This window comes from Brachionichthys hirsutus, unplaced genomic scaffold (genome assembly GCF_040956055.1).
Source record: "Brachionichthys hirsutus isolate HB-005 unplaced genomic scaffold, CSIRO-AGI_Bhir_v1 contig_200, whole genome shotgun sequence".
In the NCBI taxonomy this organism is placed as follows: domain Eukaryota; kingdom Metazoa; phylum Chordata; class Actinopteri; order Lophiiformes; family Brachionichthyidae; genus Brachionichthys; species Brachionichthys hirsutus.
In genome coordinates this window covers 611867-755208 of record NW_027180317.1, presented here as the reverse complement: position 1 = coordinate 755208, position 143342 = coordinate 611867, and the positions used below count along the sequence as shown (strand labels likewise).

The 143342-nt window shown below is 40.9% G+C and overlaps 9 protein-coding genes across 12 annotated transcripts; 4 read left to right on the top strand and 5 right to left on the bottom strand.

Moving 5' to 3' along the window:
- Positions 1-4922: 4922 nt before the first annotated feature.
- LOC137912601 (fin bud initiation factor-like) lies at positions 4923-5552 on the top strand. The gene has a single exon (XM_068756738.1). It carries the CDS (start codon positions 4923-4925, stop codon positions 5550-5552), a length of 630 nt encoding a protein of 209 aa, XP_068612839.1.
- A 6101-nt stretch (positions 5553-11653) lies between these two features.
- Positions 11654-25749, top strand: LOC137912594 (gamma-butyrobetaine dioxygenase-like). Its single transcript, XM_068756732.1, has 7 exons — positions 11654-12049; positions 12140-12254; positions 22376-22574; positions 23365-23470; positions 23647-23843; positions 24438-24604; positions 25589-25749. Exons 1-7 carry the CDS (start codon positions 11654-11656, stop codon positions 25747-25749), a joined length of 1341 nt encoding a protein of 446 aa, XP_068612833.1.
- A 3021-nt stretch (positions 25750-28770) lies between these two features.
- LOC137912571 (MAP kinase-activating death domain protein-like) lies at positions 28771-59863 on the bottom strand. The gene is made up of 39 exons (XM_068756706.1): positions 59805-59863; positions 57952-58596; positions 55909-56212; positions 55556-55687; positions 55314-55427; positions 55141-55221; positions 52756-52812; positions 51839-52011; positions 51294-51529; positions 51056-51212; positions 50834-50937; positions 50540-50745; positions 49974-50227; positions 49725-49864; positions 49165-49266; positions 48609-48650; positions 47873-47899; positions 46925-46984; positions 43459-43567; positions 43190-43376; positions 42651-42801; positions 42160-42363; positions 40812-40862; positions 40510-40536; positions 39157-39260; positions 38614-38697; positions 38152-38310; positions 36709-36826; positions 36116-36178; positions 35393-35513; positions 35173-35278; positions 34947-35057; positions 34757-34864; positions 34489-34653; positions 34319-34391; positions 33869-33975; positions 31075-31144; positions 29471-29517; positions 28771-28884 (listed from the first exon to the last, which is right to left on the bottom strand). Exons 1-39 carry the CDS (start codon positions 59861-59863, stop codon positions 28771-28773), a joined length of 5172 nt encoding a protein of 1723 aa, XP_068612807.1.
- A 7202-nt stretch (positions 59864-67065) lies between these two features.
- On the bottom strand, positions 67066-76701 carry LOC137912583 (oxysterols receptor LXR-alpha-like). 3 transcript variants are annotated; one of them, XM_068756719.1, is made up of 10 exons: positions 76660-76701; positions 74928-75010; positions 74521-74763; positions 73532-73798; positions 73191-73396; positions 72291-72470; positions 72096-72195; positions 71763-71876; positions 70839-70933; positions 67066-69992 (listed from the first exon to the last, which is right to left on the bottom strand). In XM_068756719.1, the coding sequence occupies exons 2-10, from the start codon at positions 74968-74970 to the stop codon at positions 69846-69848; spliced, it is 1395 nt and encodes a 464-aa protein (XP_068612820.1). In that variant the 5' UTR covers positions 74971-75010; positions 76660-76701; the 3' UTR covers positions 67066-69845. The 3 variants fall into 3 exon arrangements, with proteins under 3 accessions (XP_068612820.1, XP_068612821.1, XP_068612822.1); XM_068756720.1 differs by lacking the exon at positions 76660-76701 and having other exon boundaries at positions 74922-74970; XM_068756721.1 differs by lacking the exon at positions 76660-76701 and having other exon boundaries at positions 74934-74970.
- A 9081-nt stretch (positions 76702-85782) lies between these two features.
- On the bottom strand, positions 85783-88668 carry LOC137912580 (gonadotropin-releasing hormone II receptor-like). Its single transcript, XM_068756715.1, has 3 exons — positions 88097-88668; positions 86384-86588; positions 85783-86288 (listed from the first exon to the last, which is right to left on the bottom strand). The coding sequence occupies exons 1-3, from the start codon at positions 88643-88645 to the stop codon at positions 85783-85785; spliced, it is 1260 nt and encodes a 419-aa protein (XP_068612816.1). The 5' UTR covers positions 88646-88668.
- Positions 88669-101342: 12674 nt separating this feature from the next.
- On the bottom strand, positions 101343-105265 carry LOC137912575 (lactoylglutathione lyase-like). Of its 2 annotated transcripts, none has more exons than XM_068756710.1 (6): positions 105133-105265; positions 103049-103131; positions 102635-102775; positions 102321-102388; positions 102142-102231; positions 101343-101752 (listed from the first exon to the last, which is right to left on the bottom strand). In XM_068756710.1, exons 1-6 carry the CDS (start codon positions 105199-105201, stop codon positions 101661-101663), a joined length of 543 nt encoding a protein of 180 aa, XP_068612811.1. In that variant the 5' UTR covers positions 105202-105265; the 3' UTR covers positions 101343-101660. The 2 variants fall into 2 exon arrangements, with proteins under 2 accessions (XP_068612811.1, XP_068612812.1); XM_068756711.1 differs by having other exon boundaries at positions 105128-105255.
- A 421-nt stretch (positions 105266-105686) lies between these two features.
- Positions 105687-123350, bottom strand: LOC137912574 (bifunctional glutamate/proline--tRNA ligase-like). The gene is made up of 35 exons (XM_068756709.1): positions 123214-123350; positions 121772-121856; positions 121544-121643; positions 121319-121475; positions 121085-121225; positions 120728-120818; positions 120495-120621; positions 120208-120400; positions 119947-120118; positions 119565-119798; positions 119301-119385; positions 118872-118931; positions 115307-115417; positions 114917-115053; positions 114610-114817; positions 114420-114532; positions 114187-114313; positions 113656-113829; positions 113396-113563; positions 112923-113162; positions 112402-112647; positions 111190-111444; positions 110862-111115; positions 109363-109414; positions 109054-109263; positions 108817-108889; positions 108571-108650; positions 108345-108446; positions 108051-108206; positions 107605-107802; positions 107324-107497; positions 107031-107191; positions 106484-106562; positions 106346-106410; positions 105687-106080 (listed from the first exon to the last, which is right to left on the bottom strand). The coding sequence occupies exons 1-35, from the start codon at positions 123254-123256 to the stop codon at positions 105930-105932; spliced, it is 5022 nt and encodes a 1673-aa protein (XP_068612810.1). The 5' UTR covers positions 123257-123350; the 3' UTR covers positions 105687-105929.
- Positions 123351-125490: 2140 nt separating this feature from the next.
- LOC137912593 (tyrosyl-DNA phosphodiesterase 1-like) lies at positions 125491-132705 on the top strand. Its single transcript, XM_068756731.1, has 15 exons — positions 125491-126088; positions 126513-126556; positions 126725-126780; positions 127390-127486; positions 127642-127676; positions 128450-128542; positions 128615-128785; positions 128912-128990; positions 129265-129441; positions 129912-129960; positions 130204-130270; positions 130397-130504; positions 130879-130981; positions 131157-131262; positions 132632-132705. The coding sequence occupies exons 1-15, from the start codon at positions 125491-125493 to the stop codon at positions 132703-132705; spliced, it is 1857 nt and encodes a 618-aa protein (XP_068612832.1).
- Positions 132706-136922: 4217 nt separating this feature from the next.
- On the top strand, positions 136923-142353 carry LOC137912591 (homeobox-containing protein 1-like). The gene is made up of 9 exons (XM_068756729.1): positions 136923-137425; positions 137973-138058; positions 138143-138253; positions 139572-139728; positions 139814-139896; positions 140422-140517; positions 140838-140932; positions 141869-141952; positions 142045-142353. The coding sequence occupies exons 1-9, from the start codon at positions 136923-136925 to the stop codon at positions 142351-142353; spliced, it is 1524 nt and encodes a 507-aa protein (XP_068612830.1).
- Positions 142354-143342: the final 989 nt, after the last annotated feature.

The window sequence follows — 143342 nt, the reverse complement described above, 5'->3', positions numbered from 1 at the left end:
TCTTAGCATCTGCAGTGTTCCTCTTGGTATGTAAACATCAGTCTGGAAGATTCTGATCTAGGGACAGAGATATTTCCCAGGCTGTGATGAGCCAATTAATCACCTCAAAGCATCAATTACTCAGCCCTTCCATTGTGACATCCTCAACCTTGAGTCTAAACATGGGCTCTGTGTAACATAGAAACAAAGGAGTACTCAGAGATGGCATACTTCCACCAACATCATATTCAATATAACCAGAACAATAGAAAATAAAAAAGTTTGTGTTTCCAACTCTGGAAGAAGCAATCATTGTGAAATTGTCAGCGAATGTACAGTATCATTGTAACCAGGCCATCCCACACAATTACCTCCCTTTTTAGATCAACCTCTTGCCAACAAAAATATGGTGGTTATCTGGAAAATTTCACATTGTCAATGCCTGGACATTATTTTCCCTTTTCTTTTTTTCCATGATAATGGCAAAAACTACAATCGGAGCTGCCTTTTTTAGTTTGCATCTAAAAGCAATAGTCCCATGGGATGTGACTTTAAAATGTGACTTTAAAAACTTAATGTGGAAAAGTATCATTATAGTTTGATAGTTATTTAAGGGGGGCGGAAACTATTTGAAGGTGTTTCATGACCTCGTCCCACAACCTTTGAAGATTCATCAGCTTTGACACCAATTACGCTGCTTTTCCTGGAAGACGCAGATGTTCACATCTCCATCTCTCTGAGGAGGAAACCTCCCAGTATACTGTAGCACAAAAGCTGAAGACATTGTTGACTAAATAATCTCACTACAAAATCGATTCACAAGCTTTTTGTGTCCTTTTGGAAGTTCCGGATCAGCTACCTGCATGATCCTTTTGCTAAGACTGCTTTCACAAGTGATGTTTAACTGCTTTAGAGGTCATCGCCTGAAATGGGAAGGTCACAGTGGGTTGTGTTATCAAGTGAACATGGAAAGATAACACTAAGGTAGAGAGACTTCAGGAGGATAAGAAGATGCAATTAAATTTCATTGAACTCATCGCCCACGCAGAACAGCTCCCATCGATGGTGCAAATAGTAATGATAATGATGAAGAGGCCATAAGGAGTCCTCTCACAGAGAAGCTATGATTTAAATATAAGGATTATGATGTTACCTAAGAATTTCCCCTCGGGGCTTAGAGCAGATTCTGATAAAGATGTTATTCACAAAGCAATGAAGTGCTGGAAAAATGTCAGGAGCTCTGACTCAGTATCTGAAGCAGAGAGGTCAGAGGTAGAGATCTGTTTTTAAAGTCTTAACAAGAAACTATTCATTTAAATCAGCTCAGTTAAATAAAACTGTTTCAAAGAATTAATACTGGGCCGAGGAGGCAACTGTTAAATTAGATCTCTAGTAGCATACCCACTCCCTTAATACTCATGTGGATGTTACACTTTCACTGTTAAAGCATCATTAAGTTATGCAAAAGTTACCAGCGTTCTGTCTTTCATCGTAATCGTGCACTTAAATTGATAGAGTCACACTTGGATGGATTATGAAGGGTATTATGTCTCTGATCCCACTGACGCAGGACGGCTGCGACTCCAGCCAAGCAGCAAAATATCTTAATAAAACGGTTTGTGGGGTTTTTGCTATGAAATACCAGATATTTCATCTGTAGCTCTTAATTGAATAGATTTGTTTCTGTAAAAATGCAGTTGCCACATTAACTTTGGAGTGCAGAATGCAGAGCAAGCATCCGCATTCCATTCAATTTCTGTGCAAGTTATTTTTGGGTTGATGTATTTTCTCGCTTACAAAGACAGAAACAGCCCGGTGGTGCCTGCAGATAAAATGCTGCTCTGCAGAAATGCTGCTCAAACTGTAATAAAAATGTAAATGAAAGTAATATAACTGTAGATATGATATGAATGATGTGCTATGCTTGTCAATGTGCCTTAAATTAGTTGGTCTTATTTTTGTACTATGAATTGGAACAGTTGGTGACAACAGAAACCCCACAAAATGTATCCAAATCGTGTTTCTCTCCATTTGCAATCTTTTTTCTAAAATGAGCAGATTGATCGGTCGTGGTACTTTCATATTTACCAGCACGGACATGAGAGTAAAATCTCTTCTGATTCTCTGTCAGGAAGCAAACATGCATATTTTTGATTAAAAAAAAAATTAAAAATAAAAACTTGAAAAACTTGTTGTATTCAAACTGAAGTTATCATTCCTGAAGGACATAAAAGTGAAGATCATGGCTGTGTTTGATTGCATTTTTATGTGGAGTGAATCATTTTTGGTATCCAAGGATCTTGCAAATAAATATACTGTTTGAAAAGAAAGTTACACCAAAAAAAAAGCCTTGATTTTCTATGAATATGATTTGAATGCATTTAATTTATTTTTAGTCTCCACAAAAATAATGATGAAAGACATTGTCCTAAGCCAATTTCTTCTTTGGTAAAAGGACAAATTCTGAGGAGGTTCACTGTGTTGAAGGATTCCCTGTTTCAAAAAGATCAATAAAGACAAACATATGCATGCAAGCCATGCCAGTAAAATGCTTTGCCGTCTATTAGTCAGAACTGTCTCTATTTTACACAGTGAGTCAAAGGATATGAGCGAGCCTAAAAAGTAACAGCTGGAGCCCGGCAGTGGCCGTTGGGAAGAGCAGCATGATTTGAAACAGAACATTTCAGGAAAATCACTCAATAGTGCTGACAGACTGCCAGGTTTTTAAAGATGCCAAATAAAAATTGTGATGTCTGACATCTAGAAAATGCCTTTGAATAGCAATATAAAATTATTTAAATTGTTTATTCATAAAATGTCTCAGACAGTAAACCTTAAAGGGGAGTTTTGGGTGAATGGTTGAACATTTCAGCTGACTCAAACTGAAGGACATAAAAACATTTGAGAGTTTAAAATAGATCTTAAATAAAATGTCCATGCATTAATTAAACCTACTTCTAAAATTGATGTTCCAACTTACAAATTATTCTGCTAAAGCATAATTTATGCAGGCCACAAGCATCATCATGTATGCAGTGGAAAAGTGACTCCTCGGAGGTAGGTGGTGGTGCAACGTCTGCTGTTTCCACTGGAAAGACATGCTCAATTCAGTGGAGTTAATCATGACATATATTTGAAACACAAGATCACAGTTTCTCTTCACTTGGGGCGATGCCTGTGTGACTGTAGCAGTTTAGATTTACGAGAACGAGCCCTATCATTACATGTGAATCACATTTCTTGGATCCACGTTGTAGAATGTTCCTTTAACCACTATTGTACTGTAATGTGTTGCTCAACATGCACTTGAAATCTAAGCAAATTATAGGTCTAAACTGTAACAAAGCTTTTTGGCTCTTGTTACTCAGCAGTTATTTATTTACTCAGCAGTTATTTATTTTCTGTTTCCTTTGAACTGAATTGAACTTGTCATTTGATGCCAGTGGGCAGCGAGAAACAGTATGTTGTAGAGAGAGCTCTGAGAACATGCTTTCTGAACTCATCTTATGTTTGAGCTGCCACCGACATAGACCAGGCATATGTTTTCTTTTTGCTATTGGATAATGACTTTTAAACTATTACTGTGTTCAATGAATTGGATGAATAAAAAACTTTGGATACATGCAATAAAATCCAATTTATGAATCAGGAACTGGTAAAAATTTAGTTATTTGGCTCTAAAACAGGTTGGGATAATGACATGTCATCTATTTATATTTTTAATGGATGGCAGTCAACCTGCAGAGATACTAAAAAAATATACTGTGTTTTTTTTCTCGTACAAAGACAGATTTTAACCAGTTAATTACTGAAAGTCATATTGTCCTCCAATCTAATCCAATTTAACATACTTCTACTGTAGTTTGTATTTCATCTGCATGGAGACATGCGGAAAAAAAGTGACACAGTAAATTAACCATCAAAGACATACATGTAAACTTGAGCATCACTAACTAACCATGATTCATAGCCAAATTGTACTGACAGTGTCAGTTGATACATTCAAATTGTAAAGTTTGCTTTTGCGCTCACGTCATTCATAAATCCTCATTTTCCAACTGAACTATAAGACGCACAGGCACTTTTAGAACTGCCTGTGTACAGAGTAAAAGTAACACTGATGCGATTAGTTGTTACAAAACAAAACAAAAAAACTCCAACACTGAACTGTAAAAGTCTCATTCTAACTCTTTAATTTTTGCTGTGTACTAAATAAGTTATCTTTGCAGTCATTTTTTGTAATGAAGCACTTTTAAAAATCGGTTTTGATAAATGCTATTAAAATTAATATGTTGGTGTAGCTTGTAGAATAGCGCAGTTTGAAGTGGCAACAGTTCAAGCCGCAGGGACTTGGACTGGGTCCCTTGAGCAAGGCACCAAACCCCAAATTGCTCCCAATGCAATGAGCCTATACCTCAAAATTGTACTTGAATAAGGAATATATGGTGGGCTTGTTGAGAAAATGTGAAATTTACAACACTGGTGTGTAGTTTGTTTTTTTAAAGTTTTTTTTTTACTCCTCCTCCACGCTGAACGCAGCCTTTAAAGGGGGCTGTAATCTGAGAGCGGCGCAGAGGTAACCTGTTATTAGCCCTGAAGCCGACGCGCGGCTCTGGAGACGTCCAGATGTTGCGTTCACGGCACCGCGTCAAGTCGCGTTTCCACGCCGAAGCGAACTTGCATGCGTTGCGTTGTTTCTCACGAGCAGCGATGGAGGCTGCCGGGCTGGACTAGAGTAAAGATAAGCGGAGCTGTTGTAAAATATTTCCACCTTTTTTATCTTTTCGGGCAGAGTCGTCATTGCGGACGCGGAGCCTCAACTCAACCACGCCGTTAAAAACCCAATTGAAATGTTTTTGAATTCGCCTGGGTGGAATTAAAGAGTTTTGGCAAGGAGAGCGTTTTTTAAAATATTTCCGAGTGTTTTTTTTGGGGGGACAATCATGTCTTTCCTTCGCCTGCTCCTGTGCGCCGGGATGCTGCTGCTGTCGCTGCCGGCGTGCGGCGCGTATTACAGCGGGCCGCTGCAGCCGGAGATGTCCAACGGCACTTTTCATCACTATTTCGTCCCCGACGGCGACTATGAAGAAAACGACGATCCGGAGAGATGCCAAATGCTGTTCAAAATGACGGACGACCGAAAGTGCGGTCTGGACGAGGACCGGGACGGCGTCATCCGCGATGATTTCACCATCATCAGGAGGCAGATCGAGGACGCGGCGAGGGTGCTGGAGGGGATCGGGAAAAGCGTCTCGTACGACCTGGACGGGGAGGACAGCTACGGTAAATATTTGCGCAGGGAGACGAGCCAAATCAGCGAGGCGTTTACGAATTCGGAGAAGTCCCTGCTGGAGCTTGAGGTGAAATTCAAACAAAGCCAGGAGACAGAGCTGAAGGAGGAGCACCGGCTGAGCGACGACTTCCTGAACATGATGGTGCAGACTCGGGACCTGGTGAGGGAGACGCTGGACGTGTCCCTGGGACTGAAGGACAAGCACGAGCTCCTGTCTCTGATCATCCGCAGCCACGGCACGAGACTGAGCAGACTGAAGAACGAGTACATGAAGTACTGAGAGAGAGAAAAAAGATCAGTCTGTTATTGTGGAGAGTGACTATTCGGGGGCGAAAAGCATTGAGCAGTCGTATCAGGGATAAACAAACAAACAAACAAAGCAAAATACATACACATGTTCTTGTAGGACCACAACTTGGGGGTCACGACCCCTCCTGTGGGTAAAAAGAAGTTTTGCGGGCTCATCAGATGATTAATGAAATGGAAAAACTGGTTTTCCTTTTGCAATACTCTCCCATTCAGTTTGCTGTAGGGAAGCTAAAACAGCATTGGAAAAAAAAAAGCATCCGAGCTGTCCGGAAGTCTCAGGTGATAGCGGCTCCAGAGCAAACTAAAGAGCGCTTTGATGGCATCAAATCTATAAAAATCCAGAACATCAGATATTTCAATAAAGGACTCCTGCTCAGTGATTAGCAATTCAGATTACGATATTCGCCTGAGCAGGAAGCAGCATATTATTTATACAGCTGCCCTCGCATAAATAAAGGCAACACATCTGCTCTGTGATGGTCTTCAGCCATCGGCTGCTCCAACCACAGTAATGTTTCCAATAAATCATGCAGGTCATTACTTTTAGTGAAATGATTATTCGTTTATAAAACAATACTGCCTGCTATCTTGGTTTATGGTTATTGCATTGAATTTACCTCTAAACAAGTTTGTGCATGCTTGTAAAACGACGGCTCCCAACATGAGTCAGCCAATTACAAAAGTGGGAGCATGAATTTTCAGTTTGCAAAACACAAACGTTGTTGATACATGAAGGTTTTTTTTTTAAACTCTTGTGCATAAAACAAAATGAGAACTCGGCTTTGTTGAGGTTTTGCAGATTCACTGGGATTGAGTGAAGTTTTTTGACCTCTTGATCGTTTGTGTGTCAACATCCATCACAAGTGAATTGCTATTTGTTTGGTTTGATTTTAGACCCCAAAAGATGAATAAACATGTTTTAGAGAGACCCTTCATAAAGCAGTGACGCGGTTTACATAGTGGACCTCATGTAGTAGCCTGGTTGGACGCTCCTATAGCATGAGGAACTTTATCGTCGCTTTCCTCTCACTCTCCAGATGTATGTCTACAAGAACTTCATGCAATGTTTACAGATAAAACACCAACCTGTTGTATTTTCACCTCCACCCAAGAGGTTTATTTGTTCTATAGGCTAGCATACTTTGCACAATTCTTTACAGCTCTGGCGCTAAAGGTTGTGACATAATTTAAAAAGTAAAGCCTTTTAATGTGCGGTTTAGCAGAGGCAGTATAATCTTGAAAAATGTACAGTGTATTATTAGAAGTAAGTAAATACTGTGAGTACCAATGCGTTATTACAGAATACCAAAATATGTAATTCATTGTTCATAAAAAGGTTTTGTAATAGAGAAACATATATATATATATTCTTGTTTAACTCTAAGATATATGGTGAGATGTAATACTTTGACGGATAAGACTGCAGGCAGCACTCATGGACTTCATTGTCAAACGTTAATCTGTATGACATATTCTTAACAGATTGTATTTTGTCTTCAAATAAAGACGTTGTGTTTGAAATACAGTACTGTTGCAAAGAATGTGCTTTTATTGTTTCAATAATTCACATTTAAAGTAGGATTTGTTTAAGAATTGCAAAACGAGTCAAAATATTCATTCTGTTCACAATTGTCAATCTTTCCTCAATAGCTAAGAATGTGAAATGACACCACTTACATAACAAATTCCATGGTGCAAATAATGGACTTCATATAAATGATGATAAAAGCATGCTATTTGATTAAACATGCCTGATTTGTGATTTGCCTTGTAAAACTGACTGAAAAATAGGCCTAATAATGTTTTTCTTATATATATAATGCACCGAGATAGCCAAATTCAATGATCTATCAAAAAAAATTGTTTTGAATGTTGCAGGAATATTTTTCACGAGTTACATGGCAGCATAATATCAGTAGTGATGCAACACAGCATTTGTAAAAGAAGAGTGACATCAATTTATTGGGAAAAGCGAGGGAATAACTTTTATCATAGTCTGTCAGAAGAACAGGTACGAGCAGGTGAGCATTAATGACGGCGAGCGCAAATGACAGGTGTGTGGACATTTACAGGGAAGAATCCATATGAAGGTATGAGCCGCACAGCTGGATTAAAATGCAAAGGGCAGCCTGGCAGTGTGTGACGGCGAGTGGGGCTTAAATACAGGCTTGATTGCAGATGAGCAGCAGCTGAGTGAGGAGAAGGAGTTGATGAGGTGGGCAGAGCTGTCAGATGAGCGAGTGAAAAATACTGAAGTAGCAGATTGTGACAGAACTGAACAATTGTTAATTAATTGTTGCCTCACAACAAGACATTCCAGGGATCCAACCCACATGGATCTTTCTGTGTGGAGTTTGCTGCATGTTCTCCTACTGTGTGCATGGCTGCTTATCACTCAATGTACTGGCCCTGTGATGAACTGGTGACTAGTCCAGGGCGTACCCCACCTCATGCACAAGGACAGCTGGGATAGGATCCAGGCACCCCAAGATGCTCTGCAGGATAAATGGTTGCAGAGAATGAAAGGATGGGTGGATGGAAGAAGACTGTCAATGCAATTGGATTCACCTGATCTGATTTCCCAAACTTCAGTTCCTACTCCATAGAAATATGTTGTCTGTGCTTTTAAAATGTTTAGTGTCTCCCTTGAGTGGTCAGGCCTGTGCATATTTGCAGTGCATGCTCGTTTTTCAACCTTTCTCACAAGAACAGTTCTCCACACTTGTGCTATATTCCTTGTCTTTTCCACATCCACCGTCAGGCAGCCAGACTCCTGTGTCTGGCCTGAGGATGGCAGCCTGGCCCCAATGCTTGATAAGCAGCATGCTTGACCTGTTTTGTTAGGGTTCTGTGTTGATGACATTGAATTGTTTCTCTCTGTCGGTCATACAATCTCTCCAGCTGTTGCAGGTCAGATTCTCTAATCGATGCCGCAAGTTGTTTGAGATCAATGAGGGATTTGAAACATCATGCTCTCAAGCTCTCTTTCTGTTTCTGTTCTGGGCCAAAGACTGTTTCTTAACATTTGAAAACTCAAAATTAGCCAAATATTGGAAAACAACCAGAGGAACCCTTGATTGGATAAATAGTGAGAATAGGTTCAAAATTCAATCCAATCCAGTGAATCAACTAAACAAACCCAATTATTTTGCATTCTGGGGGGCTGTGGACCAAAGTACAACAGATATATAATTTATCACAATATGTAAAAATATATGCAGTCTTGTGTAATAATTCCAGTATGCGTTTGAAAAATACCTGTATGGTGGGAGCATTGGCGGATTTGTAAGATAATGTATTTATGTCATATATTGATTAGTGATAAATGTGACCTTAATAGCTAAAGTTACTCTTGGACATACTTTCAAATGATTAACTCTGTATGAGTGAATGCAGAAAACCCAATTCTGGACCATCTTAAAAGATTGCGTTAATGTCACACAACCTCCTGATATTATAAGCTGATAAATTATTTTGTAAATAATGAGTCAACCCAACGGGCCACAATGGGTTATAAAATTTGACAGAGGGGCCGGGTCAGGAACAGATGGATGGAGAGTCTGTGTGAACTAATATAAATGACATGTAAAAGCCATTACATGAAAGGATTTGGCCTTTTACAGGTAGAAATACAGGGAAAAGGTAAAATTAATGAGTTTTATACTATTTTATTTAATGATATTATTTGTACAAGTTCGGCGGGCCGTATTATAAAGCCTAACAGGCTGTATATGGCTCCCGGGCCTTAGTTTGCCCATGTCTGCTCTAATCTAAAACATATCTACCCTCTCCAAATAAATATTTTATTGTGGATTATTATTATTATTATGGTCCTAATTGTCCATACCATGCTAGTTTTTATTATTCCCCATTTTAATATACAAAAAAGGGCATATGTTGTAAAATCTGAACCTGTGTGTTATAAAATCTGTGAAAATCTGAACCTGTGTGTTATAAAATCTGTGAAAATCTGAACCTGTGTGTTATAAAATTTAATATTACATGTCTGGAGAAATGCCAAAGAAAACCGGCTGTCAATTTTCTGTGGAAAAACATGAGTGACCAAATAACTCCAGCTCTCATTGGCGAGCATAACCTTGACCTTCTGGGACTATGAACAGTTCACTCAGTGCACTCAGTCACATATATATACAGAGCAATCACGCTGACAGGAACTCAGACAACACCTGACCGCAAACCGCTGACTGAGACGGAGGAGCTGCAAACAAAGCAGGTAACTAATAGCAACGTTTTATTGTTAGTAGAATTTTACTTCAAACAGCTGTGAAAAATTAAAGTGGCGAAATACTTTCGACAGCTCTTTATGTGGACAAACATAATAATAATAATAATGCTTGATTTTATATAGCGCTTTTCTAGGCACCCAAAGACGCTTCACATTGTGCATTATTCATTCACTCCATACTTGTTGGTGGTAAGCTACTAGCCACAGCTGCCCTGGGGCAGACTGACAAGAGCGAGGCTGCCAATTTGCGCCATCGGCCCTCCTGACCACGACCAATCACTCACTCACAACATTCACACAGGCAATGTGGGTGAAGTGTCTTGCCCAAGGACACAACGACAGTGGACACATGTGCCAGAGGCGGGAATCGAACCGCCAATCTCTCGATCACAGTTTTTTATATATTGAATTTATTGAATGTAATATTTGCATGTTTATCTGCACTGCTGCTGTATTTGTCTGCTGTCAATTATAAGGATGATTAAGTAATCTAAGAAATATTGCCTTCTCAGTAACAGTAATATGCAAAATATAAAACAAGACACGTCTGGTTAAGTAATTGTTTAGATTAATTAAATAAATAAATAATAATAATAATACAATACAAATATCTAAAAAACATTTGAATAATAATTCAATATAAAGACTGTCCAGTTGGCTGTGATTTGGATGCATGGACTACTAGTAACTCCTGTTGCTGCACTGATGAAGTATTGTCATGAAATAATTAAGATAAAGAACTCTTTATTGTCATATGTACATCACACATCAGTTCACACACACAGTGTCATTTACATTGGGCCCCACACACATACATATACAGTATGTAGGGGCCCTGTAACATGCATGGAAAGGGCATGATTGGCACACCTGGAGTGGTTGGGGGAAACAGTGCCTTGCTCAAGGGCACCTCGGCAGTACCCTGGAGGTAGAGTGGCCCCTCTCCAACCACCACGTCTGATATTCGTGATGTCACAGGACTGCACATGCATTATGTCAATCAACTCTTACTACTGGGCTTAACAAATCTTTTGGGGCAAAACCCTGCATGCCATCTGTAGTGTGCATGTAATTATGAAATTATAAGAATATACGTATATTATCTATATATACGTGTAATATGATCATAGAGCCCTGTGTGTCTGCTCCAGCTAGGGCTAGGCAGGCCACCTCTGCAGTGAAGTTAGGTTTGATATATGTAAATTATCCCTGTTAGAATGTTTACTACAGTTAACTGTGGCACAACAATGGACAGTTCCCGATACATATCCTTCCTGAAAAAGTAACTCTAAACTGTTTTGTAACTTGCCAATTGATGACGTTTGTATTAACATATGTTTTCTTTGTGCACAATTAATGCTCTACAGCAATCCTGCTGCTGGAAAATGTGGAGATTTTAATCTTGATGTAAATATTGTGTTGTTTTCATGGTGTAAAACTCACATACTGAATATTTTACATACTGCAATATTTGGTAGGCTTGATTAAGACATTTTACAGGGAAACAAAAGATCATCTTTGGGATTATGTGTCCTAGTACAAGTGAATTGGAAACAGTGATGTAAACCAATTAGTGCTCTTATTGGGATTTATAATTTTGAATAATGTTTCAAATTTCACAGCAACAGATTCTAAAATTTGATCATTTGTTTGGAGACACTGGAGATTTCTAATGTTTGTAATTGAATGACTTGTTAATTACCTGCCTCTCGTTGTTAAATATGCAAACCTGACGGCTTTCTCTCTCTCTCTCTCTCTCTTTTAACAGAGACTTTGAGTCCCTTTCTCTTCTACAGACCAATTTGTCTCAACAGAAACGTTCCAAAATGTGGATGAATGCATTTTCACGTATAGCCCTGCCAGCCCTGCAGAGGAGCACCGCTACCATGGCCTTCTGGACACCGAGGGCTTGTCGCAGATCCGGAGAGGCCGCAGGTCCACTTCGCTCCTGTCTTCAATCGATGCAGATCCGTGAGCAGCAAACAGCGTCTCTCCCTCTGTCTCAACACTCGGTGAGACATGTCCAGTCTCTGCATGAGGAGAGGATGATAGCGGTGGAGTGGGAGGATGGAAGCAGCAGTTTGTATCCTTTCACCTGGCTGAGAGATAACTGTCAGTGTCCGCTGTGTTTCCTGGACTCCGCTCAAGCCCGGAAGTTGTTGATGGCTGACACTGATGTCAACATCGGAGTTGACGCCGTGGAAGTCACCAAAGACAACAAGGTACATTGTTGCGATGGTCGAGAACATCTGAGGCTCAGGAAGTAGATATTTTGGTCAGTTGGGATCAATAATGATTTTGTTTCGCCACAGGTTTCCATTCTGTGGCCGGACCAGCACTCCAGCGTGTTCCATCCAGACTGGCTGAAGAAACGCTGCTTCTCTCCTGCTGCCAGACAAACAATGCAAGAGGAGCTTTTCCTCAAAGGTGAGTCGAGTTTTTCTGTTTTACATTGAAACCATCACGGATTTTCTGGTAGTGAATCTGGCGATTTTTGTGATTGTGATTTTTATACAGACAGCTAAAGCTATTGCAGTCTAATGCAGCAGCCATGCATAAGCTCCACCTGCAGGAGCAGTTCAGTTTTTGTTTTGTTTTTATTCTGCAGAGATTTTAATTTGTTTTGTACAATGTGGTTTACTGTACTCCTAAAATGTGTTGCACTACACCTGCAGCTGTTTGTGTTTTACAGTCCACCTCATTTATATTTGTTTGATATCCTAAATCAGCTTTTTTAAATAATGACACCCCTTCAAATCACACACACACATCATGATTCTTCCTCTCTATGTGCTGATTTTTTTAATTTCTCGATAAATCCATTTTCACGACTGTGATTAAGCTGCATTGGAGGAGGCTTGTTTTTAATGTCGATATAATAAATGTCTTGTCCAACTAGCAGAAGTAAGAATAATAAAGTAATAAATAATATCCAAGAAATAATTCCTCCAGAGAAGCATAGATCTAAATGCTTTGTCATTCAGGCACATGATGTGTTTGTAAAAGAGGGGGCACATTTAGTTGTAGTACTTTGTGTACACAAAGTACACCTAGCTAAAATTAAATGGAACACAGTGTCCTTCATGTAGCTGATAACCAGAATGTTGTCAATATATTTGCTGTGAGTGTGCACACATGAAGGCAGCAGTGTGGAAACGAGGTTCAACCTGTAGCCAACTAGAAAGCTCTTTGAATCTCAGTATTGATGGAATTGTGTGAAAACCTTTTAAACCCTGTGCTAACCTCAATTCCAAGTTTTACACTAAATCATTTTAGCTAAACACCTTTATTTAGCTTTTTTACTTTTTTTTCTCAAATTCTTTTGTCACCAATTTTAACATTTATAGTAAATATTAATGAGGTAACAAAGTCCCTCTAATTTATTGTAAAATGCTTGTGTATTCTATTTTTATATTTCTCAAACTTCATAGCCACTGTGTGTGGTGTGAAGTGTGTAATTCTGTACTCTGTATACTTTAAAGTCAAGCTAAAGATGAAGAAGCAAAGCTTGACTGAGGTGCAGATGAACCCAGTGCTGCAGTTTCTGTTGATTAATCCCTGTTCAGTGGATCATGCAAGGATAAATCAAGGTTTCACAATTATTTGGTTTTCTGTTTGTGTAATTCCGTTTGTTATTGTTATCATGATAAACTCTCACTGTTTGAGTTTATGTAACTATTTTCACTAAAAATAGAGTGCCTTCCAATCACTCATCCACCGTCATTCGGTCACTCGTGTTTTTGTTTTTGTTTTTGCTTTAATTTACCAAAATCGGAGTATGTGAGGTTCTGATATTAAGCAAGAGTTTATGAGACCAAACAATGATCTCCTTCCTCCATGTCTGCCAACACCTTCTGTTAACTCAAGTACTTTAATCTCAAAGGTAACTACACTTTAGAAAACCTGTGTACTTCATTACATTCTCCTTTATTTATTATTATATTTATATTTATATTTATTTATTTATATATATATTTATTTGTTATTATAATATTTTTTAAATTCTTATTTAAAAACATATAACAAAAAAATGTGGTGGATTTTCTGGGGACTGGAACAGATTAACGGCATTTCCTTTCATTTCATTGGGGGGAAATCTGATTTGATATGTGAGCAAATTGAGTTTGGTCACGGTACAAATGAAACGTGTAAGTCATGGTACTACCCTACATTAACAGTGACCCAATACACCGAACAGTCTGTCAGACGGTGGAGGAGAAAGATGAGCTGTGGCAGAAGGTGGTGGTTTTTCAGTGGAGGGGGGGTGGACTGGAGTCAGGGCAGTGTGTGTGCAGACTTGTGGTCCTGAAGGAACCCACGGAGCTCAGCAGCTCCTGCTCAGTTCCAACGTGATGAACAATCCTTCTTATAACAGTTTACGCACATTTAGTTTTTTGTAGTATCGATTCCTCTCGCCGGTTTTCTGTGCAGAGGCGAGAGCGAGTTCACACAGCAAAGAGCAACAGAAGAATGCCATACAGTGACACGCTCCAGATTTGATGATTACCTCAGGAGCACTGGGACACATTTCCAAAAATACGCTCACATTCTTAAAAGATGGATTGATCATGTTTACCTTTCCATGACTTAAACTCAGTGTTCCCCACAGTTAAAATTTATGTTCCCTCTTTCATACATCACATCCCGAATGAATGGGCTCAAGCAGGGCTGTTAAAGTTCTTCAGCAGGGGGAGTTTAGTGCACACAGGACACTATTAGGTCAATATGAAAAGTGGCCCACTGGGGATATTATCCTGTTTGTACAGTGCCTGCTGCTTTTATGTCTTCACGAATGTTTTTTTTCTCCTGCTTTCACCGTTTCTATGGAGTTGTTCATGTCTCACCGTAAGCAATTCAGCCGCAGCTATTAGCTGAGGAGACAAGGGACTAGTACAGTTCAAGGCAATTATTACACAAACAAAGCTCTGAACGGTTTATTACACAGACTCAAAGCAGGAGACAGTCGGAACGTGTTGAATTTAGATTTCTTCAGGGGTTCCAAATGTTTTCAGGTCCGTTTTTAGCATCCCATTAATAAATCAGTGGATTCCAAAGTTTGTGTTTTGTTTTTAGTCGTTTTTTGTTTCACTTCTGTACAGAAACAGTGTAAGGTTGCGAAATTTCTGAGAAGCTGATGTCTCTGTAAATGCAAAGCCTCATTCAGACTCCCTCTTCCATATGGAAAACTATTTTAGTGTCAGGCTCAAGAAAAGCACTACATGTTCTTAAAACCCACACAAACTCCCCATTGGCAGTATTTCCTTCCATGGGAATGAACAATTCCCCAAGCATGAAGGTATGTGTATCCAGAATTTTATGAATTCTTCCTGGTCTCAGTTCCTACAGACATTTTATAATCAAATGTGTCATGTCCCGTTATAAAGTTGCCATTTTCTGGTTTGTCTGTCTGTCTGTCTGTCTTCTTAAAGACACTTCTTGTCTCTGTAATCAATACGACTTTAACATTGTGTTCTCAGGACACATCCTGTACACTTTGAACCTTTTGCAGGAGGAGGAGCGATTATGTTGAATTGCTTTCTGGAACACAAGCTTATGACACTTGGCAGCTTATCTTCAGTGGCGCTTCCTTCCACCAATAAATCCATCGGGGAGTTACTCAAAACCTGCCAGATGCATTTACTATTTGAACCATGTCATCATTTCAGGCTGCCCATTTTGCGCCTGTCACGTTTATTTAGTCGTGGGTGGAATCATAACTAATATCATGTCGCTGGTATTTAGAACTTGGACCTGAAACAGGCTAAATTGATTTGAGGAAATGTAAAATAATATAATGCACAGAATCACAGCCTTTTCCTGCATACTCCAGCCATTGGTAAAGGACTCTGTCCTCTTGCTGCTGGCTCCTGAATGTGCCATGATGATGACGCGTCATTTGTGAGTCATTGTCTTTGATCACTCAAAGTAAATGCGTAGTTTGTGCTGATAGATGCACCGCTTCCCTACCTCCTTTGATCAGACCTCCTTTCAAATGTATCAGCAGTGGATGCAGTTTAGTTTGGAAGCTAAGAAGATTTCTGCTGTAGTGTTCTATGATTTTCAATTCGTCATTAAGCTGGATCATGTGTTTGGTTGAGTGTACATAGAGAATGCCCTCCGCAATGTGTGAAAGTCTTCAGATAGCCGAGCTGCAATCAACCTGATATTGTAAATGTAATGATCACTTGAAAGATGTTGGATTCATAAGTTAGGTTTTTCTTTTACTAAATTGATCATCTCAATTGTAGCTTACAGTGTGTGCATTGGTATTGCAAGGCTCTATCTGTTTTACCCATACCCCTACAGCTTATTTATAATGTGTATATTTATGCTTTTTAGAGTCGTAAAGAGCCCACAAATTGTAAATATTAGCATTAGACTGCGTGTCACCCGAATGTTATGAACAGAAGTGAACGATGAAAGGAAAGCATCCTGAGCAGCAATAATTTGAGGCTTGCACCCGCGCCCTCCGTTGGATGCAGCGCAGCCTTTTAAGCCAGTATTTGATCTATAAACAGATTCATTATCAGGCTGCTTCCTGAGCAGACTTTTCAGTCAGCAGGTGGGTTTATTTAGTACTAATTAAGTTCTTAAAGCAAGCTGGGACATCTCAGCCAGCTTGTTTTGTCCCATTACAAATGCAATAGCTTTATTTATATTGGCTCAAATGAACAAGTATTTGCTCCCAGTTTCAAACCAGCTGCTCTAAAGTTGTTTGGCATGTGCAGTAAACACCTTAAGTATGCACTGGCAAATATCAAACATTGAACACCCTTTATCACAAAGAAGATATTTTACTGTTGCTGGTGTTTTCACCAGTGGTGTGCTGTAAACAGTCCCTCTTAAATAGTAGTTGTAGTTGTAGTTGTAGCTGTAGTTTGCTGGTCACAGCAACTCCTGGCACCTTACCTCAACTAATTGTACAACAAGTGTAATTATTCGCTCTAGTCTACTAAAATATCTGCATAGATCGGTCAAATTTGATCCAGGATCAAAAGTAATTAAAACATTGCAGCAATTTTAAAGGCTCTACTCCTGTCACTGGTTTTTCTACTAATTTCAAAATCTAACAGTTTGTGGGGAGCAACGCATTGAAGTGCAGGAAGCCCCCCCCCCCTAGACACATCTGTCTATGTTTGAAAATAGTAACACTGAACCTTAGATCTCTTGAGTCTGATTTTTTTCTGGTGGTGGCATTGAGATGCTCTTAAATCTTTTATTATTCTCACAATATTTTGCTGCATGCAGTAAAAACACTGGACCATAAATTAAATTGTCAGTCATTTGCAAAGCAAAATAGATGCTGTCACTTTAATGGTTTTGTTGCTCCCTTGGCTTTTTAGTCTGCTGTGCTACTTTTGGTATTGCTGTTTCTTCACCTCAGTTCAGTTGTAAATACCTGCTATATATATATGTGTATATATATATACCGTATATAATATGAACTGTACCTCTGAGTTTGGACTTTTCTTTCTTTCTCAAGTCTGCTGACTGATTCTATAACTCAGCCAAATAGCAGTTGATTTGTCATTTCCCTGTCTGGCTGGTGTTCTGTGCCATCTGGACTGAATTTAGCCTTCGATGTCATCCCTCCTCCGTTGACAGAACAGCTCCTGGAAACAAAGCCGTGGAGGTCCATCCATGGAAAAGCGCGTGTTTTTCCAAACACATCACTACCCATGGCGTTGCATATGGCCTGCAAAGCTGGCTCCTCAGGCCCGTGTGAACACACGTGAGCATGCTGTGTTATCAATCTGAAAGGAATTTGAGGAATCTAATCTGTAAACTACAACTGGAGTGTTTCCATTTGTCAGAAGTGGCTTTCATTATTGCGCAGTGGACCGCAGTGGACCGATGAAGGTTTAGCTTTTTGTGGTATGCCAAATCTTCCACATTTTGACTTCCCTTTCAAGGGAAGTTGGGCTTTCCCTCAACACGTTATGCTGTCTTTCACCCACACACAGTTCCTTTTTACAATGTGTCTGTAATTCCCCCGCAGATCAACTCTATTTATGTTGAATCCCCTTTTCTCTATCATCGCCTCTAATTTTACAGCATCAGACTACAATTAAACTTGTTATGTAATTATATGATGATGTAATGAACGTACTGTTCATTTCTCTGATGAGCCAGACCTCCTGCTTGACACTTTAAATACTGCTGAAAGCTCTTGAGTGTAAGTTGGCATGAAGAACAGAATTTGACAAACTATTGCAATGCAAGCCTCGGTAGAATTTTGGGAACGAGAACGTGTTGATGGAGAAAGACCTTAGTTTGGATGAATGTGCAGAGGTCCTCCAGTGAGAAAACACTGCTCACACAGTTTCCTTCATACTGGGAATGCAGCAGCTGGCTGCTCTGTCTTCCAGACATGTTTCAGAGATAGAGGTGTGATTGTCCAATCAGCAGAGGCTGCAGTAATTTCCCTGCATCTACAGCGACATACGTAGACACGCATTATGTCCGCTGTCGAAACAAAAATGTACATAATTGTTGACTGGAATATAACTTGAGAACAGTTTCTGTTCTATTTTATAGATGTCTGGATATATATACGCAATATCCGAATATTAAATACTTGTCTATTCTGTCACCTTATTTATTCATTTAAATAAGATTCTTTAAAAATGAATTTGTTGAGAATGCTGGTTTCAGCTTTTAAAGATGTAGAGGTGATAGGCTAGACTAGAGCGAGATACACTCCAAAGTTGACCACATCCGCTGGTCTGTGTGAGCCACGCAGCGAGTTCCAGTGCTGAGAATATATTCCTGATAACGAGTAAAAATGAAAGAATATGAACTCCAACTTTTTATTAGAGTAGACAAAGAATCAATACTCCACGGCACACCAGGATATGAGGGCTACTATTTTATCAGCAAATTTGAAGATCAAACTGCACATTTTGCACATTAATTCCCATTACACTTGATGGCCAACAGATGTTTCCTTATGATCAGGCCTTGATTATTGGAAAATGCAGAAAGTTTACATTCCCTCTTTTTTTTCTACTTGTCTGTATTTGTGCTCTGAAATGACATCATACATGGGTCATTGTTCATGCACTTTTAATTTAGGTGACCATGACCGTCACCTGCCCTCTTGGCAGACTAGCCTATCAAGTTTTATTTGCCATTTCCTACGTTGCACCACCGAGGCCTGTGCCACACAGCAGTGAAGCATGGGACCAACAAACGAGAGTTTATATTTCCAATACCAATTTATTTTTAAAAAGCCAACAACCATAGACGATAGCAGCAACGAGTCATGCTGTACAAAACTAGAACACCCAGTACATTTCCAAAAGTACTGCGATACAAGAACAAAATCTGGCTACAGAGGAGAAGTAGGTAGACGGTGAAAAGAACGCATAAAGGAAAAGAAATGAAAGTGTAGCTAGGAACAAAAATCACAATGCAGTCTATCATAGTAAACACAAGATATCACCTCATAACACATATTACGAAGAACAAGGTAACATTGAAAATGAATTGCAAACATTATTACCAGGGTAAATATTGAATACAAACAGGCTCATTTTGATCTATAATACTCTATCAGCAGATCAATAGGTTTTCTACATTTAAACTCTTGACTTGTAAAGTTAATAATAACGGCAGCTGTTGGTATAAAAGCAAGTCTACCTCCGGGTACAAATAAAGTAACCTTGAACCTTGAACCTTCCCTGCGAGCTGTCATGGAGCCTGTTAAACAGCATGAAATGGTCCTGTTCAGGTAAATACTGCCTTATAGTCAGCTTTTTAACTAAATGCTTGGTTATATTCCAACAATTTCTTTATCGACACTGAAGTATGGCTAAAATAAAATAATGATGAGATAAATGGGACATCTGAGGATCAAATTGCAACTGAAATGCACTCGTATTAGTCGTTAATTTCCACCAGAACTCTCAAATCTCATTTTAGAATGATGAACAACTTGAATCTGTTTCTGAAAATCTCGTTCATGGCTCCGAGGCTGCCGCTGTGCATTCCACAGACGGCCCCGTTGGTGGGAGCTGATGCGTAATCTGTTGGGAAACAAGGGAAAACAAAATTACTCCTGATCACTGCAGTGATTCCAACAGAGCTTTTAAGATGCCCACAGCTGCAGAGGATGATGCAGCCCTCCGAGCCTAAACAGCTCAGCGAGGGGAGAGCCAAACTGCCATGAGTTGTCTGACAGCCTCAGGAGCCGGAGGCTTCAGGTTTCCTCATCTGGAAAAGCCACTGTAGCAGACAACGACCGAAGGGGAAACCGGAGAGGGGATTATGCACATATACCATCTTGTCAAACTGTCAGTTGTGTCCCTTAAAGCAAATTCAAAAATAGTCCTTCCCGAGAAAGTGGGAGTGATTCTGAAATAAATGTGCAAATGAATTAAAATTGCAATTCTTACTTTGTTTGGACAAAACATACCACCTGTATAAGTAACGTTTACATGTCTTTAAAGTTAGTAAATCATTTATTCATACTTTCAGCTGTTACAGAGCAACATCGGCGTTTGTTTGAAGCTGGTTGTCTCTTTCCCTTGTGAATGTTATTCTTATTTTCATTCTTTTAGCTTAGTTTTTGGTCACAAGCAACTCCTGCAGGAAAAGTCAGACTCTTAAAACTCACCAATGTTCAACAGCTCGTTTTGGTGTTTGCTTTCTGAAGATGATTGATGTTTCTTTGCAGTGAACTTGGTTTAAAACAATGTGATATCCGTACTTAATTGAATCGAAGAGACACAAAGCGATGAAATAAACAGATATGAACATTACTATGTACAAATCTGTACTGTACAGTACAGATGATGCAGGATCAATAAACGTATCCACACCAGTGTGTCATGGATCCTATTTATTAATCTGCAGCCATGAACAATTCTCAGGGACCCATTACATGATGAAAAGGCAGATATTCATGGGAAGCTCTCATCCTTTGTTCAACTGGGGTCCCAGACTCTGAGCTCATTCTGCAGTAACGAGTCGTAAGCATTGAAAATGAGATCTGTGCTGAACTGCAGCCAGGACTCTGCAGCTGATGTGCACCAGACGGACAGTCAGCACTGTATCTTGTCTCTGCCGCGGGAGACAGCCTTACAGCACTGAAACTGTCCTCTCTGTGTAAGACCTCCAGGTCCAGTTTCACAAGAGTAATTGTAACATGCATGCATGATCTTTGCCCCAGTTCCTCGTTCTCAGCCTTGTTTTTCAGCCGCCCTCTCGACAGGTTTTAACATGCAGGGGCTTCCTGACCCTTCAAACTGTGCGACCAGAAGCTAATTATTTGTGACAACCGCCTGGAGGGAGTTCTCCGAATCATAATGGTCACTATGTTTCTGACTGACGTCACATTTCTGAGTGCTTTGTTGCTCACGGCCTTAAAATTAAAAAAAGCCCTGAAACGTCACGTCAGCAGTAAACAGACTGCTGTAATCTTTATGGCCTTCACATTGAGCACTCATATAATCGTTTAATGATTTAGACCCGGAGGGTCAGAGAGCAAAGTCTGCTGTGAGTCCAGCTCCTGAACATTTTCTCTGGATGACAAATGTGTCACCCATTAAAAACGAATGCAGACAAGGTAAAGAAAAAAAATAAAACGTTCCTTTCAAGTGGCTGAATTTGAAAAGCAGACCATAGGAAGAGTCACAAACATCAGACAGGTACACAACCTCCCAAGCTAAACCATCCACATCCTCCTCCTCCTCCTCCTGCTGAAAATATACTTAGCAGCTGTTTCTGTGGAAATCACTGGAGAGAGGCTGTATGGAAAAAGGAATGGAGCCAGCTGGGTGGAGGGCTGTGGGTTGATTCTTTCCACTTGTGTCTGTCTGACAGAGACTGCCTGTTTTTTGTTTTTTTTCTCAGCAAGCTATTCATCTTGAAGCAGGCAAACCCGTGCATAAAGTGGCAAGATAAAACCTTTTCAAATAAGATGAACGTGAATGATTTCCTTTGTGTTAATAGCTTTAGTATTATGTTTCAGCTTCAACGAGTTGTTTTCCTTCACTTGTCCATCAGACAACACTTCTCAAAGAAAACTTGTCCTGAATTTACGTTAGGCTATTTGATGGAAAGTATAAAGAAATAGCTGTGCTCTGTTCTCATCCCTGCTGCACACCGGGATGGGTCTGGTTCATTTTTACCATTGAATACGCGCTTAGGTCACTGAATCTGTAGACTATGATTTATCCCACTTCACAAAGTCTGCTAATATTCTGCCAATAAACCAATTTTTTTTAGATTTATTTATGCAGCATGGAAAGAATGTACAGTATATTAAAAACATGCCTTGCAGATTGTCACTCAATAAATCCCACAGATTTCTGACAGACCATGAAGGAAACGGAATGCAGCTCCTCATTCAGTGGCCTTGATGCAGACACTTCTCTACTTTCAGCACACTGTTCGTTTAACTGAGCAGCGCCAAGACACTCGGGTGGAAAAGCCTTGTGTTGGTGCCTTGTAGACGCGTATTTATCATTACACACACAGAAAGCTCCACTAAATCTGCGCTGAGATGAAATGACATTTCTTTCATGTCCCGTTTCTCCTGTCAGAATGTTATTATTGGGACTCTAAGCTGCACATTCCCACAGCCAACTATGAGGAAGTCATCCATGACGATAAGGCTGCCCTGGATTGGCTCTTGGCTCTGCGTCGTTTTGGCCTGGTCCACCTAAAGGGGGCTCCGAAGGAGAGCGGCCCTGTGGACAGGCTCTCTAAGAGGATTGGCTATCATAGATTGACGTATTACGGGTAAGACTGCTTGGCATTGATCCATTTTGCTCCATTTACCCTCAGCCAAGACGTGGTTGAATAGTCACCAATAAATCCAAACATTCCACTGATCATCATCAGCACAGATACGAATAATATGTAAAATAAATGCAAAAGAAACTTTTCATCCATTTATCACTGAATCAGAAAATAGGAACTCTGTATTTTAGGAAATATTTGGTCAGATTGTAATCCTGCAGCCTAAACGTGTAGGAGTTCGCCAGTCTCTTGATTCGTTTTGGTTCCGTGGAAACACTTTGGGTGTTTGTTGGCTCTTCATCGCTTTGAGCTGCTGCAGTGCTTATTGTCTGACGACAGAGACGAGGATAACAAACTAAAAGTCACTCCAGCTTTTCTAAAGCAGAGGAATTACCTGGTGCACTCAGTCAGAACAGCAGCCTGGAGAGTAACGCTTCACTGCCAGGGGACGAGCTCATCCTGCTGAAAGTCAAAAGTCTAAAGAGGAGCCGTCATTAGAGAAGCCAGACTTTTATGAGTGGGCATCCAAATGAGACGTGCATACAGAACATAGGAGATAAATTTACCTCCCTGGTGCTCGACTCCTGCAGCATCTCAATGAGGTGTCTGCCTCAGAGGCTTCCGTCTTTGAATTCCTGGGAAGCTGTCCACTCTGTCCTCAGGGATCCCCAAAAAGTTAATCTCATCTCGACCTTTTTCTCCACAAAGATGAGTTGTTGCTGCTTGACATCCAAAGCCAAAGTTAAATAATTAATGTGACGTTAATTAACCATATAATGCTTGTCCTCAGGCATACTTGGGAGGTCTCGGACAAATACATGGCAAACAATTTAGCCTATACATCAGAAAAGCTGAGTGTCCACACAGACTACCCTGCCCTGCAGCACACACCCGGAGTGAGTCAAGTTTGTTTTTTTTACCCCATTCCTTCCTCAAAGGATGAAACCACATTAATGTCCTGCTTTTAGAAGTTTGTTTCAACTGTTGGCACTTGGTTTTGACATAATGAAGGATTGTAAAACCAGCATTTGTGCGGCATATGTGTGTGTGTGTTGTTTTTTTTAAATGGTAGGTGCAGTTTCTGCACTGCATCAAGCCGGCTGCAGAAGGAGGGGAGACCGACATGGTGGATGGCTTCCACGCAGCCATGCAGCTGCAGAGAGAGGACCCAGAGGCCTTCAAGACTCTCACCACCCTCCGTGCTGACTTTACAGACAGAGGGACAGACTACTGCGACTTCATGCTGCAGTCCAAGAAACGCATCATCGAGTGAGTGGAGGCAGACTCTTCTCGTTCCTTCATTCTCTTTGTGTGGCAGTTCACGCCTTGTCCAAACTGAAATGACAATGCATAAATAAATTTAAAAAGATGCAGTGGTATGCCATACCAACAGAAGTGTGATTTTCAATGGGACACTGCCATCTGTTGTCCAAAATAATTTTGTCCGTATACTGTATGCATGCCTCCAAAAACGTGTAGCAGAAATGTTTAAAAGCAGTGTGAAAAGCGCCAATGTGTTGCGGTGAGTAGTCCAACACCCTCATTGACATTGTGATGAAGAGATATTTAATCAATTTATGATAAATGAGACATTTCTAAATGCGTTCTGTATGAAGTGACTGAATTTATCTTTTTTGCCATGACGGATAAATCTGTTGTTTTGAGGGATGAATCCTCAAGTCGATAAAAAGAGGGACATTTTAACTCTTGGCCTCTACTTATGAATTTGACTCAGACATGTTTGCTTGTATATTACTGTGGTCTAAACATGCATTCAAAGTTGTAGCCATTTTTGAACTATTCCATTATTAATGTTGGGTTAGTTTGATGCTGAACTTTGGCCTTCCTCTTCGCTCTGAGCAGACTTAATTCAGAAGGCCAAATCAAGATGATAAACTTCAACAATGCCACCAGAGATTCGGTGCTGGATGTCCCCTTGCAGCAGGTCCAGCCCTTCTATAGAGCCTACAGAGCCTTTATGGACATCTTGAACCGACCGGAGAACATGGTCACCTTCAGAATGGAGCCAGGTCAGTATGCACTTCCTCAAAGCCCATTGATATGAAATGGGACTACATCCATGATTAAGCCCACAGATTCACCACCAGAAAACCTAGGAAAAAATGGTCAGGATGCAGTTTTGGATGAGGAATAGGCGATCACAGGAAGAGTTGTAAATGTACCGGTACTCCTAATATGACTGAGTTACTGTATTATTATTAGTATATTTAATGATTTTATTTTTGTGTTTCCATCAAGGTCACAATGACCTCAGAATCAGCATCATCTGTCACTTTACACCACTAAATAATGAAAACTTCAGTATCTTAATTCAAGATGCCGTATAGGAAGGTGCTCCGAGTGAAGAGACTCTCTCCTCGAGCTCGTCCATGTTGACGGGGAGTCCTTCATGTTGTTTACATGGTTCAATACGCTAGAAAGCAAACCGGCTGTTATGCATCAGTCTCTGAATCTCTGAAGGCCTAAGTCTTTAAACTTGACAAAGGTGAGAGGACATGGCTGCAGCAAAGAGAGGGTGAGATGTGATGACTCGGCGCTGGCATTCAGTTTTTGTGTCATTTACCATTTTTCAAAACAGAGCATTGGTGTTAGAAATTGACTGTTTCATCAGATTCAGAGTTTGGTGCTTCATTTTAATCTACTATGCTCAAAACTAGTTACTTACTTTACTGCAGTGACTGGTTCAACATTGCCCCGCAAGACCAACATTTTGGCTTTTTGCTCTTCCAACACGTAGCCAGTCGCTTCTTTCCTTTAGCACAAGATCATTTACAAAGCTATTAGGTTCATTTATAAATGATCTATTACAAGACTCATCTCAAGGTAAGTCACAAGGATTAAACCAAGAAGAACCAAAGCATACAAGATATTAGCCAAATTAAGTAAAGCTGCCAAGGAATTGCCAGTTATTTCCTTTTTAGGATTTGAAAAAAATATTTCTAATCTCAAAGAAAATTAATATTTGACCTCAGTTTCTGAATTTTGTATTTCAGGTGAGATGGTGACCTTTGATAATTGGCGTTTGCTGCACGGCCGGAGACGCTACACTAACAAGCCAGATGCGATGCGGCATCTGGAAGGTGCCTACCTGGACTGGGATGAAGTCACATCCCGCCTACGGATACTCCGCTGCTCAGTCCAACAGAAAGCATGAGCTCCGGAAACCGTAAAACACAAAAATGTATATTTGCCACAGATTCAAATTGTGTGATTATAGTTTCATGTTCCCAAATTAAATCAGTACCCTCGCCGAAGCGGAGGCGAGGGTATTGCAATTGGGTGCGTTTGTCTGTTTGTTTGTCTGTCCGAGCGCATAACTCAAAAACTAGTAACCCAATCGACTCGACATTTTTACACAAGCAAGGTTCTGTCCGTGGCTCGGTCCTCCCCGAGAACGGCGTTGATCCGGACCTGGATCCAGATTCTAGAATTATTTTTACATCTGGAATTGTGCCTGTGCTGTAAACTGCCACTTTAAGAGGGAGGGACACGAATGGCATGATGGGAAAAAGAGTCCAGAAGGACTCTTGTAGTACGTTCCGGAGCAGCAAGCTAGAGCAGGTTTGGCCCCTCTGATCTGGAAGCCCTGTTTACTGTCTCACAAGATCGAATAGTCTATTGGAGGCGAGGGTCTGCAATCTCTGATTGTCGTTTTCTAGTTTTAAATGGATGCACTTCTGTTCAGAAACGTCTTAAGAAAAATAACATTTTGCAAGCTTGTTTTAATTAAAGTTTGAAGTAAATCCTCAGCACTGAATTTTGTCTTCCACTTATTTATATCATTTATTTTCTTCATTAATGGACAAACTATACAAAGTGTGTTTGCGACAAGTTTATTGTATTGCCAAAGCTGTACGTGTTCTATAAATATTTATTTTTATTTTTTCCCAAATACTGGAGTACTTACACATGGCATCTCAGTTCACTTATTCCCTCTAGTAACAGCAGCTGTCTATCTAGTACAATGGCAGAGATGAGCAATAAACTGGTTTAATGAAAAAAAAAGTCATAAAGTAGACAAAATAAATTGTCTCATTCCCAGCAACTAGCAACCCTTTGAGCTGCTTCAGATCAAGTTCAGTCTTATTAATACAGCCATGTTATTCATTAAGGGAAAAAAATCATACAGACCATTTTCTGAACAGTTAACATCAAAATAAGAACATCTCCAGTGATATAACAGACTTATATATTGCTGATCTGCAGACACTAATGACCACGTGAACACAAACCCACACACGTCAGTGTTAATAGAACAACAGGAGCAGTTCGGGACAGAAGCAACAAGGAGCCCCCCTCCCCACCCCCATCTACTCGGTGGGCCGAGCTGTCGGCTTGAACGTGTCAAAGAGTCAGAAAGCTGCGAACGTTGATGTGGCTGGTGCTCTCCTTTGGTCACAACCTAATGCATGAACTGGCTTATTTCCTTGGCTGCTTATGGAAGGTTAGGTTTAGGGCACTCCAAAAACCACAGTGTGTAATACTGAGAGTTTATCAACAAATTACTTTAATGGGGGGGGGAGAAAACCACTAATCATATGTTCACCAATTAATCGAATTACTAGTTGCAGCCCTAGGGCGACTACAAGAGGCACCGTTCATGGATGTTGGGTCAAACGTCTTACAAGTGGTTGCAATTAATATTCAGTTCAACTGGTGTAAGAGGCCAAGACAATGGCAATATATGTTTTGTTTTATTTTTCTGTAATTGGAAATTTGAAGGGAAAAAAAGCCAAACAATTTTTTAAACGTAATTTTTTTTTTAACATATTCAGAGGCTGATGTGGCCAGAAGTCATCGTACGTGACAATATTAGGTTAAGTTAATTTCCTGGCTCAGGTTAACAAATGCAATACTGACTAAATAGTCTAAATTTCAACAGTAAATGGAATATTTTACATAGACATAAATTGCAGCCTTCCTCAGAGACCAGAAGCATGCCATGCAACAGCGCCCCCTGCAGTGACAGTGGTAGAATCCATGTGGGTTTGTGTTCTGCCTCACTATCAAAGTCACTTCTCACACGACACAACCTGCAGTGGCTGAATTCAAGCGGCAAAGTTACAGTATCTTCTTTTCCAAATTATCACATCACTACTTGCTGCTGTGTAATAACACCTGCAGTGACATCACTCATGAGGGGTGTGGCCTGAGTTTGTAGCCTAGAGAACAACACAGCAGTCGTTTTTGGTCATATGTCGGTTGATGATCTAAAGACAAACTTTAAACACTTCAAAAGAAAAAGAAAAAAAAGTTGTCTTTCATTCATCACCCTGTGAACGCCAGTTAACTGAAAAAGACCTGGCTCTGGCAAAGGCTAACTACCTATTAAGTATTGCACATCTAGTAAAAAAAAAAAATTGAACTTTTTTTTTCCATAGAAATGTACAGTCAATATATGTATATATTAAATAAATACTATATATAGAAATATATATATAATATTTATTTGTAATCCTCATATTAACATGCAGCAGACCACAGACGAGAAATGTTACAGTAGAACAAGAACAGTAATTCAGCCAGGGGGGGCCGATATAGGGAAGCGAACACACACATCATTTTGGGGCTCAAACCATTAAGAAGCGTTTACATGCGGTGCTCCAGTGCAGCATACAGTAGCATCTTCAGTATGGAACATCCGGCACTACAGACGGTCTCCGAATGTTTCGCCAGATTTAACTTGGATTGGAACTTTACAGAAACCACGTATCACAAAATATCACAGTCAAATAGAGATGGGCGGGGGAGGGGAAGACTACGTTGTAGTGAATTGTGAAGGCTGTGCACGGGACCTGCATGCACTTTGCCTCAAAGGTATCCCCCCTCATACTGGTAAAACCGATGGGTTCAGTGGGAACATTAGCGGACGGACGTTCACACTGAGAAGAGCTCGAGTAACTTCTCCCACATCAAGGAGCAGGCAAACATTTAGCTATTATCACTAGAACGACAGTGATTTACAGACATCACAGAACACACACGTCTACACAACAGGGTCAAATAACGGTCTGAGGTTTGTATATACAGGGCCAGGGTGCAGGAGTTGTGTGCTTTGACTTAGGAAGGGGATTGTCAGGAAAAACCTGTGGTTTTAGAGCCCGAGATGCATTTCAAGTAGCGAGGCACATCGAGGATGGGGAGGAAGGGGGATGGAGAGGATGTGGCGTGTAGACTAGCTAGTAAAGGGTCTCGGTGACAGAAGCTTGGGTTTTCCGTCCGCCTCCTTTCCCTTCGCTGCAGCCACATAGGAGAAAAGGCAGAGGACGGAGTAACAGATCTGATGTGCCTGCAGAGGAAGAAACCGCCATGAGGAACAGATTCCAAGAACAGGGACGGATCTGGAAAAAGAAGCTCCGGCTCTTTATGTCTGGGTTCCTGTTTAAGTTATAGTTTGTCTGAATACTGCTGATTAATTTGTTTATTCCTTCCTCAAGCAACAGTAGATATATTTTTGGCATATTATCCCACAATGGTCACTTTTGTCACCTCACAGCAATAAAGTACATCCAGTGCTCCTGGTGCTACTTACAAGAAGAGACTAATAACTGAATGTGCAAAACCCAGAAATTTAGGGTGCTTACATTTTCTGGTGTTTTTGTTACCGACTAAATTAAGATAATCATTAAAAATTCATGAGAATAAAATGTGGGTTTTTATTTTCAGATGAAACAACCTTCCAAAGCACATTTGTAAATTGTGGTGCATTTTTCAAATCGCTGAGATTCCGTTTATTTGCATACAGTATATAGAGTGAGGAGCTGGGACCCGTTCAGTGGATGAACACGTAAAGTCACACGCGTGGCTAGACTGAGCAGCTAGTTCTCTACGTACATGCAGTGCTGATGACTCCGGCAGAAGAAGCGAGGACTCACCATGGGTGTCTTGTACTTGTGGATCACCACTTCTTTAGTTTCAGGAACTATGCCAGTGCAAGAGACAAAACAAATGACTCAACGGCAGCAGGAACATTACTGTTACTGTTTGAGCGTTTTGGGGGTTTTAGAGGTAGACATAAAAGGTGTAAAATGGGATGTGGGCCAAGAAGAGTCCACCTCAACAGTCAGGAAGTTCAGTTCAGAGAGAAAAGGGACAGCCTCCACTCCGGAACCCCCTACCGCAGTGAACTGAACATTAAAAGACGTCACAGAAAAGCAGCTACCAGAGTCCAAAACCCATTGACCCAGGACCATGTCACTGTCCACAGGACATGTTGACTTTTCATTAGTAACTGTGAACCCATAGAGGTGAAAAAGCAGTGGTGTGGACAGATGTGAAATGTTTAACAGCCCCAGCAAAGATCTCAACTTGCTAAAAGATAGACTTTTAGAAAATGTTAGAGAGATGGAGTTTTGGGGGGGGTGATCTCCAAAAATGACAAGCAAGTGATGAAGGAAGCAGAGGGAAACTCAGGGCACATAAAAGAAAGATGAATTCATGAAAAGGGCCATGAGGGAAATAGTCAGAATTCGTTTGAATAAGAAAGGTGACAACACTTTACCTGCTGGAGAATGAAGGTTTTCATAGTGGCAAAGATGAGGGCAACATTACAAAAGCAGCACAGAGACACGGCAGTAACCCAGCCTGGCACTCCACCTCTGATCTCTGCTCCGTCAGACAGTAAGTCAACCTTTTTGTCCTCAGTGTTAACCCTTCACAGTCCCACTGACAAGCATGTCTAGCCTAAAGCCTCATGTCACCGTCCACTGGGCTAGACAAAAGAAAACGTAGGCTCTCAATCCTTTTTAAAAAGGGCTACTGTGTTCTGCTTCAGCACAAAGGAAACGGGACAAATGTTTCACTTTCACAGTAAATAAATCCGCAATTAGAAATCAGAATATGACTTATTCCAATTTAAATGTAATCAAATCCAGTCATTTAGTGGACCTCGATAAATGACTTTGAGCACATGTCATTACAAGTCCCAAGGAGGTTTAATTTTTACCCATGTCAAGACAAAAATAAACTATCGAATGGATTTCTATGAGTCTTGATGTCAGGAAGAGTCCTAAGCTGGAACAGACACCATTAAACTGTGTGGTGGATTCCAGATTTCACTGACTGCAATCTTTCTCTATATTAAGTCCTACATCCTCCTTCCCTGTAAGCAAAGACTCTGCTTCTCATGAAGACCCATTTCAATTTGTACCCGTGTCCAAAATATGGTCAAAACTTTCTGTCCAACACTGGGTTGGATGGAACTGAATCACTTCTCTCAAACGCTGTCCCTCTTTATTAACTAAATGAAATGTCACTCGCTCTGAACTTCAGCGCTGCCGTGCAATTTAAGGAAAAGCACATCCTCAGCAGAATTCATCACTCAGGAAATCACCTGCAGGAATCGTCGTCTCGGTACTCCTCCGAGAGAGCGATTATCCAATTTAATGAACCCTTATAAAATCTCATCAATACATTAGCCATGAAGCCGAGTTACTGCCGTGCTGAGTACAGGCCTAGAATCAATAGATGGTGTAATTACCAAATTCCTCCAGGACAAAGACTCCCTTCACTGTATTGCACTTTTTAATGTGACTCAGCTCTATGAAAACCTAAAAACAAACAAAAAACAAACAAAACAGGACACAACATTATTAACTCAACCACACTGGATGGAAAGCAAAACACGTTATATTTAAAAAAATTACAATTTTAAACTTGTTTCACTCAGTATGAAAGGTAAAAATAAAACAACTACACATGCAAGCTTTTATCATCTACCAAAAGAAAACAAACACACTGAGAAATTTCCATGATTAAACGCATACATGGGCGATGGTCAGATGAGGAGAAAGCATTTAGCCTGCTCAAAGCTCAAAACTAATTCAACATAACTTTTTCATCGATCAAGTGTATCAGAACTGGAAAGTTTACACTTAAATTTAGACGTAAACAGCAAAAGCAGTTCAAAACACACTTTCTATTCAGAAATGTAATATGGCCCATATGATGCAAACATGGAAGTTCTATATGAAAATGTAGACAAGGACAAAAAAATTTGATTTGCCATATAGCTACGACAGTTAAAAGGAAAGATAGAGGGATAAAAAGGAACCCAATAGGGTTCAGTGCTAATAAGCAAACACAGCAGAGGTTGTGTACCTTCCGCTCCTTGCAGGGGGAGAGAGCATGGGAGAAAAATGGTTTGTATTATTATCGGACAGAAGAGACAGACACTCGACGCAACTCCTCGAGGGAGCTATCCACAGGAGCCTCGTATTGTTTCATAGCAAGAATCGAGCTAAGACCCAGAGCCAAATGAAAAATGCATGACAAGAGGGAGCAGCCCCAAAAATAGGAAAGAGGGACAAAAAGAGGACTAAAGGTTTTACAAGGCATTGAGCGCTAAGTTCACCTTTGTTGTCAAAGCCTGGGGAACGCCTTAGTTCACCAGAGCCCTCCATGCCTCCTCCTCCAGCAACAAGGGCTGGCACCAACATCACTTACACAGCAGAACTGATGATTGAGGGACAGGAAATCTTGCCATGATGTATAGTGAAATCAACTCACTGCAGAGCTGCCATGAACTAATGCCCATCACTGAAATAGTCATACAAAACCAGCTCTGACTAAAGTTGTACTCTGAAACCATAATAACTATCAAAGAGGATGGCTCACGAGCAGACCTGCAAACACCCCCAAACAAACAAAGCAAAGCTGCTCATAAAAATCCGTTACTCTGGGAATGAAATGGTCAACATGGAGCGTCTCTAACGGACTCATCTTTTATTTACTGTATTTCACTTAATGGGGAAATCTTTTCTAAGCGTGGCACTCAAACCCCTTGAAATATGAGGCACAACCCATTCAACATTCAAGTTAAGCCAAAAGAGCCAAAGGTACAACAAACAAAGATAATAAAAGACTCTTTAGCAACATCTAAATAAAAAGTCACTCCACTAGATCTGACCAAGCAGAAGGTCTGGGTTTTACAATAGTGGTACACAGAATGCTATTTGTGATGCTCACAGTGATATAATATACACTTAAACCTGCAATTGCAGGCAACAATATAGCCTTAATTTAAAAAACATCTTTAATAGATTCATTTTGATTCACACATTCAATATGTGCAAATACAGAATGCCGTGCAGGTACAAGATATCTGGAGTACTAACACTACAAAACAGCAGGTGGCACTATGAGCACATTAAAATGGGAGGCTGAGGCCGGCAAGCCAAATTATATTTCCCCACGCAGAACCTGCAACACTTGTCATTCACTCAATCACTTTTAATTTAAACAAAGCTAACAGCTGGTGACAATGACATCTGAACGCTGCTGTAAATGACATGCAGGACCGGCACCTGTTTATCTACAGTTAAATATGGTATATCAGTCATTTTGTGAGCACCACAAATGAGAATCCATTCACCTCCATCACACTGGAGGAGGAAGGAGGATGAAAAATAAAATCATAAAATAGCTCAAGAGGAATCCAAATAGTTTCAACAAAAGCTGTTTGGTTGGATTTTTCACCGATACTGTATCAGATCACAGATGTAGGACAGCTCATGAAAACACAGCTGTTCAAATTCCCTTTCGTAAGACCTCACACTTCTGTGTTATTGTTTAATACATATTTGTCAGCTAGCAAGAGGGAGGGGGTCCCTGATCATTCACCATAGTCCAGTCTGAGACTACTCCATCACATTCTAATGAACCTGAACCGCAAAATAAAATAAAAAACCCTGCTGAAGACTACCTGCTCACACGTAAGGACAACACACGAGAATGTTCAAGGGTCCAAACTTAAATGTGGATAGTTGCTATAAAATAGCCAATTATTAATGAAAAGTCGTTGCTTCAGGTCATCCGTCTTACCGCTGACGCACAACACACACATTAACACTTCATCTGCCACACAATAAATGAACAATGAGTTTTGAGCACCACAAATGTCAACAGGGGACTTGTGTGGAAGAATGTGTTAATACTGCTTTTGGGAAACATGCATTTGAACAAAAACCATGAACACGAACAACAAACTGTTAAAAAATAAAATAAAAATTAAGCAAAAGCACAAACAGGAATTCTTCCTCTAAGGGTTGAGCATCAGGTGTGAGTAAAAGTCAATCAAGCACCATTGCTACTATTTTTACGACTGTAATTTGATTTTAATGACAATAGAGGAAGACATCAGGGAGGAAACGAGGCAAACGGGAGGGATGAGAAAGGAGGACGGGAGGATGGGATGAGCTCTGAGTTTTTATTTTCATGCCCTTGCGTTGTGTGAGACGACAAGCAGATTCTCTGCAGTGGTGCTGGCCTCTCACCTGGCTGTGCATGAATTTAAGGTTGATTCCTTCCAATGTGACCTGCAGCAGTCCACCTTCTCCAGACTTCATGTCCTGGACCGGGAACTCTCCACCCAGCTCTGGACCTACGGGAAACCACACGGATGATGAATTCCATCAAAAACCTGACAGCGTGCAGGAAAAAATGAAAACCCACTCAAAATGAGCCATTTTGAATGTCTTCCATGCTTATATTTTGAGACAAGACTACACAGCCCCCCCCCCCGGTGGTTTCTCATAAACCTTGAAGGGTTGGTGATGTTGCTTAGTAAAACCTGTTAAATGCTGAAGTAGGTCCAGATAAAGTGCCACATTACTATGAACAGCATTATAAAATATGGCTTTTCCATGATTTCCATGCAATTATTCAGTTACAGACAAGATTCAGCAAAACCTCGACAGATGCATGCTCGGTCACTCACTCCATACCTGGTTTAATGCATTGCTGTCTTGCTGCAGCTTTCTCCATGCTGTCTTTAACACAATAGTACAGTTCACGACACTAAAATATAAAAATGAAAATTGTTTTAATTACGGTACAAATCAAGGTCACCCAATTGTGAATGAAAGCACAGGATGCAGACAGATGAACATTTGACCTTTTTGGTGTAGAACTTGTTGAGCTGTGTTTCTTGGCCGTTGCGTCTCCACAGACAGAGTACCTTTGTCTTGGGGCAGTAAGTCATGTTGATGAGCTTCTCGTACCACCAGCGCTCATAGACTGTGCCGATGTTGCTGCGTAAGACGATGCAATCATCACAAACCTAAAACAAAAGATGAATAGCATAAGTAAAATAAGCACCAACCTGATTTCTGAAGAAGCATTACAGACATAGTTACAGATGTAGTTTGGAGGACTTAATGTACCTCCATGAAAAAGATGTCTCCTGTGGTATCTGTGCCAGCATGTACAACAAACGTTTGCTTCTTGATGTGCCGGCTTCCACTGGGCCTGATCGGCAGCTCCCGGCCATTCTAAACATAACATAGTTCAGTATAAATAATTACAACGGATTAATACATGTTGAAATAACAGTAAAAAAGGCCAGAAAATTACCATGTTGGCGAGTTTGTCCAGTAGCTCATTGATCTCTTGGCTGTATGTGAGGCCAATGTGAGACTTTCCCATCAAACGCCTCACTTTCTTCCTGATGTCATTTTTGGTCAGCTAAACAACGAGGCACAACAACAGGAACAAACATTGAAATAAATGGAGCTCAAAAACATTTTATTTGGCATAAATAAACACCAATTATGAGCCTAATGACTAAAAGGACCCATACTTTCATCATGAGCATATATGCAACCATATTGTGCAGCAGGGTGGCCAGAAGTCTGTCTTCATCATCCTCCAGACGCTTACGGTCGTGTTCTCCTAATGACAAATATCTGTGTTGACAAATACAACACAGAAAACGAGTATGAGCAGTGCAGAATTACAAACCATTATCTACCAAAGGTGAAGAGGGCAACGCTACATAGTAACGAATAAAAAGCCAGAACCGTTCAATCATCTCCTGGGGTCCCTGGTCCATGCCCATGCCTTCACGCTCCAGCATCACAGCATCTAAGTAGGCATCCTCCCAGAACTGGAGCTGGTCCCACAGTGTGGAGCGCTCCTTACCTGAACACAGGTATGATACACTAATGAAGCTCCTAAATGATGCAAAGCTTGACATCTGAACATCTGAATCTGAATTTCATCCACAACACAGCTTTATCACCTTCCAATTTAAATGTCACATTGAAAACAGTCAAAAATGGAAAGAAAAAAATGTGACAAAAGAATGAACACACTTTTACAATGATGAAAAAAGATATTTGGTTTTCCCAACTTCTATCATGTTGCAGAATACTTTTACATTTCCCTCTTATTTACCAGCCAAATGCTGAACCATTATGTGGACTTCAGATGCTGGAAGCCAATACCAAAACTCATCCTGCATGTAAAAGCATGACATATCAAGCTTTTAGGTTAAAAAAGTTAGTCAGAAAACTGGTTGAAAACACAGATGAAGGTGGATCATCTGGTGGTTATTCCTATTAATAAGATCATAACTTTCATCACTTCTTGTGTTAAGAAATCACACAGTCGTGTGGCTCACCAACAGACAGGAAAAAGCCACACCAAATCAAACATTACACCGAGTCAGTCTGTGTGAGCAATGGGCTCATCCAACACACACCCATACAGAGGAAAAAGCGAAGGCAAGAGATTAGCCCTACTCAGAGAAAAGGTTTCCATGGCGGCATCCTCTAGTTGATCCCAAACGGAGCTCTTATCGCGGCCTGTAAGTATTTCCCAGGAGGAGCAGCAGGAGGGATGAAAAGCAGCAAAAGCAGGATGGGGTTAGGAAAAGAGGTGAGAATGGTTAATAATAAAAACAACAGACCAAGCTGAGAACCACACCAGGCAACCGAAACAAGGACAGACACTTCACACTCATTGAGTTCTAATCTACAGCTCACTCTAGTCAAAATCATGCTCAACAGAATCGCGTGGAGGAAAAAGGATCTGTTCCTGTGATTCACCTTTTAACTTTCAGTTCACACGTTAAGAATAAATAATTAACATTCATCAACATTAAGGTGATCACGTGTTTTTTTTTATTCCTTCGAAATAAAGTTCACTCCCGTTACATTATTAGGAAACCAAAGCAAGAACATATGGTTCCCAAAAATACCGAAAAAGATACATCAATCTCAGCACTTTAGATTTGAAAGATATTAGTAAAGATGCAAAACAATCCAGTGACAGAAATGTAATTAATGTAACCCGTTTGACTTTACTGTAAAAGGGCTTGGAGGATAGATCATACCCAGCAGGCCTTCACAAAGGTAAATCCTCATGCTGAGGTCCTCCATTGGTGCAGGCGGCCCCTTTGCCATCACAAGTACATGGTCTTTTACATTTGGTTTCAGAGTGTGGGTTTTTCCCTGAAGAGATAGAACAATGTTTGTGAACCTTCAGTTATAGTAGAACTACTATTGTACTTTTAGCTTGTCCCGTGAGGGGTCACCACAACAAATCAACGTTCTCTACTTCACCCTGTCCTTTGCATCGTCCTCCCCAACACCAGCCACTCTCATGCCCTCCCTCACTACGTCCATGTATCTTCTCCTGGGTCGACCTCTAGCCCTGTTCCCTGGCAGTTCCATCCTCAGCATCCTTCTACCGATATAGTCCCCGTCTCTCCTCTGGACATGTCCAAACCATCAAAGTCTGGTCTCTCTGACCTCATCTCCAAAACGTCTAACCTTCACTGTCCCTCTAATTGTCTCATTTCTAATCCTACCCAACCTGGCCCCCCCATAAGGAGAACCTCAGCATCTTCATCTCCACCACTTCTAGCTCCGCCTCCTGTCTTTTCCTCAGAGCCGCTGTCTCTAAGCCGTCCATCATGGCTGTCCTCACCACTGTCTTGTAGACCTTTCCCATCATCCTCGCTGACACTCTCCTATCACAGAGCTCACCCGATACTTTCCTCCAGCCGTTCCAGCCTGCCTGCACACGATGCTTCACTTCCTTTCCACATTGACCCGAGGTACATGAAGTCCTCTACCTTCTTTACGTCTATTCCTTGTAACCTCACTGTTCTCCCTGGGACATTCTCATTTACACACATGTACTCTGTTTTACTACTGCTCACCTTCATTCCTTTCTTTTCTAAAGCAGACCTCCACTTCTCTAAATTCTCCTCTACCTGCGTTCACAATATCATCTGCAAACATCATATTCCAAGGAACTTCTTGTCTCGTCTCATCTGTTAATCTATCCATCACCATGACAAACAAAAAGGGGCTAAGAGCTTATCCCTGGTGCAATCACACCTCAACACTAAACTCCCCTGTTATTCCTACTGCACACTTCGCTGTTATACATGTACTGGTCTGCTCTGACATACTTCTCTGCCACTCCAGACTTCCTCATGCAGTCCCACAGTTCCTCTCTGGGCACCCTGTCATAGGCTTTCTCTAGATCTACAAATTTGCACACAGGTGTCTACACACAGACGAACTGATGTTTGGTGTGGTGCTTGTCAGTTTTGGATAACTAAGCTGCAATCTTTCTGTTTTTCCTTATATGCACGGGAATTCTGAAATTCATCAATACCACCTTCCAGAGTTTATCGAGTACTTTATGGTTTTTATGTTCACATAAGGTTGGTTTGTAACTATAGAATACTATTTCAAGTTGGCTATTATCTCAAATACAAACTATATGATTTATTTATTTCACTTATGGTGAGGTGTGGACTTACAAACACTGTGCTGGTGGCTGGATTGGTTTCAATCTCACTGTCAGAGAGAGTCCCTCTGGACTGATTTAAATGAGGAGCAATCCTCCCAGCCGGACCGTCTCCTGCTGTACTGCTCAGGTCACTGTCAGCTCCAAGAGTCTCTCCAGAGCTGTTGCTTATCTTAAAAAAAAAAAAGAGAACAATAGATAAATGTGATGCAACAGCAATTTTTGGTACTGATCCTTATGGTTAATGATAAAAATCATCACTCAGCTTCATCAAGCCATTCAATGAAGATAGGAACTATATCCTCCTAAGACCCAGCCCGCCAGCATGTCCTCTGTAGTGGACATTTGTCCATTACAGAGGAAGCATGTCTGCGGGCTGGTCTCAGGGGGATATACTATAACACATATCCCAATAAAAGAGAACATGTTTTAGACGAGAACATATTGCATAATATCTGAGTTGGCTGTGCCCTACCACTGTGCTAGCCTCCGAGTCCTGGCTGGTGCTCCTTGTCAGGATTGGAGGTTCTGAACTTGTTACAGACTCGGTGTCACTCTTCTGTAAACATAAAGGGGAAAAGAGGATGGAATGCAGGGGTACAATACATGGTTAGACATTTAAAATGAGCAGCAAACCAATAGAAATCTTTGCCATCCACAAACCAACACTATAGCTAAGAGGTCTGAGTAATGGCATACACCATCTTAGCAGCATTAGAACAGAGGCCGCTCAACCACACTATTGGTGACAAAAGTTTAAAAATAGGCCATTTATCTCACTGAATCGTGGTGTAAAGCCACATTGTCACAGGTTAAAGGAAAATTCCATTGTGCAAGTCACATAGTCATAATTTTAGGGAGAAAGCAACGTCACTGCTATCAATGTTTTTGATTAAATGAAAACTGCACGTGTTACCGCGGTTGGTACCTGTGAATAAAAACTGATTTTATAATCATACATGGTGCAGCATTAATTTGTAAATCCATTCAGTTCTGTTCAATCACCCCCCAAACAAACCTGAGATCCAGACGTGACACTGAGGCCACTGTCTGCACTCATCTGTGACTTTTTCTCTTCTAAATCAGCCACGTGGGGGCGCTGCTGCTTTGCTCCTTCAGACCCTGGAGAACAGACATGAAAATCAGCACGTTTTTATGAGTAGGGCTACATTTTCTTGCCTTAATGAGTCGCCTCATTCAAAGCCAACGCTGCACAGTAACACTGATGCAACATCCATGTAAAGTGCCAAAGACTGTATTCAAACACTGCATTTACACTCGTGACACAGTAAACAGTCTAACACGACCCTATTCATACTTGGAAAAGTATTTTATCATTGACTGAGGCTTAAGCTGCGTCTAGCCAAGAAACACAGGATCTATATTCAATGTGATCTCAAGAGCTAAGAAAATGTGTTTAAAGTATCTTTTGTTTCATCTTTTTGCATAACTCGATAGTAACAGATAAAGTTTTTAAACACCACAAGAGGTTAGGAATGGGCAAACAGAGAAGTGCCATACAACTAGAAATGAAAACAAATCTGCAGCAGCGTGACGTTAATTGTCAAGTCAAAGCTGAAAATGTGCTCCAAGATACATAAAAACAGCAAACAGACACAGGCAGTTAGGCATGCAGACAAACTGATGAACAAGAGGCATTCTGCTTCAAGTGAGATGTGTACTGCATAACTTCCTAAACAAGTCAGTAGGTGCAGAACTAATGACAAGTCAATCTCGATCATCCTTGTTTTAATGTTTGCAAATCATTTAGCAAAATGACTTCGTAATCATAGAGTATTGACTCAAGAAACCCAACTTAAAGTAAACCACTTGAAACTGTGAAAAAAAATACCGTTATAAGAGGATGGCAGGGCAGCAGGTATTAGTTTCTGCTGATATGGTGTCAAGAAAGGCAAAAAAACCGACCAAACTGAAATGACCAAGACACAAAATTCCTCTTTTTAAATCAAGGTCCCCTGAGAAAGTCCATTGGATTCTGGGTCAGAAACTCACATCAGTTAGAATCTGTGTCTTTTGTTTAATGCACAGAGTTAAATAACCACCATTACTGCTTAAACCATGAGAAATGGCAGAATGGAAACATTTATATAGCAAAACTTTCCTCTTGCTTGCTATCTTCTAGAGTATGGTGTCATTCCAGTCATTGAGCTACAGCTATTAAGCTAACAGAGCTTAACGTAGTATAGAAAAACAAACATTGTCATCAGGCCGGCTGGAAGAACTTACAATGAAAGCAGACTGGCTGTCATCTGAACTCTTGATTAAATACAACCGACAATGAAAAGAGGGTGTAATTTATGAGAAATTATCCAACTCCAGTTGTCATATAAAGTTAGAGTACATATATTACCATTAGTTAATACCGATAAGAACCCACCTGTGATTTGAAACAGGCATAACAATTAGAAAAACGGGATACCATATAAAGATTATTTTCAGATGAATCCATCCGCCTCTGCATCTCATTTGTAAAACAATTATACCTGCATTTTTCTGGTTATTAATTCTGACAACTTACTGGAAGTATAGCTTTTGACTTATTTGTGTACAAAAACATTGGTGAGTTGGATAAGGGGGAGAAGACGGGGTGGGGTAAAAACAGCGGGACACCCCAATCCTTTTTTAATTTTTGATGTGTGAACAGTCTCTTACTCTGTTGTTTTTCCATAGCTTTTTGCTTATCCTGGTGCTTGTTCCACAATTCTACCCAAGATGCATTGCAAGCAAGGAGAGAAAGACAGAGAGAGAGTCAGAGAGTTGGTTGAAAAGGCATGTATGGTGGATGAGCATTGAAACCAAATAAAAACAAAATAAGCAATAAGAATCTGTCAATAACTGAATATTGGTGGATTGTAATGTTTGCATGTAGCTGCACTTCAACCTGGATAAAAGGAAGTATTCAGTTGTCAGCAGGGATCGTCTATGTGTAACAGCTACTAAGGTAACATACATTACAACACACCCAGAGCTCATATCCCAAAGTCCTGAAGAGCCATGCAAGCGATGTTATAATAAACTTCTACTATCACCACAAGCCACCGACTGTATTTGTCTGGCTCTCCAGAGCAAAGGCGAGAGAGAGAGAGATGGCTGATTCGGAAAAAGAGCATGGGATGGGTTTGAGAGGCCGACTAGCCAGCGGGTGAAATGGAGCAGTTGCAGAAGCCGGGATGCAAGTCTCACAGCATTCTGTAGGATTGAAGGTGCAACTTCTAAAAGGAAGAGAAGGGGTGCGGGCAGGAGAGGCGTCAGGGTGGCTGACTCAGAAAGTCCCCCGTATACAGACCCAGAATAACTTTTGGGAAATGAAAAGGTAGTGACTGAGGATTTCTCAAGTCAGTTGGTTCTTTGCTGATGGATCGACACTTTGCAGAGACAAACGTGTCTCCTTACTGGGACTGCTTACTGGGGAGTGATGCTTCCACCCTCCATGCTGAGAATAAAGTGAGCTGCCATTTACTACAGCACTCCCCAGAGAAACCTGCAGTAAAGGCAAACTGATTTTACCATCGATGCGCATACCTCTAGCTTCCCTCCTCCACTACTGCAGATTTTAGTACTGGAAGATCAAATGAAAGACATGCATTCGAGGTGCTAAGAGGCCGACAACATGACTCGAGAGAAGGCAAACAGGGGCACAGATGTTTCAGGAAGGGGAGACAAATACACACAGTTCAGTCTGGAAGACAGGGAAAATATTCCAGACACTTTTCACCAACCAATAGGGAAATATCTTAACCAAGGGCCAAATTCTGAAAAATAGTATCATATATTTATAGAGAAATACTGCTTGGGTATAAAATCATAGTGGTACTTTTTTTTTTTTTTACAGCAGTAATTCAAGAACAAATGTGTGGAATATTTGTACACCTTTACAGTATATTTTCTGAGATGGGAGAAGGAGGGAGCAAGACTAGTTTGTAGGGTTGATGAGCTTGCTGGGGACGGGGTAGAGGATCTCACAGTGCACATGCAACCAGGGTTGGAGTGATGTACACACCAATCGAGGCTATAAAGTTCTCCTCATTCAGACTCCGGGTATCAAAATGTCGGGCTCCTTTGCCCATTGTGTGATGTGGCAGCTGCAGGTGGGGAACATTTAGAAGGCCCTGAGGTCTGGCCGTCTCCATACGACCAGAAGGACTCTCTTTACTCCCTGGGCTGCCGGCACTGTCTGTGGGACTTCGCTTGCGTTTTTCTGGGTCTGATAAATTACCAAAATTTACAGCCCAAAGACAGAGTTAATGAAAATTACAGGAGAGGAAATTACAAGAAGGTTAATACTGGGAGAGGATCAACAGCATTAGTCAGAGAAGGGAAAACAGTTATGAGCTCTAAACTTTGCAATTATAGGGAATATTTCAGTAAATCATGCAGATTTTAGCTCAATTTAAACGTGCATGTCAGTGAATACATGGACAAGTATTGGTTGTACAGGCCAGGCTTTCATGCTTCTTGTATGCACTGCAGTGCTAAAAATACTGGCCGTACCTTTAGTTTGATAGTGCGTGCGTGCTATTTCCAACAAGCTGAAGACGCTGGCCATTCCCCCGAGGCCTGCATTAGTGTAAGAGTGCTCTAGACTGGAAACTGTGCACTTCAAGATGTCCAACATGCCTTTGTACACCTTCCTGCTCACTTCCTGGAAGCAATACACATCTATGAGTTCATGGTGAATTCAACATCAAAGAAAACAAAGCATTGATACAAGTCCCGTTGAAAGACAGTGTCATACGTTGCACAGATTATAATCCAAAACGTCTAACCACTCCCAAGGAAGAACCTCAGCATCTTCATCTCTGCCACTTCTAGCTCCACCTTGATTATCAAAATTACTTAACTGAATATTCCAAAAATAAAATAATAATTATCTTTGGCCTGAATACATATACTTAAAGTTGCATGAACAAAAAGCCCTCTCGGCATGCTACCTCCAGTTAAAATAATTCTGTCAATTTGCATGAAATCGTTTAGGCAGATGCTAGAGACGCTGCGTGTCTCAGTGGGGATGTTAAAACCAGGTATCTCACCACATCACGTATGATCTCTTGTCTGGCATCTTCCTCCGACTGGATAGCTCTGTTCAGCTTGCTCAGCACAAAGACACGAAGCTGCTCGTTCTCCAACAGGCGGCGCACTTTCTTCATGTTGAGCCAGCCGACTCCCTGACCGTCAAGAACGCTCTGCACCACCTCCTTCAAGAACTGCTGGTTCTCACTGAATCAAAGTAACACTACATGTGATGATAACATGCTCTGATCTTTTACAGTGGCAGACAGATGTTCAAATGATAAATTACCTTGTGTTGTTGACTCGACCCTGAGGTGAGGGCGATTCCCTCTTCACTGTCGGACTGTGCTTTATTACAGACGACTTCTGGTCCACAAGTGCTCGAGGTGCACGTGCACCTGGATGAAGAACCAAAGCAATGAAGTGTCTGACTACCAGAGCTAGAAAACCCCCACAAGAAAAAAAGAAAAACTGGAAACTACGAGGTCACTAGAAACACTTTCTCAAGAGGGACTGCAAACAAGAGAAGGATAGCACTATCAAACTAGCCTTTTTAACTATTAACAGTTTGTGTAGAGGACAGACAAACATGGAATGTACAGATTTATTATCTACTGCAGAACAGAACAGTCACAAGAGAGGTGAAGGACAAATCAAACAGGGACTATGTCGCTCTCTCACACGCAGACACACACACACAGTTGGCGGTGGGATCACACATTAGTGGTATAAAAATATCGATGTCAGATGGAAGACAGTGGGTGCATCAACCACATGAGGGACATCATGCACGGAAGAAATGAAAGAATGTGTGAATGGTGTGGTACAAGAGCTACAGTACAACGTCACAAGCTGACTCAACCCAATACGCTGCTGTAATGCTGTGGGATGCTAGGCAACTGTGAGCAAATCACAATAAGGTGTCGGGGAACTGTTTCATAATTGTAATATAATCATCAAATATCACAATATCCTTTGGGCAAATCTTTATTTGCTAACTCAAACGACTAAGTAAAACACACGAGACTTGATAGAGACTTCATCCAGACCGCTGCAGCAAATAATGAAGCCCTTTGATGATGACTGTCACATGTTGATGCAGAAATTTGTGTCTTAAGATCACAGTGATGTTTTAGGTTTTTCACACTGCTAATCTGAAAGCGGTTACACATTTCATCCTCTCTGGGCCACATCAAGCCCCCTCGTGATTCCTTTTAATTCCATCAATAAAACTGGCAAACTCTCCGCGTTTTTAAATCTTGTATATTGTATTAACTTGCACAAAACATTCCAATCCACCTTTGTTACAAACCACACCTCGATGACTCACACTCTCGGGCTGAAGTAACTTGGACTTAAACATTTAACCCATGGTCGATTTTGTACGTTAAATATTTTGATAAACATGTCAATTTTGAGTGCCGAGTCACAACACTGCAACAACTAAATACAGTGAGAGAGAAAGACATTTTGCCTGACACTTTTTTTTACAATTCTACAAGGCAAACCACTTAAAAATATAAGGAGCTTGATAGCAAGCAAACAATATGGTCTCTGTTCGACTCTGAAGTTCAGTAAAGATGACATGCGACACTAAACATGAAAACAAGCCCAAACTGTCTTTACATGAGGAGGAAACGGCTAACAAAAAATGGGTACGGTACATGCCAGAAACCCAACCAGTTGTCTAACGTAAACAACAGTTTACGATTTTAAAATCCTAAAGAATCGTAGAATCACATTTCATAATACACGAGAATCTCGACAGATCCTCTTCTCTTGCACCCTTTACAACATAAATGATTATATTATTAAATATAATGTTCTTGTGCCTGATAGAACAGTGACTGCACCACCTCCAGAGGAGCTGCGTGCATGAACAAAAAGACTAATGATGTTGCCATAGCAATCGGTCAACTTTACAGTGAGAGAGAATCAAAGCAAATTATTTCCTCAACCAAGAGTGGATGAGGAAATAACAGGGAAGACGTATTAAACAAAGGCCGCCTGTCTTTCACTTAGAAATAGGTGAGATTCGACAGTAATATGCTAGCTAAAGGTACAAACTCAGAAGAAGCTAAAATGTTTCATTCAATTCAAAATTACATTTTCTTCCACATTTGCTTAGTTTTAAGCTGAAAAACTATGTTAAAAATATATTAAATGTGACTCTCTAATCTGTCACTTGCAGACCATGAGAATCTCTGTGCGGGTTCTAGTTTAAATATTCAATAATGCAAGGCTGGCTTATATTGACTTCTTCTAATATGACTACAATAAAATCGGTTTTTCCAAATCCATGGTGCAGATTTCTTATGGATTTTGATTATAAATGCGTCAGAAGTATCTTGCGTTAAAAGTAAAGGCTTGCTTGTAACAAGCAGTAGTTCCTGTGGTCTACTGCATGATTGAAGGATTTAATAAAGATTTCTTACGGGTATTGATCCAACCTCAGAAGGATAATTGACCAAAACAAACCCATTCCAAGAGCATGTATGTATTTCACCTTTATCCAGTATTGCCTGTGGCACCAAGGTACCCATTTTGATTGTCGATGCTTAATTAAAATCTTATCTGGACTAAAACCTGAACATTTCGGTTAACTTAATATCATTAGCTCTGCAACCATCCTGGTAAATTTTCCACTGCGATTTTTCATAACGTCGTGAGCGATTTAAATTGATAATGCGACTATGATCACTTATGATACTGCATTAATTGACAACTGCAGCTCTTAAGTTGGGGTAAATAGTGCCCATCTATTACAGATAAGGACAACATATAATTTCAACATCAAGTTGTGTCTATAGTATGCAGTTAAGGTGTGTGTGAGCTAAACAAACCATAGTCTTGGTACAAAATAAAACCTGCACATTTGTAATTGCACAACAGGGTCCAACAACATATATATATATATAGATCAATTGGAAAATTATTAGATAATATATCATTTCTTTTCCAAGCGGGAAATGCTAGTACTCGAACTAGATGGAGCAAACCATAGACCTTTCCTCTCTGTCGAGAGAAAGTAGCGGTCGGACTCGGAAACAGGAGTCGAATTGGGAAGATGTGGGCGAAACTCTGTCACAATTCAACACATTTTTGGGAGCAAGGCAGAAAGGGTCTAAGAAGAAAATAATTGAAGTCTTTATTTTTTTGACAGGCACTAATTATCGGAAAGGAAATGGGGGAAAGGATAATGTTTATTGACCTGAGGGCAAGAGCTCTGACGCACTTCCTAGACAAGTAAACGCTACATAATAACCAACCAATTTCCTTTAGCCTGGTAAAACCATGAATTTAGTTTGATGACGATATAAAGTACACTTTCCATAAATTAGGCAACATGATTAAAGTAGGCTTGGGTCAGTGACACACAATATAATCTTGCAGATTAAATGAGTCCATTCTATTTTTATTCTGCATCTCACCATCCTGTGCTCAATTTGCTTCTGTTTATTTGTTACATGATGTATCGTGTCACTATCTCCTATGATAAATGGATGTTGGATTCAACTATGCTTCTTGTCATGATTCCTATGAACATGCTTTTGATAAGACTATTTCAATAAAAAAGAATTAATCATGTAGAGAGGAGTTAGTCTGAGGAAGATACAGTCACTATAAGATGATATTCCACTGGATCTTTGATGAGACAAACTAGTGAAATGAGATTAGATGAAGGGATGCTGGGAGATGTAGTTGACTGGCTTGGAGAAGCATGCAGCTCACTCAAAAACATGGGCGGAACCCACCTTCTCCGCTCCCTGGGCCGGCCTCTGTAATTATCTCCATTAGAGAATTTAGCCCAAATACTGCACACAAAACCCAGAATTAGTGCCGTACAAAAATGTGTACAGAGAGAGGCACCACGGCCCAGACACAACCAGTCTGAACATCAACCCGTAATACAACATGCACACTCAACACGGTGCCAAAGAATATTAGAAAACATAATAGAAAAGACAAACACAATATGCATCGATGATGAGACCAACCCAGAAAGCATTCAACAAGGATGTCTAACTTGATGCGTTTGTAAATAGATTTGATTCACCATTACGAAAACGGAGCTGTGTAGTACTCATACATTGCTGGATATACATCAAGTTAAGTAATGCTAACCAAATGTCAAACTACAGCAGTAGATGCAATGCAGTGCAATTCAAATCTAGAAGTTGTCGCTGATGTAAGGAACAAGTCTTGTTTTGAGCACTAAAACAAAAAAGATCATGATACAGCATAAAATATTTAATAAGAAAGCTTGAGAGCTTCTACGTCTTTTTGGTGTTTTGGTAAAAAGACCTCTAAAAGGGAGAACCACCAAGCAAGCAAGCAAACTAGGAAGGCAAAACACGTAATGAAGACAGGAAGCAGGAAATGAAATCCATTCAGCGACGAGAAATTGAGTATGTAACTACCGTACGTGAACTAGGTATATGCAGTTAAAAAGGACTGAGCATCCTGCATGTGCAGTTTGTCCGTTTGTAGAGAGCAGCAAACATGTGCGTCATTGAATAGACGGGACTCCCACCAGTCACACACAGCAAAATGGCAACAGAAGGGAGGAAGAGCACACACATATTAAATATGTGTCTTCTATCTTAGTCCTAAATTAAGAAACAGGCTGCAAGATAGGTAGAGGTCACTAGAAAGATAATCAAAGGCAGAGTCAGAGGGCAAAAACAACTATCACATCAGACATAACATACCCGGGCTGTCAGGGGCATCTGAACAATTGAGACAAAACACATCATAATCAAACACATTTCCTATGGCAGCTATTCCTCATGGAGCGGTGATATTGAGTTGGCTCACCATGCTTCACCTGTTTTTTTTCTCTCGGTTGAAGTGAAAATCCACCCAAAAATCTTTCTTATTAGCCTCATGTACTCTGATAAATTGAGAAATCTGAAACAATTTGATGACACTGTTCAAAAGGACAATTTTAATTCCTCCAACTTCAGCGAATTTGTATAATTCACCTCCTCTTCAGTTGATAGCTTATCATGAGCATCAGCTATGGTTGGATTTGTTTAATATTTAGAGTTTTTTCTTTTGAAACTGGCATTTTACCCATAAATCACATATTTGCAGTTAGTATGCATCACTTCCCAATTATCCGCTTGATTAACAAAGTACCTGGCTTCCAACATTAATACAATTTTTACCAAGGTTCATTGTACAAATTATGATAAAATTTAACAAGTTTAATACTAACAAAAGGAGGCGCTACAGTATGGTGGGAATATTCTGGGAAAAATTGAAAACGAAAAAGTAACAAAATGCTAAGAGATTTGTTATAACTACTGTGAAGTCTGCTTAGTGGATTTTCCCATTACTCTTGAGAGAAAAGTCCTCAATATTCCCCCTTGAAATAGTGCCATAACTGATTGGCAAATCCAGCCAGAATCAAAATCAGGCTACAGTTCTACAAACCTGCTTGCTCCATTTCCTCTTCAATATCAATATTGAAATATTCTTGTGACACAAAATAGTTTTTTATATAAAAGGAAAAGACAAGGCAGAAAACAGATAACAAAATTAAATTAAATTCTATGCATTTCTATTAAATAAATGAAAATCTTTTTACATTATGATAAGCAATGTTGGCCATAAAAATGTCTGAATTAGAACTTGATTATTAGGATATTTAGACTGTATTTTGATGTACTGGTAATTTTAATTATTCTGATATAGAATAAAGAAAATCCTCAATAAGGAAATATAGATTGTTAATACAAAGAAAGTGATTAAAACATATTAATTGAATTTATACTGTATATCCAAGTTGTTGGGAAAAATAAATATGTTGAAAAAGTTCACCGTCTTTTATCTTTAATTCTGTAAACGTTGCCTACTATACCTAAATGACAAACGCATGTTGTAGTAATGCTCCTTATTACCTTTGAATAGAACAAACAATAAATAAAAACAGATTTCTTCATGAACTTGAATATATTCAATTGTGTTTAGGTTGGGTGCGTTATTCTACCTTTTAGACTTGGGAAAGGTGTTACTTTGTCCCTTGCTGCCTTATTGGGAAGGGCAAGATTGGACAGACTGAAGCTGGTACCATGGTTCTTGTAAAGATTGCCTGTTGTGGGCATGAAAATATTGTAATGAGAAACAGGAAAACAATGCAAGTGATGAGACAAAACCAAAGCACAAAGTGATTAGAGGATGTTTTTGTAAGAGGAAACAGACCAAGATATGCTATGGTGTATTTAGCTGACTGTTTCTGTTCACTTCTATATCTGTTCAAATCTGAGACCCTTAAAAGTCACTTTAAAGAGTAAATTGACACAAAACTATAACCTCCCTTGACTCTAGTCCAACTCTAAAAGGCTTATTACAATAAAATAAAAAATTATATGAAAAGGCATTATAACCCAAAACACACATTGCATTTAAGGCATATTATTTAAGGATAAATTAAGTGCTTTTGGTTTGGTCCATCAAAATCTTGATTCCCCACATAAATCAGCCGATTTACCATGATTTACAATCCAAACTCGGATGAATGGAAAGAAAGTAAAACTCCAATGTTCTTACTGGCAAAAGACATGAGTCCTCCGAATCCATCGTTGCTGCTGTTGGATATGGTGGAATTTGGGGAGCTGTTGCGTGAGTCTCCTTCTCCATCAGACTCTCCTGGGAGCCTTAGGCTACTGGGACGTAATGGACGATGTGCCCTAAAATCAATGATCAAAAGACATTAATGGTGCATCACAGACACAGCAACATATGTTTATAATACATACATCTACCCTACAGTATACAAGATGAACGATTTAAACGCACTTGTTGCCATTGAGGTGCTGGTTGAATCGAGGGGTGTACGACTCCACTTGCTCTTCTGCGTCAGGCTCATCTTCTGTGGGGAAGCCATACTGAGGCTCAAAGTACGGGTTGTCATATTCTTGGTTCTTTTTCACCAGGTCCACAAGGTTGGAGGGGGCTGGAGGGCTAAGGAAAGCCTGATTGCCCAAAGTTGGGAGCCGGTTCTGTAAAGCCGCATCTACTGATGCTTCAATTTCAGTGGCTTCCAACTGTTCCTAGAAAAATGTTCACACAGAATACTGGGAGTTTTCAATCTCATTATGTTTTTGAAAATACTACCGGTACTCTTGTTTTCCTTATTAATACTATAGTTAATAGTGTATACCATAAGTTGGGATTCAAGTCGTTACTACTCTAGTTTGTCCCTACTTATTCTCATGATAAACATTACAATGAAAAAAGTTTATAAAAAAAAAACATGAGCATAAATAATTAATTATAAATATCTGTAATGTAATTAATATCTGTCCAAATTAGTTACCAAGTCATTTCGTTTTTACGAAAGGTAAAGATAAAGGTTCACACACATGGTTGACTCCCTGGACGATTGTGCTGGGACTGGAGCTTGCTGTTGTGCTGGAGCTTGAACGGAGCGGTTGTCCATCGGAGGATTCAGCAGGTCCATCCCCAGGTGGACCTTCCAAGCCATGACCTTCCTTGAATTCCTCCCTGAACTCCTGAATCTCAACCTCACTGGCATCTCCCAGTGCAGCATGGGTTGGAGGGTCCAAAGCTGTGACATCAAGGTAGAACTTTATAGGAAATATAATAGTATGACTGGTGAATTTATGTTTTCCATGAAAGAAAAAGAAAAACCTTACTGGTTGTGTCCCCCTGGATGTCACCTTGGATCATCTCACTCACAAGGTCTCCAAGTGAAGAATAAGATGAGCTGGAGTCATCGTATGCCTCACTGTCACTACCACTGCAACAAAATCTATATATTATCAAGAGCTGCCTGACTAAAACTACCTGAAGCAAAATAAACTGAGCACTGAAGTACTGCAAATTTCTGTGCTAAAAGCAATGCTGTTCCATCTTACCTGTCTGTCGGGTCTGAATCATTGCCCTCGTCCTCTGAAGGACCAGCCATAGCTTCAACCAGCTGGGAGCTTCCATCATACACACGGTAGACAACTGGTTGTAGCTGGTGAGAATACCACTTAGGCTTGTCTCCAATGAGAGAGGGGTCAAACACATCTGAAACGTGCAGAGTATAATGTCTTTAACACAACGCACGTTTTGCAGTGCATTGTGATTGGGATGAGCATCGAGTCTTACTGTTATGTATCCTCTGAAAAGCAAGGTTGGTGGGATTGAGAGCCCATTCACCATAGAACTCCACTGCCTGAGTGTGAGAAAGTTTATCTGCAAATCCAGAGCGGCGCGGCCTGGATGCAAGGAATGAAGTGGACTGGAAAGCCACTACGGGCCGGGGAAAGAGGCGCAAGGTGCGAGTGTGCATCTGGAACCCCTGCAGAACATTTGCAGAGTTGAAGAACCTTACCATGGCGACTCTGTAAAATAAAAAGAATAAACAGATGCATTAAAATTGACAGAACAATATATTTGTGGCTAATATATTATGCGCAGATTAAAGAGAACGTTATATCATTGTTCATTGATGTGTCAAAATAATAAACCTCGTCCTCATTACTTTTATTATTTAGAATTTCAGAATATTGGAGAAAATTTAACCTAAAAACAATACATGATCAACTATCATATACTGTATTGATATTCTCCAACTGATGACTATTAGAGATTCCCAGTAGCCGTCAGTGCATTTATAAATGTCACAACAGAAAGAGACACGTGTGGCTTGCCTGGTGGCGACATCCACAGAATCAACATCATTGCCATAAATCAGCGGGTTGAACTCTGTGGAGGACGGTGAAGCTTTGTCTCGTCCAGGCGGGAGCAGGGGAATCTCCTGACCTTCCTGGAGCTTTTCCAGGTTCAGAATGGGTTGGGTGTTCAAGCTCATACTGGCCAAGGCCTGGAACAGGTGGCAGTGATGCAGATTACAACCATAGCAGTGGCTTTAAAGACATCGCCTCAGGTCTGAGATGGACCACGCCCACAATTGGCATCAACTTTAATATCAACGTTAAATGGGGCATTGCCTAAAGATGTATTTTCTCTATAAAGGGAAAACAAGACCAAAGTACCAGACTGCTCGAAAAGGCTTAAATGATGATGATACAAATGGCTAGAATGGATCTAAATTGTAATCTCTTACTTCCGAGAAACTCCCAGCCGAGCAATGAGCCAATAAACTACAGATTCCCAATCTGGTTTTCTTCATTATGAACTGTAGAACAGCTGAAGGATAGGCGTTAGATACATGTTGATGCCTGTGGTGGGTGTGTCATTTTAGAGAGGAGAGGCAGAAGGGGAGTAAGTCACTATGCATGGTTTGCTTGAGAACAGCTGCCAAATGAAGAGTCAATGTTTAGCTTAGCATAATGAAACATTTAGTTGGTAGATCTGGATGAATGTTAACTGTTCTTTCATTGTATCTTGTCCCACTGATGTTGGGGATAGATGCGCGCACATTCCGTCATGCTCAAGCCAGAGCTAAGCAGGGTATCAAAGATCTGAAACACAACATTCGGTGGCACTCTTAGCATATTAAAGTGTTGACGGGTACGAGACAAGTAGTAGTGACAAGCAAAATAATGTGAAAGAGGAGCTATCCGTGCAGGGACATTACACATTCCACAGGAGGAGAATGAGTAACCTTATTTTCAGAGGAGAAGATCTGCTTTTGGGTGATCACGGTCAACCTAAGCAGACACTAGGAGGGGATAAGAGAGATGCGAGGACAATCACATGGAGGGCTGGGATGAAAACTGAAGTGACTGGCAATCAAACAGCACATGAGGAAAGGGTCACCATCATGGCCCTTTCCCTTCAATTCTGTCTCTTTTCAACAAAAAGAACATTTCAGAGTTGCCAAAATGTGACCCCAATAGAACTATCCTCAATAATGTTTTTTTTTACCAATAACATTTTCTTTGTGCAATGAAACAGGTGACTTGTTGCTTCACAATTTCTATTCTGCAATTTATTGACAAAAGGAAATAGGAAAAGAGACAATTGTGATTTTTGACATGGTTATGGGTTGTCAATACAGTATTGCAAATTGCAAGACTGAGTGAGCGAAGAGAAAGATCAAGAAAGGGAGAGGACTACAAGGACAGAAGAGGGCTACGTCTGAAATGTCATACAACATGCTATTGAGCATATCAAAACAGTATGTGACCATCCAAACACTCAAAATGCTAATAATTTCTTGGAAAATATTACAGTATGTGAGCACCAGACATTGCATTGTCAAATATTAAAATGCAATGCAGTAATGACAACATAACATAATGAAAAGTAAACAAGGAAGCACTGATATAGCTTCAGTATTTCTGAAATACATGTAGCATAGGGTTCTCTATTATAGTTATGTTTTATTTAATTAGCTAATTGTTGTCATGGATTTCCTTGGCACATCTCCAGCCTGAGGAGAACATCCTAAAAAAGAAATGATCTACTGTTCATTCACAAAAGAGCGTTGAACATCAGAACACATACTGGATATGCATTCCAAAGTACGTAACTTCAGACATAGCATATGACATAGCAAAGATGGCAGACAGCAGAAAACCCAATTAAATCAATGTGATTACATAAAAAAAAGACAATCCAGCCATTAAAAAGGCACAAAGGACATATATGGTAACTAACAGGGACACACCAGCAAAACAGCAGATCTTTCTTCATAAAAACATAAAATATTTGCACAATGAAGCATCTGTCGGTAAATAAATGTCTTATGTTTAACTTGTTTCGAACAGAAATGTCAGGTGAGCAGATATATTCAAAATAAAAACAAAATCCTAAAATAAATAAATCAGTCTCTCACTGGTAACCAATTTATTTTAAGTGATGATGATGAAGTATCACCAGTAATTCTCAGCAGCATCCTGCTCTAGCATCAGCATTTTTAGATGATCAAGACTGGCACTCTCTCTGTTCACAGACCTCAATAGTTCAATACTGTGTTCTTGTTCAGAAGTACACAACTTTGCGGCCTGGCACACTCCCACAGACCAGCCTCCCCAGTCACACATCCACACACAAGAAGCAGCTTATTAGACTATTGCACCGGCTCTGATTCAAGGCATACTAAAGAAACATTCAGTGAATGCAAGGATTTTAACCTAAAATCTGTTTCAAAGTAGTCTAAAAAAGCAAGGTAAAAAAAACAGGAAATTATTTATTGTTTGTATTCAATAAAACATAAAAACATGACTTTTTCTTTCCTTTCACATCTTTGATTTGCCCTCCTTACAAGCATTCTTAAAGTTATTGAACAAAACAATACTTTATCAATAGTAATGTTTGACTTTGGTTATGTCCATATTAAATTTAAATATATGTTTAAACTGCATGTTAGGTCATTTTATTAAGCTGGACTTGTTTGCGAGTGAAGAAATAAGTTTAAATTGACTGTCGGTACAAAACAGACAGCAGAAAGTTTAGCCGTGAATATTCATTCACGCCTTCTGGGATGAAGATCATTTCAGGACTTTCTGTATTTGTGTGATATTTAATGGTGTTAAATCCAAGAATCAGAACCAGATTCTGATGTTTAACAAGATAACCAGGTTAGATGGGCGAGTTAGTCACTACCAGTATGACTAAAGGTTTAGCTTTGGTAGTAGGGTCCTAGGATATGAGTTTACCTCCAAGAGCTAGAGCATGCAAAGACAACAGGAAAAAAAGAAAAGAAAGAAAAAATCTTTGTTAGTGCCATAAAAAAACCATTTCAAATGGTCTCACGCTCCTCTACAATACATACAACTGTGTTGAAGAATGAGGCCCTTATTCTCCACACTGCTGAAAGAGAAGTTTTACATTCATATAGCAGTTCATGAAAAGTAATGGGAACACACATCAAAGATTGGCCCCAGATCAGTACGTCGGTCCCACAAATCTTTCCATAAAGGGGTTCATACGTTCCGTTAGTGTATCATTTTGATCTTGTTGCACTGTGGCTCAGTCCAAAGTCACTGGCACTGGCACTAACAAATAGTAACTAGGAAAGAATCAGCCAAACCAGAGGCAGTACCTGTTTGAGATGTTTCTTCAGCTCGCCTGCTTCAGGCTCCGGAAGAAGCGGCAGACTCTCAGCATTGGTGGGTGTTATAACCTGTAGAAAAACACAGATGCATCAGACTCTATCTGTCTGAATCTGGACATTATAAAAACAGGCAACACAATATCAGATGTTACTGCACTGACCTTGCTGCTGTCGAGGTCTACAAGCCAAATATCGTCTGGCATTTTGAAATCAGCTTTGTAGAGGAAGAAGCTGGCTGGCACGCCTATAATATAAGGAGTGGGGGCAAGAAGGAGCTGTTGTGAAAAAAAAAAAAGCACATCAGTTAGTGAAAAAATGGATAGCCTCTTCAGTTACAAATTACATATTTGGAGAAAGTAATCTACTTCCTCAAAATGTACTTAAAACAAACAAGAAATGCTACCTGTTCAGCAGAAGCCATACATGTTGGCAGTAAGGGAATGACCGGGAACATGTACTCCAGAGGGTAGATCATGGTGACAAAGGCCATGACACTCATAGACAGCGCATTGTAATCTCTGGATTGAAGAATGACCTGTGTGGGCAAAAAGTAAACAAAGAAAAGACTGAAAACCCACGACACAGAGGTTTAATCAGTCACACATTACAACATTTTATTTCCTATTTATTACAAAACAAACATGGTGGGCATTCACTCATGTCCTGCATGATCCGTTCATGCTTCCTCTTTTTGTCTGTAGCATAGAGAAGGTTGTGACATAATGACTGATGAGACGGATCCAGCCCTGTCCTCACCTTGTGTTCTAGCAGGACACAGCTGAGCACCTGGAGACAGGCGTCTACACCGAGCAGCTCTAGAGGCAGGTGCAAGGGGAAGTCGACCATGGAGAAGCGAGAGTTTTCAGGCAGGGCAAATGTGAGTGGCCGTTTGAGTTCATGAGGCAAGACTTCCACATCCACACGTCTCTGACCAGCAATAGGTACAGGCGAACGCAGCAGCCGGTACACCCAGGATTCAATCTCCCGCAGGTCAGCCAGCAGTTGGCTGCCTTTCTCCTCAACTGATAGAGCCCCAGTAAACACCCTCCACATGGTATCCCTGGGAAGGACACAAATCAAAATATTAACTCCAGACTTGAGCATCGGGCAGACAGTCGTTTACCTCTTAATCTGAAAAGAAAATGAAAACTATATTGTGCATAAAAGAATTCTCTGAAGAGATTTTCAATAAACCTTTAGCAGTCTGAAAAAACAAACGATATTCCATTCAGTATGACAGGAAGCAGAGACAGGAGAGATCACTTCATTTGAAAAGCTGAAATAAGTGTCTTTGATAAATCAGACATTTCAGACTGCAGCCAAACCAGAATTGTTTCTCAAATCAAATATGTAAGATATATTGTAATTTTTTCTTTTTTACATTACATTTTTTTTAGAAAGAAAAACCAATTACCAATAGTCTAAATAATTATGGTAGTTTTCTTTTCTACAAACAACAACCTGGTTACACCCTCCTATAGGACTAACATGGGTAAATTATCTTTTTATAATACTGCCACTGTTACTGGAATTGTTTGACTCCCGCCCTCAAAACATGCACCTCTTTGGCCTCCTTCAAAACGGCCCTAAAAATGCACCTTTTAGGGGGACAGAAACGGAGATAGTCACCACGACTCTCTCCGGATCAACCCCCCCCCCCCCCCCACCTCCTTTTTTGTCCACCTACGTTGCACATATTAAGTGTCTTTGTAATTTATTATTATTATAATTTATTGTCATTTATTGCCATTTTGCATGTGCTGTAATTTATTTTAAATTTATTGTTAGTTTGCATCTGTGGTGTGAAATTATTTTTATTTTTCTATTGTTATTTCGCATCAATTGAGCAATTTAATATTGGTTTTATTTTTATTGTTAATTGTGGATGATTTATGTACCAAGGACTTTCAACGGAAACAAGACCGCAAGGGCTTTTTTGAAATGCTCCTCTTAGACAGGACGTTTGACTTTATTTGTACTGTAATACATGCTACTGTGTGACTGTACTTGTACTCCAACATTCTATCTAATAAATATATTCATCATCATCATCATCATCACAAATCGCTACCGTAAGAAACTCATCACACCGGGCACAATCAATAAAATGAGATTGTAAACACAAGAGAACCGCTAAGCAATTGCCAAAATACTCAAATGAAAGACATCCACTCTACAAACTGATATTAAAGCCTTCCTAGCGTAAACACAGGCGGTGTACAGCAAAGGGGAAGATTAATCATTAGTCCTTTGGATGCCTCCCACCAACTGCAGCTGCTCCTGGACCTAAATCTGTCACAGCCGCCATGGCACAAAGCACTTCCAGCCATTCAACAGTGTCTCTCCTGGCCTGCCATTGCCGTAACACATTTCATTCAACCGCATCATGAAACAAAGGACTCGCAGGCCTTTAGAGCTTTTGAATTGAATGGCTTTTTCAAGACATTGAGAGAAACCACAGTTCTACAATGATGATCCATGGGTCTGATGCAGCATTTTATAAATGTATTACATGCATTACATACTTTACATACTTTAGTTAAACTATGAGAGTGTGAGTTGGATATTCGTGCAAACAGAGATGATGGAGAAGTTCCAAAGGTTCAATAGCTGCTATATATTTAAGTGACTGTGAAGTAAACAGGTGAACCTCAGGTGTCCAACAATCCCACCGAGCAACACGTATTCTTTAATGTAAACCACATCAAGATGCTAGTATCAAACGTAGGTAAAAAGAAGATGATCGTGACTTCCAAGAATAAACCTCGCACCGCTTAAAGATGCAAACCCGAACCTCACCTTTGGGTGGAGCGAGGAAGCCCAGCCCGTTGACCAAGTCTTTGACTGCAGCAGTCCACCAGCCTCTTGAGAATATATAAGCATTCCCTGAAGGTGGAAAAGAAGGGGTAGTGGCTGAGTATGCACAGCGAGGTCAGCGTGCTGTTGCGATTCCTGGCTGCCATCTTGGCAGCGCTTGGTCCGAGCTGTGGGGACTTGGCTGACTTTAACTCTGCACCTGGTTGTCCACTGCTCTCTTCTCCAGAGGAAGGTGGAGGTGCCGGTTCAGCATTGCTAGGAGGAGATAACGCGGAAGGTGGGCCTCCAGTGCTGCCATCAGACCCTTCACTTGTGGTTTCCGCAGACTTTGTCGCGGGCTCCGTGCGGCAACCCTTGTCACCACGAGAATGGTGATGTCCTCGCTGAAAGGAACGGTAGAAATTGATGCAGATTCCGTAGCGGGTGATCCCTGAATCCTTGTCAGTCAGTGTGAAAACAAATGAGGAGTCATCGCGAAGGCTAACCCTCCGTTGGCGAATACTTAGGCAGCCCTCTGGTTGACAGAAAAACACCACATCGGGTGGGAGCAGGAAGTCAGGGTGGTCCTCCAGCGGGTAGCGCCGGAGGAGCTGAGGAGTCTGGGCCACACTGTCACTACTGGGTTGCCTGGAGGAGAAGAATGCATTTATTTTATTAAAAAAAGAAAAACAGAAGCAGCTGTTGTAGGGCTGCAGTCGTCATTCGTTTGTAATGGTTCCACTACACATTAGTTTTTATTATGTATTCCTCTACCTATTAGTGTCATGTTAAATTTAAGTGGTGGAATCTATTGATTGAATAGAATAGAATAGAATAGAATAGAAAGACATTATTGTCATTGCATAATGCACAATAAGATTAGAAGCGCTGCTCCATCTGGTGTTTAGTTACAACATAAAATTCAAGTAATAGAAGATTAAAACAACACAAATTTAAATAGTGAGTTTGTTTCATATGGTTAAATTATGCTGCTCTAATTAGTCTATGGCATTAAATCATTTTTCTGTGATCTTTAAGTCTAAATGTGCGTATAACGCATGAAATACGCATTTTAATTTAAAATTAGTGATTTAGAATTTTATTTGGATTCATCATTAAAATGATTGTTTAAACAAAATTTTGACAGCAGCCTGAACCCGAACCAAAAATCTTTTCAAACACCTGGTTGACTGAAAAAAACAGAACAAAAACACCTGTTGGGGGAGTGGCTCAGTGGGTTGGGCCTTGGGCTGGGAAGCGGAGAAGTCCACCAGTTCATGTCCCTGACAAAATGAGTGCTGGTAACTGGAGAGGGGCCAGTTTTACCCTCAGAGCAATGCCGAGGTGCCCTTGAGCAAACATGCTAGTCCGTAAATTCCATTATTGTTCTGATGATGTGAAATTGAGCTTGTTTCGTGCTCACTGCACGCCTATGTATGCAGCCCCATGATGGGTCTGCTACAAGGACACCCTACACAAACTTCAGGTAGCATACAATGACTGCCTGAGGATACAGCTGAAAAATCCGAGGAGTAGAAGTGCTAGTAAGCCATTTTGTGACTCAGGACTAAGCACTCTACAGGCCCTCTTGAGGAACCTGATGCTAAAGTTCATGTCCCGACATGATGAGTCCCAAAACAGTATTATATTGATGCTCGCAAAACCCAGGTGCAGCTCGGTCAGATATCAATCACATCTATGGAAACATTGGCATTGGTTTCTGTTAAGAATGTCCTGAATAAGAGGATGTTTATGTGTTTTTATGTTGCATGTTTTTGCCATTGGGTCTAGAGCCTGTAATAACATTTATATATATATAAAGCACTTTCTACAGCCAGCCTCATGGCTAACCTTACCTTGCTCCGACAACCACCAGGTAGTCAAGAAGACGAGGGCACATTTTCTTTTTCTCCATCCTGTATTAACCAGACCGTGTGTCACGGCATCCAGGATTTAAACTCCCTCTTCCATCAGAGCTGGGACATTGTAGCTCTATGGATCATCATTATGATGGTTCAGAAAATGGATCAAACCTGTAACACATAAAAATGTGAAGGAATATTATTTTAGGTAATACCATCAGCTCGATGAAGTGAATTTCACCCTTTACAAACAATGTGGACCGTTGCTTAACACTGCATATCAGCTACATCAGGCATGGGCAAAACAAGGCCCGGGGGGCATATACGGCCCGTTGGGCTATTTAATCTAAATAAATTAAATCTAATATTTAATTTAAGCCCGCCGAACATCCAAATTATATCATTAAATTAAATTGTATTATAATTAAACCTGATTCATTTGACCTTTTCCCCTGTAATGCTACCTGTAAAAGGCCAAATCCCTTAAAGTAATGGGTTTTGCATGTCATTTATATCAGCTCACACAAATACTCCATCCATCTGTTCCTGGCCCGGCCCCCCTGTCAAATTTTAGAGCCCATTGTGGCCCGCAAGTCAAAAGGTTTTCCCACCTCTGAGCTCCATACTATGTCAATGTGGCATTGTCTCCCGTTTTCTACACAGGTTCATTCATACCATGGATAGCAGATATGTCACGCCTATGTGGACACCACTGTTTATCGATCATTTCATGCTTCATCTCCATCATGCGTTTTTTCTTCTCACTGACAAACGTACATTTCGCTTTCTTTGGACACATCATTTATTGTAAAGAATATTCAAAAATGCAGCAAAAGAATCGCTGAATGATCGACGCGCGGTTGGAGCGCTCGTCCATCTGGCATCAGCATCTGGAAGCGTGCTCGCACCTCAAAGCAAAATATTGCTTGCAGGCTGGATCGTATATCAGAATGCTCGTATGACATGGTTTTACTATATGAGGGCCCCCCTCCACATTTTTGTCCGGGCCGGGAATTGAACCAGTGGCCCTCCGGTTCCCAAACCACAGAGCCACTGCCGCCCCAACCGTGATATACTAGTTCTTGAAACTGTTATCCATTTGCTTAATAAAAATGATATTCTATTTTATAGAAAGGGGTGGACGTGAAGAGTTCTGGTGAACTTAAAACAACATCAGCAACATTTCACCAGCAATATAGGCAATACGTGTTTTGGTATTGATTATTCCTGCTGCAATGATTCGTGTCAGCTGAGCTGATTGTTTTTGCTGGAGGAAAAAGACTCCTTAGTAGAGGCTTGCAGATAAAGTAAGCCGCTTAGGGGCCTTGATGGAAGCAGCAGCCTTCATAGACTTTATATTGGCCCCTTGTTGTGCAGGCAGGACCCTCTTCCTGTATGGCTGTGCTGTTTGGGCCCTCCTTTAAACCATAAACTCACTCTCTGGCAGGCTGTGGAACATTTGTCTTAACTTGAGCCGACATGACGGAAAGAGAGGCTTGCCAACAAAAAAAAGGTAAAACCAATTGAGCTGGAGGAGGTATCGCCTTACACACAGATTACATCATTAGGCACGCACTCATCCATTACACAACGTACTCATGCAGTAGTCGTTAGGGATGGTAGCACTCTCAAGCTTTGCACAAATAGTTGATTGGATGAGACCCTGAACACATGTCAGCTCACTGTGCATTCATCATCTCTGCAGTGATGCTGTGTGTGCGTGCATAACACACCCAGAGCTGCACGAGCAATACTGGCAGAAAACGCACCGATATGATGATATAATAATATCTGCCACAGTTAAGCTGTCCAAACCGGCACATTTACAGGTGGCCGTTTCCCACCGGGTTATAGGGCTGGGCCAGCAACATTTGGCATTGAAAATAAAGCTTGATGAGAAGAAGGAAACATTAACCCACATTGCCTGTGTGAATGTAGTGAGCGAGTGAATGTTGGTGGTGGTCTGGAGGGCCGATGGCACAAATTGGCAGCCTCGCTCCCGACAGTCTGCCCCAGGGCAGCTGTGGCTAGTAGCTTAGTCAGAAAATCAGTCTGCGTTGCAAAAATAACAGCTATTTATAGAAACCGCTTCACCCTGATGGACGTAAACCATGAGACAGTAAACAGCTGATCCAGGTCTCAAAACACATTCTGAATTAGTAACTATGATGCATGTGTGGTGAAAGACGAATGCTGGCTCTCATACTATCAGCACCATGCTGAGCAAACGGCCTTTATTCCAATACCAACAAATTGCATATGCAGAAACTCCGCCCTGAAACACAAACACTATAGCTGGAGTTGTCTGTCTCTTAAGAGGTAGTCGCCCCAACACCGATAAGCTAATGGGTCTATAGCTTGCCAGTGGTTAACATACACTACTAACCCTTACGGCATTCCACTTGAAAATTGGATAAACCGGCACGGATCAGGGCGTCGGGGAGGTCCATCCACTACACGACAAACTAAGTTAACAGTAGCTAGAGTTAGCATGAGTTAGCAGCTAACATTAGCCGGTCAGATGACATTAACATACATGTCCTAATTGAGACCAGAACTGCTGTGAGCTCAGCGTAACAGTGGTGACTGAGAACGTCTCAGGTGGCCATCGGTGTGCAAGCACAGAACGTGTAATTGATCCATTCGCTCTGTTGTCGATCGAGCTTGGGTCTAATTATGTCTGTTAGATGCACCCTTGAGAGGTCCAGAAGTGCCTCCTGATAGAGGAGAGTAAAACAGTCAGTATTTTACTTGCTTATCAAATTAATCAGAAAGTGACAATTCTTACACCATTAGCCTCAAAGCATGGCTTCATAAGTTACAGAACACATCATTTACAAGCCTTTTAAGTTTGTGATGACATTAAAGTTGCCCACATCCGACAGGTTTGACATAAGGAGTACGCATGCTGGGTACACACTGCAAAGTATTTAATACGTGCCATGCCATAAAAAGACATGGAACAAAGACTGTTTTCTCCAGTTAGCCTACTGTCAGCACTGAACACACATTATTCAAATACACTGCCTGCAAGACCAAAGCAGACTCCCTTAAGATTAACAGGTTTGGATGCTCTGAGAGACCAGCAAGAATAGACACATTTATGTTGAAACACTATTTTTTTTTAACAACGAAAAGAACATTCCACAAACAAAATGGTGGAGTAGATAAAAACAGAATACATACGCAGAAATTATAATGATTTACCTCCCAAGCTATCAGGACAATTAATGAACATTCAGGTCTGGAAATATTGAAATGGCCAAGCTGTAGTTCTGTATCTCATCCAAGAGACAGAATCACAGCATCATTTTACAGAAAATAGAAGAAGAATACAATTCACTCACCGGATTTACGGAGCCTCGTGCTGAACCTTGTTTTTTCTCTCTCCAAAAAAGGAAATTAAAAAAAGACAGCACAATGCTGTGTAATCTTCAAAAGCAAAATAATGACTGGGTAACAACCGATGAATCTGGTCAGCATGGACTGCAGGCGGCACTCACTGGTTATATAAGCACAAGGAGAAGATGACTGATTCATGTGACGCCAACACGGTGAACAGCAGTAACTATTAATGTCCACGGAGAACATGGAAGACAAAGTTATCAATGACTGCAGTCTTGCTCTTAGATTATGAAGAACTGAAACAGCATTCCACAAACAGAAAAATTATAAAAGCCATTTTCGCTCATTCAAAGTAGTTTGAATAAATGACGTGCTCTATGTATGTGTACGCTTACAGTACAATACTCTTCTCTACATTTAAATAAGCATCTCTAGAAATTCCTAAGATGCAGGATTCTAGACCTTTTCTAACCCCCCCCCCCCCCCCCAACCGAAACATTTATAGTGGCCTTCTCGTCAACTGGAAAATAATGACATGTCTTAATTTGTAATCACTCCCGCAGGCTAATGCTTCGCTGCTGTAGCAACAGTGGTAGGTGGTGAAACGGTGTGGTCGCAGATTGCATTCATGACATGCGCCATTAAGCAAACGGTCATGTTCGGTTTTACTTTACTGCGAGTAGCACAGAGGGATCTCAGTTCTATGTGTATCACATAATAATTACGTTCACATTATCACTAAATTCTATTTCCATATTAAAAATCACACACGAATCACTCAATTATGTTGAATAGAATACAAAGTTCTTGTTATTTAACAATTTGTCAGCCTTTATTGACTGTTTTTGCATCTATACCACTCAGGCTTTAACAGAAATGTACATTTCTCTCAGATAGCAGTATTACCCAAATGTATGGAACAACTTTTTATGGAGTTTTCAAAGAGGAATGGTAAAGTCAAAAGAACAATCACTCGATTAGATAAATGCCTATAATACTTGGATAAAAATTGCATGATGACTTCCTGATCAAAACTAATCAGGATCAAAGTCATATTCTGCATCTGTTAAAGCCTTTTGCCATAAATGAAATATTGAATTTTCCACATAAAATAACAGTCATATTTTACAATCGTGACACAAACGTAATGAAAGATTCTAGGGATTGGGTAAGGTTTCATTGCCAAGAGGTCATACTGAGGGTCAAATTGTCATGGAACTATTGCTTTGCCGAGTGTTGTCTAATCTAAAAGCTAAAAATATGACACTTATCATTCCTACCATTAATAATGTGGCTCTTATGCTCGCCCGAAGCGTCTATGTTGGAATGGTTTACCTGCTTTCATTTCACGTGGCATCACGATGAAAGCAAGGCTGTTTTAGTCTTCTCTCATCTGTGCTTTTTATTGTCGGAAGCAGGTGTGAGACAATGTAAACAAACAAACACGCAAAACACCTGCAAATAGGCGTTGCGACTTCACAATGACACCGGATTCCAGCTGAATGGGTGTCAGAGAGTAACGCAACGGCCAATTCCCTGCGTATCCCCACACGTTAACGACGTTGTGTAATAATAAAGTGATGCCGACTTCTTTTCCTGACAGCTTGTAGCTGTTATACGTCTAACATCAATAACAAGCTGTCAGGCCTCGGACTCGTCCTACACCCCAACGCCGCGTCCCCCTCACCTTCACTCAGCTAGCTTTATGGCTTCCTACGTCACACGTAAGGATTAGCTAGTTAGCCACCTAGCTGCTAAAAGTAGTTTAATTGATTTACCTTAGAAATAGCTACTTGTCGCATGTAACATACAGTCGCGCCATTAGAGAATGAATTCTGAATGTGCGCCACCAACGTTGTTTGTGGGTTTCAATAACACCGACGGTGAGGAAGAACATAATTACCCGTTCGCATTAGCCGAGTAGCCGCTAATGTTTTGGCCTGGGTGGGCTGGCGTCCTCTTCGGTCACAGAGGGAGGAAGGCAGCGGCGTTCGATCGATTCAGTCGTCTTTACTTTCGGATGAAGGTAATCGGAAACACTGAACAAGTATCCCGGATGAAAATGTGTCGTTTCTCCATCTAAGTGGTTTTGCAGCAGGATAAACGACGCGGCTGAATGCGTCAGGCTGCACGGTGACAGCCTGCCTTCACAACATCCTCCGCATCGGTCTGCGCTCTGCAGGAGTTCCGCTTCACACTCGAGGGCCGACCTAGAGGACGCTACAAACAAGAAACCACCGCCCACGCGTGACGCTAGTGCGTCTCTGGTGGCAGGAGTCCGTTCAGTGTTACGTTTGAACAGTTTACTGGATTTTCCTGTTTTATTGGAAAATCCAGGGTCGGTCAAAGACCTTTTGGGGGAATCATCATTATGACCTGAGAGCCACCGAAACGCCCCCAAATTGTGACATTATTGATAATAATTTATGATGGGGGTGAAAGGGTGAAGGGGCATAGAAAAAAAAAAAAGCTACATTTTACACCTATGGACAATTTCACTGAGCACCCAGAGGGAAGCATGCAAGCAATACACAGAAGGATTTGGATTTGAACCCCTGCCCCAAGAAAGCATGAGACAAATGTGTTCAAAGGGGTATAGAATATGTTGCGGTGATTGCTCCATAATTTAGAACTCTTCTAAATCCACAAATGTTGAATTTGAATAGTTTCAAAAGCCTCCGGGTGCTCTGAGTATGCTCTTAACTTCTCTCTGGTTGGCAGTGTGTTGTTTGAGTTCAGAAGGGAACTTTGTGCTTCATCTTTTATTCTACTAATTAAGGTAAACGGCAGAATAGGGAATATTTATGGGGACCACTGATATGCACATTTAATGTGCGCTGAAAAGCGTTTGTGAATCCAGGAGCCACAAGTAGCATGGCTTTTGTTGTCACTTGTACTCACCTTGCCTCAATTCTAAAGGTCAGACTGACATGACAGATCATATCATGTTTTTACTGTGTTGTTCAGCACATCTGGCATCCTGTATTGCTGCAATTCAGCCCTCTTCCCCAGCGTGAAGAAGTCGGGAGGTTAACCCCGGAGGACGAGCTGCCTCCGGCCCTGGAGAAGACGTCCCCCCGGTGTCCCCCAACCAAGTTTCGGAGACCAGAGCCGGAAAGGTTTAACAGTGTGACGAAGTCTGAAAGCGGTTATGATGATGTGATGTCCCTCTTCTGGTCATCCACGAGACTGCTTTTTAGTTGTGTCATAAGTAGATTAATTTTGAGTTTTGTTTTTTAAACAGTGTGATGCTTCAATTTTGTCAGCATCTAAATACTTTGATATAAATATAAGATAATGCATTTCTTTCTTGTGTGAAAAGGACATAAAATTGATTATCACTGACAGGCACAACATGAATCATATATTTTAATAGATTCCAGTTATTAAGTTGGAATATTGACATTTTGTTGGTTCTTTTTTGTCATGTTTGCAAAACGTAAGTAATAGTAATTTGCGTGTGGAATAAAACGTCACACTGTCCTTTTGTTTATGTATGTAGTGCTGTCCATGGTGCTGATCCAACTGTCACAATGATCCATTAATGGACAGCAGATGCATCCAATGACTTTTGTGCATGCCACGATCTTGTCTATCATACTGTACCATCTCTTACAAGATGGTCACAAGCCAGCCTAAAAACATTTTATCAAAAGGCCAGCAGCTGTCACCATTGTTGTATACTGTAGAACTAACATACCCTTTTATTTACAGCTTTGAATATCCTGCAGATGTTTGCCTCATCTTTAAGGCCTGACCTTAACCTTAAAGATGACCTCTCTCTTAGCTAAGAATCAACATAAACACGGTAAAAATATTTATGTGCATGCATATTATATATCTCATGAGAAACGTATGGCCATGACAAAATCAATTGCCAAAATAAAGTGACCTAAATCCTAACTGGATTTATTTTTTTCTCTCAGGAAAACAAAAAAAGGCAGGACAGAAAATCATTTAAATGCCACATAAATTTGAGACAATTTAATCACTTCAGTCTTTTCTGTAATGTCAATCTCTAAACACCAATGTTGAAAAAGAAATTGAAGAAGCAATTTAGATTTCAACCTCGCCAGCACTGCAGCATAGCTTTAATTTATGCTGTACATAGAAAACATTAAGTATTAAAATAGGTTTGCATTTCTATGTTAATGTTTACACTTCCACCTTTGAAGACAGGAATTAGAAATCAGATCAGATACAATTTCAATATATACAGTTCAATGGAACTTGCCACATACAGTATCAACATAACATATACACTCAGAACCAAGAGGTGCTTTTTGCTCATATGACCAGGCTACAGCAAAACTGTGGTTCAACTGGGACATTTACTCTGTTAATACAGAAATTATTTTTAAACTTGATCATGGGTATTCCACTGGCAATAAAAGCACCAACCCAAATCCCAAAAGCAAACATCACATGTCCTTTCAAGGTGACACAAAGTTCTGCATATCCAAAAGAAAGAAGTACTGGTATGTTTTAAAACACTGCACCCTCCTGCATTGAAATGTTAGATATAAAATAATTAAACATTTTACTAAAGGGTTAGAAGACTGCAATTTTTTTTGGTATCAAGTACCAATCAAGAAAATATCAAATATTGAGAGACAAAAGGATTGATGTAGTTTATAGTCAGAAAATCACTCACTCGTGTATTTATGTTCCTACTGTATGAAAAAGCTTGCTTTGGAAAGTTCTTTTGTACTTCCACATTTGATACAAGCAGCTTTCAGCTTAGCGATGAAACACAATCTGGTTAAAGATAGGAATGAAACGTCATGTTCAACGCGTCAAGCTGTCGCCGGGCCACGCTTGCCTCCAGCAGCAGAAGCAGTTACTGAACTGGAGCTTTTCATAGAATGTTTTTCTGTGAACCGGCACACTGTTGTCCATTGTATCCATGTTGATCCTGCAGGCTTCCAGCAACATTTATATTAATCCAACCGAGTAATTGGTGTAGGTCACGGCCTGTTGTCCATTTAGTCATATCTCACGGTGAAAGGTCAGTACATCACAATCAAACGGCAAGCAGAGTTGAATGGTAAACCCAACCTAGACTATACTACCTGAGTATAACTACAGTCATAAATACACTGCTGTGGACAAGTCCTGCTTTAAAAAGCAAAACATATCTGGAACATCCATAACTTTTGAACAAAGGTTTTATGCAATATAAAATGACATTTGATTAAAAGCTTTTCAATAATGTTATTCTAACTGGGACGATGTTTAAAACTTCAAAAGCAGGCTGCAGTGGCATGTCCAATTTTTAGCCCTCTTGATGCCGCATGAATATGGAGAGAGAGAGAATAACCTTCACAATAATGAAATTGCATTGATATTCCTTTACCGACTAACGATTCAAATTCAATCTGTGGAGGAAAACACAATGAAGCGCAGCATGAATATAAACACGTGATGCTCCTCCATGCTTTTACTCATTTACCGGTACTGCTGTTCTGACAATAAAAGGTTTTGGTACACTTGGAGTGAGGCTTTCCGACGACTTAAAGCTGTTGGTGTTGTACCTTCCTTTCCAAAGATGAAAATAACTGGGCAACCCAGACTACATTTCTTTAATGAAATGAGTAAATGCACACACAACAACAAATTAGGTGATCTGACCATGAGACAATCCTTCCTATTTAAGATAACTGACAATTTGGGATTCATCCATTTGAAAGGATAGTCATAGAAATGATCACTTTCCTTTTTTAACATTTAATAATTCCATGGAATTTGATGACACATCAGTAGCACCTACTTCAAGGTAGCAGAATTTATTAAAGGTGGAACATGAAGGAGAATTCAGTCGCATCACCATCACATTTACATGAGGATGCAGTCCGCCTGTCTATGTAGTTTGTTTGTACTTTGTTTTGCGTTGGTATGTGGATACTTGTGGATTCATTTGTGCACAGACTCTTTTTGTGGAAAAATAAATACAGAATTTACATACAAGTTAATGGGAAACTATCAATGACCAAAAGGGTCCCTTATGCATTTGGAAAAAAAACTCAATAAAACTAAGAAAAATTAAAGACGCCTCCAGATAATAGAGGTCTACCGGTACTTCACATTACTTTACCTGAGTCACTACTCCAATCATTTGATTTCTGCACTTAGCCCAAAATGAATACAAACTATACCAACAAGATGCTCTATCATTTAACCTTAACATTAATAGTGAGCAGATGTGGGTTTATTCATCTGTCTCCTTGTCTGCCTATTGCACAAATCTCTATTTCAACTTAATGCATGGCTGCAATCTCAACATTTGAGACAGACACCGCCAATACCAGAAACCTCTGATTAATATTATTAAAAGGTAAGTACAGAACTGCACAACAGATCAACATAACTTTGAAAGTAATAAAAATAAAATCAGAGATAACTGGTTAAAGAGCCTGATGCTGGTATTTCATATCGCCACAATCGATTATACCAGCATCTACACAAAAAGTAATAAAATAAAAATCTAGGTGCTTGTGTTTCTTCTTATAAACACAAAATATATTTAGGAGTCTGACTAAGAGCAAAGGGCAAAAATTCTTTCCTTCCCCTAGAAAAAAAAAATGTCAATGTTATAAACAATCCAGGAGCAAATGAGCAAAAAGGAGTCAGTGATCCAACTCAATGTCATGTCCGTCTCAGGCTTCACAAAGTGTCACTTGAGGTTTGCAGTCACTCATTGACATCCCAGATTTCAGACAGCAGCGGGGGAAGCTTCTTGTCCTGGAGGCGAAGGGCAAAAACCTGCTCCGAGTGGACACTACTTAGTGTACGAAGACTCACCAGCTTCATAAGCATACGAGGAAACATCAAGTGATCCTGAAGAAACATTTGAAACAATTGAAGAGATCTCTACTATAAAGGAAAAGTCATGACTCTTGCCTGCATGCATGATGTCCTGCTTCACTTGCAATCAGTAGCTGCATCACAGCAAAAACCAATCCGACTGATGCCCTTCATAATCTTGTAAATGTTCAAACCCCCCCAACCCAAATTAAACTATGTACCCTCAGTTCTGAAGCAGAGAGTTTTACAGTATTTTATAACTGATTTAGCGTGAAATTATTGATAAGAAAAACAAAATACTTCGACTTAAAATGAGCCAACATATTTCTTTAAAAGTTAACTTACTATTTTGAAAACATATTCAGTCACTGCTTTTCTTCGATGCTTAGCACTTGTTCTCATAAGAAGGCTTCCGAAAGGACAACATCTGTCTTCAGATCAAGAATTGTTTTCCAGCTATAGGTTGTATTCAGAATCATATTTTTTACAATTCAAATGTGGTAGATCTTGTTTGACAACTTCCTCTTCTCTGGAGCAAGTTCTGCCTACGTTTAATTCCTTCTGTTGTGCTTGCCGTAAAGTATTCTCATTGGTCTAAATCATTTCAGAGTCATCCAATCGTCAATCAGCTCTAAAGTTACCGGTATTTGATTTTCCTGTTCACAGAAAACAGTGGTGAAATTCAACAACAATAATAAAAACAACAATAGTAAGGTCCCTAACACCATCCTAAAATGTTAAACAGTTCAAGACGATTCACAGAATTGATCAATTTGAATTTAAAATCGGCGGAAGTCCGATGATCAGCAGAAAATTGCAGTCTGTGTGACATATTGTTGGTAAAAAAACATAAAGGGTTGTGAACAACCAGCCACTTACATTTGGTCTCTTTATGATGATGTAAGAGCGCAAGGCGTCCACATAGGGTTGCTGCAGCCTCTCCACCAGATCATGATCCTGTACATTTGGCCGATCTAAACAGTTTACCACAGAAAACAAACACTCTCTTACAACAGATCAAATTTGCCCCTTAAAGCAGTGGTCCCCACCCACCGGGCCACGGCCCGGTACCGGTCCGTGAGGCATTTGTTACCGGGCTACACAGAAAGAATTACTAATGTATACAATTTCCGTTGAATTCACTAATGGCGTCTAAAACGTGTTTTATTTTGAAAAACGACAGGATTTTCGCCAACGTAACATTCGCCTGTGAATCTTCATGCTTTATCTACAACAGCTGATTAGCTTCGTTAACGAGGCAATAAAGGGGTTAAAACGGGTTCGGCACATAGAGACCAAAAACCCTGAAGCTAAAGACAAGAATGTGGAATTTATGAAATTTATTAAATTTATTAAATTTATGAAGGACAGAAGCGATTATTGAGACCACAACGAATGGAGAGTAGATATTGGTGTAATACGTGTTTAATAGTTATTGCAAGTGCATTATATAAAGTTTATTGGTAAGATCATATTCCTCTTTTTTTATTTAATTACCCCTCAGTCCGTGAAGAAATTGCCCGCCATGAAACTGGTCCATGGCAGGAAAAAGGTTGGGGACCACTGCCTTAAATAATTGACATTAGTTCCAACTACTTGGCTCCACTGGGAACAGTGGCGTTGTGTTCCAGCTCTGGCACAAAGTAAAACTGCTCAGAGCATATTGAGCTTGGGCTGACAGGACAAAACCATTTTCTCTTTCTCACATATCTTTTACACTAATGTATATATATATATATATATATATATACACACACACACACACGTCAATAAGTTGACACAAACAAGTTTATGAATTCTAACCTGCAGAAAATATGTTGATGGCAATAAGAAGGGCATATTCTGCCTCGTCCAGATGCAGGTCATTCATTCCTTTTGAGAACTCAAAGATTGGGTTAATGAACTCAATCTGAAGCCCTGAGGAGACAAAAGAGGGGCAAGACAAGAAAATGTCACAGAAAGGACTTGAGGGCTTGAGGGTTTGTTAGCAAGAGTGCAATTACTTTAAAAAAAAATTAGGAACAGCAAATGTTTCTTTTTCATCAAGTCAGATGTCACATATATCCTTTTGTTTTAACTTTACACAGCATTGGTGTGACACCAAACATTCACAGCTCTACTAAAAAATGTATTCACCTGCTTTGGCAAAATCCTCCTTATTATAGCTAAAATCCTTAAGAAATGTAATGCTATCAATAGTAGGATTGTACCGCCGAGATGTTTCGAGTAGCATAATCTGAGGAAGACAAAACAAATCTTTAACATACATCAAACAAAGACAAACTCATATGCAAGTGGCAACTTATATTTCACAACAAAGTTACAGCAAACCTCAATGGTGGACGTTTTCAGCAAAGCAATCTGGTCCTCTCTCGTGAGCTCCAGGAATCCAGGAAGCTGCTTCGCAAAATCTACAATCTCTTGGACTGACATGATGGCGAGCTCCGTGAAGTGGGCGAACCGCTGCTGACGCACCTCCCGATTCTGCAGGTCCTGACTCTCTGGCCACGGCTGTTGGACAGTTGTATGACTGGGTTAGTCTGGAGTAAATATTTCCCTGATTCAACAGCATATTGAAGCACCTGAACTTCAGAGGCATTGGCTCAAGTATGCTTTAATCTGATTTCGATAGTGTGTAGGACTTTGACAAAGTATCACATGTATTTATTTTGCCTCTACAGCTACCTCGCCCTATCAGAATACTGGCCACCCACATTGAATATCTACCCTGAAGAAGCGCCTGCTAGCCATGTGACACTTGTCCGATATTGAGTTTCACAGCCAGCTAAACCCTTTCTTGCATCACGTCCCTGAAGGAACAGGCAGGTGTTGTAGTTGAGCCAGATTTAACAGAAAAGAGTCGCCGTTGCCACTCAAAGGGCTATGAACAAATGGACGGCTAAAGATTGAAAGTGAGCGACATCAGCATGTCTCACTTGAGAACAAAGAAAGAAGGAAGTTCCTGTTACAGCACTTCCTGTAACTTCTTTTTGGTTGAGACCATTATAAAAAAAGAGAACCGTGCCCCCAGAGTCCTGGGAGAACAGCTAAATAAACAGCTCCAGCACAGCCGCCCTCAACTTCCATTACTACAACCATTTAACCACTTGGTTGTGACTTAAAGTAACTCTATTTTTTAAAATAAATCCCTGATTTCTATATGAATAATATCACAAGAAACCTTTAACTGGTAAAATTCAAACCAAATTTCTCCCCTGAATATTTACTTACGGTCACTTTCGGTCGCTCAAGGAAAGACCTTTTGTTGCATTGCTTCTGCATGGACACCAACTTATCAATCATCTCTTGCTGCTCTGGATCCAGTGAGGCGGTTTCCTGTAGAGGGGTGGGGGGGGCCTCTGTGGATGTGTGGGCTGTTTCCTCCTCGTGCTGCTTCTTCATCTTCTTCAGTCTGATTTGTTCCTCAGAGAGCACACCTACAGGTGTGACAACATCTCAATCTGAGTCAGCGGAACGTTCCACATTATTGCGATGATATTCACTCTGTCTACACGTGCAGTTGAATGTAATTCTTTCTCCATGTCTGATTTATTTAGCATACAGATACTCACACTGTTCCAGCATGCCGGCCTCCCGACACTTGCGTAGGCGGCATTGCTGGCATTTGCGGCGCATGTACATGTCCATTTCACAGTGGCCATTGTTCTTGCAACTGTACTGGGCACTCTTAATGACACTGCGTCGAAAGAAGCCCTTGCAGCCCTCGCAGCTCAATACATTGTAATGGAAACCAGAGGCTTTGTCGCCACATACACTGCACACCTCATTGCCAAGCATCTTTGGAGCAGGTCCCTTTTTTCTTTTGACTGGCTGGCCATCTGTGCACAAGTTGAAATAGAAGTGTTAAACCATTTCAAATATTTCAGTAAAGGAATTATCTGACACATCAGCTTGTAGACTCAGATACGCGATGGAGGCTGGAGAATGTCAGTTTGTCAACCTTCATTTGAATAAAGAAAAGATGAGTACTTCCCCGCATCCTAGCTCAGAGGCAGACAGCTTTGTATGCAAAATATTCAAGGAGCATACAATGCAAGATCTATAATGCAAATTCAGTGAGTTACAAAGATCATGCAAGTCAAGACTGAATACTTATTCAAAGCAACCGACATACAAAAGAACAGTGTGTAAAAATGGTTTATTCTTGAACACATGTATATTACTCTATGTGGAGTGACCAGCCTCCTGCACACACATGCCTGACCAATTTCAATCCAATACTTTGACTTAAACGTAATTTTCAAGACCAAGTACAGTCGTACCTCCCTATATCGGTTCACTTTCCACGGCTTCACTGTATCGCGGGAAAACTAAATAAACGATACAAACAATGGCGCCACAAAAAGCATGTGGCCATTTGTGACACCCGAGACACGCATAACTTGAGATTTGATTGGAAATTGGTTTATCTATACTGAATTGAACAAAACTTCACGAGCGCAGTCCACAGAGATTTGGCTTGGGAACCAGATGATGCTGTTGTTGTTTCCTTTCTCTAAACAGATTGTGCAAACATGTACATTAAGTGGTGTTCCTTCACCTGTGGTGGCAGATGTGTCACCTGCAGTTGGATCCGCCTTGATGTCACTTAGCTCGACCGGCAGAGGGCTGTTCATCGCAGCCAGTGAAGGGCCATTGTGGGAGGGGCAAGGAGAGTCCTCTGGGTGAGCGTGGCGAGCCTGTGACAGCTGTCTGTTGTGCTTTACTGCGGCGCTTCCACTGCTTTCCTCAACCATGCAGTCCAGCTGCAGCTCAGAAGCCCCGTCAAACACCTTACTCTCATCTGACAGGAGGTAAACATTCAATCAACCACAAGCCACCTTAAACATATATGCGCCAATGACGCGGGACTGAAAGTCGTGTTTGACCTCCTATGGATGAATTTTTACAAAAAGTATACATCAAACACCGGCATTAATGCTCTAAAATAGAAATGAGTGCTCTTACCATGACCAACATCTGGGATATCAGTCACTGACAGCGTGGACATCTTCTGCACAGCAGCTTGTCATAACGAAATCAAGACGTACCTTCACAACAGCACACAAAAAATTGTGTTTTAGCCATTTAACAAAAAGATAATCGAAACCAATTCATGGTAGATTTCTCTGTGGAAGAATATTCACTTCAGCCACAGCGTCAATGGTACACGACTTGTGGTACCTCTTTGTGGGCTTTCTACTAAACTGAAACAGGAATATGGTTCAATTCCAGCGAAAATACATAATCATAATGCACCACAATAGAATAGAATAGAATAGAATAGAGATCCGTACAGGAAAGCAAACTGGCCAAAAGCAGAAACGAAAGCTTGTCATGGGCCACATATGGATTCGTTTCAGGAAACTGATTCAGCAGACACATGCATGATCCATCGCTATTCTTAACAAGAGTCATCTGAAGATGACATATTCCCACCAACATCCCCCAAAACTCCGGGCAAAATGACCACCGTCAGGATCGACAACTCATCTCCACTAAAACGCCACAAAAGAACAAACAGTATCCTGCATTACTCAAACACTCACTGATCAGGAACATAGTTGATTAGAAAGTACTTGTATTGAACTGATTATTCTATTTTTGCTTGATTTTATTTTCTGTCTTTGAGTAAGAGAGCTGTTAGAAGCACTCCCAATGACAGTGTGACAATAAAGCGTCATAAACAAGATGAGCTGCCTTTTCTATTTACGATAATAGTTTAAAAGTTCATAAATTGTGATAATCACCAGCACAGGGCCACCAACACCAAAATAAAATAAAACATTTCACAGGCACCATGCAAATATGTTCAATTACTAGTTTATTCAAGCTTGCATTCTTCAATCATAGTCAGTGTTTGTCACAGACTGTTTCAATCTCTCCTACCGACTTACCAAAAATAAATAAATAAAAGGGAATCAAGGAATATTCAGGTGTCAAAAAATATGTTGAACATTAAAGGAACAGTAGAGGGACAATCTTCCAATAACTTTTTCAAACAGTCTCAAACATGACGAGACATTTCTAGACTTTCCATTACTTCTGTATCTACAGAAGTAACTGAACTGAAATGTAAGAAGACAACCAGATCAGGCTTGTGGGATGTAAATTATTTTTCTAGTAGAATTTCTTAAAATACATTATGTAATGCCAAATCAGGTCTATTACAATAAACACAACTCCATAAGCAAAGGTCCCATTCCTGTGTGAGTGCAATAACAAAGATTCCTTTATGTAAGCTATTTCATGTAATTTTTTAGGATGTCTTTACGATATTCCTGCAATATTAAACAATTGAAACGTTGCAAATGTTCTATGAACTATGAAAAGAACCATCAGCTTCTGTTTGCTCTTAAAAAATGTTTGAAGCCGAAACACAGGAGGTAAAAACCAAGGCTTTGGTAATCTTTTTAAAAACACAAACACCAGTTGTACCAGGTTTGTTCCCCTAATGCTAATAGTACACAAAAGAGAGGCAACGTTTGACCATAACTAATAGTATCTCTGCCTTCAAAATATCCATGTCAGCACTAGTCTGCAAATTTACTGGGAAGAAGGAATCAATTTTTAAAAGCCTTCATATTCCAATTAAAACAAATTTATGAAAATGAAATAAATAAAAGTAACACTAAACACTTAAATACTTTACTGCAGCATCAAGGATTGTGTGACGGGCCTAGTGTCAGGTTGACCTTACCTCTGAAGCTGATGCTTTATTTATAGTCTATCCATCTTGCCCATGAGTCCACAGCTGCAGTCTGTTGATATTCTTGCACTGATGGAGAACTTGTTCATCTGAGGAGTCTTGAGGATGTCACTGTGGCTTATTGGAGGATTTCCATTACTCACTATCGTTCACAAAGTGAGTAGGGAAGAGGACAAGTCGCTTTCTACAATACCCAATGGGAGACAGAAGGGAAAACAGACAGAGGGAGGAGGGAGGGTGAAAGAGGGAACACAAAAAGGTTACTATTGGTCATGTACACGACTATCAAATCCTCACAGGACTGAAGCACTCCAGACTTCTCCTGTGTGTATTTAAGCAACCTATTTAACTCAAATAGCCGAATGGCACGCAGAACTCTTAAATTGATCCCATCTTATCTCTAGTTCTTTAAAAATATTACTAGTATCATCTTTGCCACTGCTTGATATAGCATTTGTATAGACTACACAAAAATGTTATATCTCACTTCGACCCATTCATTAATAATTTCAGCCAAAGACAATCCAGTGTCGTGACGTTTACATTCTATTGTTCCAAAGATTTAAACTCATGTCATTTCCACCTCGATCGCTCTGTTCAAGTCCAATGTCCCTTCCATCTTATCAGCCAGTCACCTTTGTCCATGTTTTTATAGACTCATGGAATTGAATGAAAGCACCAACAAAATCAATAAAGAACTGAATGAAACTCAAATGTGTATCACCGTAAGGATTTATTTAGTATTCTAAATGTGATAACTCACAAACTATATCAAAGTTTAGCATCTAACAGAAGACAGGATGACACCTCGTCCTGTGTCAACTACTCAAACTATAGTTTATGCCACGATGAACAGTTTTACAATACAACGCCTAGGAAATGTTTTATCCGTTCCACAAATTTAGTATTTATTTGTTTTTTTAGAATCAGTTACCAGTAACACACACCTTATTATGAGATTAAGATCGAGGAACTACCATAGATCTGCAGCAATTACTTGAATTAGTTAATATATAGCTTATGGATCCATCAACAATTTAGACAATTATTCATTCCATAATCTTCAAGGCAAAAACTAACTGCTCCAGGTATCTCGTGTCCTTTTTTTTTTCATCTGTCCTTTCTTAGTGTGACGGATATCTAAACAATAAGGCTGCAAAAGTAATGCCCATCGGATCAATCTTTGATTTTGGTTCTGCAATGGCCGAAAAAAAGGAATGTGACACTTAGAATGATTGTTGAATAGAGATCTTGTTGTTTTGCACTATAGATTACACAAAGTAATCATTTTAAATTTAGCTATTAATGGTGATTACCTCTTTTGACTTCTGCCATCGTGCAGAAATCTCAGTCAATCCGAACAACCCATATATGACAACAGAGGAACTGTGAAAAAGCTGTGTCCAGAGTCAGTTAACTAAATTATCAGTGTAAATTATCTTGGGGCTAAGCTAGGACGCAAGGTTAGCTGTGAGCGTGTAGCTACTTTTGGCACTCGGTACAGCTCGTTCAAAGTGGGTGCGGAGTGTAACGAAGTGGCAGAGATGTACATGCCCGATCTCTGGCCTGAGGGCTCGGTGATTAGGCGCTACTATGAGCCACGTAAAGCGGGCGCGGTGGCGGCTAAACCAGCACCGTATCAGCCTGCTAGCGGTGTAAATGCGCGCGGCGAAACCACGGCTAACTAGCTATGCTAGTCGGCTCGTATAACTGTCGAGGGCTGCGTCTTGGGGGCAGCGACGGGGACAGAGCACGCCGAGTAACGGTGGATAAATTGTTGTTAGAATGCGACATTCTCTGCCTGCAAGAGACTCTCCTCTCTAAACAGGACCTGGGCCTTTTGAATGCTTTTAACGATGATATTCATGGTGTTGGAGAATCAACTGCTGACCTGTCTCTGTGCGTAATGAGGGGGAGAATAGCAGGAGGTGTTGCTATCCTCTGGCACAAGAGACTGGACTCAGTGCTCAGTGCCATTCGGCTAGATGTAGACTGGGCTATTGCTGTGAAGTGTGAGTCTGAGGGCAAGGAGTGCATGGTTCTTAATGTGTACATGCCGTACGAGTGTAAGGAGAACGAGGATGACTATCTAAACAAACTCGCTTTCATTCACTCTTTTGTGCAGGTTAATCCCTGTACTTCTATCTATGTGGTCGGCGACTGGAACGCTGACCTGTCAGATAAGAGCTCCATGTTTGCCAAACACATGGTACACTTCTGTGAGGATAGTGAGCTCATCATCTCCAGCCGAGTGCTTCTGCCAGCTGACAGTTTCACTTATATTAGTGAAGCCTGGCACACAACGTCCTGGCTTGATCACTGTGTGACCACGGCTGATGCTCATGACAACATCCGCTCCATGGAGGTTAAGTATGACGCATCCCTGAGTGACCATGTTCCTTATGTTTTTTATGTTGAGGCTGATAGTCTGCCTGAGTTGATCAGAGAGAACAAGGGCAGGGCTGGACGTAAGGTAGACTGGTCGAAGCTCTCTGATGACGATGTTTTGTATTACTATGGGAGAACTGATGCACTGCTGAACAAGGTATTCTTGCCATGTGATGCTGTTGTATGTTCTGATCCAAACTGTGAAGATAGGATACACTACAGTAGTCTTTGTGTCATGTATGATGCTATAGTAGATAGCTTATGTACGGCTGGCAGCACCTTAGCTAACTACAGGTCTCACGGTAAAACAGGCAAACCAGGCTGGCACAAACATGTAGCTCCTCACCTTGCTGCAGCCAGGGACGCTCACAGAGAGTGGGTTCAGGCAGGCAGGCCCAGGCAGGGGCCTGTTCTGGACCATAGAAAACTGACTCATGCCAGGTATAAATCGGCCATCCGTTATATCACCAGGCAGGAACGACTGATGAGGGCTGACTCTTTGGCTGAGAAGCTTCTCAGCTGTAATGTAACTGGGTTCTGGAAGGAGGTGAAGTCCTTGAATCGGGGAAGTGTGGCCCTGCCGTGTTCTGTTGAGGGAGTCACTGGATCGGATAATATAGCTGAGCTGTGGAGGCAGCACTACTCTGCTATCTTTAATTGTGTTGACAGTGTCCCCTTTCAGGTAGGGAGCGTCCCTGACAGCGAGGTGGTGGGGGTCACAGCTACTGAGGTGCGTGAAGCAATAGATAAACTGGCAGATAACAAAGCTGATGGTCCAGATAGAATCACTGCAGAGCACCTAAAGTATGCTAGCCCGAGGGTCTCTGTCCTGCTTGCGTTATGTTTTACAGGCTTATTGTCGCATGGGCTGCTGCCTGACTCCATGTTGCATGTTACACTGGTGCCAGTGATTAAGGATAAGACAGGCAAGGTGGGGAGCCTGGATAACTACCGGCCGATTGCTCTTGCTAGTGTAATTTCTAAGGTCTTAGAAAAAATCTTATTGATTCGCTTAAGTCCTTTTCTTAACACCACTGACAATCAATTTGGGTTTAAAACCAAGCATGGTACTGACATGTGTATTTATGGTCTGAAAGAAGTGATTGACATGTATAAGGCTAAAGACTCCTCTGTACTGGTGGGCTTCATCGATGCCTCTAAGGCATTTGACCGTGTGAACCATCGGAAGCTGTTCCTGAAGCTGAGGGAGAGAGGTGTGCCAAACGGTCTCATTAGAATCCTGGCGTATTGGTATGCGAATCAGACTATGCAGGTTAGGTGGGGTAATGTGGTCTCACCTCCTTTTGCTGTGGGGAACGGTGTCCGCCAGGGTGGGCTCCTTTCGCCGGTGCTTTTTAACTTCTACATGCATGATCTCTCTGTGCGGCTCAACAGCTGTAATACTGGTTGTATGCTTGGTGACACCTTGATCAATCACTTTATGTATGCTGATGACCTGGCCATATTGTCACCGAGCAGTGCTGGCTTCCAGCAGCTCCTGGACATATGCACTGGCTATGGTATCAGGTTTGATGTAAAGTATAATGCCAAGAAGAGTGCCGTCATGGTTTGTAGAACGAGAGAGGATAAGGGTTTGGACTTCCCAAGATTTTATCTGTCAGGGCAAGTGCTGTCTGTCTGCAGCAGAACTAAATATCTGGGCCACATCATCAATGACCAGCTGGGAGATGATGATGACATGTATAGACAGCGGCGGATGCTGTATGCGCAGGCCAACATGCTGAAGAAGAAATTTAGTTTTTGCTCTGAAGCGGTCAAAGTCACCCTCTTCAGGGCCTTTTGTACGCCACTCTATACTGCCCCCTTGTGGATCAAGTACAAACAGGCCAGCATGCAGAAGTTGAGGGTGGCATACAATGACTGCATGCGGATACTTCTCAGGAAGCCAAGATGGTCCAGCGCCAGTGAGATGTTCTGTGGTGTCGGGGTTAACACCCTTAATGCTCAGCTGAGGCACCTGTCATACAGGTTTATATGTCGGCTGCATGACTCAGGGAATGACATCATCAGAACACTGACTCAGCCAAGCCTAAGTGCTGTGAAATTTAACTCAGGTATTTGGTGTCATTGGTACCTGATGTTATTATAGGATTGCTGTGTTTACTGTGTAAACGTTGTATATGTTGTAAATGTTATGTGTGCTTTTTAATTGGACCATTGTGTCTGCAAATAAAGATTTGATTTGATTTGATTTGATTTGATATAAATGAGTCAGCACAACTGACTGGGAAATGTTCCTTCCTCGCAGTCTCACAGGACGAAGGGATGTAACAAAACAGACCATCATACTCAGCAACAACTTGGTGTGAAAGCAAACAGTCAGGGTTTTCAGGAACCACTTTCTCTTACATTTCCCAAGTTCCTACCACTATAACAAATGCACCTTAGCCACAGCCTTGCATTATCTGAGACTAAATTAGCTTATCTGTTGTTAGCTTCTGTGGTTAGCTTGTTGGCCGGAAAGTAAAACTTCATGTTCGCACTATTTCGTAATCTAGTCATCCAATATCTATAAAAAAAAAAGAAAAAAATCAGAAAAAAAAAGGCAAGCCGAGATTTAAAACACAAGTTCCGTGTTGACGCTTTTGCGTCGTAGTTAATTGGATCAGTATTCGCCAAGTTGGTATTAAACCTTCAACAGACCTCACCGTCAGTGGGTAGATTTGGCCAGCTAACTACAAGTTCGGCTCGTTTAAACGAGCTAACGCTATCAATGCTCGAAAAGTATGAACATTTAGCATGCTAGCCTAAGTAAGTTTAGCTTCCAAGTCATATTCCAAGCTAGGCCAACCCCGTTAACGTTAGCCGAACAGCGTTACCAGCGACATAACTCATTTTACAAGCTCAACTCACCTATCTTGCCAGAAACGTCTCTAGTTTGACATTTCTTCTAAACTGCAGCAGGCTCTGTCGTCCAGTCGTGACTATTGACAGCCACTTCGATACCATAAAGCTAGCTAGCACGGTTCCTTGCTAACCAGCGTAGTTACATCACGTGACGCTGCCGCAGGAGGAAACAGATTCTTTTTTTTTTTTTTTTTGAGAACTACATACGTGTTAGAGGCCCATTGTTTTGTCTTAAAGGCGTCACCCGGCAACCATATGTAAATCCAAGTTCCAAGGTATATGTACAGTATAGCAAATAAATAACCAGTAACTAACTAAACTAATCCTGAAAGAAATGTGTGAGCTTGATCCTCAGCTAAATTATTATTACAGTACTACTAATGAAAAAAAGTTAATTCATTCCTTCCGAATCGACTGACAGTCAAATGCAATGTAATAAAATAAAAATTACTATTAATTTTTGATCATCAGCATAAATTAATAGTGAAAATGAATATTTTATTACATTGATTTCGACTGTCATAAACTTTTTTTTTTTTTACAAATTTACCCTCAAACAGACCTATGAATAATTTACTTATGTCAGTGTAATGAAATCAATAAAATAAAATCTAAACAAAGTGATGTTTGTTTTTCTCGAGGTTTGCTCTTTTGAGGAGATCAATCTGCCTCTCCATACAGAAGTGTGGAGGGATTTGCATGCATACGGGAAATGCTTAGAATGATTGTTAGAAAACATATGTCTGTAATCCAATTTACTGACTCAGCATTATTACACATAAGAGGTGGAGTATGTTTAACACCTCCAGAGTTTCTTTGCAACACAGCTCTCAGTGTTATCGAGTTCCTCATAGTGCTGATTTATTTGAAAAGGTCATTGCAAATGCAGTAAAATTCCACTTTGACTTGACAAAAGCACTTACCAATGATTGCTTTTGCCTGCATCTAGAACATGAGGGCTGGTCATAATGATTTTAACTTATCTCTGCACTTTATCTGTACCAATTCTTCTGTACAGAAAGTTACTGAACTGCAGGTTCTCAGTCATCAAAGTCAGGGTCCCAACGGGACTTGCTGAAGTTTGTTCAACCAAACGTGGTTCTGCTTTTTTGCTCTTCTTGATGAAATGCAGTAAGAATAAAAAGTATTCGACCCAGCACATTTGCCATTACCTAAAACTGGCCCTAAGTAAAGGGTTTCAAAGTGACATTTCCCCTACATCTTCTAACCTTAATGCTAATTAAATGTAATTTATTGTATGATTTGTATGACTTATAATGTTACAATAAGACAATATGAGAAGTCTGCATAAAATCACTCAAATATAGTGTATAAAGCTTGTGTGAAGAAAGTTGAGAAATGAGGCTTTCCCTGATGACTAATTTAACCCCAGCTAACTCTACCATTAAGATGGTTCCAGCTTAATGAATGCAGTTCTACATGCAATACTGCATTGAAGAACAACTGAATGAGACATTGTACTAAGTTATATACAGTATAATGCTACTCCTGGTGTAGTTCGTTCATGGTAAGAGGAACTTGGATGGAGAAACAACCTTACTTGGCCTATAGGCACTACTTAAATATGAGCTCTGGCTACAATATTTACTTTGAGATGCAACAGCTAGACGTATGTAGGTCAGATCAGGATAATAATATTTTGGTCATCATCAACTTCTGCTGGCATAATGTGAGAAATGAGAAGAAGTAGTGGTGATTTTGCCAGAAGCTGAAGCATCCCGACCCCAGCAGCTGACTGAGTGAGGGCAATGACACAGCATGATTTTAAACACATTTGTAAGGCAAGGGCTATATCATTAACAGCTGATTGTATTAAAGTGGACACTGTTTCTTCCAGTACAAAAGTTTGTGTTGAGCAGTTCAATGATCTGACAGCTGCATGAAATGAGGCAAACACAACACATGCATGCTCTTTGGCTTCTGCAGCTGTCTTTTGCATGCTACAACTACTATACATGTGTACTGTGAGCACAACGGTTGAGATGAGTGTTGAAAGGAGGCCTGTGTGATGATATGTGCTTCAAAAAAAATGTGCTCCCCTGTCAAGGGAGGAGACATAATGGAAGTAGACAGGCGTAAGAACCATCGGTGAGCAGTGAATGAGCCATTTTCCTCCAGCAGAAAAGCGATGAGAGGATAATGTAGGCCAAGTCCAAAACAATGTCAGCAATAGCTTGTTCCCACTGCAGCTCCAAAGTGTTCAGTTTCCAGTGTCAGTGATGTGGATCCTGTAAGGTGACCAAACTGATTAAAACAATAGTCTTTGTTCTTTTTTTTTTTAAGTTAATGGGTATTCAGTCATCAAGTTTTGGAAGGTCAAAAGAGCATCATCAGGGTTGACCAGGGATGATTGGCCTGGTTACCGGGGCCTGGCTTTGGGGTCTCCAGAGAGTTCAGTAGGACGGCCTACGAGGTGAAAACATGAGTGAAAAAATGTTGAAGCTCACAAATCCTTTCTGAGAGGCCAAAGCTTTGTTCATGGCTTTGTAACGAGTTAGATGTCATCAGTGATATATGGAGACGTTGTGTTGCTGTAATTCAAAAATCGAATTCAATTTGTTTGTACAGAATGTTAGATTCATACAGAGCAGAACAAAATGGGGAAAGTACTAGTATGTGTGTGAATGTGCATGCAGTAAATATTCATACAGCAAGCGGTAAATATCTGCACAAGTAACGACACCGTTGAATGTTTTTTATTACATCACAAGCAGATATAAAACTCACATTGTTAAATATATATCTTGGGGATAACATGTTATTGGCCTGTCAGATGTATCTCGCATTAGGATAAGTGCAGTGCACTTCCGAAGGGAGGTATCAAGTCACTGACTCCCAGAGGAGAGGCACCACCAAAGCATCCCGCAGGGGAGAGACGAATGTTTTTGACATGGTATGCTTGCTTTCCCCTTATGAAAGCACACAGAATGGTTGAGCTGTTGAAAACTTTAAGGTCTATTGCATTCCGCTCAATCCAAACCTAACCCTGATTACATTTTTATGTTTTTGCGTGTGTCTTTTTATGCTTTTGAGGCATTTTGTTGCGTATAGGGACAATAATATGCTGAACATTTCTCTAGCACAGCCACGGTAATTGACGTAATTGTCCCATGTCACTGAAAGCATTTGTCGACGTTTAGTTTTACTTGCTTGTCACGCATGAATAACGCCACTTTCAAGGTCAAACCTCCGTGGTGACAACTCTGTCGATTAAACATTTGCGTTTAAGTGACTAAAAGGGGGTTGATTAAATTTAGACTGGGTAAATCTGTAGCATGATATTGACAGCTGTCCGGGGAAAAGTTGTAGGTAACCCCGTGAATGTAGCACTTCAATCCATGTTTGATGGTTCATGGTTTGTCAATCAATGAATTTCCAATATAGTTGCTGTTTGCCTGACATGATGGACATATCTAGTCACTATTTCCTTTGTGGGAATGGCCTTCATACTGCAGTAAGTTTAACAAGTGAACCCTGAGCAATCAAACAGTCCTATTAGCAGTCCATTTACCATTTAGCCCTGAAACCGTTTCCACTCTCTGGATTATGTTGAAAGCTGGCTTCTCTTGAAATGGGAGCCAGTTAGATATCGCACAACTCATCTGAACGAAGATATTATTTAACTGTGAAGTCCAGATGGAGAGCCTTGAGCGCATGACAAACATTTACACGTCTACAGGTAAAATAAACGTTCTGTTTTTTTCACACTTATTCGTCGCATTTTTTGAAGGTAGGAGTTACTGGGAAATAAACGCCACCAGTATACAGATATCACTGAAACAAATTGCTAAGTAGTTCAGAGAGTTTGAGCTCCTGTGCTCCGTCCTGCTTTTCTCTTTATATTGAGCTCTCTTTGCTGAAATGGCAGGTTTGCCCTCTTTCTCCTAGACTGAAGGCAGTTGGACAGCTACTGTCGGAGACGTCCGGCTCAGATTGTCCACAGTCCCTTTCCTCAGTGGCCATCCTTTTTTTAGGGGGTAAAACCGTGGCAGTGCGTTTCAAAGACCCTGTGATCGATTTGTTAGATTCCAGTTCTGTCACGACTCTCGCTTTCCAGTAGCAGCTTCTCAGGCCTTTGCGGAAGCGTATAGTGAACAAGCCGTAGACGATTGGATCGAGACAGGCATTAAAAAGTCCAAAGATGAACAGGATATGGGTAAGGGAGTGAGAGACCTTTCCCTCCAGGTCGTCTGGGAAGAACCAGTACCACAAGCCCAGCAGGTAGTATGGAGTCCAGCAGACTATGAAACAGATCACTATGACAATGCTCATTTTCAGCATTCTCATGCGAGCTTTTGGGATGTTGTTCTTGGAGCAACGGAGATGTAGTTCATTGGAGAACACTGCAAGAAAAGAAAAAGAGTTGAGCTGGGATGGGATCAACAAATGGAATCATTTACATCCAACCAATCGAAACCAGGTTCAGCTGTGAACTTACAGCTCTTTTTTGTCATCTCCTTGGAGATCTGAATGAGGATCCTGGTGTAGCAGATGATCATTATGACCAGTGGCAGCAGGAAGAGGCAGGAGAAGGTGAACATGTTGTAGGCTGTCTCTTGCCAGTGAGTGACAAAACTCCCCCGAGTGGTGCACTGAGTGAAATTTGCTGGATGGGTGATGGTCACCTTATGGAAAATGAACATCTGCAAAAAATAGATGCATTAAAAACACATTGTATTGCACTTTAATACCAATAGATGTCCTCCATTGTAAGGAAGATGGTTGAAGCATTATGTAAGTGTGATGTTGCAGTGGCAAAGCCCCTATGGGCTTTGGAATTATGGTGTCAAATACATCATGTGTTAATTAATGTAAAGTAATGTTTCTATGTCAAAAACTAAAGGTGTGAGGGACAAGCTGGCCCATTTAGACTGAATGTTGAAGCAGGACTGCTGTGTCTTTATTTGCATAATCTGAGAGTATTTACAAAGTTTGTAGTTTAGGTCAGAGCATAACTTGATCTCCAGTGATACATGCTAGATTGTATTTTATTATTATTTTTTTGTTAGGGTGTACTTCATCATGTTATATTGCCAGCTGTGTTTGTCTGTCTGCAAATGAGCTAAAAAATGGGAAAAAGAGGAACTGATAAAAGTTTTAATTTAAATTCAGATATGAAAGTAGGTTCTCAGGGTGAAGATCTTTGATGGTATAACTTAATATGATAGGAGACAGATGTGAATGAAGGAAAGTCATCGTGGCTGCTCCCTGGGTGCAAAAACAATCAAGGACACAAAATGGAATTCATGTGTTGTGCATCCATTACTTCACTCACGGATAATCAGTTGTTTCAGGATTCTGTCTTGATTTAGTGCTGATTGTTCAGGTTTTAGTGGCAATAACATTGGCAAAGGTATATGCTCTATGAGCATATATGTATATGTATACTGTTTTATTTACAGTTTAAATCACTCATATTTGAAAATAAATCCTACCTTTTTTCCTTATACTGTAATATTTTAGTTACAATACTGCTTTTGTGTTTTTATTAAAACACTTTGTGAGTGTACGTGTGTGTATATATATATATATATATATATATATATACATATTCCTCCCCATTTTTGTTATCATGTCACACTGGTTGCAACAAACCATCTATACTGCTCGGATTAGGAATACCCATCCATTTTGCAACCCAATGATAGAGTCCCTAATCCCTAACACCGAGTGCTTTCAAAAACCGTTAAATTATGCGGCATATTTTCTTGCATCAAGAAGAAACCTCAAGAAATTGCCACCTTTTATGCAGAGGAATGTGACAAAAGAGAATGATGAACCATAAAATATGTAAAAATGTCATGCACGTACATGTAAAGCCAGATCAGAATCATCCATTCATCTGTTACCTTCTGCTCACACATAATGTTTGGACCATAGAGGAGAGGTTTCAGGTGTACAGAGAATCCTCACAAACATGAAAGCTTGCTCTCAGTAGTTTACCTTTTGAAATCATCCTGAAATCACACATCTGCTTTAGTCAAAGTCAGTAAATTTGGTTCAATTTGACTTTCACAGTTAAACCTATGAAATCGTTCTGATTTCATTTAACATAAACAAACAAGTTTTTAATCTGTTCAAATCTTCTTAATTGTGGTCATGTCTGTGGCTTGAACAACCTTCTGTCATCACCAATCAAACCGGTCTTTACCTGAGGGATTGAGAAAAAGACGCTCATAATCCATGCCACCATCAGCATGATTTTGTTCCTTTTCCGGGCCATGCTGATGGCCAGGGGGTTGAGGATAGCAGACTGTCTGTCCAAACTAATCACGACTGTGATAAAGGCACAGGAATACATGGCCTGCAGCTTGAGGAACATCAGAAATCTGCAAGCCAGGTCGCCGGCCAGCCACTGAACTGTGATGTTCCACACTGCATCCACAGGCATCACTATGAAGGTAACTAAGAGATCAGCTGAAGTTAGATTGACTATCAGCACGCGGACATGTGATTTACGCTTTTGGTGATGTGCGGCCCACAACACAGCCAAATTGCAGAATGTGGAAAGGCCGCACAGAATAAAGGTTATGATCACTCTGACTTTGGCTGCTGTAGAAAAGGTAGGAAGCTGCAGCCCTGTGTCCACGGATGTCCAGTTACAGAGAGCAGCCAGCCAGTCACAGCTGGCGTTGAGGTCATATCCTCGGTTCTGCTGATACATGAGGACTGGAGGACCACAGCAAGAGGAGGCATTCATTTTCTGACCCTCACAGAAGAGTCAGCATTTAGTTCAGCTGATGGTGCCAAAGGGAGATAAGACAAAATACATACAGAAGGTTTATTCATGCAGTTGTTGCAAAATATTCACGTGCATGGATTTGCATAAGAAGGCTAAACAACTGACATTAATACAAATAGAGGCTAAAGTCATGATGTGTAGAGGTCAAGCCTCTGATGTGCACTAATGTGGATGACTGCCTATAGCAAAACACACTACAGCCTGTGATATTTGAACAATACTAAATTTGGAGACCAAAGAACAAAATGATACAATATTTTGTTATCAGACTGAACTGCAAAAGGGAATTCATAAAGTAAAAAGTGCTGTGGACACATCTCTGTTTGTCATGAGCCCCAGGCCACACTTTGCAAGACTAGTCTTTGAATAACAAAGGAAGTATCCCCATCAGCATAGTGTCAGTTATGTCTCCTAGCAAATCCATTAATTATATTAATTAAATAAATGTTCATATGCTGCATACATTCTCTCTATCTCTCTCTAATAGTAGATAGTGCCAGGTATTTTCAGTAATTAATGAAAATATAAAAAACACAAAAGTGAACTCACATGGAGGTCCGTGCTGCGTTGGTACTGAATATCCAGGTCAGTGGTATAACGTGGAATCCTCTCTGTTGAAGTGGACGGAGGCTGCTGCCGCTCCATCTCCCTCCTGGACTCCTGATGGGGAGACAGCGCTGTTTCTGTTCATCCGTGGGGGCGTGGCTTCTCCACTTCATCGGGATGAAGAGAGTTTACAGTTTTGTCTACCCAGAGGGGAAGACAAAACACAGTAGGCCAAAAATACCTGGCGTAGAACAGACAGCAGAGATGGAAGCAATGGTACCATCCTAAGAAAGGCCCAAAACAGGCAGGAGTGGAGGCCGTTTGTTGCTACCCTACATGTCAATTAGGCATAAAAGGCAGTAAGTCATAAGATAATTTACATGTATGATCTATACTTTCTAAACAAGATAGCAAAAACCCTCATTAAGGGGTGAAATAAGTTGATTAAATTCACAAAATGTTTAATAAAATAAAATTATTACGTTAATTGTATGTAGGCTGTTCACATTTTCTAATAACATTTTGTTTATTTTCTTTTCATCTTTTCTTCAAATATGAAATTAAATGGGATGCAAATAAGTTATGTTGTCAAAATATATATTTTAAAAAAATATGGAAGATTTGGAGAATCTGATGCAATTTGTACAAAATACTATGGAAATTGGTCATTTTAAATCTTATTTTGTAAATATGGCTCATTTTAATCAGTGGTGCCATTTTTGGACAGATTTAGGACACGCTGGATTTTGACTGGGCATTTTTTATTATTATTGGAGAACATTCAAAAATTATTTAATATTTTGAAATTACTTTGACATTTTATAAGTTATATGGGTTACAAGTGAAATCAAATTAATTTGATTTGGCGAGAGAGAGAGAGAGAGAGAGAATTTCTCGAAGACATCAATATTATTTAGCATTTCTCTCCCATTGGTATGCTGCAGAGGAAGTTTCTTTTTTCGCTACAATCCATGGTCTTCCATTGTGTGACCCTTGGATCCAGGGCACCACAGTACTGCTGCTGACTTGGACAAAGAGGAAGGTAGGAGCTCGTCACCTCTGCACCACTGAGCCACACCCACTCACCAGCCAGGAAACGCAGTCCGATCCACACCTTGATGAAGAAACAGCAGAATAAGATGAAGCAATCACCCCTTCTGACACCCCCATAGTTTTAATTTTCAGACCCACTGTGGGGAAACCAAACACAATGTCTATTACAGTATTTGACACTATCCTGTGCTCTGTTGTCTTCTGCCAGGCTGGTGCTGCTGCATCACAGAATGTTTTTTTCTAAGGCCATGGCTCATCAGAAACTTAAACACTTAGAGTTCAAATGATCGTATATCTTAATATGTTATAAATCTTCTCAGGTCAATTCTGAGCTTTTGATGATTTCCTTTGCGACAGACGAGAGAAATACAAACCTCGTGAGTGGCTGCCATTTTTATTGTCTCTCTATCCCAGACAACATGTTTTGCTTCTGGCAGGCTGGCGAGGTGGTAGGGGTGTGAGTTTCCTACTGCAGGTGGTCCCACACCCTGCAGCTCTCTACAGTGCAGCACAGCTTCTTCCCATGTCTTCATCTCCTGGACCAGAATCATTGTCTTATCAAGACACATGAAGTGACGTCTGGCTAAGCACGTATCACTTGTCCATTTGGTACTAGATCTATACTTGAATGCACACAATCGATTATTTTTTGGTTCACCTACAAGAACAACAAAAGACAAACATTAATTATTGCATTGACATCACAGTGTTTTAATAAGCCTCATAAGAAACATCCACTCCATGACAAAAAATACTTTTAGTATTTATTACGAGCCTTTGACTCGGGAGATGTTTGTATCCAAGGTAAAGTTTTACATTTTTCAGTTACATTAAGTCACATTCACAGACCCAGCATGGCTAAAAAGTCAAGCTTGGCACCAAGGAAGTACAATGTTCTCTTATTTTTACCATTAAATCCCTTAAATTGCAGTGAACATTAATATGAGAAGATTACACATGAAACAGAATGACAAGAAAGTCAGTGAGTACACTCACCAGAATCCCATGAGAAGAAGGTGGAAGTTTCATTTCCTTTGGACCAATACCATACCGGTTTATGTGTTCTATAAGACCTTAAACCGATCCATCCCTCAAACAAGGCAAGGCTGTTTGCCTCCTGCTGGTTTTTGATGGTGACCAATTCAGAATTGTTCAGTCTGGAGATATATTGAGCAAAAGTCCAGGAATACGAACAGGGGACTTGGACGACCTTCAAAATTCTCAGGTTTGAAGTCACTGAACATGGAGTAGCGATGAGAACAACAAGGATGAGGAGAAGGTGGATGATTCTCTCCATGTTATCTGTTGAAAGTCTTCAAAGTAGAGTTTGATCACTTGACAAATATATGATATGAGCGCCATGTATGATAACAGGAAAATAGCAACCATATGTCTCATTCTTTTTCTCTGACATCTTATCCTGTATACTAGGGTCATGGAGGGCTAGAGCTTATTCCAGTTGACTTTGGAAGAGATGTAGGGTACACCCTGGACTATATTAAATTAAATTAAATTAATTTAAGTGAATCAAAAGGTCTAGTAGTTCAAGATGCCAAAGTGTTTAGCCAAAGACTGAGTCACAGTGAGAATTATCGCTGCTGCTCAATACATTTGGAAATAAATGAAACGATGAATCCAGAGTACAGTATTCAACACAAAGCAGCCTGCCTATACTAACTAAATTAGATTCTAATAAACCCAAACCATCCCACTGTTAGCAACTTTTATCAAATGCAAAAGTCTGTTTGTACACTCACCATAAACGATGGCACCAGCAAAGTGAAGTTGAGTCCCTGTAATAGATTTTTTGCTAAAGACACAATAGGCATCCGTCATCCCAAGACAGCGGAGAGAGGGCTGTGCACCACCTTTATCCCCTTTAAGAGCCCTGATTCACCTGATTTGCACAGAAACTATCAGAGCAGTGCAAAACAACAACAACAACAACAACAACAACAACCATCTGGAGTCATTCAGTTGAAAAAGCATTCAACAAACAAAATAAATCCCTGGTAGTCAAATGGATTTAGTGATGCAAAGTGGACTGAGTGCAGGGTTTTCGCTCTTCAAACAAAATCGTGTCATTTGGTTACATTTAGTCCACATAAAAATGTTTTTGCATGTGTTTTACAAGAATGGCATGCTAGACTGACTTACAAAAAAATGTTTGGTTAGAATAATGAGAAAGGAGAATGCAAAATATTAGGTATTAGCTACGATTTACGCTGCAGTGCTCACAGTGCAGTGAACAATCACAGGGATAGTAATCGAATTTTATTGCCACAACATTGAACCTTCATACAAACTAACTTTTTCTCACATACATACAACACAGAGACAATGCCCATAAACAAACAAACAAAGTAAGTGAGTGAATAAATGACTCAATACATAAAAGTGATTGAATGAAACAGAACAAATCATAATACATGTCTGAACCAAGCTCTGCTCTGTCAAAGAGAAGCGCTGGTGATAATGGGCGGACCTGTCTGGCAGATTGTGTTAACTGGAAGTCATTAGATCTAAGTTTGACTGTTTGCACAGAAGAAATGAGTGAAGCATAGAGAAGTTTCATCAATGTGGCGCTGACACCGAAACACTGACAGGGCAAAGAGGCCTTATTCTCACTTGACACGGTCACAGGGCATCTGAAGAATTACATATTTCTGAACGGGACTTTGGCAATTGAGTTTATCATGTCAAATAACCACTGGATATGCATCACTTGCAACTATTTTTTATGACTCCTGCTTAAGCTCCATGAATTATTTTTGAGAGTAAATTTTCCAGTCTGATGTCCAAAATTGCTGTCAGCATATGAGGTTTGATTAAAAGGTGTTGGAATTAGGCCTCTTGATAATGATTCATTGAAGGCATCCAGAAGAGTAGAGAAATCTTCCACAGTGGACTTTATTGGAATTCTGGTGTATAGCCTTGATGTAGTCTGTAAGACATTAGTCCTAAAGTCAATGGTTTGTTGAAGAGATTCCTATCTCTCTCATCAATGGAGGGATTTTTCAGAATATTCAAAAAACTCTTCCAATTGTTCAGTTTTATTCTGTTGTAAATAATTGCCTATAAACCTTTTCAAATTGTTGGTTAATTTCTGATTAAATTAAAAAGGACTGTTTGTTTTTGGGAATGTATGTGGTCCACTTAATGCCTGTCTAGTTTTTAATATTTATTTTGTGTTAGAAAATTTACTTTCACATAGCAAAAATCTAATTGAAAGCAAAATAAATTCACTTTTAGGATTAATTTTAGTATCATATGCTGAAAATGAAATGAGTACTTGTACAGCAAGGATGCACTTACTATACATTTACTGTAAGCATTTCACTTCATTACAGTAAAACATGTTTTTGAGTTATTTAAGAAAAACATGAATTGCTTCATGATTTCAGATATATTAGATGCATTATATGTGTCCACATGTTAAATTCATGTGCTTTGTTAAAAAAAAAAAAAAGGACAGTATTAATGGTGACTTAACTAAAAACACACTTATTTCAGGAAATAACAAAGGTTTATTATGGGTTCCTTCAATCACATCACCAATACAGCATTTCATCTAGTAAGAGAGAGAGAGAGAGAGAGATTGTTCATCCTGGTATGCTGCAGAGGAAGTTTCTTCTTTCGCTACAATCCATGGTCTTCCATTGTGTGACCCTTGGATCCAGGGCACCACAGTACTGCTGCTGACTTGGACAGAGAGGAAGGTAGGAGCTCGTCACCTCTGCACCACTGAGCCACACCCACTCACCAGCCAGGAAACGCAGTCCGATCCACACCTTGATGAAGAAACAGCAGAATAAGATGAAGCAATCACCCCTTCTGACAGCCCCATAGTTTTAATTTTCAGACCCACTGTGGGGAAACCAAACACAATGTCTATTACAGTATTTGACACTATCCTATGCTCTGTTGTCTTCTGCCAGGCTGGTGCTGCTGCATCACAGAATGTTTTTTTCTAAGGCCATGTCTCATCAGAAACTTAAACACTTAGAGTTCAAATGATCTTATATCTTAATATGTTATAAATCTTCGCAGGACATTTCTGAACCTTTTGGTCATTTCCTTAGCGACAGACCAGAGAAATACAAACCTCGTGAGTGGCTGCCATTTTTATTGTGTCTCTATCCCAGACAACATGTTTTGCTTCTGGCAGGCTGGCGAGGTGGTAGGGGTGTGAGGTATTTACTGCAGGTGGTCCCACACCCTGCAGCTCTCTACAGTGCCACACAGCTTCTTCCCATGTCTTCATCTCCTGGACCAGAATCATTGTCTCATCAAGACACATGATGCGACGTCTGGCTGTGCACGTATCACTTGTCCATTTGGTACTATTTTTATGCTTGAATGCACACAATTTATTTTGAATTGGTTCACCTACAAGAACAACAAAAGACAAAAATTAACAACTACATAGATATAATATATATATATATATATATATAATCCTAATAAGCCATACCATTTGTAAAATGCTAAAATAATTTATTACATGCCTTTGAGTCCTTTTAACTCGAATAATTTATTTCTTTGTTTTATTTTTTTTTAGCTATTAGAGGCCCTGGCTTGAGGGTCTGGGATGTAAATATTTGATGAGAAATTTCAGTCCTGACCAAAGTAACGGATCAATGCTAACATCACTCTAGAGCCTAGAGACCCAGCATGGTTAAACTTCCAGGTTGGCATAAATAAGAAATATCCTGCAGCTCAACAATGTCCGCTCTGTATTTCCCATAGATCAAATTTGAATCTCTTAAATTGCAGAGAACATTAAAATAATAAGTTCACACTGAAACGGAACTTCACAAAACTCACCAGAATCCCACAAGAAGAAGGTGGAAATTTCATTTCCTTTGGACCATTTCCACGAAAAACCCACTTCAAGCCTTAAACCAATCCATCCCTGAAACGAGCTAAGAGTGTTTGCCTGCTGCTGGTTTCTTATGGTGACCAAGTCAGAATAGTGCCATCTGCAGGTAGCCTGAGCCTGAGTCCAGTTCTTTTTATAAAAGAGTTGGACTACCTTCAAAACATTCAGGCTTGAAGTCGCAGAACATGGAGCAGCAAGAAGGATGACAAGGATGAGGAGAAGGTGGATGATTCTCTCCATGTCACCTGCTGAATGCCTTCAAAGGAGAGTTTGATCACGTTGCAAGCATATGGCAAGAGCTGCATGTGTCATGATCTTATGTTCTGTGTGTTTGAGTTATGTACTCCATCCTGATTTCGTGTTTTCTTTTATTTCCACTTGATCCTCATTTCTCACTCAACCCACAGTCTTCCTACACTCTGCTGTTCCTTCGTTCCCTGCCAGAATAGGATATTTCATTCCCGTGTTTGCTGTCTAGCCCGCCTCTCTTGTTCCTGTGTCTTCCCATGTCTTTCGCCAGCTTTTTTTTAATTGTATTTTTTCTGATTGCTGCCGGTCTTATTCATTAATTGTACTTTATCTTGAGTAGGAGTTTTCTTGTCTGCAGTAGCTGTGTGAGAAATTTCTCTTATATTCAACAGATTTAGAGAGAAATAAGCAATAAAAAATTAAAAATAATAAATTCAGAGTACTGTACTTTATAAGCAGTGACTTTGTGCTTTTTTTTATATACAACCAAACCCAAACCATCCCACTGTTAGCAAATTTGTCAAATGCAAAAGTCTGTTTGTACACTCACCATAAACGATGGCACCAGCAAAGTGAAGTCGAGTACCTGTAATAGATTTTTTGCTAAAAACACAATAGGCATCCGTCATCCCAAGACAGCGGAGAGTGGGCTGTGCACCACCTTTATCCCCTTTAAGAGCCATGATTCACCTGATTTGCACAGAAACTATCAGAGCAGTGCAAAACAACAACAACAACAACAACAACAACAACCACCTGGAGTCATTCAGTTGAAAAAGCATTCAACAAACAAAATAAATCCCTGGTAGTCAAATGGATTTAGTGATGCAAAGTGGACTGAGTGCAGGGTTTTCGCTCTTCAAACAAAATCGTGTCATTTGGTTACATTTAGTCCACATAAAAATGTTTTTGCATGTGTTTTACAAGAATGGCATGCTAGACTGACTTAAAAAAATGTTTGGTTAGAATAATTAGTAGGGAGAATGCAAAATATTAGGTATTAGCTACGATTTACGCTGCAGTGCTCACAATGCAGTGAACAATCACAGGGCTAATAGCAGAAACTGAATGCACCATTAACTTTGGGTGGTGCTTTGTTTTGTTTTTTAACAAACAAACAAAGTAAGTAACTAAATGAGTCAATACATAAAAGTGATGGAATGAAACAGAACAAAACATAATACATGTCTGAACAAACTCTGCTCGGTCAAAGCGAAGCAGGGCAGGATAGAAACTTTAACTATTCTTCTTTTGATCTCTATTGTGTTGCTTGCAATTTTCCATTCCAGCTTGACCCCAATTTCCATCCAGAATACATTCAATACAAAATTTTAGACTTGGAGTCCATCTACCCTTGTTAAGGGGATTTTACGTTCAATATTTAATGTTTTATCACTTTTCCACAAATAATATTTACCGGTAATGAAATCAATATTCAAAATTCATGAACACCTCTCTCAAAAAAGGGAAAAAAAATAAAATAACCAATAATTATTTGTGTAACGCAGAGATAAAAACAAGACACATTAAAATAAATGAACTACAAAAAACAAACAAATGAATGACTCTTTTTTTGGATGTAACGGGAGCGCCACGGTGCTTCAGTGGGTAGTGCTGTTGCCTCACAGCAAAAAGGTTCCGGGTTCAATTCCTTTATATGTTTTATATGTTCTCCCCGTGTCTGTGTGGTTTCTCTCCGGGTTTCCTCCCACCTGCAAAACCATGCAGCTTAGGTAAATTGGCCACACCAAATTGTCCATAGGTGTGAGTGTGAACGTATGTTTTTTTGTCTTTCATGTGGCCTTGCGATGTGCAGGTGAGACATCCGGGGTGCCCATAGTCCGCTGGGATAGGCTCCAGCAACACCCGTGACCCGCACGGCTGTTTATTCAAATTCCATCAATAAATTGCGAACTGCTTTTCTTCCCTGCAGTTGTTCGCTCTATCTCCTTCTGTTCTCCCCCCATCTGTCTCAGTCTGCAGGTCATTCTGCCCATGGAGCTGCTGACCCTGGACCTGTGACTGTCCAACTGTTACCGTCACTGCTAGCGTTAGCATTAGCATCTGTAGATTTAGTTTTAGTATTTCCTTTAGTTTGGTTCACATATTATGAACCACTGGATAGATTGTAAATGCATTAGGATCTGCTGCTCCTGCTCCCTCCCCCTCCTGCTCTGTGTTGTTGTCTCTCTGTCACTCGCTCGTTCTCTCTGTTTTTAGCTCGACCCCACCTCTCCTTTGCTCTGTCTTTCTACATCTGTCTCCCCCTCTCTCTCTTTTTTGCACTCAACCGGTCAAGGCAGATGGCTGCCCATTGTGAGTCTTGGGTTCTGCTCAAGGTTTCTGCCTGTTAAAGGGAAGTTTTTATATGTGACCACGTGTGATTTTTCAAATGTTAATGTGTTTTGCTATAAAGGACAGCATGGATGGCGATTTAACTGAAAACACACTTCTTTCAGAAAAAACAAAGTTTATGGGTTCCTTTAGTCACATCACCAATACAGCATTTCATTTAGTAATTTATATTATATGCTTTAAGAAAGAGAGAGAGGGAGAGAGAGATAGAGAGAGAAAGAGAGAGAGAGAGATCATTTCTCTAAGACATCAATATTATTTATCATTTCTCTCCCATTGTTCATCCTGGTATGCTGCAGAGGAAGTTTCTTCTTTCGCTACAATCCATGGTCTTCCATTGTGTGACCCTTGGATCCAGGGCACCACAGTACTGCTGCTGACTTGGACAGAGAGGAAGGTAGGAGCTCGTCACCTCTGCACCACTGAGCCACACCCACTCACCAGCCAGGAAACGCAGTCCGATCCACACCTTGATGAAGAAACAGCAGAATAAGATGAAGCAATCACCCCTTTTGACACCCCCATAGTTTTAATTTTCAGACCCACTGTGGGGAAACCAAACACAATGTCTATTACAGTATTTGACACTATCCTATGCTCTGTTGTCTTCTGCTAGGCTGGTGCTGCTGCATCACAGAATGTTTTTTTCTAAGGCCATGGCTCATCAGAAACTTAAACACTTAGAGTTCAAATGATCTTATATCTTAATATGTTATAAATCTTCGCAGGACATTTCTGAACCTTTTGGTCATTTCCTTAGCGACAGACCAGAGAAATACAAACCTCGTGAGTGGCTGCCATTTTTATTGTCTCTCTATCCCAGACAACATGTTTTGCTTCTGGCAGGCTGGCGAGGTGGTAGGGGTGTGAGGTATTTACTGCAGGTGGTCCCACACCCTGCAGCTCTCTACAGTGCAGCACAGCTTCTTCCCATGTCTTCATCTCCTGGACCAGAATCATTGTCTCATCAAGACACATGATGGAACGTCTGGATAAGCACGTATCACTTTTCCATTTGGTACTAGATCTATACTTGAATGCACACAATCGATGATGTTTTGGTTCACCTACAAGAATAACGAAAGACAAACATTAATTATTGCATTGACATCACAGTGTTTTAATAAGCCTCATAAGAAACATCCACTCCATGACAAAAAATACTTTTAGTATTTATTACGAGCCTTTGACTCATTTGAAGCTCTTTTTTCTTGTTTGCTGCTCTAAGATTCCAGTTATCACAGTGCAACGAACAGCACGGACTTTCTGCTACAAGGTGTTTCTCAATAAAAAGATGATGCAGGGACGTTGGGATCTCGGGAGATGTTTGTATCCAAGGTAAAGTTTTACATTTTTCAGTTACATTAAGTCACATTCACAGACCCACATGGCTAAAAAGTCAAGCTTGGCACCAAGAAAGTACAATGTTCTCTTATTTTTACCATTAAATCCCTTAAATTGCAGTGAACATTAATATGAGAAGATTACACATGAAACAGAAACACATGAAAGTCAGTGAGTACACTCACCAGAATCCCATGAGAAGAAGGTGGAAATTTCATTTCCTTTGGACCAATACCATACCGGTTTATGTGTTCTATAAGACCTTAAACCGATCCATCCCTCAAACAAGGCAAGGCTGTTTGCCTCCTGCTGGTTTTTGATGGTGACCAATTCAAAATTATTCAGTCTGCAGATATATTGAGCAAAATTCCAGGAATTCGAATAGGGGACTTGGACGACCTTCAAAATTCTCAGGTTTGAAGTCACTGAACATGGAGTAGCGATGAGAACAACAAGGATGAGGAGAAGGTGGATGATTCTCTCCATGTTATCTGTTGAAAGTCTTCAAAGTAGAGTTTGATCACTTGACAAATATATGATATGAGCACCATGTATGATAACAGGAAAATAGCAACCATATGTCTCATTCTTTTTCTCTGACATTTTATCCTGTATACTAGGGTCATGGGGGGCTAGAGCTTATTCCAGTTGACTTTGGAGGTAGGGTACAACCTGTAATTTTTTTTTATTAAATTAAATTTAATTTCAGGAAGCACCGAGGCACCGTTGGTAGCACTGTTGCCTCCCAGCAATGTGATTGGTTCCCACCTGAGGCTAGTCTGTAGTAACTGAGAATAATCTCTGCTGTCTGAGAAATATCTTACATTCAACAAAATTAGACAGAACAGGACAGAACTATATCTGTAGCAGCTTGCCTTTAAATAAACCCAAACTATCCCACTGTTAGTAACTTTTATCAAACGCACAAGTCTGTTCGTACACTCACCATAAATGATGGCACCAGCAAAGTGAAGACATGTAGTAGCTTTTTGTTAAGAACACAATGGACATCCGTCATTCAAAGACAGCAGAGAGAGTGCTGTGCACCACCTTTATCCCCTTTAAGAGCCCTGATTCACCTGATTTGCACAGAACAGTGCAAAAAAAACAACAACCTTCTGGAGTCATTGAGTTGAAAAAGCATCCAGCAAACAAAATCAATTCCTGGTAGTCAAATAGATTCAGTGATGCATTTGGAATGAGAACAGGGCTTTCACTGGTCAAACAAAATCATGTCATTTGGTTTACATTTCGTCCAGAATACATGTGTATTTACATGCGTTTTACATGAAGTGCATGCCAGACTAGACTTACACGAAAATGTAAATGTTTTTTCTTCTTTAAGTAAAGTGTGATTTCTGTCAGAATCAAGACTGGGTGGAATCTGGCATTTATATCTGGAACAGATTGATATTTAAAAGAATGGATCACTCTAACTACCAAATTATCACCAATTCACAGACCATTGAGCCCCTGTGAAGATACAGTTTATGTGGGAATACGTATTGGGACTAGAAACGCTCCGTTTTGTTGAAACGGTATAATTCTTATAGAAAAGTGGAGATGACTGTCTTCATTAAATAAAACTGCAAATCTACAGAAACACACGTACAGCTTCAGTAATTATGGCGGCTCCGGTCAATGAAAACGTGAATTTAAAAAAAAAAGTGCTTTCCCCCCCAGCATTGTTCACTTGTTTCACCTGCAGTGTGCTCTCTTATTTCTTTTCAGCTTAATTCACTGAAAATGGGGAAAAGCCAATGAGTTTCAGATTGACTGTAGCCTTAGGAGCTTTATTTATTTATTCTGTATCTATGGTTACTGTTTTTATTTACTAGTCACATGTGATACTCGTTTTAATCTACATCACTTTGTCAGCTACAGTTGCTTTAAAGTTCTTTATAAATAAAGTTAAGTTGATTAAAATTTTAATTACTCTTGCACTCTTATTAAAAGTTTGCATTTTTATCGTCTTTTGGTACAGACTTACAAAATATTCGGGGTTTTTTTGTAAAATTAATCGGAATTTATACTGTAGACAAGACGACCGATTGACCTGTCACCTTAAAATCATCTTTCCCTGGAAAAAAGTCACAACTAATTATCATGTTTACTTAAGCACGGTAAAGTGAGAATGCATAGTTTGTGAGATGTGATCCCGATAATAGGAATTCTGCTGCCTTGATTGGCTGTGCATCGTCAATAAAATAAGAAACCACAAATCCATTTGAACGGCGGCTCTCACATTTATTACATGTAATACAGCTTCACTCCAGAATTGCTGCTTTGAGACACACACAAACTGATGATGGCAGACAAACTCAGCAGCAACACAAAGTAGATGCAGCTTGAAACAATAACCTAATCATCATCGCAGTGCACACCGACTGAACTCGAGTGATCCTGCGTCATGTTTTTCTGGAAGCTTACTAAATCTCAATCTTCTTCTCCCCCAGTGAAGCCCCAACAGGTTCGGCCTGTATGCACAGCAGCAGGTAGCTTGTTGAGGGAGAGCTTATTTGTTATCGTTTTAGTCATTTATTTTTAGGAGGCAATAGACATCATGTTGTTTGGACTTAGGATTTCGATCCAGTAACCGTCAGGATCCTGAATGAAAGCCAAGCCTTGCATTTTACCTGAGAAAACAATAAGAGAAGGGAGGAGACCAAACAAAGAAAAGTTCATTTCAAAATAAAGTTTTCATTTGTAAAGTTCAAATTTCTACAGGCGTATAACTAATTGCAGTAGTAAAACGAAAACATCTACAAGATAAATACGTATTTAATGTCACTACAAGAACCGACTGCTTTTCAGAGGTAGGAAAATGGAAAGGCGAGACATGTTTTTATACCACCTGCTGCTTTCCCTTCTTCCAATAAAAACTACAAAGCATCAGATCTGACCCGAAGGCTTTCTTCACATTTTATGGTTTCAGCCTCTGCACATTTTGAGTGCAGAAGTCAAGTAAAACAGGAAAGAAAGATCTGTTATTTATTTAACCCTCATAGCCATAAATAGATCTCACCATCATTGGGTTTCTTGACAAATGTGACTCCTTGCTCTTCAAACAACTTGCAGGCTTTGTAGACATCAGGAACAGCGATTCCAATGTGTCCTGTCAACAAAGAGGACACATTGTTGCCTTCCAAAACGTTTTTAATCGGTCTTTAGTGCTCATTTTTACAATCAGATAAGCAATCTTACCAAAGCCACGCGGATCCGAGTTTCCATTGTGATAAGACTGGCTCTCATCAGACTCCGAGCCCCAGTTACTGGGAGGCAAGACGGAAACCAGGACAAATGCAGCATTAGAGAAGGAGAGAAATGCAGATGAGAAAATATCAGTTGTCATTTTCGTAAAATTGTCGAGGACTGACAATGCTTCGGATTATTATGGTGGGAATATTGTACAGGAATGGTAAAATCATAGTTTTAACAATAGAATGTAATTCTGCACTGTCCCGTATGATGGCAATGCTGCAGCCAAATAACTGTGTGTCTTCTGCGTGGACACTTACTGTGTGAGCTCAATTGTGGCTCTTCTGGAGAAAGTCCAGGATGTCAGATCCTCCACATTTGTAGGAATCTCCTTTTTGTCCTCATAGCCCAAGAAGAAGAGAGAGAAACGCATGGAGGGAAAGTCAAACTTTTGCAGTAGCCTAAAAAAATTGGAGAGAGAGCGAGAGAAAGCACCACTTTAGTAAAAAAAACAAAAATGCGCTGCTCCCTAGTGCAACCCTCTGATGATAAGTGGACATTTCTAGCTCACAAAAGCTGAACCTCTTCGATGTAGAACATTCAGTGCACTCTTGCTTTGGCAAGTTAATGTTTTGATTAAATTAAAGTGACCTTAAATGTATATAATTATATTATATATTAATCCGAGAACCATTTTCAGTTTGCCGAGCTAAAGTTGAATCCCGATTTCTCACGTCATTCCGAGGATTCTGGTGTAGAAATCCAAGGATTTAACAGGATCTTTAACCCGCAGCATCGTCTGCTGCATCATGAAGTCCTGAAAAACAACACTTTAGATCAGGTGGTCTGCAGCAACATGAGACAAACACAAAGAAAACACATTTGTTTGAAATTCAAAATGCTCCGTTTTGGTTCCGATGGCTGGACCCCAGTTCAACGAGAAAAAGCAGCAGCAAAGGGCATTCCATTCAATCATCCCGTCCACGTGAGAAACGCACGTCAATATGAACCAACTGAAGACATCAGACCTGCTAAGATGCTACTTTGTTTTCCATGCACTCTTGTTTACACACCACATCGAAGGCGATGCCGTCCTCGATGTTCCAGAAGTCTCAATTCAAAAGGTGATTTGCTAACTTTGCACATGCAGAAAGCAAATCCTGCAGCTTGGTCTGCCACACTATTATCTAAACAGTTACATAATCGTCCAAATTGATCCCATTGATTAGTATAAAAACTGGATAAAGATAAATGTCTTATTTTGATCCTATCCATGTCCTTTTCCACCGTTTCCCGTCCGACTGTATCTCAATGCACGTTAGCATCTTTAACCCTTAGAACTCCATAACTTTTTAACGAGCATCTCCGTGAACGTGAACATTATGGACCATTTAGTGACAGAAAAACACCACAGCGGGCACATTCTGGTTTTAATCCAGAACAAACCACAGAGCTCGATTAACCTTCGGGACGTCGTCCGTGAAATCCGCAGTAAAAATATCACCATCAAAACCATTAATAGAGCAAATGTACAGAAAGAAAATTCCATTATCCACCACACAACTCATTGAACATCAACCGATGGAGCAGCAACCACCATTACGTATTACTGAAGAACAATTAGATTGTTAATTGCAATGCAAGGGCTTTTTTGAAATGCTCCTCTTAGACAGGATGTTTGACTGTACTCGTACTGTAATACATACTGTTTGACTGTACTCGTACTGTAATACATGCTGCTGTTTGACTGTACTTGTACTGCTCTAACATTCTATCTAATAAAGTTATTCATATATTTGCAGTGTGTGTCTTTCACAGTTGGTGGTTATCTCTCTGGCTGGCGACTGCACCCCCCCCCCCCCCCAGTGCTGCTACTCCAACAGGAGCAAAAATGTCACACACTGCTGCAACCATGGACACATAGAGCATGCAGAGTTTTACTTATGGGTGCTCATGCTGCGGTTTCACTCGTAAATTATTGCATTATTCTCAAGCTTTTTAGGACAGAGAAGGTGCATTTCTTTCAATAGACACCTTTTTTCGGCAGCAAATCAACCTTCTCCACTTCACACTATAGAATCTACTCACAAATATAAGTCAGCCTTCAGCAACCTGCTGACTAGGAAATACACAATTTTCAAAAAGAAATGGTCTCAAACGTGGTTCTTTTCTAGATCCCTCTAGTCAGTGTGGTTTCAGGAGCCAGCTGGGGCAGCGACAGTTCAACATTATGCATCTGTGATGTCTTTAGGATGCTGAGAACCTTCACTCAACGCTCCAACAGTATATTAAACTCAAAATGTGCTTCAGAGTGAATGTGACTGAAAATGTTCAATAATATGAGTCAAAGGGTAAAACTTTCACATTTATTTTACCATTGTTTTGAGAAATTGAATTGAATAAATACATTTCTTTGTAAGGCAACCTCCATTTTTCATTGCTTAATTATAACATTCTTACAAGCTTGTCAAAACAATGCCATTCACTGCTTTTAACATTACGCAGAATTGCGCTCAGCCTTTTGGCCCGGCCCTCCAGAATACCTTCTGGTTCTCCAGCGGCTCACGGTTGCGCCACTGCCCACATTGGTCGTTCGCAGTCCCGCCTGCTTTTCGTCACCGCGTCACGTGTCTGGTTTTGGCCGCACCTTAAATCGCTAACTTAACGCGGACCGTTCTGGAGACGCGAGCTTTCTGACTTTGCTAAGCTAGCATAAAACAACCCCCCCTGGGTGTTTAGCATGAGACGTGGCACCGCTCGTAGCAGAATAATTCGTCATCGAGTGATCAAACACGTGTTGCTGGGAAACTCACCCTACCTTTGTAGCTGGATCCGCGTCTTTACAAGCCGCCGCCACCGCGTCGTCTGACAGACCTTTGTCGCTCATTTTCCCCTGACAGACGGTACAAACCTGGACCGCAGCTCGGACTGCACTGTCAGTCGGACAGGAAGTGATATTCCGCTGGGGGAGGACATTAACACGAACACTTCCGTTGATTTTCAGAATAAAGGACACAGCAGTAGGCCTGCGACAGTAATTGGCACCAGCCGTTGAGCACTGATCTGCATATTAACTAAAACACCCTGACGACTTTAACTCAAATTCAAATTCATTACTTCATGCAGCTTTAATAACCTTTCGGAACAGTAAAACAAAAAGCATTAATTTTGTTACTAGCTTCTTTTAATCATCCTATAAATATATGCTGCATGAGAAAGTATCACGCTTCACTTACTCTTTCGAAGAAGCAGCAATTTTATTTTGAAAATAAACAGAAGGCAAGGAATCTAACAAGTACTCCACAGATTCCTTACATGTATACCATTATTTTGCAATACAGACAATAAATGGCCAAATTTATTCATACCAAATTTTTCTGATGCTCATTCCATATTTATTTGGCATATTTTGAAATGACAACAATTATTACAGGTTAGACATGGGCAGTTTTAATACTCAATTGTTTTGCATCCCATTAATAAAAACCCCACCTATCAGATGTATAATAACAATGTTAACGTATGTTAGAAAAACCAAAAAAACGAAAGAAAAGAGGGGGACAGAGATGCAAAAAGACGACAATGTAGCACATCTCGCTCCAGAGGAGGATGTCTTTAGTAGCTGCGTCCAAACAGGGTGTAGAACTGGGCAAGCTCCTTGCCGCTGACACACATTTGACCAGGCTGAAGCGTCTTCAGGGGGGAAAAGGGGATACAGAGGCTCTTGGCACCCATAGATGGAGCTCCAGGCTCCAGGTCCCGGTCCCTACAGAATAACAAGGCATGAAAATAGCTTTTAAAGTTAAAATAATTTGGCCAAAGCTAAGTGGCATATGCCAGGTGTAACTAATATTTAGCATCTTGTATTTTCCAAATGAAAATCTTGATGTGACTGTCAATTCGACAAGAAATGACATGAAATGATAGACAAAAACTCCTCTGACTTCATAGTGTCTCTCTTCATATGTATATTTGATGGATACTGATGTTAAAATGCTGTACAACCATCATAAAAAATACGTAGGACATACTTGGCAGTGGTTGTCTTGATCCAATCCTCACACGGAATTTCACCACAGAACGGGATCTGGACAATCTATCAAGCAAAACGCGTATTATTCATCATTTACTCATGTGAGGACAGACATAGTGTGGGTTGCGTTACTCACCTTGCCCTTCTCCAACTCCTTCTGGAACTGTTCCATTGTGTCTGCAACCACCATGTTATTCTTAAAGTCATCTGAAGCTCTGAAAAGACAAACGTAGAACACATTCTTTATGTTGACACCATGTCAGAACCTTGTATTCTCATTTACAGCTGGATCTTTCAAAGTCTTGCCACTTAATTGTTTTTAACAAAGTTACCCACAGCTGGTTGGGAAACACGTTGATGTTTAAAATGTACTAACTTTTTTTTAAACTGTGGGCAGCAGGAACAATATGTAAACATGAAACATTTTAGAAACAGAATGCAGTCCATTTGAATTTAGATACATTTGTTGGTTAGCTCTGCTCTCAAACAGACTCCGGAAGGAAAGAATCTGGCTTTGGAGCAAAAACACACCTTTTGCCATCTGAAATGTGCCATATTATTGTGATCTACTTATAACAATAGTAAAAAGATCACAAACGTCTCTTTATTTTGTATTTATCAATTTGTCGATGAATCCAAGCAGAGTTTCAAGTCTAGCCCCGATGTACAGTGCTGCACCCTACTTCTTAAACAGGTTGCTCTGGATGTCTTCCAACATGACGAGCAGCTCCTTCTCCACCTCAGCTTCTGGAATTGTGATCTTTGCACCAGAGTCTCTCCTCACTGCAACACACTGCCGCTGCTGCATGTCTTTAGGGCCCACTTCTAAACGGATAGGAACACCCTGGACAAGAAATACGGATCGAAACAATAAGCAGAAACTGTAAAGATATATGTAGCGGCAAGTCCAGGCTGTTGATATTTACTAACTCTTATATTTTCCTACTCCGTTAACTGCTGCCATTTTATTCCTTACCTTCAGTTCCCAGTGGTTGAACTTCCAACCAGGGGAATAGTTGTCTCTGAGGTCGACCTTTACCCTGATGCCTGCATCCTGCAGGCTGTTCAGGTATTTGGAGCATTGGGTCAACAAGGCCTCCTTCTCCTGCTCTGGCAGGGAAACGGTGATTCCACATGGGATGATGACAACCTGGAAAAGCAAAGACAAATTTGAACTCTTAAATTACATCCCAAAAAAATATTTGGAACATTTTAATTGTTATTATTTGTCCTTCTGTTAAAACATATCTACTGCACCTGCAGACAGGCCACCCTGGGTGGAAGTACAAGTCCCATGTTGTCTCCGTGGACCATAGTAAGGACTCCAATAGTCCTGGTTGTGATTCCCCAGGAGTTCTGGTAAGCCAGCTGTTTCTCGCCCGGCCTCTTTGGATCCTCAAACATGATCTCAAACATCTTGGAGAAATTCTGACCCAGATGGTGGGAAGTAGCACCCTGAGGAGACACAGAATAATGCCCAGGCCCAAATTACTTTTTAAAAATATTTTTTTTATTTAATATTTCTGTAAAATATAAATTCCAAGTGAAAAAAAAATCATGAAACAATTTCTATCTTTGCAGCTTCTTCAATTTCTGCAGCTCATTGAACATTCAACCATCATAAAAACGGGTTTGAAATCAAGTATAACATTTTGCTGGCCTCAAAATGAATGGATGATCAGTAAGGTAGTTTATTGGAGTACCTGAATGGCTCGGCCACTGGCAGAGATGAATGCTTCCACTGTGGTGGTGTAATCTCCTCCTGCAAACTGCTCCTTCTTGGTCTTCCTTCCCTTCACCACAGGGATTGCCATCAGCTCCTCATAAACCTTGGCGTAGAGATCCAGGATCTGAAGAACCTACACACAAATAATGTGTAAAGTACACATGCATGTACTTTTGTACCATGGGACATAGCTAAATACATACACGTTAGTGCTTTGAAAGTTCTACACTACTCAACACTGAAACAACAGCAGAGGCGTGCTTGTGGATACCTCCTCCTCTGCCTCTTCTTTGGTGGCAAAGGCTGAATGTCCCTCCTGCCACAGGAACTCTCTCGTCCTCAGGAAGGGCTGGGGATGTTTGAACTCCCATCTCTGGAGTGGGAAGTGTAGGAACCGAAGACGTGAGAAGAGGGAAAAAGAATTCAGGACTTTGAAAGACGTACGTTAGGAACTGGGAGTTAAGATGGCGTGAATGAAATTGTAGGAGGTTACTAACCACAACATTACACCACTGGTTGAGCTTTATTGGCAGGTCTCTGTGGGATTGAACCCATTTTGCATAGGCAGGGTACATCACTAAAGCAAACCAAAAGAGGACAAAAGGCTAAAAACCAAACATATCGGGCCAAATCAATGCAAACCGCTGCAGAGAAACATTATTTAGATGCACTTTATGCTACGTTTATGGGCATCTGCACTGATACACACAGACTGGTCTTCAACCAAAAGCCGTGTTTCACACCTGTCTCACTGGTGGGTCTGATAGCGACGGGCTCAGCCAGCTCTGTTTTTCCTGACCGCGTTACCCAGGCAACCTGAAGAAGTTCACAAAATCAAATTACATCATGCGGTTGTATTATTTTGACAGTCATCACATATGTGTCTTAACACAGCAGAGCGGACTTTTAATGCCTTGAATGCTGTAACACATGCATGCTCTCTCTCTCCTTTAGTGTTCATTCAATTTCTCTGTTTTTACCTCTGGAGCAAAGTTTTCAATGTGGGACTTCTCTTTATCGATGGCGGACTGAGAGACAAACATCGGAAAGTAGCAGTTCTCCACTCCCAGTTTCTTAATCTCCCGATCGAAGAAGTCTTTGATGGACTCCCAGATGGCGAAGGACCAGGGCCGCAGTACATAGCAGCCGCTAACATCGTAGTACTCAATCATCTCTGCTTTAGTGATGACCTGGAGGACACATTGGATTACATACAGATGCTTCAGATAAATGCAAACAACATTTAAACTCTTATCTAAACGTAGTAGCTTTGAATCTATTTAATTCACCTGCGAGTACCAGTCAGCGAGGTTCTCCTCTTTCTTGGCCTCTAACCCGAGCCTGTCGGAGACGAGCAAAGTTAGTCTGACGACAATGCAATTTTGAAGGATTGTTGTTTAGTCTAGTTTCTGGCCTCGTATTAAAGAATTAGTTACTCAAATGGTTTTGTATGTTTTGTCAGTACTGCCAAATTATAGTTGCAGAACAAATTGGGAAAATTACTGCAGCCTGAAGTGAAACCAGAAACAGGAAACGCAGGTACATAATGATTCCTGACTGCATACTACTAACACAATACACAGTCATTCCAAGTCCAGCCAAACATGCAACTGAAAATTCACATCACTATGTAGCCAGCAAACCAGCTCCTAAGTATCAAACAACAACGGTAGAGCCTCAACACGAAAGCACAATACTATAGCATGATCCCAATAATAGTCCTTATCCCAGGAACACAACTGTTTTGGTTTTATTATACCTTTTGCATCTCATAGCCTTCACTGTTCAGCTAAGCAGGTCTTCAGAATGAGGGTTGTGGGGGTTTGTGTGTGTTGATGAGACAAATGTGTTTGTTAGAAAAAAGAAAAAGAAACATGCAAAATATAAATATGTATATATTTATGCAAAGCAGCACTGCTACAGAGCAATCAGACTTCATCCTTGAGGCTGACAACAGATCAAAAGCACAAATCAAGCAGATGAAAAACACACCAGCCATTTAAACTCACCAAATAGGAATATAAAAAGGACAAAAAAAAACTCTTCAGTTGTTTATCTACAGCAGCAGAGGGTTGTGTTTACAGATGATCCATCTTCAGTGTCCACAAAACAAATCCCAGCTCTTCCCTCCGTCCTCATAAAGCTGCTGCATTTGTTTAAAGGCTAAAATATGCAACTCGTGGTTTGATGCAAACGATCCATCCACCGGTACGCAAAAACTAAACACCTCCATGCGGAACAACCATCCTAATTAAATCAGTTTCCTTTAATATGATTAAAGCAGAATTCTGAGAGAATAATTCGGTATGAAGCTTTTTATTAGACCAGACATTTTCACGCAGCTTCCAATCAATGTCAGTAAAAGAACCTAAAGTGGAACCAGTAGTAACTGTCTCGCCGTAGATCTGTTTTATCCAACAGATGATATCCATTTGTCTACGATATAGTTCCGTCTGCAGTCTGGCTGCACAGGAGGGATTAATATTAGTATTTCTACTAGTCACCGTATTTAGAATTAAGGATATAAACCTAATGTTTAAAAATTACGAGTTAAATAAAGGTACACTTCAAAGGTTTCAAAGTAGAAATCTATACTTCAGATGCAAAAAGTAAATAAAATAAAATTATGTTCCTCAATATCAATATTTGAATGACATTCACAGTATTAATATTAAGACTTATAATTTTGAGTGATATCAGGCATCAAGTATAAACATTGTGTTCGCTGCTTGAGACGAGTGGACTCACTTCTCCACTCCTCTGATCTGATCTGTTTCCAGTCTCTCACCGTGTTTGTTTCTTAGATCCTTGTCCATCTCCTGAGCCTCCTGAGGCATCCTTGCCTTGGCTTGCTTTTTCTCCTTTACCCTTCTTCCCTCCTCCTCCTCCTTGTTTCTCAGACTTATTCTCCCTCTCCTTGCGGTTTTTGTCTTCTCCTCCGGTGGCGCCGGCAGCAGTTACAGGCTTGTAATCTTGTCCAGTGAGCGTTTTGTACTTGGCCTTCAGGTCCAGAAGAGTCTTGATGGCTTCGTCCACCTGGTCCTGAAAAGGGAGGACAGTCACTTTTTCATCTCTCTTAGAGGTTTATTTATTTTCCAATCTGAATGGTTCCTTACCTTGGGGGCCTTTGTAACCTTTAGTTTCCGGACCACTTCTCCCTGAGTGGAAACCATCTCAAAGAGGCTGCTGTCAGAAGGAGCAGGGCTGTTCTGAACTGGGGCAGGTGCTTTCTGCACCGGGGCGGGGGCCTTCTGCACCGGGGCGGGGGCCTTCTGAACTGGGGCAGCTCCAGGCTTGTACTCCTGGCCTGTGACCTTTTTGTACTCAGTTTTCAAGGCGAGCAGCTGTTTCACTGCTGCGTCGATCTGGTCCTATCAACACAGGCACAAGGATTCAATTCATGTGAACTTAATACTGAAAGTTATTTAAATTATTATTAATTTAAAAAGCCAATTCTCCAAATTGCACTGGAAGTGCTAAGCTTTTCATTTTTTTTTCAGTGTTAGTGTATATTTTGTGTAATTAATATGCTAATTTGTTTATTTTAATGCTACTAATTAACCCATTCTTGGTCTACACTCTACACTTTGGAATAATTGCCCACTGAACATACGTGATTTGAATAGTAAAGTCTCTTTTAAATACCGCCTAAGGATGCACTATTTAAATATGTGAGTATGCAAATATTAAGCATGAATGTAATAACTTTTCTTAAACATTTCTGATGTTTATAATTTTATGTTTTATTGCTTTTAGATTATTATTGTTAAGTGAATTATGATTATCGTGTGTATTATGTTTTGTGTTGTCTTTCTATGTGGACCCCAGGAAGACTAGTTCGTCACTTTTGCGGCAGCTAATGGGGATCCTTTTAAACAATTAAACAATTATACTTCTTAGGAATTTCCTTTCTTGTATATTTTTCTGTGAGTTATCTCTCACATTTACATATAATAACAAAATCATACATATTGATTTATTTATCAAGATAATGTCACAAATAATCTGTAGTCTTGCTGTTACTGCAAAGATATTTTTATTGCCAGAGACTACAGAGGCTTCTCTAGATCAGTGAATGTGAAATCACTGCTACCTCTAAAAAACACAGCATTTTTCTGCAGCAGCAGCAGCGGCGGCTGCTGGAACAAGAAAGTTTACTTATTTTTTCCATAATTTTGTAACAAAGGAATCTGGCAGCTTGTTGCAGGCACTGTAAAAATCTGAAAATACTGGCATCAGATCTAAAATGTTTATATGCGACATTCCAGAAGCATAACTAACGAAGAAAAAAATATAGTAAAACTTCTATACTGTTGGCATCAGAATACCTTTGGGGCTTTCTCAGACTTCAGTTTCCTCACAACATCACCCAGTTGTGTAACACGTTCATACAGGCATGACGGAGGACGGGAAGAGGACGAAGGGGAGGAGGAGGAAGAGAGGGAGGTCACAGGAGAAGGAGCAGAAGAAGCAAAATTGGAGGGGGCCATCCCTGGTTTGTAATCCTGATTGGTCTGCTTTCTAAACTCTGATTTGAGAGCGAGGAGCTGCTTCACTGCTGCATCAATCTGTTCCTGGTGCCATCAACAAACCAGTTTAGAGTTGAGAGTAGTTAGGGATAAACGTGACTGGCAGGCAAATGATGTGGTGACGTGACTAAGATGCAACAAATAATTTGGAACACTAGAAAGGAATGTCAATTCAGATAATCTCTAAAAAAATAATAATTGGACAAATGAAAAGGACATGCAACTGAATGAAAATCACCCAATAACGGGGGGGGTTGGGACATGAGAACTAAATGGACACACAGACTTGAACAGTAACCGGACAAATGAAATCCAGGTACCTTTGGTGCCTTCTCTGCCTTCAGCTTCCTGACCATCTCACCCTGTTGTGCCACATGGTGATAGAGGTCAGAAGAGGAGGAAGAGCAAAGGGAGGAGGAGGAGGAGAGGGATGTCACAAGAGAAGGATCAGAGGGAGCAAGAGAGGAAGGGGCCATCCCTGGTTTGTAATCTTGGCCGGTCAGCTTTTTAAACTCTGCCTTGAGAGCGAGGAGCTGCTTCACTGCTGCTTCAATCTGGTCCTGGTGCCATCAACAAACCATCTTATAGGTGTTGGTAGTTAGAGTCTGGCATGCAAATGGTGCAGGGGCATGACTAATGATGGGACAAATCACTTGGGACACGAGCAGGGAATGTCTACTCAAAAAACTTTGAAGCACGAATTCACTGGACAAGGCTTTACTTCTCAGGACGTCAGCATCAAATGGAGACACAGATGTGGCCATGAATAGTAACTGCACAAACACGAGGGTACCTTTGGTGCCTGCTCCACCTTCAGCTTCCTGACCAGCTCACCCTGCTGAGCAACAGGGGCATGAGGGCAGGAGGCGGGGCCTGTTGGTACAGTGGATGGAGCTGGATCAGAAGTAGGAGGAGTCATGCCTGGCTTGTAGTCCATACCAGTCAGCGTCTTAAATTGTGCCTATGGAAAGAGAGAGATCGAATGAGACGACAAGACATTAGAAACATGTGTCTTTATCTGGGCTTGACTATATCGTAATGGAGCAGGTGTACCTTTAAAGAAAGCAGCTGCTGAACTGCCTTGTCCACCTGGTCTTTAGGAGACTTCTCGGTCTTTAACTGACGGACAGTTCCACCTTGAGCTACAATGCTTGAAAGCAAATCACCAGCTGAGGCCGAGGAAGGCGCTGGGGCTGAGGTTGAGGCAGCTTTAGAAGGAGCAGCAGGCTACAGTGAGAGATAAGACCGATTTTGAGACAGAGAAAAAGACAAATACATTGGTGGTACAGGTGGGCCATGACTGAGAAGCTACTCCTTTCTTCTAAACCTGAAGCAGCGTTTAAATTTGTGATATTGGACTATTCAAATACAATTTGATTTTGCAGTCAAGTGGATCAACTGTGACATGACATCTAACAAAGTTCAGCAACCTCTTTGTTCCAACCCGAAGCCTGAACAGCCTTGAAGGAGAGAAAACCTTTCTGCATCTGCCTCGATGTCAGTCGTCCAACTGAGATTGGAAATTTCACATACTCAACTAGTTTAAGCACAGAAACAAAACATTTCAGTGTAGAAGTGTCTAACAAAACTCACCGCACTGTTTGAGGCCTGATTCTTGCTCTTGTCCTTGGATCCAGCAGTTGGCATCTCCTTGACATGCCCATCAGGAATGTAGAACAGGATACAGGGACTCTCCTGACAGCTGTGAGGACTGTGGACATTTAAGATGTTAGACATGGACAGTCAGGCAATCGTTACGGCCAGACATCTTATATCGGTACTGCGCAGGTGTTTCCTTATACTCTCTTTCTTCCCACCTGACTGCTTCATAGGGCTGGTCACAGATGAAGAAGCCTCGCCTCTGGAGCTGAATCATGTCTCCTTTCTTCAGGTTCTTCAGACATGGATCTCCAAGCATTTTCTCCTCCGACTGAGAGAGTGAAAATGACACAGAGTCAACAAGATTTAAAAATAACTCGGGCGACGCTGCCGTTTGAGAATACAAACCTTGCTGTTTTTATTAATGTAGTCTTTAAAGTTGTCGTCTTTGGCGATGACTGCTTTGGTGATGAGGGGCTGGTAGTTGATGCAGATGGCGGGCAGCAGAGGGGCGTTGTTGGTGTCGGCCAGCCAAGTGATCTTTGTTGTTTTCTTGTAATCCTTGTTCTCCAGGTTCAGGCGAGCCTCCATGGATGCAACCTTACCATCAGCCCCCCTGAACGGTAGAGTAAGAAGGCAGACACGCGTTATTTTAGAGTGACTCCACGTGATTCTCAGTAATAATACGGATTAACTGACTAATAATCCTACGTACTTGTTGATCTTGGTGATGATGAGGTTGCCCCAGTTGATGAAGGTGACCATCTCTCCCTCAGAGAATGTCTCAGCATCGGCTCCTTCAACAAACACTCTGGGTCCATACCAGACCTCTTTCATGCCCACTTCTGGATTCTGGGTGAACACAGAAATTCTACATTTGAGGATTTAGAATAAAATATCTGATTCATTAAAAAAATTAGGAACCAATTATGAATCAAAAGATGAATGTGTGGCCCCAAATCTCATCTCTGTTTTAGTGAAGACAGTATCATTTATAACTACAGCAGTGTCAGACTGAGGAAAGCATTGCCTGCATTGATGGATGCTGAACTGAACGATTGGTGAATGAAGTGAGCATTAGAAGGATCAAAGACAGCGCTCTAACCTTTGGGTGCTTGGCCACTTCCTTCATCTCCTCTGTAGCCTCTGGGACAGAAACAGGCACCACGTAGGAGCCGGAGAGGGCCGTGAACCTGGGAGCAACCGGATCGATAACCTAACACACACACACAAAGGTCAGTAAATGGAAAGGCAGACTAATTGAAAGTGCAAAGAAGAAAATAATGTGACTTTATCATAAACTGACCAACTACAACAGAAATAGATTTATTTTTTAAATAGGAAGGAAGAAATGAACAAAGTATGAGACACAAGCAGAAAGATGAGTTGAAAAAGAAAAGCGGATGTAATAACGCATGAGAAGGAACGAGCCTTTCTTCAGATGGGGTCTAGAGCCGCCACCAACGTTCACTGTTTTACCAGCCAGCTCAAGGCCAAAAAGGTTATCGATGATAAACATCAGAACAAGCAGAAATACAAGTAGAGAAGTAGAGATTAACAGAAAGCCTTATAATAATAATGATGATGGAATGAAAAGCTCAGCATCCTCTGACTCGCTATGAAACCTGCAAAAGTAACAAATCCTTTAGCTGCTTATTGTACAAACTGCCCCGCTGCTTAAAATCAACAGTGTTTGTGTCTGATCGTGATACCACAGACTCAAAAACATCTCGCGTGGCCTGTTTACAGCGAGGCTACATCTTATATACAGTACTCTTCATAGGATGATTATCAGTAAAGAACATTTTGACAGACTTCTGACCGATAAGTGTTTGTGATGATGATTTTAGAAACAAAAGCGCACTGTTAATAGAACATATGAAGAAGTCAAATGGATAAAGTGGACATGACCATTAATTTCCCATTTAAATATCTACAAGGGACTAAAGGATGAAGGAAGTGAACAGAAAGGAAAATGAAGATGATTTAAAGCAGGTGAAATTTATGGGTATTTTTAAATAAAGTTTGCCATTCATGTAAACCACATAGTAAAGATTTAAATTTCAGTTTAGAACATTCAATCTTATCCTCTTGGGTTTAAAATCAACCTAATCCACCGATTATTAGATTAGATCACAAATTATGAATCAAACTGGCCACAACATTTCTTAAATAAAAATATTCTGACATCCTTCTCCTCTCTGCAGACATTAGTTTACACCAAAAGTCCCACTGATTATTGTGGCGTCACAAATTATGTTTTAACGATTTAACTCACAATAGAGCAAACCACTCACATCAGCAGGGATGCAGAAACGCAGGCAATGAAATCAGCAAACAGGAAAAGAAAAAAAAAGAAAAACATAAAGCGAATATAGAAACATAAATTATTTAATCATACTCTTTCATGAATTTTCTGCCATTACTGTATACAAGATCCTTGATTTGCTGCGCCCTCTAAATGTCAGATAAAAAAAAACAGCATATCCACATATGTGATTGTTTTTGTACTTGATATAATCTGAAATCTTTCTGGCTGGTGAATAGTGAGTGGCACTTGGTGGACAAAGCAGCCCATCATGAAAGCAGGAAGAGGGTGGAGGAGTACCTTCAGACAGCTAACGGGCAGCTTGGAAACAGAAGAGTGAGATGCTATTTAATGTCAGATACAGAGAGAGGAGAGAGGGAGACAAACATTTAAACAGAATGGACTGTTGACAGAATTTCCTGTCATTGCGTTGACCTTGATATATTGTCAAATCCTCCTGTTTTTGGCTCTCGCATGTTTTCTTATTGCACTAGTACTGGAAGAAAACCCTCAACTCCAACTGTGATGTTTACAAATTTGACAGAAAAAAAAACGCAATTTACTTTAATAATAAATTACAAATCGTAACTATGTGCTATAAGAAGCCAATGATCACTTTTTCTGTTGCCCAACAAACCAAAATGGAAGCAAACAGAAATTCCCAACTTAAGAGAAGCATAAAATGAGAAGTGTCAGCAGCATGAGTAAGTCCGATGAGGTTTCTAAAATTAGCTTTATACTGCAAAGTACACCGCAGATCAAATCTAAACTCGTATTTAGTAACTCGTTAATTAAAACCCGCTTCAGCTACAACTGAGTCAACAAGACTTTGTTACACTTTTCTCATTGTTTTACTGCAACTTTTAAAAGTAGTTGCTTATATTTGTGTCTCTTTACTCAACAACCGTTCCCATTAAACACATATGAGAGAGTAATGATATCATGATCCATCAGGAAAACTGTGGGATTGATTCGACTTTCAAATACTGGAATAGTCATTCAATTACATTTTTAAAAAGAAACGACTAGTATACAGTACACCACTTTAATTTCTTCTAATTACTCCCACCAGACGGTGGCAGTAATCAACTCACAGGCTGCTATGAACAAAGGAAGAGCACACGATGGGACCAGGCAGAACGCAGAAACACACTAGAACCGTCAAAACTCTGGGATGCTTTCCCAAAAATAAAAGCAAATCAGTGGTCGAGTCATACTGAGACGACTGAAGAGTGTCCTCTTGTGGCCCACCATTATGCAAATCGTGTTGACCTTATTTCTCATAACCATTCATGCTTGTCTCAAAAGTAAGAAGATTAAAAAAATAGTGCAGCTTCACAAAAACTAGCAGCTAGATTTCAAGTGTGCACTGGAGTCGAAGAGTTTCCTGCAAAACAGTCCTGGGAGTGCTTTAAAACAAATAGTTAACGAAGGGTTTCTGTCCTCAGACACAACAAAAGGCTTTTGAGTGAAAAATATTTAGCGTATGTGTACCGCAGTATCTCTCACCGAGTAGACCGGAGAGTATCTCCACGAGATTAATGTATCCCTTAGCTTCAGGGATGAAGCAGCAGGGGCCAGCAATGAAAGCCACACAGAGGAAGCAACATGGATGCCAACTGATGTGAAATGAAGCAGAGGTTTATTCATGAGGTTCTCCATGTTACTGAGGGTGATATGGAGGATAACGATGGGTGACGAAGAAAGAAACCAGGTAGCAAAATGAAAGGTTGAACAGAATGAAAAGAGCAACGCAAAAAGAAGCCATGCCAGCACGGAACCTCAGAGTAACTCAAGCTTGTTACATATTTGTTCATTCGTACAGGAAGTCGTCGACTCCTGTCCGTTTAACTTTACGACCGCGCCAGTTACGACATACCGGAAAGCGGGCGAATTGAGTTAACTGGCATCGAGCGTACGGCGGTTTTGGCCCCAGCTCCTGGCAGCGCCGGCTCGCCCACGATGTCTACCAAGAGGAAATTGTCCCCATCGACTCCGCAGCATAATATACCAAATTTAACACGGGCCGACTTACAACCGGTCCCTCGGAAACAAACGCGGTTCTCAGTCGACGACGACCGGCATTCATTTTCTCTTACGTATAAACTAGTTCAATCAAACTGAGAAGTTGCTCTTATCCTTGAAAAATGACATCTATGATCTAACCCGAGTCTTTAACTCAGTGGTCTATAGGACAACTTAAAATATTGGACATTCATTTGTCTTAGTGTTACAACAACAAGCATTGCTTAAACAAAAAGGAGCCAAACTTGAACTCAGAATCATTTCCCCACTATTCAAGCAAAAAGCCAGTTTCAGACATTTAAGCCGAGATGCAAGTTTGTCAAGGAGGGAAATGTACCTTCTTATTGAAAGCCCAGATCTTGTCCCACTCCATATTCACCACCGACCTGGATCCACCCTGGAAAGGATCGTAAGAGAGCACTTTTAAATGATACAAAATGTAATCTATTAATTTTAATACAGTGACTAATTATTAATCCATTAATGATGATTTCAAATTCTCGTGATATGGTTAGACTTCATGTCCCATCATGGGACTATTGTCTTTATACAAAATAACAGCCAAACTAAGCTGCCTCGGTAGAGGTACTGTACAGTTGCGTGTGAAAGTGAAAAACATTTGATCGGCTGAATGTCTTTTCAGTCCACTCATCACATCATTTCCTTTCCTTGGGCAGAGTGGAGAGTCGACCACCTCCCATAAACTCGTCATAAAGCCCTTTCTTTGCTCCTGTTCCCTGCTCATCTCCATCTACGGCAGATTTACCTGGGCTGCTATGAACTGTTTCAGACCTTCAACAGTCATTCCTCTCCTCAGGACTCCTCTGACAGTGGGAAAGCGGGGATCATCCCTGGATGATGATTTGAGAAAAATTAACATGGCAGTGCTGAGTTGTTCGAATGAAAATGAAAAAGTGAAGCGCTGGAGGAATACGTTGAGAATTAAGGGCAGGGCGATGGAAAGGATGCTGGAAAAGCTAAAAGCAATAGCCACCTCATATGTTCAGTGCAAGTCATCACATAAACCTACCATCCATCGACGTATCCCTGCTCAACAAACCAGGTGAGCTTCCTCTTGGACAGCACCGTGTTGTTGAGATTGAGCCGGGCGTACTCCCAGATGTAAGGCTTCCTGAGGCGCAGGGCATTGATTATCCAATAGAATTGCTCGTCGCGGTCGTGGTACTCGGTGGTCCTGAGGGCGTGGGTCACCCCCTCCAAACTGTCCACAATGGGACAGGCAAAGTCGTATGTTGGGTATACTCTGGAAGAGAGAGTCGGGATCGTTTTAACAGCTTCAAGAATACTGGCCGGTATTTGACACCAATAGGTAATGGGCAAGTTGTTGCCATTTTTATTATTCACAACTAATAACCTCGATTCCCTTCCTAGGGCTCATTAAATTCACATACTTGTATGTGGTTCCAGTGCGGGGATGGGGCGCGTTCTTGCAGCGGAAAAGGGTGGGATCTCTCAGGCAGCCGTTGTTGGAGTTCATGTCAATCTTAGCCCGCATACAGCAAGTCTGACCAAGCACTGACCCAGCTTTCATCTCCTCCCACATCTTCATGTTCTGTTCCAGCGCTACACAGGACAGAGAGGTGCGACTCAACAATAAGCGTTCAGCGTGAATATTCACCGCGACTCAATCACGTCACGCTTCCCGGGCATACTGTTTTTTCTGCATTTGGACTCGAAGCGCTGCTCCCTCTCCTGCTTCATTCGCTCGGGAGGCGTGTCATCGATGTAGGACTTCCCCTCCGACAGCAGCTGTTCACCAAACTGCAAGATGACGGGAAAGCTATCGCTGGTGTAGGTGAACTGGTCCGGGTGGATCTGGAGCATGGCCAGATCTTCAAGGATCACCTAAGAAAATAGAAATACATGTAAAGGTTAGAAGGCCATTTCTATCACACTTTATATAATTATATTATTCTCTTTGCTCTGAGATCTGCGTTACCCTCTCAAAGTCCTCTTTTTCTTTCTCAGGATTGGTGTCATCAAACCGCATGACGAGCTTGCCTTTAAATGTAAGCTGGTAGTGCTGATTGAGCAGGGCAGCCTTGGCGTGGCCGATGTGCAGGTATCTAGCCAGACAGAGACAGAAGAATAAAAAGGCTACAGTTTTACATTTACAAACTGGGTGACAGTGTAGAATCGGTGCTTTCTTCTAATCCTCAGATCAAGTCTTACCCGCTGGCCTCGGGAGGGAATCGAACCACCACTTTTCCCATCTCTGCCCCTGGCAAATCCACAAACTTACCAAGATCCTGCTTCTTGTCACCTGACTGCCAACCAAAGACACGAAAAACCGGTATAAAACCGTACAGCTTTCATGTCGGTCTTTAATGCTCCTCCTTTACCCTCAAAAAAGTTACAGTTGAAAAGCGTTACAATTAAGACAACGACCAAGACACCCGTCAAGATAGTTGTGGTTTTATCAGATTCGCTTTAGCTACACGCCAACAGCCAATGCAGTTTCTGTTAACATTTAAGCAACATAGTTTTGCTTAAGGTATTCAGTATAATCCTCATAAAATAAAATTATACTCACATCGGATTTACCCATTAGATTTTTCTTTGAGGAGTACTTGTTCCCCACAGATGTGAAGGGAACCTGTGAGCTCAGGAAGAAGAACCAGCGACTAACATGGGTGCAGGACTTGCCTCGACTTGGCCAGTCTCCATGACCTGCAGAGAAACAAGCACAACTCGTAATGCTGCATTTCAACTTCAGTTCATCTGCAGATATTCCACTTGAGAAAAACAAAAAGCAGACAAGACCTTTGAGGGCAGCCCAGACCGACAGGTCGGCCAGGGTGACGGCACGTCCAACCAGGAAGGTCCGTAGGGAAAGGGCTCCATCAAGTTCCCCCAGCGCCTCAGTCAAAGCAGACTGACCACACAGGCGCTGAGAACTGAACTCCAGCCAGTGGTCGACCTGAAGACACCAGATACTGAGGATCTGGATTGTGAAACTATCACAGAGTGCACGTCACACACACAAACCTCAGCTTGCTCCATCGTGTTTGCTCCATAGAGGCCGAAAGCAGGAGCCACCCGAGCCAAATACCGACTGATGGAGTTAGAGTCCCCGAACTGGATATCACTGCAGGAGGTTGAGAAAACAGTCGAGATGAATGATAATAAAGACAATTCAATAAATCACACAAGTTAAAGTGCAACAATGAAACACAGTTTTAGGTTTCTGGAGCACACTGTTAGGATGCGGCCTACTCTGAGACATGAAGTTGAGTGTCTCTGCCTTCTTCCACTGACACTTGGACAGCGTCCTTCACATGCTCTGCTGCCAGGAGAGCCCCTGCAGGAGATAGGAGGAAGGGTTTCATTGTGAGTCTTCATAAACATACTGAACAGTCTAAATCAGCTTCAGTAAAACTTTCGTCTTCAGTCCAGACTAACTGTAGGGGCCAAGTTACATTAAAATATGCTAAAGGATAGAAAACTAGCATTGTAATTTTGGGTTGAAAGTGTATCCTTAATTTGGAGATTATTTAGGCTCAATCATAAAAGTGTTAAATCTGTTAAAGTAATCTGATTTACTTTACGTGGCTTTATTGTTGAAAGCAGTACGATATTGTTGTCACTGTCACTTTAAGAGAGAGTTCTTAATTGATCTAGGGTTCTAGGAGGAACTGAGGCACACGGTTTCTTTACCATTGTAGTTCAATAAGTCGGAAGACTTAACTGTGAATGATCCAGTAAAATTGCTGAACAGAAAGGAGCCTGATTTTCAATTTTACTTTTTCTGCATTGTTTGGATACAAGCGAGTAAACCAAGGCTGTCTGATCCTCAACCTGCCACACTAACCATTGTTTATCAGATGACGGACATTACGGTTAGAGAACCTGTTGAACTGGCCCTCCAGTCTTCAACATTATTCTGATAAAAGTATTAACCTTTCTAACGCATCCGTACTTGTATATTTTGTCCGACAGCCTGCTTTGTCATTTTCAGAATCTTAGCATGTTGACTGTATTAAAATGCTTGCAACACATTCTAAGACCTCTTTCAGACAATCCATACACAGATCTGCCTCAAAGTTTGATTAACCCTTCATTGGCCAAGAATCCACCCCACCCCCCCTAAGATATCTTGTACGTAAACAAACAACTTCTCCTTAGACGCTAAAAGCTCCGATCAGCTTTACCACTTCATAGCAAGCATTTCAACGTGCTTGCATCAGACTGCTACATTCACCGCGACCGCAAAAGCGCTGTTTAGCTCCGACAACTACGGTCAGTGAAAGATCCTACACACTAACCGCCGTCTATCGAACAAACACAGTTAACGCGTGCACGATTACAATACGTTACAGATATATTTTAGCAACATGTAATCCTGCATATGACTAAACATACTCACCCAGCTGAGCTAACTTACATTAGCTAACGCTAACGAGTGAAATGTCCATAATTTACAAGGTTAATGTTTCCTGTGCCAATTTCATAAAGTTATTTTTGCATAATGAAGCATATTTATAACTATCCCACTGCAGCGCATGGAAGTTATAATGTAAAACTGAATGCACGCTGGTGCCATTAAGACCACATGTTGTGGTTTGACATGCCACGACGACAAGCAAGCTAACTTTAGCCTTCAGCTGTAATTGACGCGAACGACAACCTAAATGATCATTTTTGGAGCTGCGGCTTACCTAAAGGCGGGTTGGTCGTGTTGATAATGAGTTTTAACGCCATATTGGGAAATTCGTTTTCCAAACGGGGTGAAGCCTTTTCACTGTTCACTGTTCACTGACAGCCGAGAGCGCCCTCCAGCCCAGGAACCGGTACCAGAGCAGCGACGTGATGCAACTTCCGTTTCGTTTTGTGATTAGCGCCTTATTGCCGCAACACTGCCGCCTACTGTACAAAGGGGATATCTACTTGTCCTGATTTGAAGGACGTCGGTGGTTCTTCTTCTGCACTTCCAATTTCGGAATTCTTGAAAAACTCTATCTCGACGAGAGAAATGTTTGGCTCTGCCTAAAATGTGACAATTCCTTAATTTTCCTGTGTTGCTACACTAGTTTATTTTCACAATATATTTTAATGCATTCTTGTATTTTTATTCTCTTATTTTTTTGCACATGTTCCTTTACAATATATTCTTTATGCATATTTTAAAAATATTTTTCTTTGCTTTTTATTTTTTATTTTGATTGTCATCATATCAGCATACGATATGTGGGATCTAGTCTTAACGCTGCTAGATTATTTTGTTCAGGGCATCGCTCAAGATCAGTTTTGTTATTCTCATATCTTGTAAACCATCTATTCTACATTTACTAATTTTACACACACACACACACACACACGCACACACGTAAATTGGACAGGATATGTTGATGTGAGTTTTGCTCAGTCCCAGGGGGAAAATAATGTAGTCTAATTTTTCTCTTAAATGATATATATTGATTGATGACATATTGTTTAAAATAGCTTTAATGGTTAATTATTTTTCTTATCTTGTGGCTTTTTCTGTTAGTGGTTAATATAAATTACATATGCAGAATATTTTAACCAGCTAAATATTAAAATGAACAAAGTTATTAATATAGTACATATACAAAATATTTTAACTCTAAAATGAGGCAGCACAACGACTCCTTTATATCGGTCATTTTAATGTGCCCTTCTGTACATCGAACTTTCAAGGCCCATTTTTTAAGCCTCGATTTTGTTTGGCGCACCCCGTTGTGGCGGAACGATGAGAGGCCAAACCCGCAGTTTCAACCCGGACACGTGTCTCGTGCGCGCTTCCTGCGCCGAGTTGTTTAATTTCCGGTGAGATGGTGGTGATTGGGTTTTAGCGGTGGATTTATATCAGCCTCTGACTTCATACCAGCCTCACCCTGAGAGGGTGCTCACTCGGTAAAACGAATATCACCATCAATCGTTACGGTATCATATGAGCTTAGCTTTTCTGTTTGTAAGTTGTGGAAGTGGAATGATCTGTTTGTTCTTGTGTAACTGGACTTTAATATGCCATGTTTATTTGTTTAATGACATGTTTAATTCACAGTTTGCATTTTTTACATACCGGTAGTCTACAATAGTTTGCTACAGATGTGTGCATTATACTTTTATTTAGGCTTCAGGCAGGTTTTATTACTTGAATAACGCAATTCTAGTAGCATTTATGAATCCAGATATTAACATACATTATTTGTGTTTATTACAATGAAGTTTCAATTTCCAGTGTATTCAAATTTCATGAACATAAATTTGCTTGGATTTTATTTATTTATTTCGGCTTATGAAAGTCACAATAACACAGTGTGTCTATCATTAATTAATTTTTAATTAATCAGTAATAACTACAAATGGACAGGAAAAAAACTACATACGCACCATTAATTTCTTGGTGACACAACTTTTGTACAGCACATTTAACACAATCAATCTGTGTTTTCATGAGCATGACAGTAGAAATTCTCCTCATGGACTGATGCAACCTCCAGATGCCATCCTGTGAAATCAATCAAGCGTGATCAAGCATTATATGTTGAAAATGATCACAAAGTCTTCCATAAATATTGATGTACAAACGGCTTTAAAAAAGAGAAAATGTTTTGTCAGATAAAGGTAAAAATACATTTAAATAAATGTTTTTCATCGAAGTATCCACATCTTACCAAGAATCTCTTTCTGTCGCAAATAATAAAGGTTTCAAATTACTTCGGAATTAGTAGAACTGGTTTATGCAAACCCACTTTTCATGGTTATTAGTTGATGTTGCGACACATATAAAGATGGTAAGTTGTCAACACAGGTAAAATCTAAATCTAGATAAATTGTAAGATATATACATTTGTGTTTGTCTGTTTCTGTGCTGCAGCTCTCTCTCTCAGGTCAGACTGGTAACACCCAGAAAGACTGACCAGCAGCTTTTCCCCAGCTGATATTAAATCTTTCTGTTTGTCTGGTCAGGCATGTCTCAAGACAGTCAACATGGCAAGTGGAACGTCTCTAGCAGTGATGATGACGACGATGTTCTTCCTCCTTCTGGGACTGCAACCTTTAAGCCTGCTTCCAATCTCAGCTCCCACCGGCCTTCCCCAAGTATACTGGAAACCGTGCCGGCCACTGTGGAAGTGAAACCAGCTGCTGCTGCTGCTGCTCCTGCATCCTCACTTCTTATTGGTTCTGAGGCTAGACAGATAGCAACAATGAACCAGTTAAATCCAGTCAAGTATGAAACTAATCCATCATTGGCGGGAAAGCGGAAGAAAGATGTGCCAGATGGCTCAGGCTGGGCTCTCTCAGATAGTGATGATGATGATGACGGGAGTGCAAATGGAAAGAGTCTTACTAACGTACCAAAGAGGGCGCCTCCGAACCCCACAGCAAAGAAAGTGAAGGTTGAGAAAGGGCGACCTCCAAGTCCTCATGGCCGTCTCTATTACATGGACGAGCCGGAGGACTTCTTTGAATCCAGTGTTCCCTGTCTAAATGATGCCTACAGGTTTTACCTCACCAAAGTCACCGGACTGGACAGGAAGAACAACAGCGGGGCTCTGCACATCAGAGGTGAGTTTAGTGTGATCACTCACGACCTTTTTCACAGTATAATAAGCAGGAAAATTCAGAATAGAACATTGGCCAGTAGTAAATGGCTGTTTAGACTGAGAAGCTCCTGGAAGAGGTTTATGGACTAGAACTTTGTTGCCGTCTCTGAATAGAGGCGTTTTTCTTTTTTGTAACAGTTAGAATGTGACTCTGCTTTAGGGTAGTTGTTTGAAGCCAGGACCTCAATACCGCATTCTGTTATTTTAAACAGATGAAATGAGGGTCTTAGTTTTAGTCTCCACAAGCACAGTGTGTTTTTCTTACCCCCAACATTGAATCACTTTGCTTTAGATGCCACCAGTTTGAAAGGGTGATGTACATAAACCTCCTCTTGCCATCAGTCTATTAATTTATCTAACAATCCTAACTGTTTTCTTCCATTCAGATATTCTCTCTCCCCTGTTTGGGACCCTGAAAGAATCGGTTCAGGTGAATACAGACCGAAATAACTGCTTTTTGTTTTTCAATAGAGAGTAAACTGAAATAACCCTTCTGATTTTAATTATTGCCACTATGAGGTTGAATCTTTAGTCAAATATTTGGGAAATATTGGATAACTGAAAATCTTGTTTTCAGTTATGCTCTCTTTCTCCATAGTTTAACTACTGCTTTGATATTGAATGGATGGTAAAGCAGTACCCATCAGAATTCAGGTACGTGCCTCTTTTTTGCTGCTAGCATCATATTATTATGATCACTCCATTTTTCTTATTAGTGTCAATCTACTCATTTCTGCCTTATATAGATGCTAGCAACCTCAAGTGTGTTATGGCTTGTGCAATTCTATTGAGATATTTTCTTTTTGTAATATAATGCTGTAAAGTGTTGTGAAAAATTATCCATCTATCCATGATTTATTTTCCTCTAATTCACATTTGACAGAAGATAAAATGTACAAATGCATCTGGTAAACATTTAGGAGCGCTACGGCAAGCTGTAGGCCTAAATGTCACCAGCCATGACTGACACACCCTTGGGACTTAAATAGCTTCGGCTGCAGACGACTTCCTGTGATTGGTGGATGAGGGCAGGAAGGATGACGCCAATCACAGGCTGACAATGCTGGAGCACGTTGGCGCGTAGTCCACGGTCCCTCCGGCTGGGACCACTCACGAGATGGAGATCACCTCCTGCAATTTACAAAAGCAACTCACACAAAATAGGGCCACACAGTGGGGGTAGTAACACAATGGTAAATAATAAATGTGAGTGGGGAAGAGCAATATCTGTCTTCAGACGTTTATTCTGAGTTGTGTTTACAGGGATCTTCCGGTTCTGATCGTCCATGGTGATAAGAGGGAGGCCAAGGCCCGACTACTGCAGCAGGCTCAGCCTTTCCCACGTGTTCGATTCTGCCAGGTACAAACTCCCCGCCACCACTCTACTGAAGTACCATTTGACTGCTGTAAACCATGATCTATTGAATTAATTCATACGGCGACAGTTGAAGATTCGTCTTTAAGGACTCTGGATTTCCCCTTTAATTGGTCTAATGGTGTCAATTTCCCGGATAGGCCAAGCTGGATATTGCTTTTGGAACACACCACACGTAAGCATTTCCTTCTCTGCCAGGTATTTTCATTTTCCTGATATTACCTCTAGCTGAAACATACAAGTGGAGGTCCAGTGATTCTCACGGTGAAATACCAGGGTGGGTGCGTGTGACCCCAGGAAACATGCAAGATGAAACTACCGTCCGCTCCAGTAGGTGGCAGTGGTGCTTTCACGTCTACATAGTGTCGTTAGCTTGCAGGAAGCATTAGCTTCTCCTTTATGGTGTAGGGTTTGTTGCACCGAGCAATCACATCAGCACAATTTGTTTTATTCATTTTTGGTTTGTTGATTCAAATGTTTTATGTTTTGCTCCTGAGGTAAAGCTGCTGATCAATTTACTATTATGTATTATAATTTTATTTATTTTCAGTATCAAATGGATCAATTAGTTGGATGGAAAAAGGTTTATAGTTTAAATAAAGATTACATTTTCTTGAATTTAAGGCAAATTTATGCACTTTGAGTCTTTTCTGGTTTAGACAAAAATTAAAAAGTTATTCTTTGTTATATGTTGATGTATATCTTTCTTTTCCATTTTTTTTTGTTTTCTTTAATGGTAATAAGGATAGAGGGGCACTTGTAACAATTTTATAGACACATTATACAATTTATAGTCGTGGCAGAAGGTGGGAGGAGCAAAATGTTCTCTTCTTTCGAGGAGAGCTTAACAGAAAACAACTGAATCACTGCTCTAGTCTAAAATTTTAACCACGAGGTAACTTACAGGTGTCGGAGGATAGAATACATTGTTTTGTGCCTTTTATGCAGGAAGATGATGTTGCTATGGTATGAGGAAGGCTTCAGAGTCGTCATTCTTACCTCCAACCTTATCAGAGCTGACTGGTACCAGAAAACACAAGGGTGAGTCTGGAGTTTTGCACAGTATAAGGTTTGATTATGGAAAATACCCTACATTTATTATTTCCAAACCAGGATGTGGATGAGCCCTTTGTTTCCACGGTTACCAGAGGGCAGCAGTGCGACTGCAGGCGAGTCCCCCACCTTCTTTAAGAGGGACCTGCTGAAATACCTGGCATCATACCGTGCACCAGAGCTGGAGGAGTGGATCCAGAGAATCAAAGACCATGACCTGTCTGAGACCAGGTACACGTTACACACATGTTCAGATGTTACAAAGACTTCACTGGTTGAAGTCTTCTGTGATCGGAGGTCCGTGTTAGAAAATAACAAGAACGATGTGGTTTTCCTGCTCTTGTTATATTTCATCAGGGTTTATTTGGTGGGCTCAAGCCCTGGAAGATATGTCGGTCCAGAAATGGAGCACTGGGGCCATCTGAGGCTGAGGAAGGTAGGTTTCTGTTTGTCTCTTCTGTCCTCCTCTCCATAGCTTCTCCAACAAGTTAATATTTGAACAAGACAGGAAACAGGTTTCCAATAATTCCACTTTTTCTGTGTTAAATGTAGGTTTCTTTGTCATGGTTTCATTTCAGCGTAGTGTGGAAAAAAACAACTTATTATAGGTTTTCTGTTATCACCTAGTCTTCATATAAAATTCCTTGTTTACTTTTATGCGGTGAATGTCAGTGTACCGGTAATCTCTAACTCCTTTATTCTCTCATTAGCTGTTGTATGATCACACGGATCTTATGCCCAATGAGGAGAGGTGGCCTGTGATTGGCCAGTTCTCCAGCATCGGCTCAATGGGACTGGACAAGACCAAATGGTTGGCAGGGGAATTTCAACGCACCATGACCACACTGGGGAAATCCGCTCTTCGCTCAGACCCCCCTCTGTACTTGGTGTGCTCCTCCGACACATTCCCAGTGTGATCTGTTGTTTGATTTGCGGCAGCATTCAAATGCTGTCAGAAAGACAATGTTTGAGAGAAGATTTAACCCCTTCCTTGCACTGATTCAGCGATCTCTTGAGTGTCTGGTGAATTGCAGAAAAGTGCTTTATGTCACTGACAATAAACCAGTTTCATATAGTAAATAATATTCAAGAATAAATAAAATGTTGAAATAACTTGCACAATAACTTGTGTTTCATTTTGAATGTTAAATACATTCTAAATGAAACACATCATCACTGGGTTCAATCCTCTGGACTGTTATACCCAGCTCATGAATGTATAGCTCTATGAGACTCGACTGACCTGACAACTCTTCTCTATTTGAGTGGTTTGCGTTAACTCTTGTTACCTCTGAGATGCTTTTCAAGATTTTAAATCTGAAATCCTAAGACAAATTTCTAATGCGTTCACTTGCAGGTCTATCCATCAGTCGAGGATGTGAGGACAAGTTTAGAAGGCTATCCTGGTGAGTAATGCGTGTTTTGTTTCACAGTGAATTTAAGTGTCGTGTTCACACCATTAAAATCAACCTTGCAGGTAGATGGACGTTTGTCACAATGGGATCGCTGGAGCAGCAGAGCCATGTTTTTGCTGCCATATTGGCTGATTAAATTATCTGCTCCCAGCATCAGTGTTTGCTCGACGGGTGTAGCTTGTAAACGGTGTCTGCTTGTATTTGATTGTGACCCACATCTCTTTTGTCTTCCAGCGGGGGGGTCTCTTCCTTATAGCATCCAGACGGCTCAGAAACAACTGTGGCTCCACTCATACTTCCAGTAACTTAACATCCATTAACCAGAATCCATCTGTGTTGTCATGCATTTCATATTATAAACATTGCTCACAGTTTAATTCTACTGACGAATTAAAATACTCTCGTTTGCACGTGTATCTTTGTGTAGCCGTTGGACGGCGAATTCAACAGGAAGGAGTCACGCCATGCCACACATCAAGACGTACATGAGGGCATCACCGGATTTCACCCAACTTGCCTGGTTCCTCGTCACAAGGTGTGTGTGTGTGTGTGTGTGTGTGTGTGTGAGTGTGTGTGGTGTGTGTATTATCCACCATATATTCATTTTGTCATCTCTCACATCAATTCTTTGTAAGTTCCACTAAATTCTTCATCATAGATGAAAATTAAATTTCTTTGTTTACTCGTTTGTACTTTCATTGCAGCCATAATACTCGGTGCTTTGTGGTTGTGTGTGTTTCATCAGCATGTTTATTACCGAATGTTGCAGATGGTTATGACCATTATCCTGATCAATATTGACAGATACTAATGTGAATTAATTGAAACGATAGTTAAATTTTTGATTACCGGTATGTGCTGAGCTGTTTGATTTTTTTTTAGCATTAAAACTTTCATTGTGTATTTCAGTGCCAATTTGTCCAAAGCAGCGTGGGGAGCGCTGGAGAAGAACAACACTCAGCTGATGGTCCGATCGTACGAGCTGGGAGTTCTCTTCATTCCCTCTGCTTTTGTAAGAACACGCAGGGATAATGCACGAAATACATCCTAATACACGACTAAATGTTTTCCTCCAAAAAAATTACAACTTGTACTGAATAATTGTACAATATTAAAACTTGATAGACCTCATTATATTATTGTATGTTATTCTATTAATATTTGTTGTGATATTTGTCTCTTTCCAGAACATGAAGACTTTCCCTGTTAACAAAAATCCATTTCCTGCCTCCTCGTCCTCATCCGGTTTCCTCGTGCCCTTTGACCTCCCTCCCACATCCTATTCTCCCGAAGGTACCAAAGTCTGTGTCTATTAAATCTATTACATGATGGATTAATCAGATTTACTGTTCATCTCTTATTTAGCATTTGACAATATCTGAATGGAAGAATGTGAGTAGCCGTGGGTGAAATACGAATTTCTCGACATATCAGAGTTTGGGAAAGTATGTTCTTCATGCACTCAATATTTGGATGAAGGCGATCAGCCTCTGGTGCTGCCGAGGTGTTATAGAAGTGCTTTGATAATGGCCCATAAAAACAGGATTACTGTATCATATTTCCACAATGAATGCCAATATAAAATAAAAAATGTAATTCAAATTATGAATATAATATTCCATTGCTACACTTAAAAAAACTTACACATGGCTTGTCAGCAAAAGCGACAGCAACAGGCCCTAAACCTTGGTGAAACTTAAAGCTAATCAGTTTCGTAATACTTTATATTGTGGAACATATTTTGATAAGCCACCCAAAGGGGCATACAAGATTACCCTCGTCTGGGCATTTAAAGGGCCTGACATAATTGAATGAAGATTCACACATGCTTTGTTGGTGCTCTGAAGGCATGCATCTTGTAATAGATTTCTTTAAATTGCTTAGTTAAATTTATTTTGCATATTTGAACTGTTTTTCCTGTCAGTTAGCTCACAGCCACCTACAGTATAGAGGTTATTTGCTATCCTATACCGGTATATTCTTTTGTACTGTATTGTATTGTATTTTCTGTAAATGAAGCAATGGCCCTATGAATGGATTTAAAATACTGGGAAGGTCATGCTGACTCGATCGGATGATATCAGACATTCTTTCTGCTGCTATCTTTTTGCAGTGCCACACATCAGCAAAATCGATCCGCTAAACTCCCATCATCAATCGATGTTTTAAAACTGACTTATCTGCTCTGGCCACCTGGGCTTTGTTCAGTGTGAATCACTGCACAGATTAAATAATTCTCTCAAGGAAGTTAAATTGATGAGTAATTGTTCTGAGGTAATTCACTATAGATTTCACTGTAGAGTTTAGCAACCACAGAAGCAGCAGTTGCAGACTAAAAATCTTTTGATCACTAGACATCTGCTGAGCTCATTTGTGAAATGCATCAAACATCATTTGGACATATTTAATTTATATCCTGTAATATTCATCATACAATTCTTTATTATAAGCATTTACAGAATTTCTTATGTAGACAATTTCTCAAGCTTTTGAATCCTGAAGTCTTCAGCAGTTCAGCTCATTTTTAATGGTTATTATTTTAATGGTTATTATTTATGTTAAGGGTCTATGAGACACCAGTTAAGCAGTGCATGAAGAATGTAATATAATTAAATAATAAATACGGTAAATAAAATGTATTCATCCCTTTCTCTGTTCTCAGATCAGCCTTGGATATGGAACATCCCATACAGCCAGGCTCCAGACACACACGGCAACGTCTGGGTTCCCTCATGAACACACACACACACACACACCTACACCTACACAGACACACACACACACACACACCTACACCTACACAGACACACACACACATACACACACAACTCCTCACTATTCCTCAAAAACTGCTGGTTGTAACTGTCACTACTATGTTTAGTCTTAATTGTCATTAACATTTCTTTATTTTTTATACCGTACGGTAGACTCGCTTGTTTTCTACCAATAAATTCAATAACGATTATCATTGTTGATGTCATCTGTTTCCATATATTTTGAAGGCACTGATAGGAAAGCCTTGAAGCACCTGCTAAGATGGTTTGGGAATTCCCCCAAGCCTCTCCTTAGTGGGCCTCTGCATCTGATCAGGGCAACTACAGCGTCATCAGCTGAAATACACGGCCCCATCGAGCCTCAGGGGCTCCAAGGACGTACTGGAAGAGGAGGCAGGCATCTAAACTAAACTAAATCGGGGTGCAAATTTGTAGATAAGGTAATCAGAGAATGGATGTTGATGTCCCTGAAGCTGCTGAGGTCATCTGTTTAAATCAACATAGAACTGAACCTACATGAAATGAGGCAGAATGAACCTCTAGCTGGTTGTGGAAAAAGAAAGGAGCTGTAAACTGGAACAGATTGGCAGTGACTTGGCCGCCACCGCAGGCCCACAGACTGCAGTGTGCTGTCGTTGTGCTGTATACCAACTACTCTCCGTGATAATTGTCCATGAACGGGTGTTTTTATTCTGATTGGTGTATCATTATTTTTATTATATTGAAAAAACTTAAAAAAAAAAAATCCGATCTCACGATGAAAAAGTTGTCCACAATCTGTATTTGTCTTGAATCCAACTCATTTGTAAAAAAAAAATAAAAAAAATCTATAGCCTAAAAGATATCCCCGCACTGAATTTGATCAGCATGCAATGACAGGTTTTTGAGATATCTTGCAAAAAAAACAGAAAAACAAACGGAAAACAACAACAACAACACAAATGTGAATGGAAGTCATCCCACTGAGTACCACATCTGGGACGGTAGCTCGTTTGATGAACTGCGTCTCCCATCGTGCTTTGCGTCGTCGTGTCAACATGGCGTCTGTCTACCGGACAAAAGGCGAATGTGTCTGACGGAGGGTTGAAACCCAATTACAGGGGAGACATTTTGGGAAAACTGTCAGTGTGTGTGCGTCGCGGTGGCCCGAGGCATTAGCTGTATGGTAAAAGAACCATCTGCGGAGGCTCGTCGTCTGGAATATTCAGGTAAGCTGATTCCCGCTAGCCCCGTACGTTACGTTTGCTTCTCCCTACGGAGAACTCCTTAAAGAATCCGAGGCGTTGAAGATTCACCTGAACTGATACTAATGTTCCGATATCAACATGTCAGCCTCCACATCACACGATCCGGGTTCACCGAGAAACACTTGATAGAACGCAATGACAACTTTTTCCTGCTTTTAGGCGAACCCGTAATAAAACGCGCTATTAACGTTGTAATAGACACGATCGCTTGTTTTGGGGGGGATGTGTCCCGAATGTTAGACGTTCCCCATCGGCTTGATTTGAGCAGCAACAATGAATCCATTATTTATTCTCGGTGTTTACGAGTCAAAGCTCTGCATCTGTGATCTATTGACGTTTGACAGAAGGACACCTTTGTCTCCGGACGCACCGCGCCTTCTCTCTCTCTGTGTGTGTGTGTGTGTGTGTGCGTGTGTGTGTGTTGCATTTCTGTTTTGAAGTTGTCCTCTGACTTCCAACCAGCCCACGCATGTGGTTTCCAAGCAGGACACTGACTTCACCAGGTTAGAAGCAAATGGAAGCAGCTATTTTCATTAGGTTTGTCTGGGATCCCTTATCTTTCCCCTTGTTCTTCTGTTTTAACATTTATTTTATTTCTTGTCATGATTCTCAACATTTGGACGTGACTGATTTATGACAGTAGTACGCCACATCCCAAAGAACCCAACTTTGAACTTGCTCTTCAAAGGCTGGCGCCCCGTGATGAACCGTTGGCTTGTACCAGAGCGCACCCAGTCGCCCGTATATGCTTCAGGATGATATGTGGAAGTTGTGCAGGTCCATGAGGAGGAGGATTACTGCTGCAGGACACACACCGAATGACTGTTGCTGTTTTCATTTCATCTCGTCTCATCCTGTTTAGTATCTGTCGAATCAAGATCATCACTGAAAGTTAGTAAGGAGCGACTGATCTTAATTCTTCTTCTCTTTAGGTTCTTTTCTAGGTCTCTGCTGCACGGGGAGGTCAGAGGTCGGGTCAAGTTTAGCTACAGAGCTTACGCAGTATCTTTCTCGAGAACACAGAGAGGATTATGGGAGTTTGAAGCACTTAACCTCTTGAGTATATGATGGAATGTGAGATTCACTGCCGAGTTGCAGATGGCGCTTTCTCCTCCATCGGGCATTTTTTATTTTTATAGTATTGGGTTAGCGGTCATTTGTAATTAGTCGAATAAAGGCGCGGTGGCTCAGGCTTTGGGCCGAAAACGGTTCAGAGGGTTGACCAAACCCTTGCGTGTTGAGAACAATCATAAAACCTGCTTTATATGGACAAACCAGAAAACCCTCTTTTCAATTCCGGCAAAAATAAATAAATACAATTTTATAGTCTCTCTGACTGTAATTAGTTCTTTCTGTGACGATAAAACAAAAACAAACAAGCAAAAAGTTCAAAGAGATGACTCATGCAGGATCTCTGTGAACGGATACAGAATAATCTACGTTGTGCATCACCAGGTCCTGCCGTGCTGAAATATTACCGATAAATTATTAGTTAGCGACACACACACATCAGACGTACTATTATTGATTTGCTTTAAAGCGTGTGACTCATCTTCTGCAGCTGTGAGAGAAACGATGGATCTTAGCTGCTCGAGATGCAAATGTCTTTGGCAGTTTTCCTAAGATGCACGCACACCCACCCACACACACACACACACATACACACTCACCTCCTCCTCTATAGAAGTCTGCTGACTGATTCTCTGCTCTGATTCACTTGGTGTCAGAGAGAAAAGCATTGCCACAGATGCATTAACTAATTCCTCTGTTTATTTATTTTTCCTCTCCTCCTGCTTTCATTCTCTTTTTGGTCTTGCCACTGTTATTATGACACATTTGTAGCATATCAAAATGCTAATTGAGCAGTGAAATGGCTTTTTCACTCATTGAGCATGTTCATGTTGTGGAAACGTGACGGTCGTCGCTGTGCTTGGTTTACATTATGTGTCACGTGTTGGGGCTGAAGATGTCCTCTATAATAAAAGCCTTACTCGCCGTGGAGGAATGCACCTCGTATCTGGAGAGCAGCTGCTGAGCTCTGATGACTTACTGTGCGTCTGTGTGACTGTGTGGATTGTAAATCTGCAGGAAGCAGAGAGATGTGGCGGTGCCTCCATTTTGTTCTGTAATTGTCTCATTTGTGTTTTTCTTTGAAGCTCAGTAGGGAGAGAACTGTAATGAGCTCAATCACAAGTAGGAAATGTGAATTGACATTATTTTTGACACCATTTATGGCTGGTAATGTATTTTTTGTGCAACGTTTTAGTCTATTTGCATTCTTTAATTGCCCGCCTGCGATGTGTCAAATAGTTCCTTTACTCATTGTTGGGGTTTGTCTTTCCAAAGTGACATTTAAATTGTGTTCTCATATGAGCAAGAGATTCACAGAAGCAATGCAGGCGTGGATGTGATGCTCATGATGATCATTAAGCAACATCCACTGCACTGTGATTTTGTTTTTACACTTCCAGCCCACTTTTGGCAGCTGTTCTGTTGATCAGAATAATATTGACAACAGGATGTAAAACCGCCAGCTGGCAAATTACTGTTTTATCAGGACAACATTGGATCATCACTCCAATAACGAGTTTATTTTTGCAGGCATTTGTTTTCCCGTCCGTCCGTTAGCAAGATAACTCGAAACGTTCTGGACGCATCTCGATCAAATGTTCAGGAAGTGTTGGGAATGTTCCCAGGAACAGATGTTTCCATTTTGGTGCTGCTCCACAAGAGATCCTGAACTAAGGATCAGTTTGAAATTGTCATTAACGTTGCAGTCGATGGAGCTTCAAAATGTGTTCCTCAATATCTCGGTTGATTATTGACTGATGTTTATGGAATTTGACAGTCACGTAGGATGAAAACGTCCTCCAACGAAGGACGATTGAACGCCATCTTACGTGTCCGTTAACGTCGGGATGTTTTCCTCAGGATGTTCCGGCAGTGTGAGGAGCCTCGTTTCACCATCGAGCAGATTGACCTCCTCCAGAGGTTAAGGAAGACGGGGATCTCTCAGGCCGAGGTCGTCCATGCCCTGGACACTCTTGACCATCTGGACCACAAGAATGGACAGAAGTTGACCCAGAAATCTCCCTACATGCCCCCCTCGTCATCCTTGACCTCTTCTAGCAACATCGCTGCCTCTTCCTTCATGGTTTCCATCGCAACTCAGACCAGCTTCCCTGACGCCCAACTCTCACTGTCCCCCAATAACAACTTTGACCCCACCTCCCCACCCTTACAGATTCCGGTAGTCTCACCTGTAACCATGGCTGCGGTAGCTCAGAACGGTCTAGTTGCCGTCACCAATGGGAAGCTTTCTCCACCTCGGTTTCCTCTTGGTGTGGTCAGCGGCGGCGTGGTGGCACCGGGCTACGGGTTTGACACAAGTGAAGAGGACATCGATGTTGACGACAAGGTGGAGGACTTGATGAGGTAAGACGTCCCATCGTTGTTGGGGTTCTGTTCCTCGGTGGACGTGGACCGGCACTTCTCCACTCTTCGAACCTTCTGGTTCCCAAAACAAGTCCCCGAGGACCCAAATGACGTTATGAAGAAATTGAATATTGGTTAAATTTATTGCAATTTCTATCATTTCTTTGCGATTAAAAGTACATTTTCTAAACCTACTAGACAAAATATGCATTTGATTGCTGCTGTTCATGCAGCGGGCCTGGCCATGAACAAAACCTGCCTGCAGCTCAGTCTGCTTTGGAATATCATGCAAGGATCACTGCCTAGACACACTCGCGCTGCACACACACACATACACACACACATATACAACGGTGCCACTTGGGTGCAGTCTGCAGTCTGTCGGCAGCAATCAGAGTGGTATTGATTGAGGGCGTGTGAACGACAGAGCAGGACATGGATTCATGTTCAGATGGTTTATGTGCAGCGACGGCCATCTTGTGAATTCAGACTGTTGGAACATTAATGTACTTCGGGGGGAACGACAGATTCTCTGCTCTCCTTGTAGGAGGGATAGTGCTGTGACCAAAGAGGAGATCAAGTCCTTTTTGGCAAATAGAAGGATCTCCCAGGCCGTGGTTGCTCAGGTAACTGGTGAGTATCAACTTTGTCCACTGCTTGGTTCAGGTCCAGTAAATCCCCCCCACTAGATCTCACTCCTTTTCCCGCCTCCTCCAGGGATCAGCCAGAGTCGGATCTCTCACTGGCTCCTGCAGCAGGGATCGGATCTCAGCGAGCAGAAGAAACGAGCCTTCTTTCGCTGGTATCAGCTGGAGAAAACCAACCCAGGTAACGCTCCTTCTCCGTCAGGCCCGCAGTTCACGCCTAACCTCGCACTCCGACACTGGTGAAAACGTTTGGTAAAATGTCGGGATGTTTTGCGTTTCATTTGAAAATATATTTATTTTAAGAGATTAGCACTATGAGAATCATCACATGCTGCATCCCTAACAGTAAATATTTATTCAAGATGAAGACGTTCCAAGTCAGTGGTGAAAGTGAACTAGTTCATTCCTTTCTCAGTTTCACTTGACTCAAGGTGTGATCGGCTGTGAAACCTTCTGGGTTGAGATGCTCAGACGTTGTGTGTGGATGGCTTCCTTTTTTATTTGTTGTTCTTCCACTTGTTTACGTTTTAATCTTTGACACTCTGTCAGCTACAGTTGGGGTTTTTTTTTTACAGTCGTTCACACTGAGTCGAGTGAAACTGATGGTGGTGCTCATGGCTCACATGATGCCTCATGAAGCAGACCAGCCACTTCTGTCTACTAATCTGTCATCTGTCAGCAACTATAGTCTGTTCTTAAATCAAATCTCCCCGTGTCCCCGCGGGTTTTCACCGGGTTCTCCGGTTTCCTCCCACCTCCAAAAATCGTCCGTAGGGTATGAGTGTGTGTGTGTGTGTGTGTGTGTGTGTGGCCTGGAAAGCGGCTCATCTACAAGACAGTGAATGGATGGATCCTTCCACACCTGTGTTTACAAGCAGATGTTTCCATCTGGACTCGCAGTCAGTTGAAGGACAAAGGCACTAAACGGCCATGATTGTGAAGACAAAAACATGCTGCATATTAATTATACGCTGATGTTCAAACAGTACTGAAGTATGTATTTTCCCTGCCATGGATTGTCTAACCTGTTTTTCAGCTGCTTTAATGCATGACAGGAACTGGTGTCTTCACAGTTTCTCATGTATTCCTTCCTTCATTTTCCTGACTGCTTTAGTGCTTTTGCCTCATAAGAAGGTCACAGGTTCAAATCCAACTTTCTGTGAAGAGTTTGCATGTTCTCCCCGTGTCTGCGTGGGTTCTCTCTGGGTTCTCTGGCTTCCTCCCAACACCAAAAACATGCAGCTTTGGTGAATTGGTTACAATAAATTGTCCGTAGGTGTGAATGATTGTCTCTGTGATGCCCTGCGATGAACTGGCGGCTTGTCCAGGGTGTACCCCGCCTCTCACCCATTGACTGCTGAGATCGACCCCGAGCTTGGCCCGCGACCCGATAACGGACAAAGCGGTTGGAAAATGAATGAATGAATGAATGAATGGATGATTGAGATTCATCATTCATTCTTCCACTGATCAGAGCGGTCTTGTTTATGCTACTTCAGGCGCTACCCTGGCCATGCGAGCCGCCCCATTGGCTCTAGACGACATGATGGACTGGCAACAAAATCCGCCACAGTTTGGCTCCGCCCCCACTGGTTTCCGTCTGCGGCGGGGGAGCAGGTTCACCTGGAGGAAGGAGTGTCTAGCTGTTATGGAGAGGTGAGGAGGAGGAGGAGGAGGAGGTGTGGAACGGCTGAAGATGAAACTAAGCATGATGACTGACTGGCTTTGTGTGTCGTTGCAGCTACTTCAGTGATAACCAGTATCCTGACGAGGCCAAGAGGGAGGAGATCGCCACCGCCTGCAACGGTGTCATTCAGAAGCCGGGTAGGTAAAGGAAGGGCCCATCGTCACACAGGTCATTGAGGAGTGAACGCTGTGAATTAGATTCTGTTGAGTGATTATTGATGCTTTATTTAGACTAGATTACCATCCATTGTCTCTTACCTGCTTTATCTGAATCTGGTTTTATCCACTTGGGCAAAGTGAGGAAGGGGATGTACGAATGAGCTCTGTCTGGCCACCATGTTTAGTTTCCACACAGAACCGTGCCTTTTGCTATTTAAGGTTTCTGTCATTTTAACGTTTTCATTACGTTTATTCTCATTCTGTGTGGTATTTGCCCCAAATGAGACTTTCCAGGGAAGAACTAAAAACAAACAGCTCAACATTTTTCACGTAAAGTTGTAGCCGTCTCTCGTGGACTGGAGAGGGGTCGTTGAATGTTTTAGGATTTTAAATGTTTTATTTGTTTTAAAGATGTAACTCTTTATGAGCTATGCAGTTAACGTCTTAAATTACATCGAGGGTTCTGAGAATGATCATTGAGCGTCTGTGATTTGTGTGTTGCAGGAAAGAAGCTCTCTGATCTGGAGCGGGTAACGTCCCTGAAAGTCTACAACTGGTTCGCAAATCGACGCAAAGACATCAAGAGACGTGCTAACATTGGTAATGTCTACCTCTGTGCGTGTGCGTGTGCGTGTGTGTGTGTGTGTGTGCTGGTAGGAGTGGATTTTGTTAATGTTACACATAACATAACTGAGTGCCTCTTTTGAAACCAAAAGATCACTGACTGATTTTTTTTTTCTTCTTTTGAATCGACCTCATTCAACTCACCAATATCAGATCAATAATGTCTTTGATTTGGAATAAACTTCCTTAATAGGCTGCATGGTTGAACGTGGTGTTTTTTCTAGTTGTGTATTTTCAGCAGCAGGTTGAGGTTCTTCTTGGGTTGATATGTTATGAGGAGGTTTGTGTTTTTGAAGAAGCAGCCATCTTGGAGAGCCACGGCATCGAGGTTCAGAGTCCAGGAGGTCAGTCCAACAGTGACGAGGTAGATGGCAACGACTTCCCCGACCAGGTAAAGTAGCCGTGGGATTGGGGGGGGGGGGGGGCGGGGGCGGTGAGGGCAGAAGCCGGGTCCGTGCACACGTGTGATTGCAGACGCTTCATAGCGCAGCCACGTGAGAAAACGATACCGAAGTGGATCGAGGGAAAACTGGGACGCCGCGTACTGTGCTACATACGGGCGTGTTTTAGTTTACGGCGAGCGACCTCAGTCGATTCTGGTCAGAATAAAGTCGAGATCTTCTTTCATTTGAAATGATTGACCGCTGAATAAATCATCCAGAATAACGAGTCGATCAATCCGACTGTTATATCGGTTCAGAGAGGAGATACTAGCATGTAAAGTAAAGTGACAAAAGCGTTGTTTTCCACAGCTAGCATTAAACATGCACAAATACAAGCCGACTCGCATCTTTATTTCTGCCAGCGTTTACTGGTCTCTAAAAAATCTCCCACAGAGTTCATTTCCAAACTCTGCTGCTCAACGATTGACGAGAACCAAGAGGAGGGAACACATTAGTCCAGTTTCAGCTGGCCTGCCCTGCCCTGGCTTCCTGTTACATTTTGGATTGATTGATCCCCTTTCTATACTATACGCTGCTCTAAATGGGCTAGCATCGAGCTACATTGGCAACTCCCTTGGTGGCCATTTGCCTTCGAGAACACGGCGTTCATCTGCTGCTGGTTTATTCGAGGTTCTCAGACGTTGTATTTACGTATCCAATGAACGCTGCTTATTTAGCTGTTTTTTAATTCTTGTTCCCATTTATTTTCTATCTTTTGTATATTTTGCCAATATTAAGTTAATTTGTAATGGAATGGAAGTTCTTTGTTGTATTGGACATGAGCTTTATCCCTTTCACAGGGCTGTGAGGAGAATTACCTCCGTGTGTGTGTGTGCGTGTGTGTGTGCGCGCGCGTGTGTGACCTCTGTGTTGCTCTTTCTCAGGGTTGCGAGGTGTCTTTATTTGACAAAAGGGCCTCATCCAGACACTTTGGATTCAGTCGCGCTGACCTGTCATCTCCAACCCAGGTACTAACTGACTCCACATACACACACGCACACGCACACACACACACACACACATTAGTGTGTCCTGCTCCATGTCTGCTTTCCTCACCCAGGTCCCCACTCTGCTTCCGAGCTGGTTTTCTGCCCTGGGCCGAGGAGGTTTGTCTGGGCAAAGGGCTTCATCTCTGATTAGCCGTTCCCTCTCGTCGGGGGGGGGCCCTCAGGCGGACGGTTCCAGGTTGACCGGGGTGTCTTGGTCTCCTCCATCCCCTTCCCTTCAGGATGAACCCACCATGCACATCACGCTGTCTGAGCCCCACGACCCAATCGGTGTGGAGAAGGCAGCCCCAGCCGACCAGGAGGAGGGGGCGAGGCGCAACAATGGAAGTGACATCAAGACAGAAACGCTGGAGGACGACTGAAGGAGGCTAGCGGATGTTAAAAGTGTCTGTGTAATGAGTGCAACAGGATCAGAGGTGTGTTAATATGCAAGCATATTTTATAGGAATGTAAAGTGGAAACGATGACCAAATGTCATGTAAACCCAGAGATACCTCCCAACCCTACCTCCAACCACCAACCTAATCTGCTACACTCTCCTGCTCTCAGATATTACTAGTATATTATAAGGATAAGGTGCTGCTCAGCAGGCTATGGAGCTGCATACATAAAATACATAGAAGAAAATGAAATAGAAATAGATGATAAATATTGTTCATCACATCACACGGTGTATAAACGTGTTATCTGTTGTTTTTCTAGTTTGCTGATTTGGTTTTATTTAGACGTTTTAAAGATTCCATAGCCTGACTGTCTCAAGACAACAGCAGGACAACACTGTATTTGACGCAGGGTTCAAATAGTTTCAGGGTCTTGTACTGTGATCATCACACAACTGAACAGCCTCAGAAGAATGATACACACATTAGGCTCATTCAAGTGGTTATTTAAAATAAATAAGTGTATGTAGCTCGTTTTATTGCAGGTGATCATAGATCACGGTTCGCTGTCAGCAGAATAAGCTCAGTTTTGTCAGTCACAGCTCCGTGGATTTATTTCCGTGGGCCTAGAACGATTTCAAACTACAAAAGAGAGGGAGAGAGAGGAACAGAACGATCCCCACCTCTATCCACTGCCCTAAGAAAGGAACAAACGCAAAAATAAAACTGAATGTTTTTGTGAAATTTAAAGTGGATACATCACTGAATTGATAGAAGTGAAATAATTTTAATTAAAAAAAATTAACTAAATGGTAATGAATTCTCAAATAAGTGATTTTAACTTTTCTAATTTAACAGTTTGGATTAAAATATTGAATTGAATTTTGATCAGCAAATTCATTTAAAGCGCATTGCATTTTTAAATATTGTAGTCAATATTTAAGGCTTTTAAATGATTAATTTTGATATTT

Coding starts and splice junctions, on each gene's coding strand:
- LOC137912601 (XM_068756738.1), top strand. CDS start 4,923: ATGTCTTTCCTTCGCCTGCTCCTGTGCGCCGGGATGCTGCTGCTGTCG.
- LOC137912594 (XM_068756732.1), top strand. CDS start 11,654: ATGTGGATGAATGCATTTTCACGTATAGCCCTGCCAGCCCTGCAGAGG. Junction 23,471..23,646: donor CCCTGCAGCACACACCCGGA/GTGAGTCAAGTT, acceptor TTTAAATGGTAG/GTGCAGTTTCTGCACTGCAT. Junction 23,844..24,437: donor TCCAAGAAACGCATCATCGA/GTGAGTGGAGGC, acceptor CGCTCTGAGCAG/ACTTAATTCAGAAGGCCAAA.
- LOC137912571 (XM_068756706.1), bottom strand. CDS start 59,863: ATGGAGAAAAAGAAAATGTGCCCTCGTCTTCTTGACTACCTGGTGGTT. Junction 55,428..55,555: donor GTATGGCTTCTGCTGAACAG/GTAGCATTTCTT, acceptor TTTTCACAACAG/CTCCTTCTTGCCCCCACTCC. Junction 40,863..42,159: donor GAACTTTATAGCCTCGATTG/GTGTGTACATCA, acceptor CATCTTGGGTAG/AATTGTGGAACAAGCACCAG.
- LOC137912583 (XM_068756720.1), bottom strand. CDS start 74,970: ATGTCCACGCTGTCAGTGACTGATATCCCAGATGTTGGTCATGGTAAG. Junction 74,764..74,921: donor AGATGTTGGTCATGGTAAGA/GCACTCATTTCT, acceptor ACCTCCTGTCAG/ATGAGAGTAAGGTGTTTGAC. Junction 69,993..70,838: donor TCATCATAAAGAGACCAAAT/GTAAGTGGCTGG, acceptor ATGTTTCTTCAG/GATCACTTGATGTTTCCTCG.
- LOC137912580 (XM_068756715.1), bottom strand. CDS start 88,645: ATGAATGCCTCCTCTTGCTGTGGTCCTCCAGTCCTCATGTATCAGCAG. Junction 86,589..88,096: donor TCTTTTTCTCAATCCCTCAG/GTAAAGACCGGT, acceptor TATTTTTTGCAG/ATGTTCATTTTCCATAAGGT. Junction 86,289..86,383: donor GGAGATGACAAAAAAGAGCT/GTAAGTTCACAG, acceptor CTTTTCTTGCAG/TGTTCTCCAATGAACTACAT.
- LOC137912575 (XM_068756710.1), bottom strand. CDS start 105,201: ATGAGCGACAAAGGTCTGTCAGACGACGCGGTGGCGGCGGCTTGTAAA. Junction 102,389..102,634: donor GCCACAATTGAGCTCACACA/GTAAGTGTCCAC, acceptor CTTGCCTCCCAG/TAACTGGGGCTCGGAGTCTG. Junction 102,232..102,320: donor CTCGGATCCGCGTGGCTTTG/GTAAGATTGCTT, acceptor CTTTGTTGACAG/GACACATTGGAATCGCTGTT.
- LOC137912574 (XM_068756709.1), bottom strand. CDS start 123,256: ATGGCGTTAAAACTCATTATCAACACGACCAACCCGCCTTTAG. Junction 108,651..108,816: donor CAGACCCACCAGTGAGACAG/GTGTGAAACACG, acceptor GGTTTGCTTTAG/TGATGTACCCTGCCTATGCA. Junction 106,411..106,483: donor AGGAGTTGGAGAAGGGCAAG/GTGAGTAACGCA, acceptor TTTGCTTGATAG/ATTGTCCAGATCCCGTTCTG.
- LOC137912593 (XM_068756731.1), top strand. CDS start 125,491: ATGTCTCAAGACAGTCAACATGGCAAGTGGAACGTCTCTAGCAGTGAT. Junction 127,487..127,641: donor CACGTGTTCGATTCTGCCAG/GTACAAACTCCC, acceptor TTTCCCGGATAG/GCCAAGCTGGATATTGCTTT. Junction 130,271..130,396: donor TGGCTCCACTCATACTTCCA/GTAACTTAACAT, acceptor ATCTTTGTGTAG/CCGTTGGACGGCGAATTCAA.
- LOC137912591 (XM_068756729.1), top strand. CDS start 136,923: ATGTTCCGGCAGTGTGAGGAGCCTCGTTTCACCATCGAGCAGATTGAC. Junction 138,254..139,571: donor GCTGGAGAAAACCAACCCAG/GTAACGCTCCTT, acceptor ATGCTACTTCAG/GCGCTACCCTGGCCATGCGA. Junction 139,897..140,421: donor CGGTGTCATTCAGAAGCCGG/GTAGGTAAAGGA, acceptor TGTGTGTTGCAG/GAAAGAAGCTCTCTGATCTG.